This window comes from Cibotium barometz, chromosome 56 (genome assembly GCF_041138505.1).
Source record: "Cibotium barometz isolate CiBa-2024 chromosome 56, ASM4113850v1, whole genome shotgun sequence".
Lineage (NCBI taxonomy): Eukaryota > Viridiplantae > Streptophyta > Polypodiopsida > Cyatheales > Cibotiaceae > Cibotium > Cibotium barometz.
In genome coordinates, this window is record NC_141101.1 from 39,852,822 (window position 1) to 39,997,000 (window position 144,179).

A 144,179-nucleotide genomic window follows, 5' to 3' on the forward strand; every position below is an offset into this window, starting at 1 on the left:
CTCCACTTGAGTGACACAAGTGGTGGTGGAGTGAGCCCCTAGTAGCTTCACATCAAGAAGTTAAACCTCATAGGGTTGGCTATGTGCATGCCCGCAAAGATCAATGGTTACATATTCACTTCTTCTCCCCTTATGCATGTCTTCAACTGTTAGTGTTGGCTGTTCTGGGGGTAGCAATGCTGCCAGTTGCATGTGCTCCGTTGGTTCGGGCTCTGGGGGGAGAGGCCTTTTTGCCACGTGATTAAGAACTTGGGTGAGTAGGTACGGGTTGCAAATCTTGTATTGGTGGGTCTTCAAGTAGTTCTCCATCTCTCTATGGACATAGTAGGCCCAGTCCTCTTTCTCCTCATGTACCTTAGCAATTCTATTCAAAGGCACCTTGTTATATCTATCCACAGGCTTGACCTGCATCATTAATGACATGGCCCTACATTTTTTGTAGCCTCACCACAGATGTTCTCATACTCGGCCCCATTGGAGTTGTAAGAACTTTTCTTGAGCATTGTGTCAAGAGGCATTTTGTCAAATGCATGGGCGTGGATCTTGAATGCTGTTCGCGAGAGATGTAGAGCATCCCGTATGATGGGCAAAACCATTGATGTAGAAAGGTCTTCATATTCTCCTATCATAATAGATTATGATCAAAGTGATTAGAATCACAATAATTCTGTCATGCCATTCTAGCACTCTTGTAATCCTTTCCTTATTGAGACACTAAAAGCAAACTCTAGAAGAAGCAATAATGAAATGGATCTAGACCAAAGGTCAAGAAATCAACACATAAAGTCCAAATCTAGCATCCATTTGATGGGCATCAAAACACATATGAGAAATATTTGAGATTATGATGAAAATAGAAGAAATCGCACATGTAGCAAAGAAGGTATGTGTATAAGGCCTAAGTGATTTAACCTCTCACCATAAGGATGGCTATCAAGCTTGCCCCATGAGCCCTAGACCATGAAAGGCCATCTCCAAGAAAGGAGCCGAGAGAACATGTAGATGTCCAAGATATGAATGACTAAAAGATCCTTACAAATGAACCCAAGGCCCTATTTATAGTAGCCTTGCCCATGGTCTATTATTTACATGTTTTGGACCTTAGCTTTTGCTTCATTACAAACCATCCCTTCCCAAAGATTTTGTCCTCAAAATCATATGAGATATCTACAATTCAACATAGCCTAAAATGAAATCAATGGGAAGTGGTGAAGGCCCCAAATATACTCTCCAAATGTAAGGAAGTCTATGAGTCTTCATCTCCAACCAATGCATATGTGTGGGACTGTTATGTGGCAGCCCTTGCTGTAGATGAAATTCTTTGATAGATTCTTCATGAAAACTCCATGAAATAGGCTGCAAATGATGCATACACTTAGCCAATCATGTCTTGCATCATATTTTTCCATTGTGTGATAACCAATAAAGCTTGTTGGAGTAGAGCATCGACCCCAACAATGGACCTCACCAAAACTATCCAAAAATTACAGCATGAATATAATCCTAAGTACTGTCGATTTTCTCCATAAAAATCATGCAGAAACACCTTCCTCAAGTAAGCCATGTCATTGCATATACCCCGAAGATTGCTAAGTAGCCTCATCCATGGGAAATTGCTTCCACTTAACAAGGAATTCTTCAATGTTCCTATTCCTCAACTCCCTTGTCCTCTTGTGCTCTTGTCCATAATCCTTTCTGGCTCATATATGATCTCCCCTTCTTCATCCATGGGTGGTATCTCTTCAATATCTTGTGGAAGAGTGCCTAAAAACCTCTTAAGGTTGGACACATGAAACACATCATGAATTCTTGTAGAAGAAGGCAAATCAAGCTTGTAAGCCAAGTCACCCACCTTCTTGACTACCTGGTATGGACAGACCATAGTATCTATGAGCTAATTTTGGATTGGAAGACCCTTTGGGTATGTTGTGAAAGCTCTTAGGAAGCTTTAGTAGTGTAGCACATATTCACCTTCTTCAAACTCCATCTTACGCCTATGCTTATCCGCATTTGCCTTCATGATCTCTTGATCCTTTTTCATGTTGTCCTTGTGCAAAGTTTAAGAAGCTGTCTCATCCTTTCCAACTAGAGTCCTTGGCCAACGGATTAGCCATTTTGTCCTCATAAAAGGAAATAGATTGCACATGCACTTGATACCCATGAGATCCTCGAAAGGTGACATGCCAATACTCAAATGCTTGCTTGAATTGTGGCAAAATTCAGCAAAATAGAGACACTCATCCCAAGATGTTTGCATATCATAACAATAATGTCTCAAGTACACTTCAAGACATTTGTTTGTGCACTCCATTTTTCCATCCGTTTGATGGTAATAGGATGTAGATGGTGGAGTGATTTGGGTTCCCATGTTCTCATATAATGTCCTCCAAAAAGTACCCATGAACTTGGTGTCCCTATCACGAACTATGTTAAGTGGAAAACCATGTATCTTGAATACATGTTCCATGAATTACATGGCAATGTGAGGGGCCCCATAAGTGATCTTTGAAGCAGTGAAATGGTCTAATTTGTTGAGTCTTGAATACATGTTCCATGAATTGCTTGGCAATGTGAGAGGCCCCATAAGTGATCTTTGAAGCAATGAAATGGGCTAATTTGGTGAGTTTATTCACCACCACAAATATTTGATCCCATCCATGCTTTGTCCTTGGTAGACCCATAATGAAGTCCATAGAAATGTGAGCCCATTTCCCATCCGAAATAGGCAAAGGATGGCACAATCCACTTGGAAGTTGATGACTATCAGCTCCCTAGCTCTGCCGGTTCTTCCACCCTTGCTCTCCCAGTCACCCTTTCGTCCAGTCTTTCAAATCTTTCCATAAACCTAAGTTGCCTTGAAGTAAGGTACCAATAGGAATTTGGATTTGTGAAGAAATGAAGGAGGAAAGGCCTACGAGATATCTCTTGGGATGCGATGCTAGTTCCTAAGTTGGATCCTCCCTATTCGTAATTAGGCTTTTTTGGGTATGAGCTTCCGTGTTTGTTCTTTTTGGGTGATCGTTCCTCACGTTTTTGAGATACTCTACAACAGGATCTACTTGGTGCGGTGCTGGTTCCTAAGTTGGATCCTCCCTATTCGTAATTAGGCTTTTTTGGGTATGAGCTTCCGTGTTTGTTCTTTTTGGGTGATCATTCCTCAGGTTTTTGAGATACTCTACAACAGGATCATTGTAATCAATGGCATCCAATGCACACTCGTTGAAGGATACAATATATCTTGCAATATTTCATTTTGTAAACCTCCTATAAGAAGAGTGAGATCAATCGTGTCTAGCTAGGTTTCTCTTTAGGTTCACACCTGTTAATGATACTTACCTCTGTTGATATATTCTTGAATCGTCTCTTCTTGTTTTTGTTTAAGAGTATTAAGCTGGTTCACTGAGCTCCACTTGTTGGCACCAGTCTTGGTATAAGCAATCAAAAAGAATTTCTTGAAATCTTCATAAGTTGCTTTTCCCTCTGGTTCTAAAGCTCTGAACCATTTTGGTAACCTCATGCTCTAGGGTGAATCTAAATGCTTCGATCCTTGTGGGATTGTCATTAACATTCAAGGGGGAACTTGGTTGTCGGGGCCTCTGTCAAGCTTTTGAGTTTCCTTTTTTGATAGAAAGTTCAGCGTAGGGGGACCTGTAGCCATGTGTACCACTCAAGGTTCCTTCTCCAATTGAGCTTGACATTCCTTAACCAACTCTTAAGCAGCCTTAAGCATTTCTTTCTCTTTGATGGGGTTTGGGTATTCAGCTAACTTTTGGGGCAACCAATTGGGGTCAATTTTCTCTTTCGCTTGAGGGATTGGGGGTAGCATCTTCTCCTCATCAGTAGAGGATGACACATTATTGGTGGTTTTCCCCTTGCTGGACCCATTCTTTACCATATGGCTATCCCCTTTGTTGATCTTTATGACCTTTCTCTTCTTAGATGCCTAGTTGCGGGCACTTGTTCATGGACTTAGTTAAGGGATAAGATCCTTTCATGTCCCAGGTTTCCCTGATTTTGTGAGGTAGATGCTTCCAGCCGCATGAGCGGCGGCTCTTCTTCTACTTTGCATTTTGCTGACCACATTTAGAGTACCTTCATACCTCAATTCCCTAAGACTAGAAGAATCCTCCCCATGTATTACTGTATCAAAAGTACATTTCTCTATCCCAACTCCCTATGGAGATCTAAACTGGTCTTCTCTCTTGTTTAGGATTTCTAAGTTGGGCTTGTAATTGTCTCATTCTTTCCTCAATCTCTAGTTCTGTTTGGAAGTGGGGGAAGTATACTACCGTGTTCTTTGGGAGCTTATAGAATCCCTTCGTATATTCTTGAAGTATGATGTGTACCATGGGTTGAGGATTTCTCATCCCTAGTGATGGTTCCTCCCTTAGTTGTTGTGTTATACTTCCAGGTCTTTCAGTGCTCACTTCTTGGTCTGAGCTTGCAATGATTGTCCCTTGGTAGCATGTAGATCTTTCCTTTCAAGATCATGTCAATATCCTAGGATTCCTTGGGCTAAGCCCATGAACTCTCTAGATAATGTTGGAGAAGAAGTGCTCTTCTCGCCGCAGTGCCACTTCCTCATTAAAACAGGATTCTCCATGGATTCCTCACTACTTGATGATTCAAAATAATTTAGCTTGTGCAAATTAAACACACTCCTTTGTGTGTTGAGACCATGTGAGTTGACCCTAAGCTTCTCTAGTAGGAGGATCCTAGTTGGTTAGATACACTATTGTGGGACAATGTCGTCACCAAACAAGATTTCTCGACACCTTAAGTGTACGAAATGGTTTTAACTAGCAAAATTTTTTGCTTTACACACACTTGAAATTATCATATCTAAAAATAATAGGTTTTGGTAGAATCACGAGTGTGATCATGCTGTGAGGGAAATCCTGAACCCCTCCTAAAGACAATGTATAGATCTATGAAGCGTAGATATGAAGAAATGAAGTGAGTCCTAGATGGAAAAATGGCACGTGGAAGCCAAGGATATTTACACAGGTGCGCAAAACAAAGATATAAAGTGCAAAAAAAAGATATAAAGTGTATGGGTGATCATAAGAATTGGGCTATGCAGGGTTTTGGAAGGAAGCAAAGGCGCATCGATGCGGGTTCAAGTATGAAGATTTTTTTGAAAAGGGACTCTCCAAGTAGAGGTGGTTCGTGTTACCACAAGAAAGAGAGGAGAGTGCAGACTGTAATAGAGTGGTCTCTTGCAAGTCTATTGATAGTTGTAGGCAAGAGTACCTACATATTTTTCCAGTTGTTGGTAGATGAGAAAATAATGCAGTGTAGAAGGATTTGGGTGGATCAAAGAAAAAGGTGTTGAAGAACAAATAATTGGCCTAGAGGTGTGACGTCAGGCTCTCTGAGTAGCCCTTCTATTACAGACTTTGGTCAGCTAAGCCATCTCAACTGTTTTGCTGCTAAAGTGGAAGCTTGGAAGTGTTGTCACTCATAAGGATTTATCTGAGGGGAATCCTTGAGTCTACTGTGATTTCTTCTTTTCTTAGGTTGTAGGGCTATTGGGACACTATTGTGTTTTATCTATTTGAGGTAGACAATGAGTTTGGGTTGTGCCTATTAAGATTTGATGCTAAATCTATTGATTTGTTGTTTGTTGTGATAAGTATGTTGTTTTCCTTTAGTTCATGAATGTTGAACTTCTGCGTGAGAGCCAGTGTGATGACTAGGGAATTAATTCTGAGTCAGGATCAATTGAGTAGGTATAGAGTTGGTTCTGAGTCATCTGGGCTTTAGTGTAGTTAGCTCATGTTATAGAGGGCTTGCCTTAAGCTAACAGTTAGAGTAGCCATCTAATTGTAATCAGATGAGATAGTGGGTTAATTGTTAATCTAGAGTTAGTTGAGTGTAGCTGGTGTCATAGAGTGTCCCTTGTGATGGGTCATTGCCTGGTTTGAATGTTTTGTGGGTCTAGAAGTGTCAACTGATAGAAGAGAGGAAACTAGAGTTAGTTGAGTTAGATTAGTGAGTTTTACGAGGACACATCCATTTCGGAGGCAGCTCTGTGAGTCTCAACTGCAGTCAGTGGTGGGCAGCCTAAAACTTGATATCTTAATCCATTTGGTGCATCATCCTGAGGGTCTAAAGTTTTCAGCTGATGCAATAGAGAGGAATTTTGACACACAGGTCTGTTTACTCTATTTTAGAAAACCGGGTCTGTCTGAGATAGAGCACGTAGAAGGGAGTCATAGGAGTGTCAGTAGAGGGGTGTTGACAAGTGCAGAGAGGTTTTGGAGTAAGTTTTGGAGGTGAGGTGATAGTAGAGGACATTCAGGGAGCCTAGAGGATAGATTTCTGTTTGGGGACAAGTGAAGCCATTCGAAGGCAGAAACAAGCAGTTCTGAGTTAGCTGGGTGATGTTCTGGTTAGCTGGAGGTTAGTTGAGGTCACGAGAGGCTTTTAGGAGAATAATTAGAGCTTTGGGTTGTGTGGGATTACCTGAGAGGACAACTAGAGGAGCCAGCTAGGCTAGAAAGGGAGGTTGGGAGGGTGTTGAAGTCTCCTAATTAGTCAGTTGTTGGGAGGGCTGGGGACAGGAGCTAGGTTGGTTGGTGCCTTTGGAGCTGGGATTATGGTGTCCCCTAGTTTTGATCCCACTGTTTCTTCTTCTTGTGTGCCTACTAGTGGTGTAGTAGAGGCCATCCCCCAGCCACCATACATCATTTGGTGTCACCACTGAGGATCAAAAGGATTTTTGTAAGGGATTTGGTCAGTGGGCTAATAAACTCAGAGCCAATGGTTTATCTTAGATATGATGTGTTCAGAGGTGAGAGGGGTGATGATGTCACCCAGTTTCTAAGGAGTGTTGAATTTGTAGCCTTGAAACAGAGATGAGGATTCCTACAAGTTTAAGATGGTAAGTTTGTTACTTGAGGATGTAGCCATGGAGATGTAGCCATGGAGTGGTTTGAGTATGAAGCCACATATGCTGAGAGAGGAAGCTCGGATGGTTTAAGAGAAGCCTTGATGAGAAGGTATGGGAAGGTGGATACCCTTGAGGACTTGTGGAGAAAGCTGACTAGGTTGAGTGAAGGAGAGGATGAGGTAGTGTCAGACTTTGTAGACAAGTTTGAAGTTGCACATGGAGGAGGATGCTCAAGAGCTTAGGAGGGAAATAGGTTCCTCCAGACTTTCTTAAGAAAGATAGGTTTGCTGAAGGGCTACATGGGAAGATCAGAGAAAAAGTGGAGTTGAAGGACCCCTTGACATTTGTTGAGGCAGTGAAGATTACTGGGTACTAGGAAAGAAAGATGAAGCGAAAGGCTCGCTTATGTATGCCACCCACTAGACCGGGTAAGGTTGCTATGTTGGATTTGTTTGATGTTTGTCTTGCTATAAGCAGTGTTGTGCGTGTTGTGAATCATTGTGTGAGAGATGTTTTAATGGGATGCAAAGGCTTTGGATCGATATAGTTGTGAAGCTACAGAGAGCACAGGCTGTGTGGCTGTGTGCTCAAAGTTGGAGGTAGAGGATGTTGGCAATAAGGGAATGCATAGTGATTGGTGAGTCTGTTATGAAGGGACAGGAAACCCTTGGAATCTTGGAAGAACCACAAAAGTGCATGAATTATAGGAAGAATTGTCAAAAGACATTGGTATATGGAGTGCAAATTGGTTTGGTAAAGTGGTAGAATGTGAGGATGAGATTTTGTTAGAATTGCCTTGGTATAATGATACAAAAATGATGGTGCTGACATGGTGCAGTGAGCATGTATGCTTAAATATATATGGATGGTGGCATGGATAAGGATGAGGATGTGTTGTTGTATGATGCCTTGGAGGGCGTCTTTGTTTTGTTTGAAGAGTTTGTGGATCTGAGTGGTGTTGAGCTGGTTGATGCCCAGGTGAGTGCTAAAGTGTGTGCTGGGGATGATGAGGTTTTGGTAGCTGGGAGCAGGTTGTTGTGTGGATGTCATCCCAGAGAGTGTTGTAGGTTGTAGACTTGGGTTTTTTGGAGGATAATATTGAAGATGATCTAGTTGGGGAGGTTTTTTATGATAATGAGGATGTATTGGGAAGAAATGTGTGTGAAGGTTTGGTGGAAATACTGAGTGTGGTGGAAAATTTTCTACGTTATGTGAAGAGCTCATGGTTGAAAGGGATGGAGAAGACTGAAGGATGGCTAACAGGACGTATGCATGCATGATGCAGCTATTTGATAGGGGAAAAACCAAGGGGATGTTGGTAAAGTATGTGTAGTTTTTTAATCCTAGTAGGTAGATCAATGCAACTGGATCACTGTGGAGGAAGGTTTTGTACCCCTTTGACCCAGGGGGTAATGCAATGCTGGATCATGATGTTATTGCTATATATAAGGTTGTATAGAGTAATGTGAGGAAGAGGGAAATCTAGAGCAAAGAAGAGAATGAAAACATGAATGTTTTCATCCAGGGGGTTTGTCTATATGTGAGGGAAATCCCAAACCCCTCCTAAAGATAATGTATAAATGTATGAAGCGTACATATGAAGGTTTAAAGTGAGTCCTAGATGGCAAAATAATGCGTGGACGAGCAGCTAAGGATATTTGCATAGGTGCACGAAACGAAGATAGAAAGTGTATGGGTGATCATAAGAATTGGGCTACGCAGGGTTCTAGAAGGAAAAGCAAAGGTGGTGATGCGGATTCAAGTATGGAAATTTTGTTTTTTTTAAGGGACTCTCCAAGAAGAGGTGGTTCTTGATACCTCAAGAAAGAGAGGAGAGCACAGACTACAATAGAGTGGTCTTTTGCAAGTCTATTGATAGTTGCAAGCAAGAGCACCTACATATTTTTCCAGTTGGCAGAGGAGAAAACAATGCAATGCATAAGGATTTGGTTGGATCAGAGCAGAAGGTGTGCTGAAGAACAAAGAATTGGCCTAGATGTGTGACTTTAGGTTCTCTAAGTAGCCCTTTTGTTAGAGACTTGGTTCAATCAAGCCATCTTCAAAAGGAAAAAGAGTTGGTGGACTTAGAAAGGATGCAACATTGGTAGAATATCTAAAGTGGTTCAAGAAACCACAATTCCTAATATTTCACAAAAAATTCTCCAATGATCAAGCTATGGTGCCATTGTTTGTCATTAAAACACTCTCTAGATATCTAGGTGGATATCCAATACACTGGAATGCTAACAAAATAATGATGCCATTGTTTGTCATTAAAACACTCTAGATATCTAGATATCCAATACACTGGAATGCTAACAAAATAATGATGCCATTGTTTGTCATTAAAACACTCTCTAGATATCTAGGTGGATATCCAATACACTGGAATGCTAACAAAATAATGATTTTGGAAAAGCAATTAGCTTTGCACATATTTGGACAAGGGCTAAGAGTTTATGCATTAAAAAATACACATTATTTGACATACTTATCATATGCGCTAGCATGTGGAATAGAGGAACCAAGTCAACTTGCATACTATGGAAAACATAAGGTTATTCGTGTACAATAAGAAAATGTTTCCTCGATAAGAGATTTAAGATCCAGCAAAGGTTCTGACCCCAAAAAAGAGAAGATCATGCAAAGCCAAAGATTTCTATCGAGTGAAGAGATCTCCTAGGCTTGAGGAATGATGTTTCCATTTTCTGATTCTGTAATAAGGCTACCGCATTTTAAAGTAGTGATGTTTCCATTTTTTGATTCTGTAATAAGGCTTGAGGAGTGATGTTTCCATTTTTTGATTCTGTAATAAGGCTACGGCATTTTAAAGTAGTGACCTATCTTTTTTTGTATCTTTGTATTAATTCCCTCCCCTTAAGACATTTTAATGCTCTATTTGATCTATGCCAAGCTTGTTGTCTTCTTTGTTTTTGAGTAGGTTGTATTGCATTTTTCTCTATTGCCAAAAGATTTTTTTCAAGAGCTTGAATCCTTTATGTATCATCTTTCATTTTTTAAAGACTTTGTTCTAATTTTTGTTTCATGAAATCAATCCGACAAGGAAGAAGATGACTTTCTAGTTCAAGAATATCAATGATACTACCTGACATATTTCTTGTATAATCATAAAAACAATTATGTCCATCACCAACAAATTTCATAAATGAAATTACATTCCAAAATGGTGGGGGCACCTACTAGTAAAGGGATCTTAAGGGTACAAATCACCTTCCATCTACAGATCAATGTTTTTCTTACCTTGAATGCAAAGATTTTTTACTTCTAGACATGTTAGTGTGTTAGCTTTATTATTTTTCCTCATTGGTTCATAGTACCTATCATAAATTAGAACTTTCGTACAAGGATGATATAGTTAATCATAAGTAAAATAGTTCCTAGTAGCATATATGTCAAAGAAGAAATAAGACAACAACGATGAAAGGTGAAGATATCTTTGTTGATGATAGCATTTGTATCTAAGCAAGCACAAGCACAAGGGCTAATTAACTCGAAGCTACAACATGAAGCAACAAACATTGGTCCTTCTTTTATTCCAAAAGATAGAAGTATAGAAAACATGATGGATGCGCCTGCCTACTACCACACTGCTGAAGTAACAAGTGCAACAAAAGAGCCAAAGGATGTAGGCCATGAGATGAGAATGATAAAAGAACCAACTAGTGAAACAAAAGATCCAGAGGATGAAACTATCGAGGTGAGAGTGACAACACAACCAACTGAGGATGAACCAAATGCCACCATGCCAACATGAGAAAACTCTCCCTCTCCACCTGCTTGAACATGGATGTAAAAAGAAGTTTAGCCTATCACATAATTATGTATACAATGTGCACTACATTCTTATCCACTCTCTCCCAAGAGAATTTAGTTTTTCCTTACATGTCTAGCTTCCTTTTTGTGCTCAAAAGTGTGCAGTTGGAATAATGTGTACAATAGCATTGTTGATGTCGACATTTAGAGCGTCCTCTTATCTTTTAGGTACCTATTATTGAAAAAGTCATAAAAGTGAGTCAAATGGATATAAAATCTTGTTATTTTTATGTGATGTATTGTAATGTGTTGAGTCAAATTATACCTTTCTATTATTTACTTAAAATAAGAAGTTGTGGGGAAGTTCTACATCTTCTTTATTTTGCAAGTCAATTCTAAGTTGTGCTTAAGAACATTTTTGTCTAATGGATATTACATTAATATTGTAACTTTTCATTAATAAAAATGTCAATATCCATGAATGTATTATCACATAAGACATTCAAGTTATAATCCAAAGGAACAGGTCATCCAGCCCACAATGTGCCAATGACTACAGTATAAAGATAGCAAATTTTTTTGACTCCCTATCATGTATGTATTAACATGAAAATAAATCTGATAGGACTTGACATTCCACACCATTTTCTATTCTCTTATTCCATCCTTGATCTAAGAATTATAAATCTAGAGACTTGCATATAAACATTGTCTTTGTAATTTGAATATCTAAATTCGAGAATAAGTTGACAAAGACATTCACACGAATGGTTATCTGTATTTTTTTTTGCCTGATAGCTATATGTGGTTTCATTGACTTTTGTAATTCTTGGAAAATCTTGCATCTAAAGCTCTCACTAGTGTAAGGTCTTGGAAGTAACCACTCCTCACCTTTAAAGTCAGGCTTTAAAGTGACCTAAATCGATCATTACTATGTGGTACATTATAAAAAGAGTTATAGAAGAATATACCACTTTGTAGTACGAGTGATCTTGGACTTCTTCCTCTGTATTGTTTCTCTCTAATAAATGCATGAATAACATCAAAGATTCCTATAATAAACTTTACTGGTTCTTCCCAATCCATAAGAGTTTAAGGATACACATCTATAAAAATAATAAAAAGCTTCATGTAGTGTTAAAAGATATACCTATGCACAATATGTTAAAAAATAAAGAAATATTCTTACAATTTGATCGATGGAGAGGAAGTTCTCTGTATCTTTTTAGCGAGCGTTCTTTGTGCATGTACACATATGCTGTACAAGAACCTCTTTGATAGACTTTTTATTTTGTCCAAGTCTAAAATCTTTTATCCTTTCCTTCCATGATGAGATAAACTCATTCGAACTTGATCTTTAAGACTTACATTTTTGTAAAAGAACCCAACTTTCTTTTCTAATCGTTGTGGGTATCCAGTTGTTATCTTCACCTAGTGTATTTGATATAGAAATATGAGTAATTGATGAAGAAGGGTGACAAGAACATAACATTGTTTGTAATAATGTATTTGAAAATGACATACATATAGATAAATGATACACATCTAGTAGAAGATAAGAAAAATATATAATAGAAGACAAAGAAGAAGATGGTACTGAATGTACTTGTTTTTAATGAATAGTATATCTTTTACGAGATGATATATGTATTAAATGAGTTTTCAGTAAAGACTTTATATAAATATTTTAAGTACAATCAGTGTCATATTTGAAGTACTACTGACATATTTTAGGATATTTATATACTAAGAAATAATAAGTGATAAATAAGAAACTTTCGTTATGGATGCCTTTCTCTTAATGGTCTAGGACCCTTCTCTCTCTAGAATGAAACGGCCCAAAAATGACCTCCCAAATTCCCTAATTATCCATGTTCTCTTTTTCATATTCAACTCATCCTCAATAAAAACCACTTCAAACTTTTATGATCAGTTATTGAAGTAAAATATGTTGATATATTGAGCTCAACCAGTGCTACGATGGACATTGATGACCTGCCTGGGTGATAGCTTTTGCACTTATGTCACTGACATGGTTGGTGAGATTACGGTTGATATGCTGCAACAACAAGTGTGGATGATAGGCTCTATGACAACCACTTTGGAGTACTAGAGTTATGGCATAGTTTTAGCGCCAGCTCATATAGTCAGGTTCACACTATGGATATGTTATTATAGGAGAGTAATTTCTCTTTATGTATGTACTCTTATCATTTAGCTATATGGTTGTAGAGAAGAGAATAAGATAGAAGAAAATTCAGCCATCCATCTCTCTCTTATGTCCTACGCTCTCTTGTGTGTGTGTGTGTGTTTGCTTACAAGGAACTCAAGCTCTCCCTCTTCCCCTACATTCCCTTTATGGTATCAGAGATTTGATTTGTGTGAGAGCTACGGGAGGTAAGAAAGAGGCAAGAACAAGCAAGGAAGGAAGTGTAACATGTGGGTAAGAACATCGTCATCTCTTTCCCTTCTTGTTTAGGTACAACACCCCCTCTGTAGTTCTAGGAGCTACACATCTCTTCCCCTTCTTCTCTTTAGGTACAACACCCCCTCTGTAGCTCAAGGAGCTACACATCTTTGATTGTGAGGAGTTGTCTTTGTAGGCTTGGAGGTGCCTATGTGGTACATGGAAGTTTGGCAACGACGACGACCAGATTCACTTCTAGGAAATGCAATGTTGTACCACTCTTAGAGGCCTTAGTGCAAGCTTTAATCCAAGTTGGGGCCTCAAAGCTAATAGATAATGATGAACAATATGAGGAGGTGTCAGAAGAACATTAGGCACTCCTCAAAGAATAGTAGAGAAGCTTCTTTGAGGAAGCAAAAAAAACCTGGCCACCTGGCCACCCACAAGGATGAAGGGACCCACCTGGCCACAAGGATGAAGATAATTATTTGTGTTAGGTTAAAGCCTTCAGAGCTACAGAGGATTTTTGTTCCAACTAGAAGGATCTAATAAATAAACCAAGTTATAAAGATTTGAAAGAGACCTGACTTCATCGTCACATGGTAAGGAAAGGCTCTCAGCATGTTCTAGAGCAGACAATATGTCAAGGATTCCTAATGGTGAGCCATTTGTGGGAGTAGAAGATGATTTACCAGACGTCATCCTATTTCAACTATGCTTGATTCTTGAATGGGGTGAGGAGGTAGCACACTTTTTAGCCAACAGCTTACCAGTGGATCCCCTCCTCAAAAACAAAGACCATGCCCATCGCCTAATTAAATTGGAAACCCTTTACCAACTCATTGTAGGACAACTCTATAGGCAGGGGAAAGATAAAATTCTACGACATTGTGTTTGAGAAGACGAGCATGTCTTCCTACTAGAACAGGCTCACTCTACCAGTGCTAGGGGGGGCACTTTGCAGCAAATATCACTACGCGCAAGGTCTTCACAACAGGCAGGGTTATGGTGTGTAAGATTCCTCCCTCTAGCTTTTGAGATGTAAAGGTGTAAGAACCTCCCCTTCTATCTCTTGTAATCATCCCCCCCTCATAAATGTAAAAAGATCTTGTTTTACCCTGTTTTGGCTTAGAGAGAGAAAATATCTAGAGAGAGATAATTCAAAATTGAGATATCTTTGGACACAAAAATTCTCCTAATGTCTAAAATGGATGGGCCCCTGAAATAGAAGTTCAAAATGAATTTTGCAATGTGCATTAGGAATTAATTGAAAATGTGTATAAGGGACCTTAGCCTAAGGGTCTACATTTTCAGAAATTTTTGGATTATGGTCCAATTAAGGTTCCAATGGGCCAATAGGATTAATCCAAGTGTTGGGATGAGATAAATGCAAAGAAGAAAAGAAAATATCCAAAAATGAGCAAATGCTCACATAAGATAAAGAGTTGACTGAGTATAAGATTTATTAGTTAAAAACTAAGGTATATTAGTAAAAAATGAGATATTTAGGTGAAATGATGCATTTGTGACACCTCAGTAAGGTGGAAATCACACTTGAGCTAGGCACCTTCTTCATCATCATTGCTTGGGTTTTTTAATTCAAAAAAATGTGATATTTTTATCTCTCCTCTCTCCTGGAGAGCAAATTGGATCAAAAAGGGAGCCAAACTGATCCAAATCTTGTCCAAATTGGATCAAACTGAAGCTGGAAGGCTCTAGAACTTAGTTGGACTTGGTTAGTGGCCTCCCTCACCTATAAATAAACCCTCGTTCCTTTGTATTTTCATCTTTGAGCTATACAATGCTAGTATTATCTTAAAATAAGCATATTTCTATTATCCCCCATTAATTGACCTCTTCTCTTGGGGAGCTTGGAGCCTCTCTCTCTCTCTCTCTCTCTCTCTCTCTCTCTCTCTCTCTCCAACAACTCTTGAAGTTTGCTCTTCTCCTCTTGGTGGCCAATTGATTAGTTGGGGGCTTCACTGCTAATTAAAGAATCAAGCAAACTTAGAGGTAAGACTAATTTTTATGGTTTTTTCAATTATCTCAGTGACTTTCTTCTTGTCAACCCCTCTCAAGCTTGAGAAGCTTTCAAAATGATGGTTTTTATTCAAATCAAGCTTTCCTTCAGATTCTTGATGTCTAATTAGAATTAAGTTAATCTTTATGCTTAATTGTAATGCTTTCCTTAAGTAAATCTCTCTCTTAAAAAGAGTAGTCATCTTAATGGCTAAATCTTTAGTAGCAAAAGAATGTTCCTGAATGATAATCTCTTATTTCAAAACTAATCTTTAGGCTTGATGAGCTAGGGATTAAGAATTGATATTTTCATGATTTTGTGTTAGTAAAAATAAGGGTTATTTTTTTAACATTATTATGAGTAGATAAAAATAACTTTAACTCATTCTTAATGAGAAAAGGATTATCTTAATAAATTGGAAAAAGAGGAATGCTTAATTTAGCTTAATTAAGAAAAATCATAATTATGCTTATAATTATGGTTAAAATTATGATCTGTATACATAGTTTAATTTTAAGCTTAAAAGAAGAACTTCTATCATATTTTAATTTCAAGTTTTTATTCAAGTAAAAAAAAATTGAGAATTATCAGTAATAGCAGCGAAGCTATGGTAAATTTTTCAGAAAAAAATACATATCTTATTTTTATGCATAATACTAAAAGAGAAATTCCTACCATATTCTAGGTTTAGATATTTTATGCAAATGGATGGATGTGAATAGATGTGATGTGATGAGATGGGGATGGATGTGATGTGGATGGACGTGAATGGATGTGATGTGATGAGATGGAGATGGATGTGAATGATGAGATATGGATGGACGTGATGTGATGTGGATGGATGTGATGTGATGTGAATGGATGTGATGTGATGTGGATGGATGTGAATGGATGTGATGTGATGTGAATGGATGTGATGTGATGTGATGTGAATGGATGTGATGAGATGTGGATGGATGTGAATGGATGTGATAAGATGTGGATGGATGTGATGTGTTGTGTTGTGAATGGATGTCGTGATGTGGATGGATGATAATGGATGTAGGATGGTGGGAATGGATATGAATGGATGTGGAATATGCATTGTGAATTAATATAGAAGAGTGAAATAATGAGAAATGGCCTAGAACGATGTGGAAAGATGGGAGTTGTTGGAAACTGTAATTTTATATGAAACCTGTTTTTAAAAGACTGTTTTATGTCAAGAATGCTGGGAAGCACTTGGACTATCTAGAGGAATCGCTTATGCCTTCTGGGCGAGGGAAGTTTTTCTGGGTTCGGTTTTGGAAGAACCGAAAGATTAGTCTCTCTTCTGGCAAGGTCCCAAGTGGGAGACTCTGTCCTGTGCAAGAAGTGCTACTTCCGCTGCTTTACTAGCAATATATACGAGTAAATCTAAGACCTTGAAGTTATAAGCAAAAATGCTATTCAGATAATGAATTCGAATGCTGGTTGATATGATTTTAGAATTCTGGTTGAGAATTGATGAATTGATTTGGATTTTTCTAAATTCTGGTTGGAAGAAGATAAGTTGAATAAAGCCACAATGAGGATGAATGGAGTGAATCCTAGTGATGATGTTAGTAACTGGAAGACGATTAAGACTTTCAGATCACTATGAGATTAGTGGATTGTGCTGACAGATTGTTGCTGTTTGACTTTTGACCCAGTGGATCGAATTAAGGAATGTCAAATTGAGAACTTGCATAACTGAAATTCCTGTGGGGAATGTTCAGATGGAATTTTCGGTCTAATGGTGGACCATTATTGTGTTAAAAACATGAATGAATTATTCTTTGATAATGAGTTCTGTATGTTCTTCTTGTAGAAGCGATTTTTATCTCGGGATTTTGCAGGGCTGACCAAACTTAAGGAATCCTAGAATCAACTGGATCTAAAGTCGGATTTGAATTTTAAATAAAGTAGTCTTTTCACCTGAGTGTCTTGGTTAATTTGGAAAAAGGGACTTAACAAAAATTTTCGTATTGATAGGATCATGGATCGAGGTCGTCCTGGTAGGAATGTTAATCCCTAACTTGAAAGAGAAAGAGCTCGACCCAAATGTTCGTAAAGCTCTTCATAGAGCTCAGCCTGGACCTTTTAAGGGTCAAGGGAAAAACTTGGGTGAGGCTGTGGAGAAGTGGATCGAAGCAATTGAAGAATACTTCGATGTCACCGGGTATAACGAGAAGAGTAAATGGCTCTTGCAAAGGCTGAAGATAGTAGAAACAGCCAGAGTGGCATGGAGAAACCACTGTGAGAGGAGACAAACCATCTCGATCGGAACACCCAGACATGGAATGATCTCAAGATTTACCTAAGGAAGAGATTCTGTCCTCCCGATTTTTTGGAAACCAAGATGAATGAATTCTTAGAGTTAACCCAGGGGAACATAACTATTGAAGTGTATCATCAGGCATTTGCCCTCCTCCTCAAGTACTCGCCACTGTTGGATGAAGAACATCTGATGGCTAGGTTCATTCAGGGAATGAACGAACCCTTGAAAACCCTGGTGAAGAATGCCAAGCCGATTTCTATGGATGGCGAAGGATTTCGCCAAGGCCTTTGTTGTCAAGGTCCCATCGGAGCCAGAATCATCATCTTTCAAAAGATTTCTAGCTCTGGAAGGTGATTCCAACTTTCCACAGCCTAAAGTAATAGAAGAAGAAAATGATAAAAGAGATTATTCTCTAGTTGTTGCGAGAGAGATGAGGACATCTCGCATTTTTTAAGTGGGGTAGGATAAAAGATTCTTCCCTCCAGCGTTTGAGATGTAAAGATATAAGAACCTCCCCTTCTGTCTCTTGTAATCATCCCCCTCTCATAAATGGAAAAAGATATTGTTTTACCTTGTTTTGGCTTAGAGAGAGAAAATGTCTAAAGAGAGATAATTCAAAATTGAGATATCTTTAGATACAAAAATTATCCTAATGTCTAAAATGGATTCCCCTGAAACAGAAGTTCAAAATGAACTTTTCAATGTGCATTAGGAATTAATTAAAAATGTTTATAAGAGACCTTAGTCTAAGGGTCTATATTTTCAGAAATTTTTAGATTATGGTCCAATTAAGGTTCCAATGGACCAATAAGATTAATCCAAGTGTTGGGATGAGATAAATGGAAAGAAGAAAAGAAAATACTTAAAAATAAGTAAATGCTCACATAAGATGAAGAGTTGACTGAGTACAAAGTTTATTAGTTAAAAACTAAGGTATATTAGTAAAAAATGAGATATTTAAGTGAAATGATGCATTTTTGACACCTCAATAAGGTGGAAATTCCACTTGAGCTAGGCAACTTCTTCATCATCATTTCTTGGATTTTTTAATTCAAAAAAATGTGATATTTTTATCTCTCCTCTCTCATGGAGAAAACTGCATAAAAAGGAGCCAAATTGATCCTAATCTTGTCCAAACTGGGTCAAACTGAAGCTGGAAGGCTCTAGAACCTAGTTGGACTTGGTTAGTGGCCTTCCTCACCTATAAATAAACCCTCGTTCCTTTGTATTTTCATCTTTGAGCTATACAATGCTAGTATTATCTTAAAATAAGCATATTTCTATTATCCATTAATTTTCCTCCTCTTGGGGAGCTTGGAGCTTCTCTCTCTCTCTCTCTCTCTCTCTCTCTCTCTCTCTCTCTCTCTCCAACAACTCTTGAAGTTTGCTCTTCTCCTCTTGGTGGCTAATTGATTGGTTGGAGGCTTCACTGCTAATTAAAGAATTAAGCCAAACTTAGAGGTAAGACTAAATTTTATGGTTTTTTCAATTATCTTAATGACTTTCTTCTTGTCAACCCCTCTCAAGCTTGAGAAGCTTTCAAAATTATGGTTTTTATTCAAATCAAGCTTTTCTTAAGATTCTTAATGTCTAATTAGAATTAAGTTAATCTTTATACTTAATTGTAATGCTTTCCTTAAGTAAACCTCTCTTAAAAAGAGTAGTCATCTTTATGGCTAACTCTTTAGTAGTAAAAGAATGTTTCTCAATGATAATCTCTTATTTCAAAACTAAACTTTAGGCTTGATGAGCTAGAGATTAAGAATTAGAAAAAGTTATCTTTAACTAAGCCAAGCAATTGGTAGAAACTTAAAAAAGTTCTATCAGTATATCGAAAGTAGAGTAACCATACTAAATGGATGTGATGTGATGTGGATTTGAATAGATGTAAATGGATGTGATGTGATGTGGATCTGAATAGATGTAAATGGATGTGATGTGATGTGAATGTGGATAGATGTAAATGGATGTGATGAGATATGGATGGATGTGATGTGATGTGAATGGACGTTATGTAATGTGGATGGATGTGAATGGATGTGATGTGATGTGGATGGATGTGATGTGATGTGAATGGATGTGATGAAATGGGGATGGATGTGAATGATGAGATGTGGATGGATGTGAATGGACGTGATGTGATGTGGATGGATATGATGTGATGTGATGTGGATGGATGGATGTGAATGGATGTGATGTGAGGTGGATGGATGTGAATGGATGTGATGTGAGGTGGATGGATGTGAATGGATGTGATGTGATGTGGATGGATGTGAATGGACGTGATCTGATGTAGATGGATGTGATGTGATGTGGATGGATGTGATGTGATGTGGATGGATGTGATAAGATGTGGATAGATGTGAATAGATGTGGATAAGATGTGGATAGATGTGAATGGATGTGATGTGACGTGAATGGATGTGATGTAATGTGAATGGATGTGGTGTGATGATGTGAATGGATGTGGATGTGATGTGAATGGATGTGATGTAATGTGGATGGATGATAATGGATGGACGATGGGAATGGATATGAATGGATGTGGAATGTGCAATGTGAATTAATATAGAAGAATGTGGAATAATGAGAAATGACCTAGAACGATGTGGAAAGATGGGAGTTGTTGGAAACTGTAATTTTATATGAAACCTGTTTTTAAAAGACTGTTTTATGTTAAGAATGATGGGAAGCATTTTGACTATCTTGTCGATTAGGATCGTGGAGGACCTAAGTGAAAAGGCTGCAACAGCTGACGGAGAGTCAATGAAGGATGTCTCGCATGGCAAGGTCGGTCGAGGTCTTGACCATGGTGAGCTTCCGGTATGGTGGATGAGGGACCAAGGAAGCGGCCTATGAGTGAAGCACTAGGTGATCTATGTAGGAGCTTAGAGGGTGCTGACCATACGATGCTTGGGCTCTTGGGTCGCTGAAGATACCCACGCGTGCGTCGGGAACAAAAATGAGTTGGAGTTGTTTTTTTACCACCACGGGCATGGATCTGGTTGATTGGCGTTGTTGGTCATGGATCTTTTATATGGATCTTGTTGGTTGATCTTGCTAATCTTCAACAGAGAGTCCATTTGGATTTTCTTATGTGATTATATTCTTGGGTACTATGATCTAGGAACTATTGAAAAGGCCCTTGAGGAGTGAGTAGGTGGTGAGCGTTTTGGTTGCCAATGATGCCATAGGAACATCGATGAAGGAATGATTGGAAATGGGATTTCAAGCTAGATATTTTGAAGGATTATGATTAGTGATACTATGGTTTCATTAAAAGATTATTTTTTTAAAAAGCAGTTGAATCTGTGAAAAATGCAATTTCATATTGGGTGTGTAAGTGGTGTGACTATCTTTTGAATTTTTCTTGATGCGCCGGCTAGGGGGCCTGGGAACTCTTTTCCTTGGTACCCAGGGTAAAACATAACCAGATTTCTAAATGGATCCTATCAATACAGTGGTTGGGTAGTTGGCTAACCCATGGGATTGGATGGGGTTAGAGGCTGGACTGACGTATCTCTAAAATAAGACTAAATTTTGTTAAGTTTGGGGAATGATTGGAGGAGGAGCAGGGCCCGGTGGATAATAAACCATTGGGGTTCTGTATGGGTCTTTGGGCCCTGAATGAATCAACCTCTCCTGAGACAAGCATGGCTCTCTAGACTAGTTATTGGGTCTTGGTCTGTTGATGGCTTTCACTCTACCCTATTTCCACTCTAGGATCTAGAGACGGCATGGGCTCACTTTCTTGCAGATGTTCCATACCTCCCACCCTGGGTTGCAACTCTTTCGATTGTGTGTTACCCAGGATAAAGTTGTGGAGCCTCGAGAAGCAAGGCTTCTCTGCTGTGAATGTGTGGGAGAGGCACGTTCTTGCTCCTGGATAGGTGTTCTATCCATACAATGAGCTTCTGGCTCACTTGTTTCGATATCAAGAGTATCTCATCCCATACTGGGATGGTCTTCGCTCTCATTGGTGCTATCAAAGACAAGCACTGTTTGGCTCCACGTGGTATTGACTGATGGGTCTGACCTTATGAGCAAGGGAGCCTTGGGAGAGTTCACGTCGTCAAAAAGAGGGTTGTTTCACACCAATTTACCTGAACGTAGGTGCATGAAAGTGTGGAACAATTGTGCAAAACCCCCCTATGAACACTCAGTTTTTTTTTGGGAATGGTACAACCATATGCTTATGATGGTATGGGTGTACAATTCAGAAGGGAACGGGTGTATACTTCTCAGTGAGGAAATGGAATGATCGTACGTTTCCTAAAGGACACAAGCATGGCTTCAAGAAGGAACGGGCATGCAATTCGGGATGGAGAAGGTACGGGCATGGCAGAGTTGCCATAGGTGTACGCTTCAAAAAAGTGAACTGGTATGGGCATTCACTCTAGATGGGACAACTGGTATGGACATGGCACAAATGAAAGAGCTGTACGCTTTCTAGAGCAAGAGCAAAAGAGAGGGACGATACGGGCGTAGTAGATCAGACACGAACATAGCAAATGAGATGAACTTGTTGAAATGGGCATACCTTTGGGAAGGAACGGTCGTGGCACTCTCAAATCTAGATATTTTTAAGATTTTTTAGAAAATTTCATGGAATTTAAGGTGGCAGGTCTGACTACCACCCACTATATTCCCTAACAATTTAGCTATACCTACTTGGTCAAATGCAATCGAATGCACTTTATGCCCACTTAATGCAACTATTCTATTTTTAATACCAACTGCCACATTCAAGGTTGAAGATCTTCCATAATTTGGCTAGAGAGAATTGAACGGGTGTGGCACAAGTGCCATGGACGTGGCCTGTGGAAGAAACGGCCGTTCGCTTCTCAAAAATGCCTCTGCAGAATGTGATTTTTGCCTTGTTTCTCTCATATTATTGCAATTTCACTTTTTGATTTAATAGAGATCTAGAGCTAGTCTCAAGCTATTTCCATAGCTCCCTCCTTCTTGCTCTCTACCTAGCCATTGAATCTCTACTTGGGTGACACAAGTAGAGGTGGAGTGAGTCCCTAGCGACTTCACATCGAGGAGTTAACCCTCATTAGGGTTGGCTAAGTGCAACTCTCTGGACTCGACCCTTGCATGTTGTCTCTATTCTCTTCTCTTTCGCTCTTGTGTGCAAGGTAGTACGTTAGGATTAACACCGCTGCTGGGGATGCACTTAGCTTAGGGTCAGCCACTTTGTTCTTTGTTGCAAGAGTCCTCTTTTGGCCCGGTTGGAGTGTAAATCCACCGATAGTTTTCTTGTGTTTAAGGAGGTTGTTTCTGTTTGTTGATGGTGATTCCATGGAGCAATGGAGGTCGATTGGAGCATTGAGGTCTTCACTGAGTGCAGGAGAAGCAAGTGAGAATTCTAACTTTGCTATTGACATTTATGCAAATCTCTGATTTTTTGTTCTTCTTTCATCTAGTTTGCACCATAGCTCTTAATTAGTTAGGTTTCCTTAAGCATTGTAGGCATCAATAGCTCAACCTTCACCTCATCCCACATGCATGCAAGAGGGACTTGGTAGAGAGCAAAGAGAAGGGAGAGAAGCTAAAGCATCACCATCCCTACAAGCACACACTAACAATCAAGCATGAAAGCACAACAAGAAAGCATACAACCACAAGCTCATGAGAGTGAGTGAGAGAGAGAGAGAGGCAAGACTCAAATGAGACTAATAGGATTGTCCCTTTTCATATTTCATAAAATGACTTATATACAAGAGCTCATAGTTTACAATGGCCAACTGCCCATTTACAATTGGGGGCCCAAAACTAGTTTTCCTAGTCTTTCTAGATCTATGTACAATTCTTTTCCATGACCGGCATTACACAAGCCATAAGCTTAGTCATCCCATGTATCTTTTACATTAAGCACTTTACGCGGTTACAAAAGATGAATTACAATCAGTGTAGCCACACTAAAAGTAATGTTAACCAAAGTGGTTAACATACCCCCTCCCTAATTCAGGTCCGTCCTCAGAGCTGGCCGGATCTATCTGTAGTAGATCAAATATGTTCACATGAAGTCTTGGCGCAAGGTTGGAGTAGGGGGGGGATTGATGGAAGACTCTGTAGCTAGTCCAAAATGTTGTCTCCATCATATCTTCAAATGTTTGCAGGCGCGAGGCGCGCATCCACATTATCCGTTCATAATATCCCCAACAATCTGCTTGAGTATTGGCCCTTTGTTGATGTCCAAGTCCAAGCCCTACGCGCTTTCAACGGTAATGATCCCAATCTAGAAAGGACTCTAACAACATGATGATCAAGTTGAAAAATCTGATCGTCGCTATCACGGCTGGGTTTGGGACTTGATCATAGCAGTAGATGAAATCATTGAAGTGCTTGATCATGGTGTCTTCAGTGCATGGTTGCTACGCCGTTGTGAAGGAGTGAACCAAGGGAAGTTATATTGTAGATTTTGGTTCTTCTTCTTCTCCTCGTGGAATAAGTTCCACGTCCACTATCTTCGTATTGGGAGGTAGTTATTAGGGATAATTTGGAGCTGTCAGGGCGCTTTGCAGTAGGTTTCCCAGATGAAGGATTTGAGCAAGAAAGGATGCCTCTAGATGAGCGCTCTCCCATGAGTTCGAACGTGAGGGGGGGAGCAGCGGGGTAGGAAAATGAATAGGTGAAGAGGATTGGGGAAGGAAGAGGGGTAATGTAGATGAACTAGATGGGGGTGGGGGTGGCTGCGACGGTTGGGTTCTGGTGCTTGGGTGAGATGGTCTAGGTGGTGAAGGTTGATGTGGTGGAGAGGAAGGTGGTGGTGGTGGAGGTGGCTGGACCCCTTGGTCGTTGCTTCCGCCATCATGACCATCGTCATTGCCACCTTGATCATCGTCTTCAGAATCCTATGGGCCATGGCATGGAAAAAAGCCTTTACCTTCGCAGCTTCCTCTGGTGTGAATTCCATTGGAAAGGCTACATGCGTGTCATCAAATTACATATTCCTGTAGCCGCCATGACTTTCATGTGGCAATTTTACCTTAAAAGAAGAGATCAAATTTAAGAGCTTAATTAATCTTCATTTATACATTAATTTATATATTAGTTGATGCACATAGCTTAGAAATTCTTTGCTTTATCTAATGATATGCTTAATTTTACAAATTAATTAACGATTAGAGATTAATTAAAGACCTTGATTAGTATAAAAGAGAAAAAGATTAATTTTTTATTATTTATTAATCACTTTTTTACATAACTCATTAAGACTAATGAGCATTGAATGAGTAGATGCTCATGAGTTGTCAAATTGTCCATTTTGGGGATCATTTATGAGAGGTGTAAGGGAGTGTCATAAAAAGATTTGACTTTTTAATTCCCACTTACCTTTTTGAAAAAATGCCCATATCTCCTTAATTTTAAATTCAAAAAATAACTCCTCCAAATAAGGAAATTCGTATTTTCCACGTAAGCCATTTTCTACACTCACGTCTTAAGGTCTCACGGTCTAAAGGTTCACGCTTTAAAAAAATAAATTTGAAAAAAAAAAGATTCATGTGTGAACCATTTTCTTCACTTCCATGTCTTAAGTTTTTCACGGCCTAAAGGTTCACGCCCAAATTTTTTTTTTTGGAAAAAATGGTTCACACGACGTGAACATTTTCTACACTTTCATGCCTTAAGGTTTCACGTCCTAAAGATTCATGCCAAATAAATAAATAAATTCCGTGAAACGGATCAAATTCATGGCATGAAACCCTAAGCATTTCACGGCGTCAAGCATAGGCATCTCACATCGTAAAATAGTTTTAAAAAAATTAATTTTTTCGTGAAGCGGATCCGATTCACGGCGTGAAACACAGTGTCTCAAGGCATGAAACACTAAATATCTCACGACGCGAAACAGTAAAAAAAAAATTTCAAAATTGATAAAATTCGTGAAGTCCGCTTCATGCCATGAACTGTACCTTGCTAGTTTACGACGTGAAAGGGGGTTCGTCGGCCAAAAAAAAAAAGACTTTGAAAAACACCCCTATTTGGAGGCTCGTATTTCATGAACCGTGAATTTGATGAAGGCACTCTAGGGCTTATCTGAAAGTGGACAATAAGCTCTTCAAATTTGGTCTTGGCCGTCCGAAATCAAAATCGATTTTTTCTCTCTCTAAATAGCAGTCTCAAAAGTCAACCCGAAAATTGAGGCAAAAAAGAACTCGAAAAGTACTAAAAATCGTAAAAAGAAAAAACAGCGCGAAAATAACTTCAAACCATATTAGGGCTACTTTTTGAGGGTCTAAACGACAAAATCACGAATGACTCAGAGAGACAAAGTTGTAGAACTCTAAAAATACTACAACTCTCTCATACAGAGTTTCTCCAAATTTCTTTTCAAACACTCTCAAAAACGTGCTGTGAAATAAGGAAAAAATTCCAAGAAAACAATTCCAAGAAAAAAATTACATCTTAAGACAATGATGGAAAATAGGTTTTAGGACCTCATCTTCCATCTGGGAAGTTACTGGCATGCGTTTTTTTCAGAAAAATATCCCTAAGGTCGTTCACGTACGTATAGCGTCTAAGCTAATCAGGACAAACGGACACTCATTTGACCCAATGAAGAGTATGCCAAGTCTCCTGAGGCTGTAATGGACTGTGAAAATATAAAAAGCAAAAAAAAACATGTGTGCTTGCTCATTAAGAAGCAATTAGGTAATTAAACATAGTAACGATAGAGGGACTACGTGGACCAACACTCACTGAACACAATGGCTGACATCTTTGAGCCATTGAGATCTATGTCCCAAATGCACCTCCCAATACCATTGGCCATGCCTACAATAAGCATGTCATCGGGTTCTACACCCCTTGTCACTTCAATCCCACCGGGCTTTGATCCTTTACCCAACATTCCCGCCAATCTTATAGGTACCAACCCTTTTCAACCCCTGGATACCATCACCTTAGATATACTGACTAGTCTAGGAAGGGGGTTTGCCCAAGGACTCAGTGAGTCCCTACCCACAAGAGCACTCACATATGGCCTCAGTGACTCATACAGAAATACGTCTGTACAGATTTCCACATTTATGAAAAAATATGACGGAACAACTAATCTTGTTCAATTCAATCAAATGTTTGAATAGAGACGTGAAGCCTTTGGAAAATTAAACTGCTTCACCAAGGTACGTACGTTGAACTTATGCTTAGAAAGAAAAGCTAGTCAATGGTTCATCACATTGATGCTAACGATCAAGACCAACTTTTCAGAACCTTGAAAACAACCTTTATCCACGATTTTTCAAGACAAGATGATTGGTGGAGTGCAGTAAAAGAACTCTAATGAAACCATTAGAGACTTTATCCTACGGATAAAAGTGTTAGACTCACGATGTGAGCCATGATTCTCAATTGAAAAGATGTTTCATAATGGGCTTAAAGAATAACAACTTACACAACTTGATCATTGTATCCAATCCGAAAACATTTGATCAATGTTGTAAAGAAGCTATATGTTTAGATGACAACATGATGGAAGATGATCATGCTATGAGATGTTCCTCATCTAAACCAAGTGCAGCAATGACAAAAGAAAATTTGATCTCGAAATTGTCATTTCTCGAATTCTATGCACCTTGCTTAAAAGCTTTCAATCGATATCTCTAAGAGAGGATGAGCTCCTTCAAAACCAACCATCCTTAATGCCTCTACAAGCGAGGAGCGAAATGCCTTGTGTTGAGTGCAATCATTATAACCATCCCAATCCCCATTGTGCATACAAGACATCTGTTTTTCTGTACTACATATATTGTAAATCCTTCGATCATGATACAACAAAATGTCCCAATTCATCTTCAACAATTGGCTCAAAACCCCCCTCTCCCGTGCACCAAACAGAAACAGTCCAAAAGGTAGAAACCGTTTAAGAAGCAGTTAATCGAGCACTTCAGTGTTTCTATTGTCGTGGACCTCACAAAGTGGCAAATTACACAGTTTGGAATACTTTCATACCCATAGTCATTGACACTTTGCACCCCATGTATGAACGATGTGGCATTGATCATATATTCCAAGATTGCCCAAGATGAGTTGCATTTGACTTGTCTCACACAATACAACTCTAAACATCTTAAGTATACAAAACGGGCAATTGTCCACGATACCCTTGAATGTGCTTACATGCTCACAAGCCAAGGTATGAGAAACAGTAAAAAAAGAATGCGAAAGATAACACTTCGAAATAGGTAAAAGAATATGCCTTAAAGCAAGAACCAAAAGAGAAAACAAAACCTTCTAAATCCAAGAAAAACAAGGGACAACAAACTATCGAAACCAAGGCACATAAATGGACAAACCAAGTTTTTTGTGGTTGAGTGTGTTGGAGATAGATTTGATCTTTGGACATAAATGGACTATTGTTGCCCAAGTACCACTATGCTTTGCTAGCGATAGGGTCATCATGATGGTCAACGACACAAAGTTGACAAAACCATACTGCAACTCTACACAATGACCTACCATCGACGTCAACGACCGACTCCGATAAATCATCTACTCCTCCAACCCCATCCTCACCAACGAAGTTCGAGGCCAAAGCCTCGTAATCAACAGCTATTCTTGAAGAAGTTTCCCCCGTGCAACCATCTATCTCTAACAAGGAACTCAAAGGAAAAGCCTCGGAGAATATGCCTCTTCATCGACAAACCTCATCAAAGGAGACAATGGCATGCTCGAAAGCCTCATCATCGACAGCCACTCCACGAGACTGTATCCTCATCATCGTAAAAAATAGCCATGAGTCTCAAACTTGCAACCTCAACGCCAACCAATGTCAAGGAGAGTCCCAAACCTTACGCATCAACCAATAAGAAAACTCCATGAAGACAACCAAAATCAAGGTATCTTAATGGTATCAAGATGTAGGTGGAGAAGCAGCTACTTGTAGCATAAGGCTACTACGAAGGTGCCAATCAAATTTGGGTGCCACGACAGTCAAAGCCTCTTCCTCAACACAATACTCCACAAAACCGTCCACAAGAGCCTATGCGAGTTCCCCAGTAGTGAACTCTCAGCAAGTGTGGGTACCCAAAAGATTACTGCAAGCACAAGGGTACTACCAAGGAAATACCAACGCTTGGATTCCCAAGTGCATCAAAAAGTCCCCTAAGCCTGCACAAAAAAAGAAACCTCAGTACCAAAGGCATAAGCCACCAGTTTATAATGTACATCAAAGATGGGTGCCTGTGCACGTGCTTCAACAAGGATCCTATGATGGTAATCCCACCATATGGTTGCCAAAATCAAACAATGTGAAGAAAGCCTCACCACCGACTACTTGAACTCCAATAGCTTCACCTATAGTTCGACAAGAATGAAAACCCAAGAAACACCAAGCAAGTCACTCTCGTGCATTCAGCACCTTTACGAGCTTGTGTGTTCAAGCAACCCCAATGGTAACCAACCATCAATCTTACCTACTACCTCGACAACATTTGAGCCAAAAATTCAAGAATCAATTTCCACGTCTGCAACAGAGAATTATGAGTGCATCAAAGACAAACTCAATGCTCTTTTCACCCCTCTGGATGTGAAGCGCAAGTGCAAAAGCTTTGTGCCAGACATAATAACCTATTCTCTTAGCCACAAGAACCTGTTGCTCGCAAGGTGGTAGTTAAAAAAAAACACAAAAACAAGGGAGAGAGTAACATATGGCAAGTCCCTCAATAGTCATTATATCTTGTTAAGCTTACTATTCTTTTTGGCTATGTTAATGTAGCAACTTCTCCATGAGTACATATCCATACTCATGCACATGAGGACATTTGCACCAAAGCCTCACCATTGACAACTTCCAGGTATATCTCTGGATGGAGAGGGACATGGTAGGTGAATGCCTGGTCAATGGTAGAACCCATCGCCTCCTGGAAGTTTCCTTCAAATTATAAACCTCTCCAAACGACACTACCATCTTCACAAATCCATGATCTTTCAATCCTTAGTGAATATATCTATATTAGCCTTGCAAGTTGACATAATTTTTTCAATCCTCGCCAATAAGTGGCTACTTCAATAAAAAGCAAAAGATTAAAAAGAGTCTATTTGACTCAAATCTTGTACTTAATGTATATCTGCTTCATAAGAGCACTTAAATATACATAAAAAACACATGGAAAGAAGTATGCAAGATCAAGTCCTACTCTACAACATTTGACAAGAATCGTGCCACACAAAGGGACATCATTGACGGCTAATTTCTTCAAATGATGTATGTCACTTCAATGAATCAAATGAAGAACTGAGAATCACTATCTCATTCTGATGATAATGTCTACGTTCCTCCGGATCCTTCCCTCTTCTCCTCTATTATTAACATCTCTTAGTGTCCCCACTCTAACATAAATTACATGTAACCTTACTTATGATTGCAAAAAAAAAAGCACATAAAAATATACAAATAAAAATACTCGAAAAAAACCCCACTTCCACCCCGTTGAGAATTCCCAATAAACCACTAACCTTTTCATTCACTAACTAACCTTTCTCAATCCTTCTAGAAAGATAGACCATTGAATGTGACTCAACATCAAAGGTCTTCAACGCAATCACGAGGACGTGATCGCTATCAGGAAGGGAAGGATGTTAACGAATTCCTAGGGTTAACAAGAGCTACCTCCATTGCCTTGCCTTACATCAAGGAGTCAAGGTAAATACACCAAAGGGTCAATACATTCAAGATATAAAGCAATGGTGTCCAAAGCTACAATTTGGACGAGTGCCCGTAATGGTATGACGGAGTATTTATGGCAAGTAGGATGAAGTCCCAAGTGATGTACTCCATTCCATGGATATATTATGAGAGTAGTCATTGTAATAGCATTAGGCCTCTTATGAGCCTAAAGTGTCCAATCGACCACAATTTAAGTGAGTGTGAACACTTATGGTCATATATATAAGTGAATTTCTCGCATAATACAACATACTCTCCCATTGTGCAATTGATTCTTACTCTTACTAATCCTCTTGCAAATCTCTCTCTCTACGGCATGCTAGTGAGTGTCTCTGAGTGAAGTGAGGTGAGAGGAGGGACGAGTACCCGTAGTACAACGCGACAATGTGACAACGCTCGTGGAATATGCGGCGGAATTGCTTCTCAAGGAGTTATAGAGCTTGGAGACTTAAAGAGTTACAAGCTTGGCTATTGGAAAGATCCTTACGACAGTTGTGGTTCACCGGGTAATCTCTTGTTGGATGTGTTTCAAGGAGAGTTTGGGTGAGCCATAACAATGATCAATGCTTTGCTTTTTTTGTACAGTTGACTAGCATGACTCGGAAAGACTGGCTTCGGATAGAATCCGTTTCCTTTGATCGCAAGAAAGGCTATCCTCCATGAGACCAATGACGATAAACACCAACATTTCATCATACCATGTATGGGGAATTGGGATGGTTGCTTCAGTTGTGAACGACTTTGCATCAGGTAGGTCATCTGCTACACCGATCGGGGCTTCATCAGATTCCAGTCAGGACAGGCACTTGCTTGGGGAGAGAGAGAGAGAGATTGTGTTAGCCGGCGAGAGAAAGGCATGGGGGACCGCAAAGAGAGGAGGAGCCATTGACACAAACACGGAGAGCTGAGCAGGAGGCGTCGCCACTATGTGAGCGCCAAAAAGAGGCACCCTCACGGCTGGACCTTATTTTCTACACAAATACAAGTCCTTGGATATATTCGGCACCCAAGGCATGGAAAAATCACATTACACAGCCAAAGGAGTGTACTTCAAGAATACTCGATATGGTGGTGGAAAGACACGTAGCAATTGTCTTGTGGAGATGTTTAATTGGTTCTATCGCAACAATCTTGAAAGAAATGCTACTAGGGAAAAAGGATCGAATGCTACCAATTGCTAAAGATGCACGACTCAAAAGGAAGGAGGCAAACATAGAGAAGTGGAATGGAAGTTCAAGAGCAGGCCATGTCGCATGGCATGCCACAATGGCAAGACATGGTAGACGTTGGGTTAAAGGTGTCTAATTTGGTGGTTTAGTAATTTTTGGCCGGTTTCAGACTATCTGAACACATTATAAATGACTTTATATATAGGTGTAATAGTCTCATTCATTCTTATTTCTATATTTTGACTTCACTTTTTGCCATGGCTCACACGAAAAACACTGCACGTAAGCATCCCCCATTGCCACCTCCACCTCCTCCTCCCCCTCATCCGAACACCACCGACCCGACCACCCCCACTGACCCTAATCGAGAGACAAGGAGTGATGTTGACCTTGATGGAGTGCAATGGGCTGATATTCCTATCCCCCCAATACGTTCTACAACTAGGGGGAAGAACTTGCATCGAGACATGGATCCGTTGCCAACACGAGAAGAGGTGGCGGGGCAGCAGCAAAAGAAGTAGCAGCAGCAGAGCTGAGGGATCTCCATCATCCTCTCGGCATAAACGTGCATGAGATTGGAGTGCACATGCATGTCCTCCTCGACCACTTGCAAGAAGAAACCCTCCTCATCCTGGAAAGGGATTACTGTGTAGGTGAACACCATGCCTGGCCAAGCCTGACTCGACATGATATTCACGCTTGGTTGAGGAGCTGCCACATGGGGACACCTGAGGAGCTGGCACGTGGCAGCTCCACAGCAAAGGAGAACATAATGAGAATATAGACAGAGATTTTGTTATTACTAACTCCCCTCTCCCAAAAATAAATAAGACTAGTAATCTTTTAACTAAAGACTGTAAAATTACTACTCTCCCTTGAGATCAGGTGTAGCATCCATCAGAGTTTGATAAGGTTACATAAACTATGACCACCCAATACAATTAAGGATATGCTTGAGAGAGAGAGAGAGAGAGAGAGAGAGAGAGAGAGAGATTTATAAACATCTTCAAAAGACAAAGTAGAGCCTATGAAACCAAGTCCTCTGTGTATATAATATGTAATGAAACAAACACAACGATTTAATGTCTTGTAACCAGGCTCATGCTAGAGAAACTGTAAAGTACTGGGGAGATGCTCCACGGCTATGACTGCAAGCTAGGTTCTGTTGCTGTTGGAGGGTAGGGGGTTACAACAAACAGTAGGGTGGGTAGGCTCTATCTTCCCACCCCCACTACTCCAATTTAGGAAGTAGGGCTATCATAATAGATAACTAGCATAAATCGAAGCCAAGTTTAGCAGCCCATGCCTTTGCGTGACACACCAATGACCCACTCCACTGATTCTTTTAGGTCTCAACAAGGACATCCAAAATTTACACATCCCATGGTATTCCCAAAGGATTCTTGGGATGATTTACTGACTCAATCTTTTAGGTGTCATTTAACGAATATAGCTCACTTTGGTTTACTTTTACCCCTGCAAAAGAAGATCACCACACCATAAATAAATTGCAATTATGTATACCCAAGACTGGTTTAAGCGCTACCGGCCAACATGTATGGAAATAAGGTGTACCTTAGCTTCATATGGTGCATGGATGTATGCTGCTATTGAACCTTGACTTTTGAAGGTTCACTGACACCATTAGAAAGCATCACAAGAAATGCTGGGTGCTAACAACTTCGGGAATTTCTTCTTGGGCCTCTGCTTTCTGCTGCCTGAACTTTTGTAGTCTTTTTGTACGCAAAGTATCCATCATCTTCCAAGTCTCTTCATTAATAATCCTTGTCTGCATAATGATTCATCACAAATCAAAGTTTGAAATAGAAGTAAACCCTTGCCTCACATGAAGGACAGACACGGGCATCTGTTTTTTATTTCTATCGGAAAAGTGTCCTGTGTGGGACCAACTAAAACTCTTACATGCATAGGCCTTGGAGCCCCATATGTGGCAAAACCATTACTCCCTGGCTTGAAAGTAACTCTGCCCGGCAGTGAAACACCGTAAATGCCCCAGCGTCCAACATAAACAAGTGCAGCATATTCGTCTACTGGAACTGGTTCAGGCTGACAAAATAAGAAAAAGCTTGTTAATATAATGAACGTAGTAATGTGGTAGACAATGCAAATCAAAAGAAAATGAAACCTAAGAATTACTAGAGATCTCTACCTGTGATGATCGGGTGATTCTTCCAAAACGGAAGCTGATAGTTCCAAAAGTCGTGTCCTTGGTGACATCGGACGTGTTTTAACTTTAACATGGGCCTCATAAGGTGCCTTCCCTGTCAAGTGGCTTTCGTCAAGATTCTGTAAACTCTGCCTAGGAGGGTGATGGAAAACCACAGGGGAATCTCCTGGCAATCACCTCCCTCCTTGGCAATCAAGTGGATGAGATCCTCGGAGAGGGGCTTCAGTAAGGAGCAAGGTACCTGAAGGATGAATTTACAAGAGATCCTAGTAGATATCAAAGAAGGAACCCCATAGCCAATCCTCACTAGGGTAGCTCCCACCCCACAAGAGCTCAAAGAGACTGGGAAACCACCTCTTGGGTGTGCTACCAAACCAGCACCAGCCATGTCCCGCCAGGCTGCAGTTTTTTTTTTCTGGGCGCGGGAAGAGGCGGCCCCCGGGTTGTAGTTTTTCATTTTACTCCAGATTTATCAGGTCCTTTGAAACGGCAGATGCTATAAAGCCGGTGCTCAGGCCCCAAGAACGTGAAGAAATTCCTGGTGATTATGAAGAGGACCCTCTCCATTTGAGACCTTGAGATTACTCCATGCTTACATCCAATGGGTGCGTACCAGTGTTATGGGACACCAGGGACTTTGCACGTGGAGCTATGTCTCTCATGCTACTATCCCCCTGTACTCGAGGGTGAGCCTGAACGGATAATGGTTGGGCGGTGAGCTAGATGCCTGAGTCTTTGTGTGTGTTCCTTTTTTGTTTATACTTAATTGCAAGGTCTGTTAGCCTAGGGGCTTTACATTGGTATCAGAGCCAGACCTGCTGGAATTAAGTGGGGGAAAACACTTCGGAAGGAGAGAAGAAAGTCCATCACGCGAGTCTAATCTGTGGGCCCCTTTTTGTCTGGTGGGGGGAAACACTCCGGAGCCAGACCTGCTGGAATTAAGTGGGGGGAAACACTCCAGAAGGAGAGAAGAAAGTCCATAGGGATCTAATCTGTGGGCTGCTTTTTGTCTGCCAAGGCCTGGTGGTATGGGACACTTAGGGCAGAGGACAGAGCAAAGTCAGAGGTGAACGGGGATGACACCATGGTTACATGTGCATAGACAATTCATGGAATCCTTGCATATCTATGGAAAAAGCAGGTGCTTTTATCGTGTTTGTCTATGTGCCGCTTGTTCTCTGACAATCACCATGTTAACATGCTTATGGGTGAAACCCTCGATGTTAATCATTTTGGTGCTCAAGGGATTCTATGGCTGCTGGCTGCATGAAACAGAGAGCTGGTCGAGTTCTGCAGAAGGCTAAAACCTGAGCGCTTTTGGTTGTGCGCAAGGGTTTGTGCTTTTTGAGACTCTTTTGCATGATTTCACTCTGTACAGATGCAAACAGCACTACCTTATGGGCTGCCGACTGAGAAAGGAGGGAAGAGTACCCTAATATGCGACTGATTTACAGAAGATACAGGGACGCCTGAGAACTGTCGCATGCCAAAAACTGCCGTACAGCCCTGACTGCTGAGATACATGGTACAGGGCTAACTGTGGCACGTGTACACAGACTAGGCCCACATGTGTCAGTTTACAGGGTGGACAGCAGGACTGGTATGGGCTGCAGGCATGGGTGCACTACAGGGGTGACTCGCCATCTGAAAAAAGCATGTGTATGGAGTTTTTTGGGCAAGGGTTTTTTTGGGCGACTTTGACCATAAGTAGCCTTTCTGCAAAAAAAGGGGAGAAGTTGAACAAAGCTGAAAAGTTGTTGCCCAGTTATTTTGGGGCTATGGGGGTACAAGCTCATATAAACCTGCATGCTTGAAGCGTGGGCTGTAAGCCGACCTCTATGAGTTGTATCTAACCTAAAAGCTGAAGCTACCCATTCAAGGCGGTTCTATGCTCTGCACCGTTGCCAAGATTTCTTCATCTTCTACTCCATGGCGGAACAACAAGCAACTTCAGGGGTACATGTGGATGTTTTTGGGGGCCGGCCCACGACATTGTCATCTGTTTATGATCTCATGAGCGATACTACCATGCATTCATGCCCAGCATATAAGTCAGATTCAAATTATGCTACAACATAAAGCATTTGCCTAGTGGAAGGACCTCCATGAGAAGCCAACAACATGGGCTGATTTCCAGCATGTGATTTAAGACAGTTTTTCTCTATTAATAAGATAGACAACTTCCAACAATTGTTTAAACTGGAGATGGGAAAGAAGAGCCTGGACAACTATTCCCAAGAGTTTAAAGATCCCCTTGAGAAGCCACATGTGTTGGTTTAAACACATGCTATACTTGTTCGGCCTTCCATCTGACTATCAGACTGTGGTTCTCCAGAACCATATTTACTATCTGGACAACATCTACCGTTATGCCAAAAATTTTGATGATACCCTTGCTGTCAAAAGGGGTGGTGAGCTTGCAAGTGATACCTCACACAATAGCCAAAAATCCTCTGAAGGCAGAAAGCAAGGACATGTTGCAACATCCGAGGAGGGTCAGTTCATCAAAGGGCAATCCCAAGAAGCACTCTAGAGGCAAGAGAAGGTCTGCACCACTTAGCAAGGAACAAGTGGCCAAGGCACGCAAGGATAACCTATGCTTCGAATGCAAGGAGCCCAGCCATCACTACAAGGATTGTGCGAAAAAAAAAAGTCTTCATAAGACCTTGGTACACATTATGGAACTCGGAGGTAACTCTTTGATCTCTTCTATTGAAATTCATCATCTGGATAGTAGTAGTTGCCAAGGATATCAGATTAGTGAGTCTGCCTTTAGTCTGCATGATCTACTCCAAGCCGAGGGATATATAGGTGGCCATCGGGTGCGGATTGCATTTAACGGCTCTACTAACAACTTTATTTCTTCACGTTTGGTGCAGACACTCCGGCTACCAACGGTGGCAAGTGATCACCGTTATGTGGTCAATCTTGCCATGGGTACAAACGTGGCGATGTGGCATTGAACGGTGCCTAGGCTAGAAGTCCAGATTCAGGACTACCGGGAGGCTTTGGACTTCCACATCATGACCCTTGACAAGGTGGACATGATCTTAGAAATGCCTTGGTTTTTTTATAAGAGCGAGACAATGATTGTAGATTATCCGTCTCATAGGCTCTCATTTGTTCATGAGATGGTAAACTATACATGATCCGGGGTGATGGCCCCCAATGGATTTTGTGATGTAAACTCAACTCAGGCTTTGGCTAAGGATATACATGAAACTCTTCTTGATCCAAATTCTTAGTCAGATTGTTGTTTTATGATCTTTTCAATTCTGAAATTTGGTTAAGATCATCTACTTGTGAATGTAATTCTATCTCAAGCAATAAGGTTTCAAAAGAACAACAAATTTTGGCTGATATTTTAAAACCAACCCACGACTTCATCCAAAATCATCATCCTAGTGGGACCATATTAGACTACAACAAAATCTAGGGGGGTCTTTGTGTAGCTCCCATGGTCATCTGAGACCGTTTGGATTCTCAAATGGGCCCTGCAATCCAAGAACAGTGTACCCTCCCCCTCTCTCTATCTCTTCCTCTTACTAATTATCATAGTAAACAGAAAACTCTCCTTAGAGTTTTTCTTTCATGAAGAGGATATTAGTAATCATTGAGAGAGAGAACAAGAGAGGCCAACACAATTTAGTGTTAATTGCATGTTCTACAATTCAATATCAAGCATTGAACCCCAAAAGAATATGGTACAAACAAAATAGGCATCCTTATCGGTTTAGCCAAAAGGAGGAGTACAAGATTATCTTAAGAAAGATTTTCAATCAAGTGAGTCTTTGTTGACCATCTGGTCCTCTGGGAAGTTCTAGTGTGAACTGACCTACTCACGGGGGTTTTCCCTATGACTAGACATAGGTTTTTTCCCCGAGTGAACACACTTATGATGTGTGTTTGGGCACTTAGCCCTAGGTTATATTGTACTTGTACTTGCACATCTTATTATCATCAAGTACACTTTCCAACACCTCACTCTCTCTCTCACTCTCTCTCTCTCTCTCTCTCTCTCTCTAATGTTTTCTATCTCGGTGTGTGTGCATTAGGGTTGTGCTCCACGTATCCTCCCAGACCCAACATTGGTATCAGAGCAATGTCTCACCCCCTCCATTGGGACCTGCATCTTTGCAATTAGAGTTCTCAACTTTGTGTTCACCTCACTCTGCCATATCTGTCCGAACAGCTATCAGTTGATTTCACATGTCCGTACAACAGCTCGTACCGCCGCCCGTCGTACAATTGTCCACCTGCTGTACCGGCTGTACCCAAGCGCCCACCTACTTCACCATACCTCTTCACTCTGAGCACATTTTCCCCTTCTTAGAAATTGGGCATTTTTACAAATTTCCCTCTTCTCGAAATCTCAGATCTACCCCGATTCACCTGTAAAATTTGGGGCTTTAAACATTTTGTGACATCGCGAACCATTTGCAAGCATTAGATCGACATTGACAAGGATTTCATTGGAGATTGTCCAAAAATTTGAGAATTTTCCCTGATTTAAGGCTTTTCGAAAAATCGATCTCCTGCAGCACCAAATCGAACAATTAATTTGGGGCTTTTCGCATTGGAGGCCTGTTATTCGACATTGGGCTTGAAATTGGGTCATTGGTGGCTTCTACCCTCCGGATTTGACATTTGGGGGTTTTTCTACATCAGATTCGACAGTAAACTCACCTGTAAATCATCTATCGCTACATTTGTCATTTTTATACATTTGCAAGTCATACAAATCAATGAGCTATTTGTGCCTATTGGGTACAATCAATAGCAGGACATTTGCACTGTAGTGGATATTTGCATTTGGTGTGGGACACAGTATCTTTTGCAGGTTGAAATGGCAGGCAATGATGTATTTGGCATGCTTACAACTGAGGATAAGTTAGATGGCACCAACTATCCTATGTGGGCATATATAATGAAACATGTATTGGTTGCCAAGAATTTAAGAATTTGTGTGTGTATGTATCTGGAACTGGAATGCTAGTCAATACACTTAAATACACCAAGATTTAATGGACAACATGCTCAATACAAGAAGTAATTTGCTGAATTGACAAAAGACGAACAATAAGCCAGAATGGCCAGTCCCTCCCTCTAAAAAAAGAATATTGATCTTGGGGAATCAAGTACATAGTGTCATGGGCATTTCTGACCAGAATTCCATACCAATGCATATGAATACAGTATTGCAAACAAAGTGGTTGTCGATGTAGACCTACAACTCACACTACCCTCTCAAGTGCGCATGTTCCCTACCACCTGGTCTCTATTGTTCTACCAACACATGGTAGCAACAATCTGCAAGAGAGCACGTAGGACAAGAGAACACTACACAGGGTATGTGATCTTGTAATCCGGTTCCTCCCTCCTGCTACTTGCTTCCATATTTAAGCATAAAAGCTTACCAATTGCAAGTAGAGTCGATGACAGCGGAAGTCTTCGCGATGGAAGTCCTTGAGTGTTGAAATCTTCGATTGGTCACAATTCTTCGCGACAAAAGTCTTCAAGAGGATGAAGGGAATCCTCGGAAAACTTCTCCTATGGTTCAACTTGAGAAAGGAAGGCTGAAATTAAGGTTTTCAGCAAAAAGACCAGAAATTACAGCAAGAAAGAGACCTGTTTTGTTGAATTTCAGTCATTGGGGGTGTGTAGGAGAGTGAATCGCATCCGAAAACACTCTTGGAAGCTTAAGAAACACCCTAACAAGCTTGGATATGGAGTTGAGAAGGAGAAAGTGCAGAAAATACAGCCCAAAAGCCCTCATGAAGGAGGTGCCTTCTTTTAGAGAGAGGGAAAAGTGAGGTGGTGAGTTGTCCACTCTAGGTAGCAAGTGCTGTTGAGGATTAGGGTTTCAGAGAAACAAAGACACACACACACAAAGATGGTACACAGCAGCAAGCTCTCAAGAGAGAGAGATGGAGATTGCTACTCAAAGTAGATAGATACAAGATGTGTGGAGCAAGGGAGTTGACTCCACAATATCATAATACAATCAAATAAGTGTGGTGTCCTTTCACACCTAATATCCAAGGGGAAAAACCCAAAGAGAGAAAAGTGCCCTTGGTTAGCCCATGTTCACATATAGCACTACTCATAGCATATATGCCAATAAACCCCCCTTAGTGGCAATGTGAACCTGTACAAGGTCGATAGCAGATCACTCTCTATAAGAGAGTAAGCCTAAAGCTTTGCGGACTTCTCTCGAGGCAACGCCTTCGTGAACAAATCTGCAACATTGTCCTATGTAGAGTAATAAGATAATGTGATCTCCACGCATGAATCCTCTCTCTGACATAGTGATAATGAATCTCTATGTGCTTAGTGCGTGCATGAAACACTGGGTTTTGTGCCACGGCGATTGCACTCTGACTGTCAGTGAGCATGGTGGTGGGTGTTTGCTGACACTCACGAAGATCAATCATCAATCTCCTCAGCCATACACAATCTATTGTGGCTATAAAGACTGTCCTGTACTCAACCTCACATGTAGATGTGGCAATAGTGGGTTGCTTTTTCCTAGCCATGGTATGCATGAATGCCCCAAAAAGAAACAATCCCACTGGTGGACAGCCATGTATCATAGTCACTAGCCCAGTCTGAATCACTATAAACATGTAACTCCAAGCTGCCTCCCCAAGGATATACCGACGCAAGATCTAGGGAGCCCTGAAGACAGCGGAAGATCCACTTCACTGCTTGCCAATGCTTTATACCTGGGCTGTGCATAAATTTGCTACACTGGGAAACCCCAAACTGAATATATGGACATGTGTTGCATAAATATACGAGACAACCCACTGCTTGGCTGTAAACACTCATATCAAAAGGCTCTCCAACATCATACATGCTCAATTTCAGCCCTAGCTCCATTGGAGTAGAGATGGACTTACAACCTTGAAACCCGAATTTGTGCAACAACTTTTGAATGTACTTTGATTAGTGTATATAAACCCCAACATCTGTCTCCACAAATTGTATGCCCAAATAATAATGCAACAATCCCAAATTTGTCATCTCAAATGACAATTGCAATTCAACTTTGAATGCTGAAATTTTATCCATATCATTTCCACTTAGCAACATGTCATCCACATAAAGAATGAGCATAATAAAAGTACCATGATCCTCTTTCACAAAGAGGGTGCTCTCCGTTGGACTATTGCAAAATCCCTGTGTGGCCAAATAAGTATGTATCTTCTCATACCAAGCTCGAGGAGCTTGTTTGAGACCATAAAGTGCTTCTCGAAGCTTGCGTACTTTGTTTTCCTGACCATGCAACGCAAAATCAATGGACTGATTTACATACACTTCTTCCTGCAAATCCCCGTTGAGAAAAGCTGATTTTATGTCCAATTGATGCACTTTCCATCCATGATGGGCAGCCAATGCAACAACACATCTAACTGTGGCCATACGAGAAATGGGTGCGAAAGTCTCATCATAGTCAATGCCTTTTTGCTGGGCATATCCTTTGGCTACTAGCCTAGCCTTGTACCTGTTAATGGTACCATCAGACTTTCTTTTTAACTTGTAAACTCACTTTGTGCCAATGGGCTTCTTACAAGCAGGCAAGTCTACCAAATCCCAAGTGCTGTTTTTATGGACGGTCCTCCAGTGTGAACAGACCTACTCACGAGCATTTTTTTCCTATGACTGGACAGGTTTTTCCCGTGTGAACACACTAATGTGTGTTGGGCACTTAGTCCTAGGTTATATTGTACTTGTACTTGAAACATCTTATTATTATCAAGTACACACTTTCTAGCAACTCACACACACTCTCTCTCTCTCCTATGTTTCTATCTCGGTGGTGTGTATTAGGATTGTGCCGCAGGTATCCTCCCAGACCCAACAGTCTCCATGGGACGCTCTCGTTCTTCTGTCACAAAAGCAAGGTGGTGGCATGCACTTCTATCTAGATTACAAAGCCTTGAATAAACTCACTATCAAGAACAGGCATCCTTTGCCAAGGATGAATGACCTGGTAGATCATCTTCAGGGTGCTAAGTATTTCACCAAGATTGATCTATGATCAAGATATCATCAAATAAAGATTAGACCTGAGAATGCGCCTAAGACTACGTTTCAAACGCGCTATGGCTACTATGAGTTTTGGGTCCTACCTTTTGGGTTGACCAATGCTCGTACTATTTTTCAACAGATGATGAACGATTTTTTTTTTTCCGTGAAAAGATCCTTTCATTAGTTATATAAAAATGCCCGTAGGGCTACAAAAGAACCTCTCCTGCTCATAAGAAAACAGAGCAGAGAACAAAACAAGGCAGCCAGGGAGAGTCTCCCTAGGCGCTCAAAAGTAAGAGTATCAGTACAAAGAATTGAGGGGCTACATCATACAATAGGAGGGGGGAAAAGCCAAACAGGTGGCCTGTAGTGCCAACGGGGGGACCCCGCGTGTAGTGTATAGAAGGGGCCGCTGCGCCAAGTGGTGTGAAAAGCCTGGCGCCGCAAGATCGCCTCATCCGAGTCACCCCGGATGCGGTCATTATGTCCTCGCAAGGTGTGGATCAACTCCTGCCAAATCCCCCCAACAGTCTCTGCTGGTGGCTCCAATCTCTCCTCAAAGGCCCTGAAACACCGAGCCCTCCAGGTGAACCAGATGGTGAGGCTGCTGAGGAGCTCCCATCGTAGATCCCTCTCCTGTGTCCAATTGGCGGACGAGAAATCCGGTGAAGGAACAAGGCAAGGCTGGCCCCTAATGAATCTGATGGCCTGGCTGTCCTGCTCCGTCTCATAGCCCATAGCAGGCCCTGACGAAGTCAACCAAGCAGCGGCTCCCCACGTATACATACCCTCTGGAGAGAGGGGGGCCAGAATGCGCAGCATCTGCAGCCAAATCTGTTGCGCCTGAGGGCAGTCCCATAGGCAATGTCTCTGTGTCTCCAGAGGGTGGCCGCATCGGACGCAGGCCGCCGGAAGACCGCTGTAGACAAGCCAGGTGCCAACGGCTGCCCCCCTGTGGGCGACCAACCACTGGAAAGTCGAGATCCTGCGTGCCTGTCGACTAGCCCAGAGCCGGGTCCAAAAATCCTCTAGGAACTCCTATGAGAGTCCCTGTAGCCGCCAGTGCCCCGATGCAACTAGAGAGACCATCCTCCTCACCGTCAAAATATGTCGCCCCAACCGAACAGTATACTGGAAAAAGGTGATCTCTGTGGCCTCAAGGGATGCATAAGGATCATGCCACTCGCACTCACCAGGGTCCCACTGGAGCCAGGCCAAGGGACGCACTGCATATGCCCATATGCGCCAATCAGGGAGCACATCTGCAGGGTCTGGGTCAATATGCCACTTCTGAGAAGCGGCGGCCACTACCCGTATCCTCTGAAAGATGCACTCTGCAACCAAAGGCGACTCCACCTCCACTCTCTGAAGTCTGCCCTCATCTTGGATCTCATAGTAGAGGCATCTGCCATCCTCAGTGCAAGCTCTGACAGCAATCAGGATCTCCAACTGTGTAAAGGCTCCCATCCACCGTGGGGCCACTAGCTCGAGAGGCGTGAACCACTCCTCTGTGAGTGCCTCCTGAATGTCATCCCTCATAATCAACCCCCCTCTGAAGTGACTCAGCCTCTCCACCTGAATCTCCTCTGGGAGGCTGCAGAAGGCCTGCCAATCTCCAAAACTACGTGCTGGGCCTGCCGCCAATGGTCCCCAGGCTAGACGAGGCCGAGAACCCAACATATGACCCTGCTCTGTGCGAACCGCTGGGCTCCAGATGAGCGGCTGTCTGGCCTGCTCCTCAACACAAGAAGGAGGTCTCTGAGAGAGCCCCGGTCTCAGCAACTCCCAAGCTCTCAGGATGCTCAAGGCAAATCTGTCCTCCCATCCTCTACTGAGGCTTGTCCTCCTCATCTCTATGAAGATCCATCGTATCTCTGGTGCCCAAGTGCCCCCTGCTGGGGGAGCCCGAGCCTGCAACCGCTGCAAAAGAAGCTCTTTCCAAGGCTCAGCGCTTGGAAGCAGCCCCCGAGCAATAAGCTTCCACAATAAGGCTCTACTCTGATCAACTAGATCTATAATGCCCAAGCCTCCCTGGGCCAACGGAAGTGTAATAACTGCCCAAGCAACCTTGGCCCGGGCTGGCTGACCATCCCGCCCAGACCAAAGAAAGTTCCTGATCAGCCTCTGTACCTGGCTGATGCAAGAGCTCGAGAAGATCCAGCAGGACGTAATGTACCACACGGTCGCTAAAAGCACCTGATTTGCCACCACCACCCTGCCAGCCAAGGATAGCCGAGCTGTACTCCAATACAAAAGCTTCTTCCAAATGCTCAGAAGAAGCGGGGCAATCTGCTGCTCAGGTGACAAATCTAGTCCAATCTGGCATCCCAAATATCGCACTGCTGTGCCAGGAGGAGTCCATCTAAAACCCAGGTCTAAGCTCCATGCTGGAGTGGGAGCGCTACTGATCCAAAAGGCCACTGTCTTGCGCCAATTGATCAATGCTCCCGAGGCTGCACTAAAAACCTGGAGCGACTGCTCTGCCCGATGAAGATTGGCCTCCTGGCCATGCAAAAATAAGCCCGTGTCATCAGCAAACTCAGCATCGAGCAGGTCCTCCCCCTGGACTGGGAGTTGGAGTCCTCTCAAACCAACCTCCTCTGCCGTCAGATACGTGCTCATAGCCTCAGCAAAGAAGAGAAAGAAACGGGGCGAGAGGACACCCCTGACGGACTGATCTGGTCAGCTCAAAACTCGGCCCCCGTCCTCCTGCAATCAGCACCTGGCTACGAGCTGTGGAATTTAGAGCCGCCACCCCTCGAATCCAACCTGGCTCAGAGCCCAGGCGAAGCATAGTGCCCTCTAAGAAACCCCAATCGACTCTATCGTATGCCTTCTCAAAATCGAGAAGCATCACGACCAAGTCCTCACCAAGAAATCTAGCTCGGGCCGTCGCCTCCCAGAAGGTGAAAATGTTGTCAAGGATACTACGCTCCTTGACGAATCCTGTCTGGGTAGCATGAATCAACTCCCCCAGGAAGGGCTGGATCCTCAAACTCAAGGCCTTTGCTAAGATCTTGTAGACAGTATTGAGGATCGTAATAGATCTCCAATGCCGAATATCATCTGATACTCCCTCCCTCTTGGGGATAAGAAAGATCAAGCCCTCTGTGCTATAAGCTACAAATTCCAACAATGTATGAGAAAATATGAAATGTATGAACAAAGATTATCTATCCCACTCTCACATCTGCAAGCAGGCGGGCCTGGAGAAGATCCCGGATCTCCCCTCTGCTGGGGCGAGTGCCGACTATACGACAGATGGTGGAATGTGCCTGGAGGCGTTCCACCTCTGCGGCGAGGCTCGCTTCCTCTTCTGGCGAAAGAGAAAGCCTGATGGGGGTATCCTCAGGGGCGGGTGAGGGGGCTGCGGAAGAGTCCCTCTGAGGTGGGGCGGGAGGAGCCTCCATCAGAGTCTGAAGCTATGGCGAAAGTGGAGCGAATGCGAAGAGACCTGCAAGAACCAAGCTGCACACGAAGGGCGGAGGGGGAAGGCGGAAGGTAAAAAAAAGGAAAAAACCCCAGGGGGCGGAAAAAAACCAGAAAGACGGGAGGGAGGGGTAAGGCGGCAAAGAAAAAACCCCTTGGGGGGGGGGGGGGGGGGGGGCGGAAGCAGCGCGAAAGGAGGGGCGGGGGGAATGAGGGGGCTGGCAAAGGGGGGAACGGGGCGCTGAAGAGGGGAGGGGGGGCGCGAAGGCGAGGAGGTGGGGGCGAGCGCTTCAGCGCAAGAGGGCCAGGCGGAGGGGGGGGCGCATAAGCGAGGGCAGGCGGGAGGGAGAGGGCGCGTGGGTGGGAAGGGAGGAGGGGCGTGCAGGCAGCGCGAGCAAGGGGGGGGGCGGGAGCTTCAGCGAGCCAACTCCAGATGATGAACGAGTTATTTTGTCCATATCTAGGAAAGTGGATTGTTGCCTTCTTGGATGACATATTGATTTATAGTAGGTCATTGGAAGAGCACATTCAGCATCTCAAAGTCGTCTTGGAGATACTCACACGAGAGAAGTTGTATGCGAAGGAGTCAAAATGTGATTTCTTCAAGAGAACTTGTGTATCTAAGTCACATCATCTTTGTTGATGGTGTGAGGATTGATCCAAATAAGGTTCGAAAGATCCTAGAACGGCTAGTTCCACAGACGATTAGGCAAGTGAAACATTCACTGGCTTTTTCGAGAAGTTCATTGAGGCTTATGCCAAGATTGCTACCCCCTTTTAATTAGCTTTTAGAGGGGGTGAGAAGAAATAAGGACAAGTTAAGTCCTCTCATGGTTTCGAGCGACAAGTTGAATCGGTGTTTTAGAGCATTGACAGAGCTAGTCACCTCAGCACCCGTGTTGCAGCTTGTGGATCCTAGTAAACCTTTTGTGGTTGAAACTAATGCGAGTGATTATGCAATATGTGCTGCCTTGTTCTACGATGGGAGACCTATAGCCTTCCAGAGCAAGATGCTTTCATATGCACAGATGAAGTATCATACCTAGAAAAAAGAGCTTCTAGCTGTTATACATGCAATGAAAATCTAGAGACAATACTTGTATGGGTCTAGATTAGTTGTCTGGACAGACCACCACTCGTTTAAGTATGTTTATGATATCCCAACTCATAGTCACCAGAAACGTTTCGGGGTTTTTGACGTTTCGGAGCAAAACGTTTCGTCTTTCGGCTAAGAAACGCGGAGGTTTCGTAGTTTTTTCTATATAAATACAATGAAATGATTTAGAACTTGTAGTTTGTAGAATTATTTGTAGAACTACCTAGCTTGTCCAATCCCCATAGGATCACCTTGTAGAACGATCCTGGTACAAGACTCGAAACCTGCAAACAAACCAAACAAACGTGAAGGGGGTGCACGCCTGACTCACCTCCCAACATTGATAGCGATGGGCAAGCCCACAAATCTTGGCTATTCCCACCGAGCCACGAGCCGAGCTAACTAGATGGACGCACCGACCAATCTCTACCTCGTGATGTCCCATACCACCACGAAGCTACCCTCGCACGCCTCGAGACTGCTGCCGACCTCGGCTACATAAAGCAGGTGCACGTCCGCACTAGATCCAGGCTCCTGACCATAGAGCTCTCACAAAGACACGCGAGACTCTATGAACTAATGACTAACCTTGGCCAACCTTTTATAGGCTCTTGGCCGGTCATTGGGCGTCCACACCTAGGCGCCTGCTTGTCCATACTTGGGTCTCCGCCCGTTAGTCTATCCCTAACGCAGCTCGCCAATCAACCTGCCTAGCTCCAAGCTTCCCCAAACCTCGAAGCTAGTCTTGTGTCCGTGTAGCACACGGTAGATACACACTATGCACATGACATACTCCCCTTCCTCTAAGAGCTCACTCCTGAGCTCACTAGCAAGCCAGGGTAATCCCTCTGAAGGGTAGTCAATGTCTCCCATGTAGCATCCTCCTCAACACGATCCTTCCACTTGATCTTGTATTCCGTGATAAGTGTATTACGCAATCGTCTTTCACGAAATCCAAGAATCTTTTCAGGTTCGTGTCGAACAAATGTCATGTCCTTGACATTTATGATTTCTTGAGGAGTGACTAACTGGTATGTTCCACCCAGTACTTCCTTAAGTCTACTGAGATGAAATATAGGATAAACTTTCACATGAGAAGACAAATCCAATTCATATGCGTCTGAACCAATCCGTCGTGTAATACGAAATGATCCACAGTATCTAGGGGATAATTTCGGAGATCGACCTATCCGTAAAGTCTCGGAATCTTTCGAAACTCGCAAATACACGATCGTTCTTACAGAGAACTCTCTAGGTGAACGATGTCTGTTAGAATAAAATATGTCTCTGTCTTGAGCACTTCTAATAGATTCTTTCGCAACTTGTAACATTTCTTGCATATCTTGCAAAAAATTACCTGCTACATCATGCTGAAGTCTTGAAAATCCCACTGTAACAGGTGATCTAGGTTGAAAACCATACATAAGCATGAAAGAACTAAAACATGTACTCGTAAGCTTAGTACTGTTATATGCAAATTCTAACATAGGAAGATAATCCTCCCATGAACTCTGTCTTTTGGAGACATATGCTCGAAGCATATCCTCCAAAATCTGATTAACACTTTGAGTCTGGCCATCAGATTGAGGATGATCTGAGAAACTCGAATTCAAAGTTGTTTCCAACTTCTCAAAAACAAGTCTCCAAAAGTCACTTGTAAACTTAGAGTCCCTATCATTGACTATGTCCTGCAATTGCTCGATAAACTGTCGTGCTAATTGCGTAGCTGTAATAGTTTTCTGTGTCGGTAAAAATCTAGCCATTTAAGCGATCCACCACAACCCAAATAGAATCGTGACCTTGACGTGTTCTTGGCAATCCAATAATCAAATCCATGGAAATACTTTCCCATTTATTACCTAGGATTTGCAAAGGATGCAACGGCCCAGCCTGTCTAAAGCGTTCTGCTTTATTTGCTTGACAAACTTGGCAATTGAGGACATAATCTTCTACATACCCTTTCATCTTTGGCCAATAAAAAGCGTGTTTCACTAACGATAATGTCTTGTGTACCCCAAGGTGTCCACCAAAAGGGGCGTCGTGACACTCCTTAAGAATCTTGGACCTAATGTCCAGGATCTGTGGTAAACAAATTTTGTCATTACGGAATAGTAAACCATTCTGAATTATCCACTGGCCTCCTACAGCCTGAATAGTAGGCTGCTCAGTCATTGAGTCTTGGTCAATCAATGAGCTCCCGCCCTGAATCTTCTGCCAAAATGGACCAAAATAACTATCAGTCCTGCAAAGCCCTCTCAATGACTAAAATAAGTTAGTAGAAATCTCGGTGAACGACAAAGTATTCACCTCTCTGATCCGACTAAGCACATCTGCGATACTATTCCTGGACTCCTTTTCGATAATGAATCTCAAAATCAAAATCTTGCATTAATTCAACCCATCGAGTTTCCCTTCCTCTCAAATCATCTGCATCACACACATACTTGATTGACTGACGATCAATCAATACCACAAACTTGGAGCCATATAAATAATGTCTCCAAACCTTGAGAGCGTGAATGACAACATAAAGCTCCTTCTCAAGGGTTCGCCAACGAAATTGAGTGCCGTCCAGCTTTTTACTCTCGAAAGCAACAGGTCTACCATCTTGAAATAGAGCAACCCCGATTGCATAGTCACTGGCATCAGTTTCAAGAACTTAAGGCCGACTAGGATCAAATAATGCTAAGATAGGTTCTTCCTTGACTTTATCTTTCAAAAGTCTAAAGGCCATATCCATATCGTTATTCCAAGTGATAGGCTGATTCAACTTACGTCCACGACCTTTCAACAAGTCGGTCATCGGTAGTGTGAGCTGAGAGTACTCCCGCGCAGATTTCCGAAGAAAAACAACAAAACCGAGAAAAGAACGAAGTTGTTTCACTGTCTGCGGTATAGGCCAGGCTAGAACCTTCTGAACTCGGTCATAGTCAATGCTCAATACATCTCTAGTGATCTTGTGTCCCAAGTAAATAATGTCTGTCATGAAAAACTCACATTTACTCAATTTAGCATATAGTCGATTCTGTCTTGAAATAGTTAAGACAATTGTGAGGTGTCCAAATAACGTGATCCTCAAGAGTACGACTATATATTAAAATATCATCCAAGAACACAACCACAAATTTTTCCAAATGTTTACGAAAAAGATCATTCATCATTTACTGAAAAGTGGCTAGAGCACTGGTTAACCCAAAAGGTAATACGAGAAACTCGTAATGGCCATACCTAGTCCGAAAGGCGGTTCTTTCGACATGCCTTTCATGAATACGTATCTGGTGATAATCAATACGTAAATCTATCTTCGTGAAATATTTCGCTAATCTATCTTCGTGAAATATTTCGCTCCGGCTAACCGGTCAATCAGGTCATCTGATCTAGGGAGAGGATAACGGTTCTTAATTGTCAGCTTGTTCAATCTCTTGTAATCTATATACATTCTCCAAGTGTTGTCCTTCTTTCTCCTCAGTAACACAGGTGCACCCCAAGGTGATTTACTTGGACGGATATGGCCCATCCTCAAATAATCTGCAAGTTGTTTGGCCAACTCATCTTTCTCAGCTTGGCTCATCCTGTAAGGTGGAATACTAACAGGGTGAGCACCAGGGACCAGGTCAATACGATGATCTACTGCCCTTTCAGGTGGTAAGTCTAATGGTCGTTCCTTAAGAAACTCATCTTGAAACAAACCAAGTATCTTCTTTAATTTATTGCTTTCAAACACACTTAATTCATTAACATCGATAGTAGGTATGAGAAATGAAGAAAGTAGAATCAAGACACAATGGAAAGCAGTATACAAAGAAGAATCCATTATATTACCAAAATCAACTGTATGTACAAGAGGTTCCTGAGAGAGATGTACACAATCACCTAAGATACTATAATGGGTGTTCCTATGTTCAAAAGAAAAAGTATGACTAGACCAATCTATCTGGACTTGCAGAGTCTTAAACCACTCAATCCCTAATAACAAGTCTACATGCTCTAGATGCATAATATAGCATTCCAGAGTATCTTCGTAGTCTTGAATCCGGATCGGTAGCTTCTCCACCTTTCGATCCCATACTTTAGGCGTACCTCATAGGTATGATCGCTAGGTGTTGTATCAAGACCCAATTTCTGCACAAGTTTATAATTAACAAAGTTGTGTGAGCTGCCAAGGTCTAGAAGAACGTGGATTCTATGGCCATTCACTTCTCCATAGACTCGGAAAAGATCATGCACGCCAAAAACTTTAGAGTTGAATAGACAATCAGCACATGAACTAGGACGAGAAAGTACAGTTACTGACGTACCTGTCAAATCCCCATAGGATCACCTCGTAGAACGCTCCTGGTATAAGACTCGAAACCTGCAAACAAACCAAACAAACGTGAAGGGGATGCAAGCTTGACTCACCTCCCAACCTTGGTAGCCGTGGACAAGCCCACAAGTCTTGGCTGTACCCACTGAGCCACGAGTTGAGCTAACTAGTTGGACGTACCGACCAATCTCTACCTCGTGATGTCCCATACCGCCACAAAGCTACCCTCGTCGCGGGTCTCGTGATTGTTGCCGGCCTCTACTGTATAAAGCAGGTGCACGTCAGCACTAGATCCAAGCTCCTGACCATAGAGCTCTCACAAAGACACACGAGACTCTATGAACTAATGACTAACCTTGGCCACCCTTTTATAGGCTCTTGGCCGGTCATCGGACGTCCACACCTGGACGCCCGTCCCGTTTTTTCTTTGATGGGGTCGAAGTAGAATTCTTTGAAGGTTGGTCCGAAGAGTTTCCTTCTGTCGTGTGCTAGCCATCGGTGCGGAGAACTTCCTTTTGTGCTTGTTCTCCTGCTCGGTCACGGGTTTAGACTTGGAAGAGACCATTGTATCGTCATAAATACGAGCGGAATGAATGGCGTTGTCCAAAGTTTTGCATTTGTTGTTTTTAACCTGTACGAGTCGAGTAAACCGGCTACCAAGAAACCCAAAAAACCCCAAAAAACCCAAAAGAGTGGTGGAATCCATCTTAGTAGCTTTCATCTGCAAGTTCCTAAATTTATGGAGGTAGACCTCATAAGTGAGGTTCTGCGAGATCATGGTCAAAGTAGCAAACCGGGCAACAATATCATAGTCATCCACTTTCTTGAGGAATTCTTTCTTGAAGACTTCTTCGAACTCTGCCCAAGTTGTTGGTTTAGGATTGAGTTCTTTCCACCAAAGTAAAGTTTTGCCTGAGAGGAAACCTGCTGCTAACTGGATCTTTTTGCATCGTCATATGGATCAAACTGAAAATGGACTTGCCACTTATGTAGCCGAGTGTCCACTATCTCTTTGGTACGCTGCTTTTGCTCGCCCTCAAACTGTTCTGGAGTAATATTGGGGCCTAAAGTAGATGCCAAGGTATCCATACCCGAAAGAGTAGACAGGGTAGTGGTCAACAAAGAGATGGAGTTTTGTAAAGTCTGCATCTACGCGGCGACTTGTGCTTGACGTTCCGAGGAAGAAGCTTCGAGAGCAACTTTAAACTCTTGGAAATCTGATTTCGAAACAAAATCGTCGAAAAGATCACCATCGGTGGCTTCCGTAGCCCGCAGGTCTTCACATTCGGGAATGGGCTCCAGCTCGGATTCTTGGGTCGACATCTTGAAGAGGGCAAGATGAGAGAAAAGTTTAATCTTGCACAAAGAAGAGTGCTATAGAGCTTAAGAGATGTGTGGCAAGAAGCCTCCTTGAGGGCAATTTATAGGCTTTCCAAAAGCTTACTTAGCTTTGCTTTTGTGTTTTTCTTATATATATATATATATATATATATATATATATATATATATTCTTTTAAAAAAACATAGAAAACAAAGCATGGGTTTTGAACCCCTTTGCTAAGGTTCAAGAAAAAACGAAAGTAAGACAAACGTGGTGTGGGTTTTTTGTTTTAAAAAAACGAAAGCTAAAAAAAAAACTCCACGCTGCGTTTGCTTTTCGCTAATTCCATTGCCACCTTCATGCCACCCGTCGGCCTGCGTGAACCCGCCTGCCTACGCTGCCACCTGCGCCTGCCTCCGCATACAACCCGACTGCGAGGCTTGCCTACGTCTGCTTGTCCACGCGCCTGCGTGCGTGTACAGTTGGCCGCCTGCCTACGTGTACCATCTTGCCTGCGTGCACCGCCTGATGTGCCACCTGCGTACACATGCAGTGACAAGCAGCTGGCGTCTTCACTCAAGTGGGCTACGCAGTCTCTCAGGCACCAACCAGTGAACAGCCGGCTCTCTCTCTCTCTCTCTCTCTCTCTCTCTCTCTCTCTCTCTCTCTAAAAAACAGCCAACTGGCTTCTACCACTTCTCTCTCTCCTCAAACTGTTTACACAGTTGAAAACACCTACAGTCCTTCTTGAAAAGCAAACAACCCATACAAGACCAAAACCTTCATCACGGAATCCTACGATGCAAAAGCAACATGCTGAATTTGAAAAAACAGCAGCATGAACAGAAAAACAGCAATCTTCTCGAACTCGTACCTTTTCTTTGACCTCTTTCTCTACCTACCGACTTGCTTTGATACCACTGTCAAATCCCCATAGGATCACCTCGTAGAACGCTCCTGGTACAAGACTCGAAACCTGCAAACAAACCAAACAAACGTGAAGGGGGTGCAGGCCTAACTCACCTCCCAACCATGACAGCCATGGGCAAGCCCACAAGTCTTGGTTGTCCCCACCGAGCCACGAGCTGAGCTAACTAGTTGGACGTACCGACCAATCTCTACCTCGTGATGTCCCATACCGCCACGAAGCTACCCTCGCGAGCCTCGAGACTACTGCCAGCCTCGGCTGCATAAAGCAGGAGCACATCTGCACTCGATCCAGGCTCCTCACCATAGAGCTCTCACAAAGACAAGCGAGACTCTATGAACTAATGACTAACCTTGGCCACCCTTTTATAGGCTCTTGGCCGGTCATCGGGCGTCCACACCTGGGCACCCGCCCGTCCATACTTGGGTGCCCGCCCGTTAGTCTATCCCTAACTCAGCTCGCCAATCAGCCTGCCTAGCTCCAAGCTTCCCCAAACCTCGGACCTAGTCTTGTGTGCGTGTAGCACACGGTAGATACACACTGTGCACATGACATAGCTAGGCACTTAAAATATGGTAAAAGCTTAGTCAATTGTGGTCACAATTGGGCAATTGGGGAGTTGTGGAATTGTGACTCTTGAGAAATTGGGCAATTGTGACAAATTGGAGATTTATGAGAAATTGGACAGTTGAGAATTTAGGGAATTGGGAATACTGGGAAATTTGTGAGAAATTGAGGGAGAGAGGAGGAGGAAGAGGAGGAGGAGGAGAAGGAGGAGGAGAAGAGGTGACTCCAGATCGCGTGCAAGAGAGAGAGAGAAATGAAATGAAATGATATATTAACGTCCTCAAAAGGCCAAAAGGATCTATGAGACCAAAAAGGTTACAACAATTAGTGGATCTCATACAATGTCTGTGTAAGAAAAGCTAAAACAACTAAACAACTAACTGAAACTGAAACAACAACTATGAGGAAAAGTAAGGTACTAGGAGCTCCTAATGGATAGCATCTGGGAAGGAAAACTCAAGCAACAAAGGTAAGCATCATATACATCACTATCCAAAGATGTCTCTCATCGGTCGATGGCGGATATCCTCGATGTCCTCCGGTGAATACTCTGACTGGACGTCTCCCATGCCATGCTGGTATGGTCCTGATCCTCTGTTGTAGTCTCTGCCGGTGTCGAGATGGGCCTCTCATCTTGGGGCGCCTACTCTGGGGCTAGCTGCAATGCCTGCTGGCCTGACTGCTCGATCTCTGGTAGAAAGAAGTCTGTAATCTGCCTCTGTAGGTGTCTCTCCCTCTCTGATCCCCTCCCTCTCAAGAGACCCTCTCTATGTCTACGTAGCTCCAGCAAGTATCATCCGAGGCATCTCTGATCCTGGTATCTCATGACTCTGGAAAGTGGTCCGAAACCCTCTCTGAACAGGTAGTGAAAATGGCCTCTTGTCTCATAATATACTGGACAGTGACATATGTAATGTAACTCTGTCTCTCGCTCCATCTGACACAACTGACAAATCCTGGCCTCAGCTAGTACTCCTCTGAATCTGCCAGTCTCAATCTCTAGCTAGTGTGAGGATGTGGGCATCTAACCAATAGCACACCGTACCCCATAAGAAAGATGAGTATCCATGTAGCTGGGTCTAATCACAAACCCATCCTCCGTGAGCTGGAGAAGATGATCTCTATAGAAAGCCATCTTCGTACCAAGCTCGTGTGTCGGCTGTATCCATGTCCTCCTAGTGTCCAGCTGAGTCAAGTCCTGCCTAATAAGTTTGGTAATCTCTGCCCGTGTGAGAGAGAGGGAGGGTGCATCCAGGGAGTACTGAAATGGAGCTAGCCTGTCCATACTAAAGCCATGCAGTTGGAACCAAGCTGTCATCTGTGCATACCAACATGATCCGTCTCCCTGTGATGCCAACTGTCGTGAAGACTCCAAGGCTAAGCAAGCATATCTGTCTCTAGGGAGAGCCCAAGTGCTATGTATAAAGGAGACTGATCGAGTGAGTGCCTCTACTATCAATAGGGGAGCAGCCATCTCTGCACAGATAATATCATGTGGTACGGAGGCCTTGGCCCTAATCATCCAAGAAATCATAGAAACCAAGGGCCTCTCCATCCATCAGTGCTACCAGCTCGGCTGTGGTGATCCACTGAGGGTCCCCATATCTCCACTCCATACAGCATGGCTGAAGTGACCAAAGTGTCATAGAGCCAGAGCTTTGTTCGAGGTTCCTAAAACTGAACCTGCAAACACATCCTCTCTAGTCTCCCCAATGCTGCATAAGCTCTGGTCAATCTGGTCTCCGCTGCTCTCCTCAAGGAAAATAGTGGGCCACTAAAAACCACACCAAGGTAAGTATATGCATCTGTATACTCCACTGTCTCCTAACCATATGTAAAGGTGGGTGCTTACCTCCTAACCCACTGTGCTGTGGTGTTAAACACCATCACCTTGGTTTTACCAAGGTTAACAGACAATCCACTATCCTGTGCAAACATGTGCAATGCATACAAATGACGTTGCATCCCCTCCGGAGAATCTGAGATCAACACGAGAGAGAGAGAGAGAGAGAGAGAGAGAGAGAGAGACCAACATTTAAAAAAAACAATTAGACTAAAACTTTAAAAAAGAATTTATTTTTTTTAGAAACGAAAAAAAATCCCTGTTTCTGAAACGCGTTTCTAGCATTTCGGCCGTTTCGGGATTTCACAGTTTCTCAGCCCAGAAACGTGTTTCCATGTCCAACTTTAAGGGTCGAAAGGCGAGATGGGTTAACCTCATACAAGAGTTTGACTTTGAGATCCACGTAAGGGAGCAACAACTTGGGTTGTAGATGTCCTTAGTATTTTGATCGACTCTCACAATTGGTTCATGTCAATTGAAGCCCACAAGGTCCAAGTGTTTCGGACACTAGGTGGATTACTGTTCAAGAAAGGCAAGGCTTGTGTGCCCAGTGACTTGGACATCCAAGCATTGATATAACATGAGTGCCATGAAGTATCTAGTGTGGGACGTCCTGGCATACTTTAAACCTTAGCCTTGCTTGGCTGGCATTTCTATTGGCCACTGTTGAAATATGCAAGTGAATGAGTGTGCGGGAACAAGCCCTTAGCTAGAGACTGTAAAAGGGAATCTGTAATTGAGTGGGTAGCAATGAGAAGGTGAGAAGAATCTACTGAATGAAAGAATCAAGGGTAGCATCAGTGAATATAGGGGTGTGGAAAGATTCTAGGAAAAGGTACCCCTAGCTGTAGGAGAGGTGACACAAATCAAGGAGAAATCAATGGGACTAGGTGCTTGGCACCTTGTGGATGTAAAAGCTATAAATTGAGACATTGGCCTAATGAGAATTTGCTGGTTTTTGAGTATCCATGCCTACATTATACTGTTAGATTAATTGTGCACTAATCTTGCCTTAATCACTTTCTAATTACTTGCTAATCATGTTGATTCTTGCATTTGATCCACCATAGCTCATCACATTGCTGCAAATTCAAGCAAAGCTTAGGATTCAGCTAATTTTTAAGCCTAATCACTTTGCTAATCATAGATTAACAGTTAATCCTTATTTTAGTCCTTTTTCAACTAATCCTCTGCACCCCCAGCTGGTGGAGAGGCGTGTTATTTCTCCAGCCATTAAATGAGCTTAAAATCTCTTAGCCACATCTAGGTACAACCCCCACGCATCAACCTGCTACATCAACCTTCAAATCGCCGTCGGATGCTGCCAGAAATTGCGAATTCGTTGGCGCCTCTTTTTCTGAGAAAAACTGCAAATCCTTCGTCATGCCTTAGAATTGGAAGCATTGGAGCTAGCGTGAGAGGTTTTTGGGTGTTCTGAATACGCTGGTGGCCTCAGAATCTTGAAATTCGTCAAGGAGAAGTGGCATCAAGCTCTGGATCAAATCTCCAAATGACTTTGGTAAAACAAAGATTAAGCATTCAATAGTTGGTTAAATATATGTCTTTGGACTTGATCTCCTACTAGACTAATTGCTATTGATGTCCTTGAAAGGACTTGAGCTCATTTGAACTCTAAGACACCAGATATGGCCTCCCCGTACACTCTATTTTTTGCACACAAAACATGAGATTAATCTCACTAATTAGTGATTAATTAGCACTAATCACTATTTTTTGATGCAATTGATGGTTCAAACTTACCATTGGGTATCTGATATAGATCTTTATCACTTTAGATTGCAATTTGAAGTTGGTTTGATATCCCAACCATCCAGTATAAACCAATTATCCTTGGCTTTATGCAATTTTTGGTGTATTCATGCTTGTAAACTTGATGTAATCATCATTTAACACCAAATTGGAGTTGTAAAAGGGTAGACACTGTCCTTGAATCTTAAATTGGATGAAGAGGTAAGACCCCCTTCACATCATCATGAGCATTGCACAAGAAGTAGCTAAGTTCAACAGGGAGCAATTCCATACATGGCAAACAAAACCATGTATTTGCTCATGAGGAAAAATCTATGGGGACTAGTTGAGGGAAGAGATGAATGTCCAGTGGAGAATGGGAAGAATGAGTGGAAGAGCAAAAATGAGAAAGCATCAGGACTCATTGCACTTAGCTTAAATGATGAAATCATTCACCACATTGCAGGGATACAACAAGCTAAAGATGCATGGGATGAACTTAACAAATTATTTGGCACTCAAGCAAAGAATTCAAAGATAAATCTGCTGATGCAATTCTACAAACTTAACATGAAGGAAAGTGAACGTCTAACCACACACTTGAACAAATACAAAAGCATCAAACGACAACTTCCAGCCATTGGGAAGAAAGTAGAAGATGACGAGGCAATAGCAGTGCTTCTAAAGAGTGTGGACAAGGGAGAGTATGAGAACATTGTGGCAACCTTAAAGAATGTACCAGATTTGAAGTTGCATGAGATAGAAGGAGCTCTACTAGAGCAAGAGAACAAGGTCAAAGAGAAGAAAGGATTGGACCCAACAACTGGAGAGGAGAAAGCACTCTACACCAGAGGAGGCCTCGCACGAGGACGAGGACGAGGAAGAGGCAAGGAAGAGGTAAGAATCTTCACTTGCCACAACTGTGGGAAGCCAGGACACATGGCTAGAGATTGCTACAGCAAACCAAGTGAAGAAGGATCGGCATCGACAAACTTCATGGACGAGCTTCTCTGAGAGAGGAAGAGAGAAACCCCACAACCCAATGTAGTCTGCCGCAATAGAGTAAAACCACCTTTGAGCCACCGATGATGTAGGCCATGTGGTAGATGTATGTGTAAGCACTTTAGTCAAAGTTACAGGCACTTGTAGTAGCCTTGGACACAAGGAGAGAGAGTGTCAAGGACTATGGGTTAGGGACTTGAGGCACTGGTCGCGGGCTACCAAGTAAGAGGGAAACTCGGTATAAGATCCAGCTGTGCTAGAATTATTCACTTGAGGGAAGGTGTTGAAATATGCAAGTGAATGGGTGTGCAAAAACAAGCCCTTAGCTAGAGACTGTAAAAGGGAGTCTATAATTGAGTAGGTAGCGGTAAAAGGTGAGAAGAATCTACTGAATGAGAGAATCAAGGGTAGCATGAGTGAATATAGGGGTGTGGAAAGATTCTAGGAAAAGGTGCCCCCAGATGTAGGGAAGGTGGCACAAATCAAGGAGAAATCAGTGGGATTAGGTGCTTGGCACCTTGTGGACGTAAAAGCTATAATTTGAGGCATTGACCTAATGAGAATTTGCTGGGTTTTGAGTATCCATGCCTACATTATACTATTAGATTAATTGTGCACTAATCTTGCCTTAATCACTTTCTAATTACTTGCTAATCATGTTGATTCTTGCATTTGATCCACCATATCTCATCACATTGCTGAAAATTCAACAGCCACGCATGAAATCCTTTGTTGAGGATTATGTACAAAAGTGTTTCCAATGCCAGTTTAATAAGCTAAAAGGCTTAGAGATAGACCGTTATTGCATCCTTTGCAAATTCCTAAGAACAAGTGAGAAAGTGTCTCGATGGATTTCGTAGTTGGATTACCTCCGACTAGTGGGGCCAGATTCAATCTAGGTCATTTTTGACTGAGTGATTAGTCACGAGTTGGCTCAGCCTTTGGTGGAGAAATTGTATACGCTCTATGGATTGCCCAAGGAGATTGTCATTGATCGGGATCCCAAAATTCACTACACAATTCTGGCAATTAGTGTTTTTCAAAATTAAAACATGCTTAAGCATGTTATCTTCAAATCATTTCAAGTCGGATGGTCGGACGGAGAGCACGAACCAAACTATGGAGGATATGCTGAGGGTGTATGTCTCCAAGAGACAATTTGAGTGGAAAAGATATCTTCCTTAGATTGAGTTTGCTTATAACAGTAGTAAGCATGCGGCTACTGGTTTTAGCCCATTTATGCTTTTGCAGAGTTATCACCCAAAGTCACCCATTGTCGTAGGACTACGGGGAGTCAAGTTGCAATCAACACTGGATTTCTTGCAAGATATGTTGAAAGTTGCAAGGGAAGGCATAAAGAGTGCTCGGGATCATACTCAGTATTACGCTCACCAGCAATGAACCCCAATAGTTTTACATGAGGGGATGTGGGTGTATATTAAAGTCCCAAAGGAATCTAAGACAATGAGGATTGGCAAGCATTACAAGTTATCTTCACAATGTTGTAGTCGTTATCAGATCACAAAGAAGATCAGTGATGTGGCTTACCTGTTAGCACTACCTCTTGGAACCAAGATTCACCCTGTGTTTCACATCAATCCGTTTGGGTGAAGATAATGAGATTATGCCATTAGAGGAGATCCCTTATCTCAAGGACATGACTAGGTATATTCCTATAGAACCCAAGTTAGTTCTGGATCAACGTACTAGACGGTCTCGACATACCATCTATTCAAAGTACTTGATCAAATGGAAAGGACGATCTAAGGTCGAGGCTACATTGGAGTCGGTGCATAGTCTGAAAAGTCACTTCTACGGATTCATTGATGAGGACATCAGTTATTCTTAAGGGGAAAAGTATGTTACGTCCCAAGGCTAACCAAGGTGAAGACCTTCAAGTTATGTTAACCATAGCCTAGGGAGTAAGTAGGTTAACCATAGCCTAGGGAAAAACATCTAAAGTGAAAGTAGCTTTTATGAGAGAGGTGCTATATTTGGCTCCTAATTTTTAGGAGCCCTATATAAGTGACTTTATGAGTCAGTTTCAAAGAGAGCTCCTCAAACCTCTGCTATATTTGGCTCCTAGTTTATAGGAGGCCTATATAAACAATCAACAATGGATTTCTTGCAAGATATGCACGATATGTTGAAAGTTACAAGGGAAGGCATGAAGAGTACTTAGGATCGCCCTCAGTATTACACTAACAAGAGTTTTACACGGGGACATTTGAGTGTATCTTAAACGTCCCAAAGGAATCTAAGACGATGAGGACTGGCAAGCATTACAAGTTATCTTCTGGATGTTGTGGTCGTTACCAAATCACAAAGAAGATTAGTGATGAGGCTTACCGGTTTAACACTACCTCTTGGAATCAAGATTCACCCATGTTTCACATTGGTCATTTGAAAGAACGTCTTGGTGAAGGTGATGAGATTGAGCCATTTGAGGAGATCCCTTATCTCAAGGACATGACTAGGTATATTCCTATGGAACCCGAATTGGTTTTGGATCAATGTACTAGATGGTCTTAACATACCATCTATTCAGAGTACTTCATCAAATGGAAAGGACAGTCTAAGGTCGAGGCTTCATGGAAGTCAGTGCGTAGTCTGAAGAGTCACTTCCCTAAATTCATTGCTCAAGGCATCAATGATTGTTAAGGGAGAAAGTATGTTACTTCCCAAGGCTAAGACCTTCAGGTTAGCTTAACCATAGCTCTAGGAGTAAGGCATCTTAAGTGGGGGTAAGTAGCTTTTATGAGACATGTGCTATATTTGGCTCCTAGTTTATAGGAGGCCTATATAAGTGACTTTATGAGTCAGTTTGAGAGAGAGCTCCTTAGACTTGGACTTGAGGACTTAAGATTGCTTCGTGCCAAAATCCGATGGGTGTGTACTTGTAGTATGGGACACCATGGACTTTGCACGTGGAGAGATGTCTCTCATGCTACAATTCCCCTGTGATCGGGGGTGAGCTTGAATGGCTCTATGGTTAGGCGGTGAGCTAGATGCTGGAGACTGTGTGTGTTTTCCTTTTTTGTTTATACTTAATCGCAGGCATAGTTGTCACGGTACAACAATACAATACCGTACGGAAATTTTTGGTACGATATGAAATTTTGAAATACCGTATGATAAAATACTTTTTTTTTAACACTTACAAACTATGGAGCTTCAAGCTTGAATGTGAGGAAAGGTCGGGAGGGGAGGAGTCTACAATGCTTGAGGAACCAGAACATGGAGATGTGTCCCATTTGGATCTCCCAATTGTCTCCAAAAAAGAGCCTGCATAGGTAATGCGATACCAAAAGGTCTCCCAGTGTAGCATTTATGACTAAGGGACCGTCCTTGCACAAACACGGGCAGTGCATCTAGGGTGATAGATTTAGGGACTCCTCTGTAGATCAAAATGGCCTTGTCCAAATCTTCTCCCTCGTACACAACTTGAGAATCTAACTGTCTAGCCTACCTATACCAAGGATCTCCAAGTGACGTAGCAAGATTCTCTCATCCTACCAATCAAGTATACACTACCAGTCTACCTTGCCAAATTTTTTAGGTCTCTCAGCAACCTCATATGGAATATTGAGTGGACACGAAAGTTGCTAGTATTGCGGGCAATTGGGATCTTTGTTGAGCACGATTTATATTTTTTTTTGAGCATTTGGAATTTTTTTCCCAAGGTTGGGAGAAAATAATAAATAAATAAATAAAATCGTACCGTACGATATCGTACGGTACTGTATCGTACGATACCGTACAATACGAATAGGTTCGTACCGATACGAGAAACAACCCTAATCACAAGGTCTGTTAGCCTAGGGTCTTTACATTGCCTGCAATGAGATGATGCACATATAGCACAAGGATGTCAATCTTTGTTAGAATTTCATAGGGGTTCAAACCCTCATGGTTAAATGATGGGCAGCAGACGACAAGGATAAACTCAACACACAAGTGCTAATTATATTGCAAATCTTCTCATACACATCAGCTCCAATCACACCATAATATAGCTTAGTTGCGTTTACAAGCACCACATAATCATGCCACCTCATATGCCACATAAGTGGCCCAAATTGTGTCCACATCATGACAAACTTACCCACATCCTTGATTGCAATAAATGCAACCTTTATCCATCCAACTCATCAACTCTTCTTCTATCCCTTTTTTCCTTTTACAATCACCCAATTGCAAACAACTTTTGCAGATATGAACAAAACAATAATCAAAGATGTACACTTACGCTCAAAGACACAACATCCATCATTGTAACTTCCAACACTCCTTTGTGATACATACTTGTGTGTATTCACCCCTGTACTCCATACTCATTAGCTCCAGCAATCTAGGTGAGTTAACTCCATTTTCGGCCCTTCCTCCAAACGTTGGCCACCAACACGACAGTGGAAAAATCTCACTTCAAGTGAGAAACACAACGAAACACAAACAAAGGTAAGAGCCATGCCCTTACAACTCAATCACTAAAAGCGATTCAAAGAGCTCAAACTCTCCACATATCACCCAAACAATGGTTCACACGAGGCTCAGTGGGGCAATTCACACCAAGCGTTACAATATTGTAAACAAAGGAAAAATATAATAAGGAAGAATGTGCCAAGGATACACATCTCGATAAAGAAACCATCGCAAAAGCTGTTCAAGCACAAATTTGTACGACTCCCTACAAACAACAGTGTAAAGTAGACCTTGCCACACTCAATACCCTCTCCACAACAGTGAACATGTCTATAAATGTGGTCACTGCTTGCTAGGTACATGCTCAAGACTTTCGGCCTTAGTGACAAAATTCGCCATCTTAGGAAGCTCTTCTTCAAGCATCTTGCTCATAGACACACAATTGGAACCATTGTCTGTAGTAACTAGTACAATGTTCTTAGAAACAACATCAAGTACAACTTGACCTATACGCCTCATAATATGCTCTTTTGTCCCTATACACTACATGGCGAAGGTGCATCAACAACAAAACAAACATGGTGACTTCCTAGGAGGATACAAGAATGTTATATACGTTTCTCTTCCTTATATCTATCCAGCTATCACAAAGCTAAGTCCATCCATACTTGGTCCATGTAGCCTTAAGAGACTCCATCACAGTCTCCACAACAGCATTCTCCTTCCTCCCAAGCTCTATAGTGTGAAAGGCCTCATAAGAGGAACCTTCTCAATCACAAACTGTGCGCAAGACTGCTCTCATTGCCTTCTTCAACAAGGAGTCCACACTGGAAATTCCATCTCTCTTATGGTCATCTTCACATTCTTCATGATTCCCTCTGGGATCACAGTCCTATTATCAGCCATCCTAATGTTGAAGGATATGGGTTCCATCCAGCCGCCCACAGACGCGCCGTCCCGACCACCCGCCCTTGCCGTTCCAAAACAGGCGACGTCCTTCGCGCCGTCGCGGTTCCATTCCGGCCACCTGCCCTCGCCGTTCCGTTTTGGGCAACGTCCTTCGCGCCGTCCGCTGCTCCGACCTCCGCATGCAGCGCGGTCCTGCTCCATTCCGGCCGGCGCGTCCGGCTCCGACCTCCACTCCCGACCAGCCCGTTCCAGGCCCCCCTGCGCCCTCCGTGCTGCTCCAAGGCCGCCGACGGGTCCTGCCCGACTCCAGCGCCGCCTCCGTCTGCCGACAGCTCCGACTCCAGCACCGCCTCCGGCACCTGCCGACAGCTCCGACCTGAGCGCCCGACACCTGCCTACACTCCCCAGCGCTGTGCATGACTCCAGGCCGACGGGTCCTGCTGCAGCTACTAGCGCTTGCTCTCCGCCTCAGGCAACTCGTCGGCGCACCTCAGCCTGCCCACCTCGACACCTGCAGCTCCTCGACACTCTGCACGCCTCCATTTGGCTGCCAGTACTGCCCACACGTGCAGGTACCTTTGTTTCAGCAAACAGATAAATTAAACAAAGTAAACAAAATAAGCTTTGCAGGCACTCCGCTTCACATTCGACAAATTTTGGGGGTTTGCCAGGAAAATTTGAAAGCTTGCAGGTGGTACAGGATTCGTGCAATTTGGGGGATTTCTCAATTTCAGGACAAATTGAAAAAATTGGGCATGTTGCTTTGCCTGCAATTTGGGGGTTTTCAAAATTGAGGTCAAAATCGGCAAATTGAACCTCTTTCATTTGCAGAAATTTGGGGCTTTTGCGAAAATTGGCCAATTAGATGCACATTGAAGCGATTGGAGTGCATAAAAATTGGGGATTTTCAGATTGGAGCATGTAATTGGGCATTACAGCTACGATTTGTCGCGTATGTATACACATTGTGTGTAATTGGACAATTTGGTGCAGGTTTACACTTGCTTTGATTTGGAGGCATACATTTGCACAGGACATTTGGTTGCCTGGCAGTGCACATTGGTGCTTGGTTTGCTTGCAGGTATATTTTGTTGACATGGCACAGAATGCTACAGATGTATTTGGTGTGCTCACCCAGGAGGACAAGCTGGATGGATCTAACTACTCCCTCTGGAGTTTCATGATCCGTAATTTGCTGGTAGCCAAAGGGCTTTGGGGCATCGTGTGTGGTGATGACACACGCCCACTTATCATTCAGCCAGCCACGCCTCAAAGGGGAGGTGCTCAAAGAGCTCCTAATGTAGAACCTGCTCCCACACAAGAGCAGAAGAGATGGGACTCGAGAGATGCACAGGCCATGTCATTGATAGCCCTTTCAGTGAAAAGGACTATTATTCCGCACATTCGTTCATGCAAGACATCGAAGCTTGCATGGGACACATTGGAAGCAATGTATCAGGTACGCAACGAGGCAAGAGTTGTCTACTTGAAGAGGCAATTGGATCTTCTTTCTATGGATGAGGGTGACTCCATGGCAGATCATCTCACCAAAGTGAAAGATTTGCAGAAACAATTGCTCAACATTGATGAGGTTATCCCAGACAGACAGATGGTCACCAACACTCTTCATTCTTTACCGCCTTCCTACTTGGGCTTTCACACCTCTCTCAACCTCTCAATGAGAGGAGATGCTGATCCCGTCACTTTTGAAGAGCTCGTGGGTTTACTCTTGCAGGAAGAGCAAACAAGAGTAAACTTATCGAGCAACCGTGGTGGAGACAAAGCATTTACAGCCAAGGATAAGGGTAAAGCAAAGAGCTTTAGGCATGGGGGACGACAGACTAGCAAGGCTGGTCATGGACAACCCTCAAAAGTCTGACAAAGGGGATGCAAACAAGCCCAAAAAGAAGGGCAAATGTCACTACTGCCATAAGCCTCGACACTACATCAGTGAATGTAGGAAGCGGATTGCAAAAGAGAAAAGGAAAGAAGCAGGCAATGCAGTAGGAGACTCTTCTGATGACAAAGCACAGCAATCAGCTAATGTAATCCAAGAAGAGTACACTTTTTTGGTCACATGCACTAGTGACACACCAAGTGCTTCAGACACTGATATGTCTTGCATTGCATCTGACAGACAGAATGCATCATGGTATTTTGATAGTGGTGCTTCGAGCCACACAGGATAATGTTGCAAATCTATTCACAAAGGCTTTACCTCGAGAAAAGTTTGAAGCTTTCCGCAAAGCTTTGGGCTTACTCTCATACAGAGAGTGATCTGCTACCTTGTACAGGTTCACACTTCCACTACAAGGGAGATTTGTAGGCATATGCTCACTTATGGTAGTGCTATGTGTGAACAGGGCTTAACCAAGGGCACTTTTTCCCATGTGGTTTTTCCCCTTGGACATCAAGTGTGAAAGGACACTCTAACATATAATATTTTGTACTTCTATATTATATGGATGTGGCACACATGCAAGGGTTGACTTGCATTTTGTGGATACCACACTTTTGGCTCTGTCTCTCTCTCTCTCTCATTTCTGTGTGTGAGCTATTCTACCCTGCACCTAACCCTAATGTGCAGGTTTGTGTGTGTCAGTGTGTGAGTCCAACACCCAACAACGAATGGCTGCAAGCTACTAAGAGCAGTGAAGACAAAAATAAATTGGGTAGAAAAGTTTACGAGTCACAACATATGATACATGTAATCATAGATTAACAGGGAGATGCACAAGATCCTGCATTTAGAAAACGCTTCTTATAAAACCCAACTGGCAACTACATGACTACAGTACCTGAGAAATCCGTGGTGCATTATTGAAGATATTCCATATGTCAGCCCCCTCAATGTCCAGTTTCTCCAATAAAAACTCTGCAAGGTGATGGTATGCAGTATCAGAGCTTTGTTGTGTAGCTTGCTTTATTATTAGCGAGATGGAAAGCAAGACGCAATAAGCAATCCGTTGAACCTGCAATAGTTTCCACGGCTGAGCGATATTCTTTTAGTACCGCAGCACATTTCTCCAACGCATATCGCATGTATTCATCTCTCAATGCTTGAACCTTCTGCCCAAGCTGAGTTCCAAAAAACCCAAGTTTATTAAGTCCAAATGCTTCACAACAAAATATGTTATACGAAGGTTGCTATTATGGGCATTCTTTGACGCTCACATGTGTCACAACGTCCTGCTCTGTCTCATAATGAAGCTTCCCTAGAGCAGTCATGCCCGTTTGAAGAATCAGGTAATCAGCTATTGCTCCTGCTTCTTCGAGTGAGGTACCTGATATCCATGATACATTTTCTTTGCCAAAAATTTGCTCCTCAACAACCCTAGCTGGTTCACAACAACAAAAGAACATAAATCTGGTTCACAACAACAAAAATTTGCTCCTCGACAACCCTAGCTGCTTCACAACAACAAAAAGAATATAAATCTGGTTCCCAACAACAAAAATTTGTTCCTCGACAACCCTATCTGGTCCACAACAACAAAAAGAATATAAATCTGAAATCAAAGTTTCCATCCATATTTCATGTATTATGGTTTGTTTAGGTTCTAGGCGATGCCCTGTGGATCTCCCACCACAGCACCCACACGTAGTACCACCATTGGTCTCATGGGCTGTTTTTGCTCCCACTCATTGTACTTATTGCACACCCAGATTCAGCTTTTTAGTTCAATACTTTTTCATTTTGTTGGGATGACAGAGGCATGGTTAGTTAGTACGAAAGGTACGATATGGTACGGTACCATAAAATGCGGTACTAATTGGTACTTAAAATTTTTTGAGGTACAGTACGATATTAGTACGTTTTTTAAAAAAAATACTTCCTAAACTTAAAAATTGTAGACAAGAAGTTACAAAATAGTAGAACCATGAACATAATGTCATCATGCCATTAGAGTACAAAATTGCTACAAAAGGATAGGCCAAAAACTCATGGCATGGGCGACCGCCAACATACATACATACATGATACTACATACTACAATACATCATCGATGGGCTAGAAGGAGATAGATGCCCAATGCCTAGAGAGCTATAACATATCAAAAGTCTACATCATCACCAACATCTGCATGATCATCAACATGATCACTACTAGAGTGTCCATCAAGAGAGTTCTCTAAAGAGGACTCTTCGAAGGTGGACGAGACACTCTGGGGATCATTCTCGCTAAGTAGGTTGCCATCATCATCAAACAAGGGCTCTCTAGGCAGTCGGGTATCATCATGAGGGGGCAATGGAATATCATCATGAAGGCGGGGATTGGAGCTCGAGGATCCCCGCCTCACATATGTGAGGAGGCCATCCTTTGCCGATGTCGAAGGCGGAGGCCTATGAACTCCAATTGCTCGGCCCCGTCCATGCTGACTCCTCGTGCTGCGAGTATCTGCTGCCACAAGCTCACTATAGAGCTCCATGAAGATTGCCTCCTCCTCCTCATCAGGTTGTTGATTGACACTTGCAAAGTTTTCACTCGTCAACGTGAAAGTGTCAACATTGACCTACACATTAAGGCACAAAAGTTAGAGTCTGTACAGTGTACACAAAACTTAAAAGTTATGAGTCATGACAAGTTAGAGTCTAGACTTGTCACTTACTTGCTTGGGACTACCCATACTAAGAATGCCCTGCATCATGCGCAAGTTAGTGCGGCAGTAGACCAACCGCTCCAACTGTCGTGTGCTCAGTCGATTGCGTATCCTCGTGTGTATGAGAGAATAGGAACTCCAGTTCCTCTCACATGCACCCGTAGAACAATCCTGGGCTAGGACCCTTAAGGCTATGGGTTGGAGATGCTCTAGTCCATACCCAAAATTGTCCCACCAAAAAAGGGGCTTCACAAGTGACTCCCTCCTCCAGCAAGTGGGAGACGAAAAGGAGGTTTGACCTCTCTGATCAACATAGCAACCCAACTCCTCTAGAAAGGCATTGTGCTCATCAACTGGCACAGCTCGAAGCATTTATGCATCCCGATCTTGTCGAAGCTCCCTATTGGTGCAAACTACTAGAGACTTGTAGGCTGGATGTACCAATGCTGCAAACCCGTGGATTGGTTTGTGCATCCACCTCCATCTCTTCTGTGCAATCTCCATGATTTGTGCTCGCTCCTCAGATGTAATGTCTGTGCAAGCCTCCAACTCCACAAGGGCAGCTCTAAAGAAGTGGACAAGAAGGCCCATGGTGGACCCCTCGCAATCTGTCATCCGCAAGAGCCTATAGAATGGAGTCATAGCAATGACAATTGCTCGGACTCTAGTCCAAAATCTCTCCTCTAGGCAAAAGCGTTGCATGGCTTTGGCCTCTTCAGTGACGTGCTCATCCCAATCGTTCCACATGGTGGAAACAACTGTCTGGCGAAGGGCGGGCCTCACATCGTATAGACGCTCCAAAACCAGCCACATGTAGGCAAAGCGGGTGGCCGATGGCTTCTTCAAGTCAAGCCTGCTATGCTCACGAAACATAGCAAGCACCTTCACCTTTAGCATGAAGAAGTTGACAATAGATGTAGCTTGTTGCACAATCCTCTTCACCCAACCGAGCTTCGCCACATCCTCCATGAGTAAGTCAATGCAATGACTCGCACATGGAGTCCACACAATGGTCGGGAATTCCTCCTCAAGGAAGCGGCCCATGCGTCAACAATTTGATGCATTGTCGGTGATGACTTGCACCACGTTTTGAGCCCCAACCTACATGGTAGATAAATCATATGAGTTGAGGGCTTTGCACAAATGACAAAATCAGCCACACTTAAGTAAAATAATGCTTACCTCTATGATCGCTTGCCTAATATGGCGGTAGATGAAACTCCCGGTAGTCTTTCTCCCCCTTCTCCCGGTGTCAACCGCAAGCAAGAAGTATGTGCCAAGCGGGCAAGACACAAGGATGTTGATAATGCCACGCTTCCTTTGATCACTCCATCCATCTATGAGAATAGAACATCCATACTTCGTCCATGCGGGTCAAGGGCTCGATCAATTCTCTCCTTCTCTTCATCAATCTTCCTCGTGCGCATAGCCATGTAAGAGACCCCCGTCCACCCCTCACATGGGCCCACATTTGCAATCGCCGTCACCATCTTCTTCCATTGCTCCTTTTGGAGTACATTGAAGGCAAGATTGCATTCAATAATGGTGCGAGCAATCTCTATCTCCGCAAGGCGTTGCCGCTCCTTAAGGAATGCAACCGAATCTCTCACACTACCCGTGACTTGGTGGAGAGAGGGTTGCACCCCTTCACGCTCCACCACCCTTTGCCTTTTGCCCGGTGCGGAGGCGGAACGTGCATCCGTGGAAGTGGCAGTGGAGGATACACCAATGAAAGAGCCGGTGGCCGCTTCATCATGTGCCGATGGTGGTGCTGGTGGTGGTGCCGGTGCGCATGTTGATGATGCTCCTCTACTTGAATTTGAGCCGCCGCTCATCTTCCACGAAATGTCATCGGCAATGCTTTGTGGAATCTCCTTGCATGGGGCAACTTGTCCCCCAATCTTTGAAAGGTGCTGGAGAAGCCTTGTTGTTCCACTGGTGTATGACTTGCCGCAATATCGGCATGTCCAATGATGGGAGTTGGACTTCTTGGTGTCCTTCTCCACATTGAGGCAATGCAAATCAAAAGCCTCATGCTTCTCTCGAGGCATGATGGATAAGAGGAGGGCTAAAGCGTGGAGTAGAGGAGAGAGCGTAGAGAAGATGAAGTATGGGAAGAGCTTGGAGGAAGAGAACTTGGAGTAGAGGCTCAAGTGGGATGGAAGGAGCTTGGAGGAGGGTGGAGGAGAGGCTTGGAGTAGAGGCTTGGTCCTTGAGGCTTGGAGTAGATGGAGGGTGGTGGAGGAGAGGCTTGGAGTAGATGGAGGAGAGGCTTGGTCCTTGAGGCTTTTATAGAAGGACTCAAGAGAGATGAAAGGAAAACAACCAAAAAAATGGGCAGAAAACGGCTACTTCCAACGGGCAGAAATGACTACTTCCAACGGGCAGAAACAGGCGAAATTCGTACCTGATCATACGGATCCGTACGGTACCGTACCGTACGATTCGTGTGTACGGACAGATCCGTACGACGTACGGAACTAAGCCTGGGCAGAGGATACCCCACACAGGTACACTGATTTGTCTCATAAGCCGAGTTCGGTCTTTTGGAAGACGTTAATAAAATCTCTCTCTCTCTCTCTCTCTCTCTCTCTCTCAGACGACATAGGAACCGAGCATTGAGAGGACATGCTGAGAGACAAGGCCAGCCTTCACAAAACGTTGCCCGGACACCCTTCACTGACTTCTTCACCGGCGGCACAAGCATCCACATCAGCCACCCACACCATTCACATCACAAAGAAGCCTTGAGTGAGCAGGCCTACTCCATCTTATGTTCCAGGCGCCCGTGACCCAAAGCACCGAGGATCACCACACACAAGCATATCCATGAGATTCTCCAACGACATGACATGCCCTCACAATAGCCACATTTGCCACCAAGAGGCTTATGAAATCATGTTTCAGTTTTCATTTTTCATGTTCTATTTTCTTTTTTCCATGGCACTATATACCGCGTACTATTCATGGTCTCAGGCCCTTCGAACCTTTTGTAGGAGTTAATATTTCTTCCTTTCTTTGCAGAGGGGTTACATGGACTGTGCTGATTTCTGATTCTGCAAAGGGGTTACAAAGACATCTAGCTGCATTACATAGATTTTGTGAGAAGAGAGACCTCAACCTTGGCAAAACCAAGGTCATGGTCTTTCCTACCAAGTGTGGGCTGGACAGTCCTCTCCCTATAAAGGATCCCACGTGGAGATCCTCTCATCTTGTGTCGGAGTGGTCTTCATAGGCCCGTCCTTCACTGTAACCAATCCGGGGGGTTCATACATGACTATCAATGCGATTAAACACATAAATTGAAGGCACAAAGTTTATCCACTTAACGCTACACGCACATATAAGAATTTCACGGTTCACCACATAAGAATTTCAAAAGACATACCTTTATTCCATCCCAAATGCACTATGGCCAACTGTTCCAAATTGACAAGATTATCTAACATAGTCCAAAAATCCTATTGCTTGACCACAAGATCCGAGAATCATACCATTTGACCCCTAAGGATCACCACTTGATCCTTGGGATCCTGAATCACACCACTTTATTGAAGGAAAACTCATAGTGGTAATGCTAGGTGTGAACGTGAGCTTATAAGGGGCACTTTTTACCTTCTATATTTAAGGGTTTTTGATGATACATATCCTTTGGACTTCCAACACTTTGTTTATGAGTAGAGAGTGGCTGACCTGAATTTTCAGCAAAGATACCATCTCCATTTGTGAGTAGCAAGGTCATATAACCTATATCCCTTACTCTCACTATGACAGCGCAAAAAACTTCATGTAACATGCAACGGAATTATGTGTAATGAAGGATCCTGTCACACAAAGTCTCACACCGCCTTCTTTATCCTGAGTTTTGCGAGTTTGAGAGAGAGAGAGAGAGAGAGATAGATAGATCTGTACACCTTATTGGGTCCCAAATTACCAACTAAAGGGTCCCCTCCTATTGCTACGAGTATTTGCTTTATTATCTTTGAAGAGAATGAACGAGGATTGAATTTGGACTGTAGATAAGCCAAACGCAAGACCTTTGAAAGACCAAGAGTCGGGCTGAGCTGTACATGGCTGTAGAAGCACCAATGATGACTGATCTCAAGCCTATGCACTCTTCCAATGGAATATAGATTCAGGAGTTCTACCGTGACGGCTGAGTTTCCAGCTTATTGAAATCAAAGCTCTCTTATAATCAATTAAAGAAGTACCGCAAAAGGGGCGCCACTGCGTTTTGGGGCCAATCGGTGTCCGTGTACTGTTTGCAAGAGCACTCTAGCTCCCCCTGTTTATTTTCCTTTTCTTGTTCCTCAAAGGTGTTAAAGTATTTTGTGTGCAAATTTGTTTTTGCACCGCCCTTTGGTTTTGTCTAAAGACCGAGGCCGGTTTACAGCATCTGCAACTGGTTATGCTTACTAGGGAAGTACTCGATCATGCCTCCAAATCGTTGGAGCGTCTGACTCCATCTGGCTTGCCAATCAGTCCACTGGGCACTTGGCATGGTTTGAAGCCACTTAACTGCTTGGTGGTCTGTTTTGACTTTGAAAACTTGACCATAAAGTAAAGGCTTCCAATGTTTAAGCGTTGTGATCACACCCAAAAGCTCTTTGTCATAAACCGATGTTCTTTTTGGCGATATCCAACTTTCTACTGTAGTAGGCCACAGGTCTATTGTCCCGTTGAAGAATTGCACCGATGGCTACATTGCTGCCGTCCGTAATGACCTCAAAAGGTTCATCCCAAGATGCTAACTTCAGAACAGGCGCTTCTGAGGTTTCTTTCTGGAGTGCACGGAATGCATCAAGCGCCTTGTTGGATATGATAATTCAACTATGAAAATTGATAAAAACATGGATCAAAGCTTGTACAAAACATCATGAATAAGAGGGACAAAAGCTGGTATATGCAGAAAATTACTTTGAGATTAACACAAGATGACACTAATTATGATTAGGCATGAACCAAACTTACGTAATCACTTGATCACGACTTGTATCTTATTTAGAGACTCCTCTACCTTATTTTTAGTTGCATGAGTTACATGAACCATATGCACCAACCATTTGTAGACTTTACACCAACCACTGACCACTAGCCTAACAACCACACATTAAATTGGACTAAGGAGTTGGGATTACATTTATCCAACAATCCCCCCTTAAGACCAACTTCTTACAAGACCATGACCAAGTCTAACATACCTCTTTGACACAATGAGTAAGAGTCCCCCCTTAACAACAACATAGGGTGGTGTACTCTCCTCTACAACTCGTCAAGTCGGAACAACATAAGTCTTGACTCAACCACATACATGACATAATTTAAAAAGCATAATCATCATCTACATCTTTTATACTAAGACTAGAACAAAGATTTGTTTCTTCTTGTTGGTTGACTTCTTCAACCACATGTGCCTTTGCTAGCTTTTGATCTTTTTGGTAGCACTTTGAGGATGGATGATTTGTCTTTCCACAATACTTACAAGGATGTTTGGAGAAACAATCCTTAGTAAGATGATTTGTACGACCACAAATAGTACACTTCTTCTTTGCCGATGTCGAAGTAATAGCATATGCATAAGGATCTATCACATCCTTTGTAATCTTCTTGTCTTCTTTCTGCAAAGAATTTATGATACTTTCCAAGGAAGGGACTGGCTCCTTCTCTTTAAGTACTGTCACAATTTGCCTAAAGCTTGAAGGTAAGCTTTTAAGCAAAATAGCAATAGCATTCTCTTCAGGAACAGGAGACTTAACATAAACCAATTGTGTCATTAAGCTCTTCAACCATTTAATCACAGCTGTTAAATTTTCATTATTCTCCATGGTTAGATCAAAGAGTTGCATCTTCAAACTGATCTTGGAATGCTTTGCCTTTGCACCAAAAGTACGTTCTAGTAATTCCCAAGCTTCCATAGCTGACTCAACATTATCAATATAATGAATAAAATCATCTTCTAAAGCAATAATGATAATACCAAGTGCTTGCTCATCTTTTGCTTGAAGTGCAGCCGTTGTAGCTCTTGTAACTGCAGCAAAAATACCTGCTTCATCTTCAGTAAGTGGCTTGACCGTACTCCACAGATTTTTCTTCATGAAGTAGCCCTTCACCTTGATTTGCCAGGTATGAAACCCAGTTCCGTTGAATTTGTCGAGAAATTTGGAGCTCATGATGATGCAATATGATGCTTGATGTTGATAACTTGCTCATATAGATGATTTAAGCCCAAATAATAATAATATCATCAATATAGATCAAAATAATAATCACCATGTTGTTGGAGCAAGAGAAGCAGAAAACAGGCGACTGGAAAACAGCTCCGTGCAGCAGCTCCTGTGGACCAATTGCTTCAAGATTTGGTATGTTGAATCCTCACATGATAGCCTTGAAGCACCTAAGAGGAATTAGGCTAATTCGTAGAGACGGCGCTGAATGAACCGGATTAGCAGAAAACGGCCTGTTTGGATGGCGATGACGAATTCGCGAAGATGCGATCAAATTGGTCTACGATCTCCGTTTTAGGGCAAGCGTGGGAGCAAAGCAAGAGGCCTATATCAAAATATTGGGATACAATCACCTCAGATGCAAGCATGGAAGCAATCTACAGCATGCTGTCCAAAACAAGCTATGGTGATTAAGAGAAAGATTAGGATTTTGCTAATAAACTAAACCTAATTGGATCATGCTCTGATACCAAATGTTGGATATGATAATTCAACTATGAAGATTGATCAAAACATACTCAAGGTGGATCAAAACTTGTACAAAACATCATGAATATGAGAGACAAATACTGGTATATGTAAAAAATTGCTTTGAGGTTTTAATAATTTGCCGCTTTTTGGTAATTTGCCGCACGTAATGCATTACACAGATCCTCCAGCTTTTGTTCCTTGTAAATTCGACTCAAGCTATCAAGGGATGAAATTCCTATAAAAGCATGTGCAATGCCAGCCCTTCTATCTTTGGCGGCTATCATGAATTCTTCTAGACGCTATACCCTAGCTTTTTAGGTCTTGCAATTTAGGCCAGTAGTGTACAGCATTGTCAGAGGGCACAATGGAAATTGACATTTGACTGGAATAAAGAAATACTATAAAATAATATGCAGGTCGTGCCTTTTTCGTCCTTTCTACCAGATACACAAAATCAGAACAAGGGTCAGCTTACACTCTTTAGATTGTTCGGAATAATCTATGTAAAGAGAGATGCATCACAAAGCATGACGGTGCACTCAACGCTCGCTGAAGCTCCCGCCCCCCTCCCTGCTCGCGCTACCTGCACACCTGCGCCCCCCGCCTACCAGCCTGTTCTTTCCTCGCGCCCCCCCTCATTCCTCGCGCCTCCCCTTGTCCCCCCCGCCTGCCTTCGCTACTGCGCCTCCTTTTGCCCCCCCCCCCCCCCCCCCCCCCGCCTGCCTTCGCTGCTGCGCCCCCCTCCTCGCCTTCGCGCCCCCCCCCCTTCTTTCGCGCCCACCTTCACTCTGCAGCGCCCCGTCCCCCCCCCCCTCCGCCAGCTCTTTCTCCACTCCTCCCCTCTTGCGCGCAGCTCCCGCCACCCCCCCCCCCCCCCCGCGCCCCCCTCAAGGGTTTTTCCTTAACCGCTTCACCCCCCCCCCCTCCTTTTTCTTGCTGACTTCCGCCCCCAGGGGGGTTTTTTCCTTTTTCTCCGGCCTTCGTCTTCCGCCTTTCTATGTGCAGCTCGGTTCTTGCAGGATCTCCGCTTTCACCTCGCCTTCGCCATAGCTTCAGACTCTGATGGAGGCTCCTCCAGCCCCGCCTCAGAGGGACTCATCCGCAGCCCCCTCGCCCGCCCCTGAGGACACCCCCATCAGGCTTTCTCTTTCGCCGGAAGAGGAAGCGAGCCTCACCGCAGAGGTGGAACGCCTCCATGCTCATTCCACCATCTGCCGTATAGTCGGCACTCGCCCCAGCAGAGGGGAGATCCAGGATCTTCTCCAGGCCCGCCTTCTTGCAGATGTGGGCAAGATCCTGGACGTACAGCTACTGGGCCGTGGACATTACCAGATCGAGTTCGAGACCGCCCAGAGCGTGGCCAAGGTCCTTGCCATGAGTCCCCTTGACATCAGGGGTGCTCGGGCTTTCTTCAGACCTTGGCAGCATGGCTTTGACCCAGCAGCGACTGAGCAGGGAGAGCACCTTTTTCATGTTACAGTTTGCTTCCCTGGACTCCGCCGGGAGTATCTTCCGCTCCTCTCTAGGCTAGGAGCATTGGTGGGCTCGGTACTAGAGACTGGCCCCACAGCAGCTTCAGTGGTGGCCAGAGCAGCTGGGCTACCTTCGGTCAGAGTTTTGGTGTCTGACATCTCCTCCCTTCCTAAGGTCATTCAGCCACCTAGGATAGGGGGGGATGGATTGATCAGAGAGTGGAGTTCTCGGGGCTCCCGAACCAGTGCTTCATTTGCAGGCAGGTCGGTCATCTGGCCAAGGCCTGCCCTCGCAGGAGACCCCGACCCTCACCACAGCAGCAGGCCCCAGATGGCCCGCCTACAGATGCGGCTCGACAGGCTGCCTCCGGGACACCTGCTCAGGCCACAGAGACCTCGGAGTGGCAGAGACCGCTGCAGCAGCAGCCACAGTCTCAACCTCACTGGGTTCCTGTGAGGAACAGCTTTGCTCCTCTCCAGGAGGAGACCCCTGCGGCGACGATTGAGGACCAAGAGATGCCAGCACCCCCTCCTTCGCCCCCCCCACCCCCGTCCCCTCCCACCGCCTCGCTTCCACCTTCGCCTCCTCCCGTCCCCGCTCCGGTTTCGGCAGCGGCTCCCTCTCCACCCCCCTCTGCCCCCCCCCCCCCCGCCTCACCTTCCCGGGAGGCCCTGGCAGTCCCCTGGCGTTCACCTGCAGTCCGGAGGGCGCTGAGCACCGACCTCGCTCGAGCACCACAGAGGAGACCCACCATGCCGATTCGGGCTTCACGGATATCATCTATCCGCAGTCGGCTGAGTCGCCTCGGCATTAGACAGCGCTCGGAGGCTTTTGATTACGCCTTCAAAGTTCACACGGCTTTTTGGAGCAGAGGGCCCCCATGAGCCAGCACCCATCCGAGTTCACGTAGTGATACCTCCGGCCCGCGGGGAGGAGGCACTTGATTCAGCGGTGGTCTTCTCGTTCCCTCTGTGTGGCCCTTGCGACCGGGAGTGGACTCTAGAGCTCGCTCTTAGCACTTTGAAGACTCAGGCAGTTGAGTTTTCTCATCATGTGAGCGATTTGGAGGTGACAGATGTGATAGGCCGACTATGGGAGTTGGCTCATTTTTTCTTGGATCCCGGGAGTGTGGATGCCTCAGGGATTCGTCATTTAGTCGTTCGCATAGTGGCAGACTTAGCACGCGACCCTGGATATGTATGTATACACGAGGTTGCTTTGTCTGAGCGGGAGGCAGTCGCCATGGGCCACAGCCACTGGCGCCTGATCCGTGATTCTTGCAGTACACCGGGTGGGCAGATTCACAGCCGCTCGGATGGGGACTACTCTCCATCCAAGCCGCTTGCGAAGGCCCGCCGTACGGCTGAGATAGCATCCACCTCAGCAGGTCATCCATGAGGATCATCTCATGGAATGTACAGGGCCTCGGCGGAGCACATTTTATACGCTATCGTGGTTGCTTGAGACAGAAGCTTCAGAGATGCCTGGTTGGTGGTAGCATTGATATTTTGATGATGCAAGAGCACCACTTGGGTGAGAGCAGGATCCACAGATATGGTTCGGTGATGCCTGGTAGATGGGACACCTTTTGGTCTGCAAGGTTTGGTCCTTTGGGTGGACAGGGAGGAGTATGCATGGTCATTGCAGATGTATGGCGGCAGGCCATTGTGGATCGAGGGATCATTGTGCCTGGGAGAGCACAGTATGTCATTCTGAGGATGCATGATGAGCTATTGGGCGTGCTCAACGTCTATGCGCCCAATCATGCTAGTGCCAGAGCAGAGTTCTGGACCCAGGTTACGGATCCATTGCCAGAGGCCGCACATTGGTGTGTCGGGGGAGACTTCAACATGCTTGAGGACCCGGCCGATAGGGTGGGAGGCAGTCATGTTACAGTGCACGGCACGGAGCTTGCAGCTTGGGACTGGTTTTGCATGTCACTGAGGATCACTGATGCATGGCAGCATGGGGCCTTCTCCCGCTCTCAGGACAGTCTTAGTTTCTCTCGGTCGGATCGCCGGCAGGGAGGGACTAATCTATCACGGATTGATCGCTTTTATGTGGGCGACTGGTTAGGGAAGCGGGGGGGCTCCGTCGGCATTCTCGCTGGCACTTCATTTTCAGATCATTCGCCAGTTATCTTGACATTGGAGGAGAAAACACGGGAGCCCAGCTTGCAGTTGAGGATCCCAGAGAGGGTACTTACAGATCCCAGTCTCGCGGAGGACATTGAGAGGATCTGGCATGATAGTCAGTGCTCTGACCAGGATGCAGCAGGCCAGTGTGCCCAGGGACTCATCGAGCTTAGCTCTTTTTGCACCCTACAGCTTTGACACGGCTGGGAGAGATTCGCGAGCGAGAGCATCGGCTGAGACACAGCCTTGCTTCGCTACAGCACCTTCAGGAGCAGCAGCCTGCATGCAAGTGGGTGGCGTCACAGCTGAGCCAGGCACGCCAGGAGGTTAGAGAGGCAGAGGAGCAAAGACATGAGTTTTACTATCGTCGTCAGGCCTCTCAGTGGACGCAGCTTGGGGATAGAGTGACTAGGGAGTTTTTTGAGATCACTGGACCCCGCCATGCTCGAGCAAGAGTCCGTCAGCTTGGTAGACCGGATGGATCGGTAGCTACTGAGCCCGGGGAGATCAGAGCCATTGCCACTGCATTCTATAGAGACTTGCTTTCAGCGGAGCCAGCCACTGAAGATCAAGATGCTTGCAGACAGACTGTGTGGGCCCATGTGCAGAGGAGGGTCACAGATCGTATGCGTACAGTTCTTGGTGCGCCTCTTTCAGAGATTGAGCTTGCCGAGGCCTTGAGGGTCCTGCCACGACATAGTTGCCCAGGGGAGGACGCCTTTTTATGCACTATTGGGACCTTTTGGGGCCAGGCCTTTGCAGGGGCTTTCAGTATGTTTTGGACACTGGGGTGATGCCACAGAGCTTTTCAGAGGGCTTGATCCCCAAGGGGGAGGGAGTATCAGATGATATTCGGCATTGGAGGCCTATTACGATCCTCAATACTGTCTACAAGGTCTTAGCAAAGGCCTTGAGTTTGAGGATCCAGCCCTTCCTGGGGGAGTTGATTCATGCTACCCAGACAGGATTCGTCAAGGAGCGTAGTATCCTTGACAACATCTTTACTTTCTGGGAGGCGACGGCCCGAGCTAGATTTCTTGGCGAGGACTTGGTCGTGATGCTTCTCGATTTTGAGAAGGCATACGATAGAGTTGATTGGGGTTTCTTAGAGGGCACTATGCTTCGACTGGGCTTTGAGCCAGGATGGATCAGAGGGGTGGCGACTCTGTATTCCACAGCTCGTAGCCAGGTGTTGATTGTAGGAGGACGGGGGCCGAGTTTTGAGCTGACTAGATCAGTCCGTCAAGGGTGTCCCCTCGCCCCTTTTCTTTTTCTCTTCTTTGCGGAGGCTATGAGCATGTATTTGATGGCAGAGGAGGTTGGTTTGAGAGGACTCCAGCTCCCAGTCAAGGGGGAGGACCTGCTCGATGCTGAGTTTGCAGACGACACGGGCTTATTTTTGCATGGCCAAGAGGCCAATCTTCTTCGAGCAGAGCAGTCGCTCCAGGTTTTTAGTGCAGCTTCGGGAGCATTGATCAATTGGCGCAAGACAGTGGCCTTTTGGATCAGTAGTGCTCCCACTCCGGCATGGAGCCCGGACCCCGGTTTTAGATGGATTCCTCCTGGCACAGCAATGCGGTATTTGGGATGCCAGATTGGACTAGATTTGTCACCTGAGCAGCAGATTGCCCCGCTTCTTCTGAGCATTCGTAAGAAGCTTTTGTATTGGAGTACAGCTCGACTATCCTTGGCTGGGAGGGTGGTGGTGGTGGCAAATCAGGTGCTGTTAGCGACCATGTGGTACATTACGTCTTGCTGGATCTTCTCGAGCTCTTGCATCAGCCAGGTACAGAGGCTGATCAGGAACTTTCTTTGGTCTGGGCGGGACAGTCAGCCAGCCCGGGCAAAGGTTGCATGGGCAGTTATTACACTTCCGCTGGCTCAGGGAGGCTTGGGCATTATAGATCCAGTTGATCAGAGTAGAGCCTTATTGGGGAAGCTTATTGTTCGGGGGCTGCTTCCAGGCGCTGAGCCTTGGAAAGAGCTTCTCTTGCAGCGGCTACAGGCTCGGGCTCCCCCAGCAGGGGGCACTTGGGCACCAGAGATTCGCTGGATCTTCATAGAGATGAGGAGGACAGGCCTCAGTAGAGGATGGGCGGACAGATTTGCTTTGAGCATCCTGAGAGCTTGGGAGCTGATGAGACCGGGGCTCTCTCAGCGACCTCCTCCTTGTGTTGAAGAGCGGGCCAGACAGCCGCTCATCTGGAGCCCAGCAGTTCGCACAGAGCAGGGTCATATGCTGGGTTCTCGGCCTCGTCTAGCATGGGGACCTTTAGCGGCAAGCCCAGCACGTAGTTTTGGAGACTGGCAGGCCTTCTGCAGTCTCCCAGAGGAGATCCAGGTGGAGAGGCTGAGTCACTTCAGAGGGGGGTTGATTATGAGGGATGATATTCAGGAGGCACTCACACAGAGGAGTGGTTCACGCCTTTCGAGCTAGTGGCCCCACGGTGGATGGGAGCCTTTACCCAGTTGGAGATCTTGATTGCTGTCAGAGCTTGCACTGAGGATGGCAGATGACTCTACTATGAGATTCAGGATGAGGGCAGACTTCAGAGAGTGGAGGTGGAGTCGCCTTTGGTTGCAGAGTGCACCTTCCAGAGGATACGGGTAGTGGCCGCCGCTTCTCGAAAGTGGCATATTGACCCCGACCCTGCAGATGTGCCCCTGGATTGGCGTATATGGGCATATGTTGCGCGCCCCTTGGCCCGGCTACAGTGGGACCCTGGGGAGTACGAGTGGCATGATCCTTATGCATCCCTTGAGGCCACAGAGATCACCTTTTTCCAGTATACAGTTTGGCTGGGACGGCATATTTTGACAGCGAGGAGGATGGTCTCTCTAGCTGCAGCGGGGCATTGGCGGCTACAAGGACTTTCACAGGAGTTCCTAGAGGATTTTTGGGCTCCGCTCTGGGCTAGTCGACAGGCCCGCAGGATCTCGACTTTCCAGTGGCTGGTCGCCCACAGTGGCTCAGCAGTTGGCACCTGGCTTGTTTACAGCGGTGTTCCGGCGGCCTGCGTCCGATGCGGCCACCCTATGGAGACACAGAGACATTGCCTTTGGGATTGCCCTCAGGCGCAGCAGATTTGGCTGCAGATGCTGCGTATTCTGGCCCCCATCTCTCCAGAGGGTATGTATACGTGGGGTGCCGCTACTTGGTCGACTTCGTCAGGGCCTGCTATGGGCTATGAGATGGAGCAGGATAGTCAGGCCATCAGATTCATTAGGGGCCAGCCTCACCTGGTTCCGACACCGGATTTCTCGTCCGCCAGCTGGACACAGGAGAGGGATTTACGATGGGAGCTCCTCAGCAGCCTCACCATCTGGTTCACCTGGAGGGCCTGGTGTTTCACGGCCTTTGAGGGGAGACTGGAGCCCCCAGCAGAGACTGTACGGGGGATTTGGCAGAAGTTGATCCATACCCTGCGAGGACAGTATGACCGCATCCGGGGCGACTCGGATGAGGCGATCTTGCGGCGACAGGCCTTTCACACCACCTGGCGCAGCGGCCCCTTCTATACCTTACACACGGGATCCCCCCGTTGGCATTACAAGCCACCTGTTTGGCTTCCCCCCCCCCCCCCTATTGTATGATCTAGCCCCTCAGTCCTTTGTACTGATGCTTGTATTTTGCAGCACCTAGGGAAAGTCTCCCGAGCTGCCTTGCCGTATTCACTGCTCTGCCTCTCTTATGAGCAGGAGAGATCTTTTGTAGCCCTACGGGCGTTTTTATATAACTAATGAAAGGATCTTTTCTCGGAAAAAAAAAAAGAGAGAGAGATGCATCACATAGCTTAATCCAACAGGATTTTGAGTGTCAAGAGTCTGATCAAATTTCTATGTATTCAAGTTAGTCGATTTGCAAAGCTACAAAAAAACATGGAGTGAACAAAAAGATTAAATGCACTCACAAGCGCAAGCTCGAACTATTGAGCTAAGAATATCCGACTTCTTGGTATATACTGAACCCCGTGGCTGTGCATAAGTCATATTGGGAGTGGTGTCAAGGTAGCGAATTGTTGTCTACAAATTCCCACAGAAAAAAGTCAACCATGTATACAGCCGTAAACCTTGAAATACATATATCAATACCACATATGACCACCTAAATGTACATAATCTTAGGATGTCAAAAAGCCATATATCAATCCCGCATTATACATATGACTGTCACCTAAACAGACATAATCTGAGGATATTAAAATGCTTGAATCCGGTATTAGATCACCTTCAAGAAAGGCTTATGTCTATTGGGAAAGTAGCATTCCAACACCGCGATTGCAGCCTCCCGATATGCCACCCTAATTCTGGCCTCAGCTGAAACATCGAGTTCATCTTCATACCCAGTTTTGAATTGACCTTCTTGCTGGAGTTGAAGGAAAAACCAAACAATGGAACTCATTATTATAGGGTTGAAATTTGAGAAAATTAATCTTTCGCTTTTTACATATATAGTGTATTATGTACTATACTTTTTATGATACATGATAATTACAAGAAATCAAGAAATCAAAAATCAGGCTATTAATACTTATTGATGATAAATGTTATGAATTGAAATTCGTTGTTCACTAAAATTTTTTGTAATGCATGTTCTGAAAAGGTAATATAATGATCAAAATTAAACTACGTAATAATGTAAAACGATGATATTATTTATATATTATGTATGTGATAGTATTATATATTGTATATTTACATACACACATGCATGCATGTATATTAATGATCAATTTAAACTTTTTAAACCCAGAAGAAAAGAGAAACAAAAGAGGAAATGAGTATTTGAATTTTTTCTTGATCGTTGCTAAGCAAATAAGACATACCACTTCGACTTGTGTTTTGCGAACAGAAAACCCAAAAAAAGGAGAGAAAAGTAATATACTCTTTTTAGGGCCTCTGTAAGTTCCTCCATTTCGATATATAACTTCTCTCTCCTGATTGCCAGTATGGAAGCCTCGTTCCTGTGTGCATTTTCCAACTTGATGAATACAAACAATAATCAAAAACCCACTCAGTGTTAAGGCCTTTGCACATGCTGCATAACAAAATAGCAGTCCTCCCTTTATTAAAATTAGATGGTAAATCCTCTCAAAAACATGGTAGATCCTAACTTCAACTGTCATAAAACATACTAATCACATAATTTTTTGAGCAAAGGTGCAGTGTTGTGCTGGACAAATTTCTGAAACTACAGTTACATACTTACAGAACATTCTGTAGCTCTGCACCACTAAGCTCCGGTGTTAAACTGGCAACCTCCTTCAGAAGGCTCTCTTTTTCAAGCTCGGATTTCCAACCTTTGTTTTTAGCATGGACCTGCAACATAGTGTACAAAAGAATTTAGATTCAAGATAATTTCCAAATGATTTTTTCATACCTTCAAAAGACAACAAAAAGAGGAACACGCTACTACTAATATTGTCTAGCCATGCTAGGACAAAAAGAATCCCATGAATACAAACATAATATCTAATGAAAACCACCGACACTGTAACGGGATGCGTGAACTCAGAACACTTGAATTTAACACAGCACGGTAACCTCACAATTGAAATCACAAAACATCTAAACAATCACACCACACTAGGGACCAAAGATAGCCCCCCCCCGCCCCCCCCCCGGGGGCGGCAGCCCTCACTTTAAGGTGTCTATATTACCAAAAGGAGTAAATGTCCTCGTCCAAGATGGAATGCCCAAAGAGAACCTCATCTGGTGAACACCACATTTTCCAAATACATCGAAAGTATGAAAACAACAAAACAAAAGGTCCCTGTGACCACAAGTTACAGGACCAAGTAGTACTTGTAAGAGAAGACAATGTGCAGTGTATACAAGGGAACACTCACAAGAAGTAAGATTTTTTACAACACAAAACTTTAAAACTTAAATTGCAAAATAACAGAGATGGAGAAGAATATTGTCCTAAAGTCATAGCCCCACACCCGTGTGCTTTCGTGAAGGGAGCTTCTATCACCATTTGGCGACCCAAATGGTTCTCTCCAGTTTCTTGTGCCCGTGTGGCCAGTTTGTGGATCCGAGTGTTCGGGCTCCCAGTTTCTCGCACTTGTTCATGGCCAGTGTGTGGATCCAAGTGCCCAGGATCCCAATTCCCTGCTTTCCGATGTGCCAGGTTTGTGCTCGAAAATGCTAGTGTTGTACTAGTTCCATATCCAGGAGATTTGCTCATAACAAAGTGCACATGCACACATGTTTGCATACTTGAAATTGTTTTCGCGTGAACAGTTTCATGTGCTTGCTTGCTATGAATGTTCAATTCACGGGCTTGGGATACTTAACTGTGAACCGTGTGATTGCATTGTATTTTGACGTATTTTGTGGCCAACGAATCACTGGTAAGTGCACTCAAAAACTCTTGTATTAGTTTATTAAAATACTTTGTAATGTTTACAACCTTTGCACGTCACATTCATTTAAAAATGGGTGGACAGTTTTATAAAGTGCTTGGGGTCCAACTTAGTGGGCACCCAATTTGGCAACCCTAGAGGCCAATATTTTTGGAGTCGGCACCCATAAGTGAGGGGCACTCACTAAAGAATTGGTATTCAACACGTACACGGGTGTAATTACAAGTACTCAAATAGGTACACGGGTGTCGATGCAAGTACTCAAACAAGTGCACGAGAGTTATAGCACGTACTCAAGTAAAGGAGTAAGTGTACTAGGACATATGAGCATAGTCACAGGGGATGGAGGGGACGGAGGCTTGGAATGCCGGAACGGCGAATCGGGACGGCGCAGGGACGGGGACGGACAGGGACGGACGTACGTCCCCCACGAAACGTTTCTCACAGGGGACGACGACGGGGACGGCGCAGGGACGGGGGCGGCGGTCGGGGACGGCGTTGTGCGGGGACGGCAGAGAGTCGTTGCGCCTGCCGTTTTTTGCCGTTGTGCCTGCCCGTTTCTAGCCGTTTATGCCTGTTGGCTCTTTGAGGCTTGGTCCTCTCTCTCTCTCTTGCCCTTGAGGCTTTCCTCTCTCTCTCTTGCCTATCTATATAAGAACAAGCCTCTACAAGGCTACAAGCACACACAAGTTCACTGTTCACAACTCTCAAGGCTCAAGCTTTCAAGGCTCAAGCTTCTTCTCTCTTCCAACTTCCAAGTTCCAAGCTCTAGGGCCTAGGCTCTCACCTCTCCCTCAAGCCTCTTGAGTCTTGAACTTCCAAGCCTCTAGGCTCTCTCTCTCTCTCTCTCTCTCTCTCTCTCTCTCTCTCTATTCAGAGGAGTACCAGCTGAGGCCAAGATTTGTCAGCTGTGCCAGATGGAGCCAGAGACAGAGTTACATTACATATGTCACTGTCCAGTATATTATGAGATATGAGGCCGTTTTCACTGCCTGTTTAGAGAGGGTTTCGGACCACTTTCTAGAGTCATGAGATACCAGGATCAGAGATGCCTCAGATTATACTTGCTGGAGCTTCGTAGACATAGAGAGGGTCTCTTGAGAGGGAGGGGATCAGAGAGGGAGAGACACCTACACAGGCAGATTACAGACTTCTTTCGACCAGAGATTGAGCAGTCAGGCCAGCAGGCATTGCAGCTAGCCCCAGAGTATAGCCGCACTAGAGGTACACTGATTGATCGGCTATAGAGCTGGGGCGGTCCAGGCGCCCCAAGATGAGAGGCCCATCTCCACACCGGCGGAGACTACAACAAAGGATCAAGACCATACTAGCACGGCATGGGAGACGTCCAGTCAGAGTACTCACCATGGAGGACATTGAGGATATCCGCCATCGACCGATGAGAGACTTCTTTGGATAGTGATGTGTATGATGCTTACCTTTGTTGCTGGAGTTTTCCTCCCAGATGTTATCCATTAGGAGCTCCTAGTACTGTACTTTTCCTCATAGTTATTTCAGTTTCAGTTAGTTGTTTTTAGCTTTTCTTACACAGACATTGTATCAGATCCACCAATTGTTGTAACCTTTTTGGTCTCATAGGTCATTTTGGCCTTCTGAAGACGTTAATATATCATTTCATTTCTCTCTCTCATTCCTCAAGGCTCTCTCTCTCTCTCTCTCTCTCTCTCTCTCTCTCTCTCTCATTCCTCAAGGCTCAAGAGTCAAGCCATCTTCAACCATGGCATCCTCCTCACGTGCCGGAGCTTCTCGTAGAAGGACAACGGGATGGACATGGTGGGAGGAGGTTAACTACACCACATCCGTTCATGGAGGCGGTTCTCGGCCATGGGTATGCAAGCTTTGCCCGTACCAGCGAACGGGTGGCGCCGACAAAGTGCGAGCCCACCTCTTGCATGAGAGTGGGCATGAGGTGAGGTTTTGCACGAATGTCACACCCGAGAAGAGAAGGGAACTTCTTGACAAGCTTAGCGTCTACGAAGCGGTCGAAGCGACAAGAAGGACACCACAAGTGGCCGTTGCCACCTGTCGTCCGTTGCTGCCTCTGTTACACCAATTGCCGCCTGTTGCCTACCCCCTTTGTTCGCCTATCCAACCTCTCGTTGTTCAAGCGCCTTCTGTCGACCCTCCTGTGGTGTGTCCTTTCTTCCGGGTGCAACTCTGTGTGTGTGTGTGTGTGTGTGTGTGTGTGTGTTTCACGAGTTTAGCAATCCACTTTATGACTTCAAACTTTAAGAGATTTGAGAGAGAGAGAGAGAGAGAGAGAGAGAGAGAGAAATTGTGGCTGATTGGGCATGTTCTAGGCTTTGTATGAATGCTGAAAATGAGTATGCATGCTGAGTTTTACCTTCACCAAATGGCTGTAGCGAAATGATGCAAACAAGGATGCTGAAAACGCAAGAGGATCTGTAGGCTGAATGATGTAGATGCTACGTTTTACTGAATGAAGGCTGAATTGCTCAAGCGTTGATGCTCCTATATGCTGATGGATGAAACACTGATGGATGATGTGCTGAATTCTCCAATCGCTTATGCTCCTTGTGCTGAAGGCTCCACGCGTTGAGGTCTTCAAGGCTGAATGAGATATGAATGAATGAATGAATGATATGCTCAGCTATTTACATGGACAATTGATGCTGGTCGGGTGGCTACAGAGCTGGCCGACTGCATCTTGTCCTAGATAAATGGATAAATGATGTAAAAATGCCCAATAAATGCTATAAATTATGGGAATAATACTGCATAAATTCTAATGAATGCTAGATGTTATCTGAAGGCTTTTGGACTGGTCTAAATGCAGGGGATGAATGCTATGCATCATGCAGAGTGCTTTCTAATGCAAACCCTAAGGCTTCTAGTGACTCTACATGCATGAATGCTTCTCTTCAAGTGGGTTAAGGGACTTGGACTAACTGATTGACTGTCTAAGGCTGAGAATGACCTACGCAGCTCGTGCCTGACTTATCCTGGACTGAGGATTACAATGGGGTCACGGTGTACGACAAATATCATCCTAAAAGGTACTAATAATGTACAATGTTGCACTGATGATGATGAGCCATCTTGTCACCATGCACTATAGTCCAGAGTGCATGTGACAGCAAAGAAGTATTTAAAGAAGGGATTAAGTTGCAGGTGCAGCCTAGCAATGAAGCTGAGTATGCTACTTTGGAGTATGGGCTTCAGCAGTGCATTAAGAAGGGGATCAAAAGGCTTATCATCAAAGGGGACAGTTTGTTGGTCATTAGACAACTTCAAGCTATTTGAAAGCCAAAAACCCTAAATCGAAGGAATGGAATTTTCAGATAAAGAGGATGCTGCACAAATTCCAGGAAGTGCAAATACAGCATGTGAAGAGAGAGTTGAATCAGGCTGCAGATGCATTGGCAAAAGGGGAGTTGGGCAAGGATCTGGATGTGAATGCCATTGTTGTAGCCCATCCCAACGATGTTGGAAGAGAGAACTCGCAGGAGATTGAAGACTTTTTACACACAGGTCATGCACCTTCAGATATATCCAAGAGGCAAAAATATGGATTCATAAGGAAAGCTTTGCAGTACTGATCAGCTGTACATGAAGGGAAAGGACCTGATTCTGAGGAGAGTTCCTAGAAGGGAGGAGATATTTGCCATTTTGGCCTCCTGCCATGAAGGAGTATGTGGAGGACATTTTGCCCTAAAGCTAACACTTAGGAAAATTTTGACAGCGGGGTATGTTTGGCCTAGCTTGAGAAACAATGTATATCATTGGTGCAGGAGCTGTGAGCCCTGTCAGAAACAAGGCAGAAGGGTTTTGCCATATGAGCTGAGGAAGAGTATTGTATCTTATGAAGCCTTTGAAAAGTGGGGATTGGATGCCATTGGTCCTCTACCCACTACTGATAGGGGTAAGACCTACATTCTGACTGGAGTAGACTATCTGACAAGATGGACTGAAGCAGTTGTGTGAAGAATATAGCTGCTAAAGAGGTTGCCAAGTTTGTATTCGAAGACATATGTGCCAGATTTGGCATGCCTTTGGAGCTACTGACTGATTAGGGACCTGGATTCCGAGGAGAGGTTGTACAAGAGCTGATGCAAAAATTACATATTACACATAGGTACTCCACTCCATATTATCCTCAGTGCAATGGGCTAGTAGAGAGGTTCAATGGAGAATTGTGCACTATGTTGACCAAGTGTTTGGAGGAGCATCCCAAGCAGTTGGATCTGCATGTTTCTTCAGCATTGTGGGCTTACAAGGCAGCTATCAGATCAGCTACTGAATTTTCACCTTACCATCTTGTATTTGGAAAAGAAGCCATGATGCCTATTGAGGTGGAGATTCCTAGTTCGCAGTTTGTTCTGAAACATCAAGAAAGTGGCTTAGATGAGTATGAAGAGAGGCTCTTGGATCTTCAAGAACTGCAGTTGGCTAGAGAGGAAGCTTTGGACCATTATATTCAGCTTTCAATCAGACTGTCAAGGACAAAGGTATCAAAGAGGGAGATTTGGTTCTCAGATACAATAACAGACTGGATAATACCTTCCAGACCAAGTTTCAAATCAAATGGGAGGGTCCCTTCAAGGTCGTGCATGCATATGAGAATGGTACCTATCAGCTAGCTGACTTGGATGATCAGTTGCATTCCAAAAGAGTCAATGGTTACAGGCTCAAGGCATATTGGTGCAGAATCATGACTGTTCAGAAGGATTCAGAAGGGATGGATACCAGTCTGCCTGCTGATGCAAAAGTTCCAATGAAGAAAAAGGCTTGTAGAACTTGCTGGAATGATCTCGTGGAGGAACCCTCTTGTTCTTGATGATCTTTCTTTTCTGTTTAATCCCCAGGTCTCAGGGTTGTTGAGACAGACCAATTATCATCTATATGCAGAAAGTTTATGGTTTTGATTTATGAGTTGTTTATACTCTAGTATAAGTTGTTTGGTTTGAGATTGCCAAGGGAAAACATGTGTGAGTGCGGATCTAAGGTTTACTGAATCGGCTCTGTGTCAAAAATCCTAAATTGTGAGTCAGCAGTATATGGCTGAGTCAACTAGAGTCAGCTAAGTATGATGCTGTGAAAGAGTAGATTGTGTCTGGTTTGAAACTTGTGAAGTCTGGGGTGACCATCAGAGAGTAGTCAAAAGTCAATTGGATAGGTTGTGGACTGGATGGTGATCTAGGCCAGCTGAGGGCTGATTCAGGTCAAAAGGGTGTCAGATAGGGTTAGCTGGGTATCAGTAGGAATCAGTTAGGGGTGTACAAGGGTAGATCTGGTCTTTTTGGGTTGAGAGAAAGTGATTTAGGGTTTGGTCTGACTGTCAGAGGTCAGTCAACAGCAGTCAGAGTTGCAAAATTAAAGGAAAAAGTGTTCCAGAGTCAGCAGACAGTCAACTGCTGTCAGCCTTAAGTTTGTGGACTTGAGTCCTGGTGGGATTTGAGGTTTTTAAGGGATTGGAGGTGTCAGCAGACACAAGGGTGGTGAGATCTGACTTAGGGTTGAGTCAGCTGACGTAGCTAAGTCAGATCTCAGTCAGCAGGAAGTCAGCAGAGGGGAGCTAATAGGATTAGTGAAGTTCTGAAGCAAGGAATTTGAAGTTTGTTGAGGTTGGCGGAACTTTGAGGAGGCTTGGCAGACATATTTCTAATTGGGGTCAGCAGTAGCTATCCAATTCAGTCTTCAGTCTCAGCATTTGATCAATTGAGTGTCAGCAGAGAGCCTCTTTGGTCCGTTGGGTGTCAGAAGAGTTCAGCTGAAGGTTTGAGAGAGAAGATCAGGGCTATGGAAGGTAAGGTCTCACCTGGGAGGACACCTAGTAGAGTCAGCTAGATCAGTTTGAGGGGTTTCGAGAGTATTCAAGTGTCCGACTATGTCAGCTGGAGGACAGAGGACATCAATTGAGTGGATTGGTACCTTGATTTGGTGTTTGTGCTGGTGTTGTGGTGTTGGGTGTTAGTATCCTCCTTGTTGAAAGATGTGATCTACATTAGTTGTAGGCACACTACCTTAGGTGGGTGGTTTTAATACTTAGTAAGCCATTGGACTATGATGTGATTAATCATAGTGGTCCAAGGTGACCTTAGGTATCTTAGGCACTTTTTGGATATGTGGTGGAGGATGATCTTGTGGAGGTAATTGGCATGCCCACTTGATCTAAACTCCCCCCCCCCCCTCCTTTTTTTGGCAAGATGTATAAATACCCCCACACCCTATGTGGGTAGACACTTCTTCGTTGTAGCCTCTGAGGTGTATTCCTTTGGAGAGCATAGAGAAGTGAGCCTTTGTGGCAACAATACTCTAGTCATTGTCACTTGCTTATGCAAGCTATTCATTGTGATTAATACCTCTTAGTGGTAATACCTCTTAGTGGTAATAGCTGATGATTGAATAATCTAGCTTTTACTTAACACTACAGCTTCAAAATAAATAGCATGTACATAAATCAATACCAATAAATAGCATGATTGAATAATATAGCTTTTACTTAACACTAACACCTTCAAAATAAATAGCATGATTGAATACTCTAGCTTTTACTTAACACTAACACCTTCAAAATAAATAGCATGATTGAATACTCTAGCTTTTACTTAACATTAACACCTTCAAAATAAATAGCATGTACATAAAGCAACACTAATAATGGCCCGTGATTGAATAATCTAACTTTTACTTAACACTAATGCTTTCTTTGTGAATAGTCATCTATTCAAGAGGCAAGCCATCTATGCTTACTCTCTTGTGAATAGATTGAGAATGCTCCTTGTTAATGTTTGTGTTGTCTCTTGTAATCAAGTAGACTAATATTTGTGATTAGCTTATCTTACGATGTTTGCTAACCACTCTTTTAACATGGTATCAGAGCGACTTTCCTAGGCCTTCATTTCATGTGTGGGAATCATGGGTGAAGTAGTGGGATGTGTTGTTAATCTTCTTTGTGAAGTTTTTGTTATTTGTAACTCACCCTTTGTGAGTTGAGCTTCATTGTTTGTGGGAAGATTTGGTAAGTCAATTTGTTGTGAGAATAGCCCTTATTTCTCTAACTAATCTCCATTTGAGTGGCGCATGTTGGGATTAGGGAAATCATGTGGAAGTAATACTAATTCTCACCTTCATAGAACTAACCTCTTAATCATTGATTAGTGGCAAGATTGAGAGAGAGAGTTTGTTTGGGTAACACCATAATGTAGAATGTGTTTCCCTCTCACACACTAGAGTGCATCTCTCTTTCAAATGAATGAAATACTCTCACTCTCACTCTCCGGATTATCACTAGTATTAGAAGGAAATGAGGATTAACAACACCTTCATTAGCTCACCAATGTGAAAGAAAACAACACCCACAAGCTAAAATAAGCATGAGAGAAAGTGTGTGTATTTGAGTGACTTCCTGTAAGGCATTCACTTGTGAGAGAGAGAGAGAGAGAGAGAGGTCTCTCAAAATCTATGTGATCATTGTGATCTCCATATGAGGAAGAGCTTTCTACAAATCTGAGAGAGAGGAAGCATTTCTGTGTAAGAGTAAGAGTAAGAGTAAGAGGAAAAGAGAGATTTGTGTGTGTAAATCTTCTCTTTGTCGAGAACCTGTCTGAACTGGGAGTGAGTGATTATCATGGCTGACTGTATGCACTTGGCTGTAGCAACACTCGGTCAGTACCTTTTGTGTTGACCAACCAAACAGCACAGGCATACCTTGGTTGGAAGAGGCGGCCAATCATCTTCTCCATAGCAGACACTGCAAGCAAACCTGCAGCTGGTGGAGGCGGCCACATCTGAGCATGCAAGCAAATCTGTATCAGGTGTAAGGCGGCCACGACTCACGGCGGCTACATCTGTTGTACGGCAGCCAGCGGAAGGTGGTGAAGAATTCTTGATGGCCAGCTTCTGCACCAATCAGCACTCGACGACCAAGCTTCTGTGCAGCATTATCCCTTGATGGGCAGCTTCAACAAGGCAACTCTATGGCAGTGAGCTGTGCTGCTGGCTGCATTAAAGAAGTAGCAGTGGGCTACTTGTTTTCTTTGGGCATCTCATCAAGGCATCTTGGGAATGATGTAAATCACCCCCTCCCCTTCTTTATCCCCCCCGCACATGCACACGCACACGCACGCACATGCACACGCACACGCTCGCACACACACACGTGTATATATGTACTAAACCACACCCACATAGACACATATACATGGGCAAAACACCAACCATGCACACATAAACACATACACACACAGAAAACACTAACCATGCATGCACACATACACATACACCTCAGGCACTACTAAGAAACCCTATGTATCACGTGCATTCAAACATATTAAAAAAACCCCTTACCTGTGAATTTTTCATGAATAAAATGGACTCACGGGTTTTTTAAATAAAAAATCGGATTTGTATGGAGGGAGACTTCTTTGTGAAGCAAGAAGAGTAGTAGTTCTCTTATCTTTTTTGTTGTACAAATCCTCATCTATAAAGGGTAGTTCTCTCATTTTATAACAATGGGGAGCAATGGAAATGGGTATTTCAAAAGGGGAGATAGGTATGATGAATCTAAGTATCACACTTGGGCCATCAAGATACAAATGGCTTGTGTGAAAATATACCCAAAACAGGTATTTAACCCAGCCCAAAAAGGGCCGACTCCTATGCTGGCCGACCAATACCTCATATAACTTCATCAGGTTCATCTACAGCGTTTACTGCTGCTGGACTGGCTGCCTACATCAAGCTCACATCAGCATTTACATCGCCTACATCAGGCCTGACTTCATCGTCCACACCAGGGCTGACTTCATCGTTTACTTCAGGCTGTCTTCAGCGTTTGCCTCAGGCTGACATCAGCGTTTTTCAGCAGCCTTACTTCAGGCTCACATCAGCCTTACATCAGGCTTATATCGGCGCTTTCATCAGGGTCACTTCAGCTCTGTTATCTGCATTTTATGGGACGACTGCTCGCTCTGCTTATTCGGAGTCTCACATAGAGCTCCTGTACTGGACTTCATCTTTTATATACACATCACCATTGCATGCTGTGTGTTCTTACTCTGATCTTTCATATATTTGGTCCTTTGGTCTCTTTTGCCCTCACATGGTATCAGAGCTATCGTGAGCAAAGGGATTGAAGACCTTGAAAGTACACACCATGGATCATCTACCCTCGATTCCGGAGGATCAGCTTTTCATACCAGATACTGACTCCCCTTATTCTGATATAGATCACACGGAGGATGGAACTCCTCATTCACTGGAGAGCCCTATTCGAGGTCTTTCATTGGGAGACAACCAGCCTACTTTTACCCACTCACCCTCTACACCCTTGGCATATGGTTTTTCTTCTCCGAGCTTATCAGCCGTTACTTCAAGAGGAAGATACATGCCCACAGCCAGTGTGCCAGTATTGGACCCAGGTATTCAGCCTCAACTAGAGAGCTCTGCTTCTCATTCTAGCCGACAAACTCGACTTCGGTATGGGACTTTTCCTCAGGAAGGACACGTACCTCCTCGATCATTCGGAGATCCATCATCATCCCTGTCGATGACCGCTCAGGTTCATATGTGCCTAATAGTACGTATGTTCCTAACTCTACATGGGTATCTTCTTCTATGACACAAGTTCAACAAATGGTACCATCAACTACCCTCGATCCCTGGCATTTTGTGAACCCAAATAGAGGAGGGTCTAGGAGTATAATTCACTCTCCGACTTCTGGTGTTCAAGGAGGTAACATTGTTTTCTCCTCTGGTTCACTTTCTATTCCTACTCCTAATGTGTTATGGAATACTGCCCAAATTCAAACACAAAACCCTCCCTCCCAACCCATACCTCTTCCTACTAGTGTTGGCATGCAGTCATCATTGCTTGCACCTCTTTTGGGTCATGCGTATGGTTTCTACCCAACCCAGTTATCTTTTAACATGACGCCCTCTGGCACTGCGGTCCCACCCAGCATTCCAAGGTATCAAGTGGTTTACCAACCCATCTCTGGCACTGGTGTTTTTCCCAATTATGTGCCCTCTCCAGGTTTCGTACCTCAACCTGGTATTCCACCTATGCTGAGTACCCGAAACTTGATTCCATCTTATGGAGCACCCTTGACAGATCCTTCATCCATGCCTGGTCTTGGTGGACTGTCAGGTTTCTCTCCTCAACACTCTACACTCTGGATATGGAAACCCGCCTTCCTGGACTTCCCCACCATCTTCCTTTCATGTTTCTAAGTCCAAAAATACTTTCACAGAAAAGACTCGTTTTAACGGGTCTAATTATACAACCTGGGCTAATCTTATGGAACAAGTTTTCACTTCCCAAGGTTCCTAGAACCTAGTAAAGGGCCTTGAACCAAAACCCCACCCTTCTCTAGTACCTCCTAAAGTCATCCGCATTTGGGAAGCTAGAAATGCCATTGCTATAGTGGTGCTCATGCAAGGCCTCTTGCCCGAGTTTCATTCACAACTCCAGCAGTTCCCCTATGTCTCTGACAGATGGGCACACCTCGCAGAGAGAAATGCCGCACATGATCGTACGCGTCGCATTGATCTTGAGCATCAAATTTAACTTTTCTCTACCAAAGAAGGGGATGACCTGACCGTCAAAGTTATTGAATATCGGCGCCTTAGCGCCGAGTTTGCCACCACTGGCTCTGCCAAGTCCCAGGAAGATCAGGTTATCACTCTATACTAAACAAGTTGCCACATAGCTTCTTTACTTTGGTCACACAAACCACTAGTTTAGAGCCTACGCCTAACCTATATGAGTGTGAATGCCAACTCTTGCGTTTCGCTCAGTTGCATGACCAATTTCATCCCAAGAAGTCATCCTCTCCCTCCACTCAAGAGGAGGCCCTTGTGTCCAATACAACCTCTACTCAAAAAGGACAGCAAGGAAAAGGGAACAACAACTTAGGAAATCAAGGCAAATCTCTCGACAACAACACTGATTCCAAAAATCCTGCCTCCACACCCATTCCCTACTGGCAAAATATTCCCAAAAAGAAAAGATTTTGCACTTCTTGCCAAATACCTGGACATGTTGATGATGAGTGTTTTTTTAAAACCAAGGAAAATAGAGGCAACAACTCCAACCCCACTACCTCCACCCGCCAAAACAACCAAGGTGGTCGCAATGCCCCAAATTGGCGCTCCACAGGGGGTAGCAATCCAGCACCTACTCTACCAAGCTCCCCTCCAAGGACCCAACAACAAGGAAATGGTTCTACTTGGCCGCGTTCCTCCCAGTGGCGAGCCCGTGTTCCTCCCAGTGGTGAGCTAATAGTCAAGTTGCTCAAGCCCCACCTTCCCAGTCAGTTTCTTTCACCACTCCTGAAGAGATGTCTGACTGGTCTTCCCTTACAGCTCATCCCGGTCCCTCGGCCAATATTACTCCGGTCACACTTAAGATTGATTCTAGCCACCACTCCACAAAAAAGAAGAAACGAAGGCCTAAACAAGGTCATCCACAAGGAAAGGCCTCTGCCCTCATTCAGATTTGTCAGTTACCTGATAATCCCTCTGTGCCCATTATTGAGGCCCATCCAACTCTTCCCTGTGGTCATCCTGTCACTTGGGTAGTTGACAGTGGCGCTACTCACCATATGGCACGTAATGCTGACATTTTCATTTCTCAACGTCCCGTTAAGGGAGAAGTTCGATGTGGCAACAACACAATGATGCCCATCAAATCCATTGGCACAGTCTTATTTGACACCAACACTGGCCCCAACCAGGCTACCTTGGACAATGTCTATCTTGTCCCTAATTTAGGTCTCAACCTTCCACTTTTGTAACTGAGCCATCTTCTGTTGGCTCATAGTTTCATCGGCTTCAGGCCTATGTGACCCAAGCTCCCTCGGACATTGAACGACTATGGCACTTTCACTATGGTTATCTACCCTATTCCACTCTCTATGAACTATCTCGAGACAAGTTAGTTGAAGGTATACCCAGCCTCAAACTAACAAAGGATGTCTGTCAGCCCTGTCAACTGGGTAAACAACATCACTCCAAATTCCCACAACACGCTACTCATCGAGCTTCGAGAATTCTCAGGTTGATTCATTTCGACTTGAGTGGCCAATCCCCATCCCCTTCCTTGAATGGATCTCTATACTACATGTTGATTGTTGATGATTATTCAAGATACACGTGGGTGTATTTCCTAAAGCATAAATCTAACACTTTCCAATACTTTTCCACATGGGCTTGGTTAGTCACCAATCAAATGGGCGTCTCAATTGGGATTGCTCGTAGTGACAATGGTGGTGAATTTATCTCCCATCAATTTTCTCAGTTCTTGCAAGATCGTGGCATTCAACGCCAACTCACCTCCACCAACTCTCCCTCACAGAATGGAGTGGTCGAGCGCAAGAACCAAACAGTCATGGATATGGCACGCTCCATGCTTTTTGCAGCTGAGCTGCCTGAACGCCTCTGGTCAGAGTCGGTCAACACTACAGTGTATCTTCTGAACCGTTGCCCCACGGTTGCTGTTCACCCATGATTTGGAGCTCTTAGCAGTTGTTCATTGCCTCAAATTATAGAGACATTATCTCTTAGGGGGCAAATTCCAGCTTGTAACTGACCACAAAATTTTGAAATGGACCTTCACCCCAGCCTAACCTCAACATGCGGTAAAGGAGATGGATTGAAATTCTACAAGAATATGACTTTGACATCGAATTTCGCCCTGGGAAAGATAGTGTGGTAGCAGATGCACTTAGCCGCAAATCTTTCTTAAGTGCAATTTCAATGCCAAATAATCCCATACTGGTCATAATAATCCCATACTGGTCAAGGTGGAAGAAGTCCACAGGACCCCATTTGAGGCATTTTTTGGCGAAAAGCCAACCGTTTCCCATTTCCATGTCTTTGGATGTCGAGCATATACTCACACTCTGAATGATACAAGGGGCAAGCTTGAGCCAAGGAGTGAGTTGCTCATTTTTGTGGGTTACTCTTCTGAATCAAAGGCTTACAAAGTTTTTGATCCACGATCAAATAAAGTTTTCGTTCGTCGAGACATTGTCTTTGATGAGCGAGACTTACCTCGCCTTCCGTTGCCCATACCAACTGAACAAGTATCTCAGACTGTGCCAAATGAACTCCATCAATTACCTATAACTTCACCTCTTGAGGAGGCTCCTTCCTCTCGACAACCACCCAGGGACCCTTTACCTCGCTGGTATCAACAAACCATGCGTGATTCTGGTATACTTCCCTTTGATATCCCTTTGGATGGTCCTTGTCAATCCACCAAACTCGCTCCTCGTGCCTCATTTGCCTCTGTTTTTTCCGCAGACTATGTGGCACATGATGTACGTAGATCAAGAGATGGTGTTGAAAGATGTGATCTACATTAGTTGTAGGCACACTACCTTAAGTGGGTGGTTTTAATACTTTGTAAGCCATTGGACTATGATGTGATTAATCATAGTGGTCCAAGGTGACCTTAGGTATCTTAGGCACTTTTTGGATATGTGGTGGAGGATGACCTTGTGGAGGCAAGTAGCATGCCCACTTGATCTAGGCGGCCCCCCTTGGCAAGATGTATAAATACCCCCAACACCCTATGTGGGTAGACACTTCTTTGTTGTAGACTTTCTGGTGTATTCCTTTGGAGAGCAATAGAGACGTGAGCCTTTGTGGCAACAATACTCTAGTCATTGTCTCTTGCTTATGCAAGCTTCATTTCTTTGTGAGTAGTCATCTATTCAAGAGGCAAGCCATCTATGGTTGCTCTCTTGTGAATAGATTGGGAACGCTCCTTGTTATTCTTTGTGTTGTCTCTTGTAATCAAGTAGACTAATATTTGTGATTAGCTTATCTTACAATGTTTGCTAACCACTCTTTTAACACTCCTCACGGTGGTGTGTTGGGACAAGCTATAGAGCTGTCATGTGCACAGAGTGTATCTATCGTGTACAACACGCACACAAGACTAGCTTCGAGGCTTGGGGTAGCTTGGAGCTCTGCATGCAAATTGGCAAGCTGGGCTAGGGATGGATTCACGGACATGCGCACATGTGTGGACGCCCGGTGATCGGCCAAGAGTCTATAAAAGGGTGGCCCTGGTCAGTCAGTTCGCCAGAGTCTTGCAAGGCTATGCGAGAGTTCTACAGTCAGGAGCCTGGATCTAGTGCAGACATCCACCTGCTTCATGTAGCTGAGACTGACAGCAGTCTAGAGGCCTGCGAGGGTAGCTCCATTGGCGGTATGGGACGTCATGGAGTAGAGATTGGTCGGTACGTCTAGCTAGTTAGCTCAGCTCGTGGCTCGGTGGGGATAGCCAGGTCTTGTGGGCTTTGCCCACGGCTATCATGGTTGGGTGGTGAGTCAGGCGTGCACCCCCTTCACGGTTTATGGCTTTGTTTTGCAAGTTTCGGGTCTTATTTATGGATTGCTCTACCAGGTGACCCTTGGGGTATTGACAGTGGTATCAAAACATGCCTCGAAGAGTGAGCAAGTTGGTAGGTAGGAAAAGAAAGAGGTCAAGAAGAGGTATGATTTCATGTCATACCCCGTTTTTTTTCTGATATTTAGACTTGTTGCTTTCTTTGCATCATTGGATTCCGTGTAGAAGTGTGGTGGTCAAGAAGTGGGTCGTGAAGGATGGCTAGTGAAACCGGCCTCTGGTAGAAACCAAAGTGCGGTAGACTAGCAGTCACCCAATCCAATTGTAGTCCAGACAATTAATCAAATAAACAGGAGCTAGAGTGCTCCAAAACAAGAAGGAGAACGACACCTGTTGGTCCCAAAGCTTGGCGCCCCTTTCGGTATTTCTTTATTCAAATTCAATGGAAAAGCTTAACTGAGTACAACAAAGCCAGTCAAGGAAAAGAAACCTGCATGTCCAATCTGGCAACCCTTAAGACCTCTTAGCAAAGAGGATACACACACAGATCTGTGTCCCACAAAAGCCACACACTGTTGTCTCCTCTAATCAACCAAGACAATGCAACAAGGCCCGGGTGCACCGTTTTTTTTAGCTCTGTCAATTTTCTAAGAACTCCACTTTTTTTTTTAGCGCTAACTGGATTCTCACACGTTTTTTGATGGCAGCCCCTTTTTTTTGTTTTTTTTTTTCGCATGTGACATGGCTTAAACAAAAACATGTATCCAGCGTGGCCTTTCACAAAAAGGTTGTTATGGGTTTTCTTTTCAAAACCAACGTGGCAGTTTTTCTTAAAAAAAACTCGCGCGCACTTAAAAAACTCAGCATGGAAGTTTTTTTTAAAAAAAACTAACGTGGGTTCAAAAAACCAGCATGGGTTTCCAGACTTTAGCACGGGACTTCTCGTGAAGGCTTCTTGCACCATCTCGGGTTGGCAATGCCTCCTTGTTTTCTCTCTTCCTTTGGTAGCCAGCTCTTCTTAGCGCTCCCCGAACCCTTTGTGCGTGGGTTCTCTTAGCTTTCGGGAGCTTTTGCTTTCTCTTTGCCTCTCCTCCTCTGGGATGTCGACCCAAGAATCAAATATGAGCCCGCTCCCGAGCACGAAGACTTGCCAACTCCTAAGGCTACCAATGGTGATCTTTTCGAAGATTTCGTGACTAAATCTGATTTTCAAGAGTTTAAAGTTACTTTCGAGGCTTATTTCCAAGAGCATCAGCACAGGTCGCCGTGCAGATGCATACTTTGGAGAATTCTCTCTCTTTATTAACCACTACTTTGTCTACTCTTTCGGGCATGGATACCTTGGCATCTACTTTAGGCCCCAACATCACTCCGAAGCAATTCGGGGGCGAGCAAAAGCAACGTACCAAGGAGATTGTGGACATGTGGCTACATAAGTGGCAGGTCCACTTCCAGTTTCATCCATATGGCGATAACAAAAAGATTCAATTAGCAGCAGGTTTCCTCTCAGGCAAAGCTTTGCTCCGGTGGAAAGAACTCAAACCTAAACCTACAACTTGGGCGGAGTTTGAAGAAGTCTTTAAGAAAGAGTTCCTCAAGAAGGAGGATGACTACAACATAGTTGCTCACTTTGCCAGTTTGACCATGACCTCACAGAACCTCACTTATGAGGTCCACCTCCAAAAATTTAGAGACTTGCAAATGAAAGCTACGAAGATGGATTCTACTACTCTACTGGGTATATTCGTAGCAGGATTACCCGACTCGTACTATTTACAAGTAAAGAATAACAAGTGCAAAACTTTGGATGAGGCCATTCACTCTGCTCATATTTATGATAATACGATGGTCTCTTCCAAAACCAAGACCATAACCAAGTAGGGGAACAAGCACAAAAGGAAGTTCCCTGTGCCAATGACTAGCACGACAAAAGAAAAGTCTTCGGACCAACCTTTGAAGAATTCTAACTCGACTCCAGCGAAGAAAAACCGTCCCCCTCAAGGCTTTGAAGCTCAAGGAGGAGAGACGTTGCTTCATCTGCGAAGAAAAAGGACACATGCGTAACGAGTGCCCAAAGAAGAAGGGTGCTAAGACAAACGCAGGACCCAAGACGAACGCAGCCAACTAGTTGTCTTTGACAGGTACTTCAGTCAATGTACTTTCTCGCCCTAGTTCATGTTCCGATTGTCTGTTCAACTCTAAGGTTTTTGACTTGCATGATCTTCTCCGAGTTTATGGAGAAGTAAACGGCCATAGGATACACATTCTTATGGACCCCGGAAGCTCACACAACTTCGTCAATTACAAACTTGTGTAGAAATTGGGTCTAGACACGACGCCTGGCGATTGTCCCTACGAGGTACGCCTACCTGCGGGGCGGCAAGTGGGATCGAAAGGTGAAGAAGCTACCAATCCGGATTCAGGACTACAGAGGTATTCTAGAGTGCTATGTTATGCACCTAGAGCATGTAGACTTGCTATTAGCGATTGAGTGGTTTTAAGACCCTTAAGGTCCAGATAGATTGATTTAGTCATTCTTTTTCTTTTGAATATATGAACACCTAATTTTACATTCAGGGTGATTGTATACATTCCTCTCAAGGACCTCTTGTAAATACATTTGATTTTGGAAATATAATGGATTCTTCTTTGATACTGCTTTCCACTGTGTCTTGATTCCACTTTCTTCATTTCTCGTACCTACTATGGATGTTAATGAATTAAGTGTGTTTGAAAGCAAAGAATTAAAGAAGTTAGTTCACTCACTTCAAGATGTATTTCCTAAGAAGCTACCATCGGGTTCACCACCCGAAAGAGCAGTGGATCATCGTATTGATCTAGTCCCTGGTGCTCAACCTATTAGCATTCCGCCTTGCATGATGAGCCATGCTGAGGAAGATGAGTTGGCCAAACAACTTGCAAATTATTTGAGGATAGGCCAAATCCATCCAAGTAAATCACCTTGGGGTGTGCCTGTGCTACTTAGGAGAAAGAAGGATAACACCTGGCGAATGTGTGTAGATTACAAGAGACCGAGCAAAGTGACAATCAAGAACTGTTATCCTCTTCCTAAATCAAATGACCTGATTGACCGTTTAGTAGGGGCAAAGTATTTCACTAAGATAGATTTACGTATTGGCTGCCACCTGATACGTATTCATGAAAGGCACATCAAAAGAACCGCCTTTCGGACTAGGTATAGCCTTTACGAGTTTCTCGTATTACCTTTTGGGTTGACCAATGCTCCAGCCACTTTCCAACAAATTATGAACAATCTTTTTCGTGAACATTTAGGGAAGTTTGTGGTGGTGTTCCTTAACGATATTTTGGTTTAGTCATACTCTTGACGATCATGTTAGACACCTCACGATTGTCTTGATTATATTAAGACAAAATCGACCGTATGCTAAATTTAGTAAATGCAAGTTTTTTATGATAGAAATCATTTACTTGGGACACAAAATCACATGAAATGGATTGAGCATTGACTATGACCGAGTGTAGAAGGTTTTGGTTTGGCCAATACCACATACGGTGAGACAACTTCGTTCTTTTCTCGGTTTTGTTGTTTTTCTTCGGAAATCTGTGCGAGAGTACTCTCAGCTCACACTACCGATGACCGGCTTGTTGAAAGGTCGTGGACTCAAGTCGAATCAGCCTATCCCTTGGAATAACGATTTAGATACGGCCTTCAGACTTTTGAAAGATAAAGTCAAGGAAGCACCTACCTTAGCACTAGTCGGCCCTATGTTCTTGAGACCGACGCGAGTGACTATGCGATCGGGACTACTCTATTCCAAAGGGTAGACCTGTTGCTTTCGAAAGCCGGACAACAATCAATCTCATTGGTCAACCCTTCAGAAGAAGCTTTAGGCTGCCATTTACGCTCTCAAGGTTTGGAGGCATTATTTATATGGATCCAAGTTTGTGGTATTGACTGATCATCAATCAATCAAGTATGTGTGTGCACGGTGCCTCATCGTGTATGCCCACAATGGATAATTAGTCCCATCCAATTTGTCCTCAGCTATAAGCATGCGGAATAGATCATTGCCAATCATAAAAACCTGCACAAAATATCAGACCCAAACACTACAAGTGTCCAAACACACTATAAATGCAATGTCCACTAAATGCAACCTGTATGGCTGCAGAGTGGCCCACTGTTCGCTGTAAACATGAAATGTCTTGAAATTTCAAGTGTAGGGATAGAAATTACTAATCAAATGTTGATTTCAGAGCCGTTGGGAGTCGATTTTGCGAAAAGCCCCAAAAAATTGGAACCAATGGTGATCCAATTTGTCGATTTTGGACAAAAAAATCCCAAAATTGCAGCAAGCGCTTCAGGAGGTCCAATTTTGATGCAGGATGTCGATTTTTGCAAAAGCCCCAAAACTTCCCTCCATAAAAAATGTTCCAACTCGAGCACACCTGGCAGGTGTATAGCCGCTGATGTGGACCAGTACGGCTGCTGGCGTGTACACTACCCATGACATAGATGTCTACAAAAGTGTTGTAAAACTTTTGGTAAGCAATGGTAACTTTCTTGCCAGGCATAATCAGCTAAGGCCTCGAGAAGGCACCATGGATCTTGAAGCGGATTATGGCCAGCATTTGCCTTGTTTTGAGAAGGCTATGATGATATTGTGCCCAAAAGGTGTCCCATCTATGGGTGCCTTACCCAGGCACCTATTGGGCGCTCCCAAATCAGCCCCAAATTTGAGTGTCCAAACTTGACCAAAAATACCACAAACCTCGTCGTCTAGTGTGCGTTGTCAAAAGTCATTTTCCTAGATTCACTGTTGAGGACACCAGGTGGAAAGTATGTTACATCCCAAGCTCTCGAGGGGTCGGCAGGTCTAACCCATGAGCAGAGATGAGGCATCTTTTAGGAAAGCTCTAGTTGTTTTTAGAGGCTTTGGCTAGTTTAGGCACTAAATTAATGGTCATCTACATAAGTAAGTTAATGGCTCAATTCAGGGAAGAGCTTCTCTTGTCCTAGAATCGTAGCCTAGCAAGGAATACTCCGTACAACACCTCAAGGTGTGTTGGTGGTATAAGACGCTAGGGCTTACTTTTCATGGAGCCATGTCAGCATATCGGCCATCCAACTTCTATGAGAAACTACCATAGCCATAATCCATAATCTTCATGGATTAATATCCAGCCAGTGATAATTTACCCTACTGTTCATTTGTGATCTCCTCCCAATGGTAAATACCTACCTTGAGACTGAAAAAAAAAATTCCTTATGAGCAAAGAAAAATAAACTATGCTTTGCTGCACTTGCTCTGACACCAATGTCAAGTAGCTGCAGCAAAAGCATGACTGACTGGATCCAGCAAAGTTGGTGCATCTATAAACCACGATGTGTAGAGTTGGCAAGGTACACATCACAGCCATCCTGGGTCCCAATGGCCCCCCCCTTCCCCCCCTTTTCTTTCTTTTGTGTAGAATTTCCTTTACAATGAATAGTACACAGAGATCAAGGCCAATGTACAACTGGACGCAGACAAAACTTCATGTGATTGTAATCTGTTTGCCATGTTGTTTGCCGTGTTGCATGCACATGTGCACCAAGAGAAACCTTTTACTTAGATAAAATAAAGATAAGTGGCCACAAGAAAGATGACAATAACAGACCCGTAAAATTGAAAGCCTCCCTTCTTCAGTTGGAAGACCAACACTAATAACTTTATCAAAGCGTCCTTTGCGCAAAAGAGCTGGATCCAGCATGTCAAGTCTATTTGTTGCTCCCACAACCAAGACCTGGAGAAACATTTGCTTGTATTAAAAACCTCAGCATTTGGATTCAATTCAACATTCTTTGAAATCACACAGCCAAAGGTTCTCACCTGCGCATTTGATGTTTGGAAACCATCCAGCTCAGTCAAGATTTGAATTAACCCTTGCTCTCTTTCCACTCCTCCCTATGCGTAAAACCATTGAAGAAAGTGTCACTATTATTTCAGACCATGAGCAATGAAATGCAAATGTTATAAGCAAAAATTTACTCCAACAAGCATACCCCGCCCACATCCGGTCCCCCACGTTTGGCACCGATGGCATCTATCTCATCAATAAATATTATTGATGGTGCAAATTGACGAGCACGTGTAAAAAGGTCCCTCACGCGTGCTGCTGCTACACCTACAAACATCTAGAAGAAAAGTTTGCATAAATTCCTTGCAAACATAACCCCCAAATTGAAACAAATTACTTCCAATATTGATCATGTTGGAGGCATAGAAAGAGGACCCCAATACGCCTGAAAGAATATTTAGACTAAATCCAATAAGATTTCAAGTCAAGTACTCCGAGACAAAGAAACAATACATATGACCTCTTGAGACTAACCTATACAAACTCAAGAATATTTAGACTAAATCCAATAAGATTTCAAGTCAAGTACTCTGAGACAAAGAAGCAATACATATGACCCCTTGAGACTAACCTCTACAAACTCTGAACCACTGGCAGAGAAGAAAGGAACGCCTGCTTCACCAGCTATAGCTTTTGCCAGCAATGTCTTTCCAGTTCCTGGTGGACCATAAAGAAGAACTCCTTTCGGGCAATAAACACCAAGCCCAGCAAATTCTGTGGCTCCTTTTAGTATGCTCACAACTTCCTGAAGCTCACGCTTCACGTAATCCTGGCCCGCAAAATCATCAAAAGTCACACCTGTTCTTTCCTCAGCTGAAATAAATCTTGCCCTGCAAGGATACCCACAAACCATGTGATGCTAAAAGCCTTCGTTACAAAAAGCTTTCTAGAATAGCACGTACAAGAAAGAAGCATTGAACTGAAAGGACAAAGTGCACTTACCGACTCTGACCAAGGGAACCAAGGTACTCATCATCCAAGCCACCAAGCTTAAGCCGCTTTATCTTTGGTCTTTCATTTGGATCTCTAAGCTTGTACAAGGGATAGAGCTTGTCGTTGAGCCATTTGTAGATGACATACGCAATAAGTACCCGCATTGACCACACAACAAGTATGATTAAGGTCGGCTGAATTTCTGCTAGGATCGTTTTTGTGTTGATAAAATCTACATGGACCAATTGCTGGTGTAGTTGGCCCCAAATGTCATTCCAACTATCTGCTGGCATCTGCTCAATTTTATGTCGCTTAAAAATTAATTTTTCACTAGCTTGGTCACTCTTTTCTACGGTAGAAGTTGACTGGCCATCTTGGATGATATGCGGGAGTATAACTGTAAGGATGTCAAAGAAAATGCTTCAGTTTTACACAGAATGGTGTGAAGGTACATGAGCTTTTCAACTTGTGTTGGATTTGAACAACAGAAAAAAAAGCCTACAAGAGGCTTGCCTTTGTGAGCAAGAGAAAGAAAGAAAGAAAATTAATTAAACATCTACAAAAGATTCAAAGGGTCTATTGAGACCAAAATGGGTTACAATAGTTCCATGAGGTAACTAGATCATGAAAAAACGAAATGAAAACAACTGACTACATATACAGTGAAGAGCAGAGAGAGAGCGAGAGAGAGAGGGGCAAGCTGAAAGAAGGTGATACTCAATTTGATTGCGAGCTGCAAAAAAAAGAACGTGTACCACCTGCTACATCCTCGCCTGCATTGGCATACTCCATGACCTGAACTTGTTTGTCTTCCAAGAGTCTCACAAAGTCACTAAACAAGATGTCAGGTGCTGGTTCAGGATCCCAATACGTGCCCTTTGCCTTCCCTTGCAGCTTGGACAAGAACTTTGCCCACTCTCTGGCTTGCACGACCTCTAGTTCATACTGCCGCTCCCCCTTTTCTTTCATCTCTCTCAAGTGTATCATACGCTGTCTTTCCTTGTGCCGGATTGCCTGCAAGGATTGGTTGAAATAATCCTTAGAAAAAGGAGTAGAAACATAGCCCTAGTCTAGATGTTGCCAATAGAATGTTTTGTTATCCATACAACCAAGATTTAAGGGCAAGAGAGGAACCTCGGGTTTTCAAAAACAGAAATAATGGGTCTATCCAGCTCCTGGACAAGGAGTGCACTCTCATTACTGGGCTGCCAGGCTAATAATGAGTTTTTGCCAGCAGTCAGCCAATGGCATTTTCACATTCAGTAAGACCAGCTAAAATGCTTGGGCAATTTTTCCTGGGCTTGTACATGTGAAAAGACAATGTTTTGCAGTCAAACTGTGGTGCTGCAGATGGTCGGACTTGGGCGCCCCCTGCTGGACACTTTACTGGCTCAAGATGGTTAGAAACATTCGGTACTGTCAAACTGTACCGTATGGAACAAGAACAGAAAGTACTGATTGGAGTAAGGTACGTTAGGTACATTGCTCTATTTTTAAACTGGCAGATACCTGCATAGTCATACGTATTATGGTGTGCATAAACAACATAAGTGTAATCAATCTACTGTCAAAAGATCCGTGTATTGAGCAAGAAGAACACATGACGTGTCAATGGGCGTGTAGCATAGCAGTGTGGGCTAGTGACTTGGGGAGGGGAGGTCCTGAGTACAAATCGTAGGCCCCCATTGGTATTGTGGCAGCTTTGCGGCCACAAGTTGTAAAGCCTTTGGGCGGGACGACCTGCTTCCAGACTCAGTTGCTTTGCATTATCCCTTCTTCTTTCTTTGAGTAAATCTTTCTGTAGTCACAATTTGGTACCAAAAGAAGAAGAAGAAAAAGAAAACTTGACATGATATATGAGGACTGAACGTTCCATACTATACGGGATGTTCTGTCCATTACAGGCTTTATTTTCCCTCAATAAGACATTATACAGGCGTGCACGCGCACACAGATAAAATAGCATAATTTTGTAAGGGCTGAAACTTCACATCACATAGAGAGGATAGTTCTGTAAGGACTGAAACACCATCTTCACAGATCCTGCTATCGTGGTTTGAGTATTAAGGAAAAGTACCTCGAAAAATTTGCGAGTTTCCTCCGCGTGTTTGCTCTCCTTGCCGAGGCAAGCGCGGGCTGCTGCAGAGCGGCCATGGCGGAGCAGCAGCTTGGAGGGGGTGAAGGAGCTGGCGGGGCATCTTCCGCAGAATCCAGCAAGCCCCGAGCGCGGGAGAGAGAGATGTTCGCTGTGGCCAAAACCCCGCGGCGTGCTGCTGGACTGCATCTCTTCCGTTCCACCTGTCTGTTGATGGCTTTCAACTCTTCATCCTTGCAATCAGATAAACCCTCTTCGCTGCACATTCTTTCAGCATGGTGCCAACTAAAATGGTTAGTAGTTAAAAAAGGGTTTTCCCACGCATAAGTGAATTTGGGGCAATGTTCCCAATCAACAAATCACCAAAACTTGGGCTTTAACCTTTTAAAGATTTAGTTTGAGAATTTTTGAAGATGTTTGAGCTTCAATATAACTAAAACACCTTAAATTTAGTGGATTTTTTGAAATTGAGAGAATAAAATTTATAGGTAAAATAAAAAATGTTAGTCCATTTTCCAGGTTTTCTGTGAACCCTGATTGGGCATGAGTATATTAAATGCATTTCCCCTTTTGTAGAGGAAACTTGGCCAAAATGGGCCTAGTTAGAAACCCATCATCCAAGTTTAACCTACTTAGGTAGTCACTTTCTCCCCACCTCCTTGTCATCTTCATTGTCTCTCCCCTACTTCCTATTCTATATTCCTTAATGTCTAGCATATTTTTTTCCAACGACCCTTCTTGCATTAGATTTCAATCGAACCTACAGACGGCAACCTTGTCAAAGCACCCCTTCTTCCATCGTTTAGAGAGCTTAGGGCTTGCAAATTGCTATCGGTTGCTATAACTCATTATAACGGTACTCTCCTCATAGTTGTGTGTGTGTGTGTGTGTTTTAACCAAAAAAAAAAGTATGTGTCTGTGTGTCTTTATGTATGTATTTTGTTTATATGTATTGGTGTATGTACACACATCAATACATACACATGTGTGTGTATGTGTGTGTGTGTGTATGTACACACATCAATACATACACGTGTGTGTGTGTGTGTGTGTGTGTGTGTGTGTGTGTGTGTGTGTGTGTGTGAGAGAGAGAGAGAGAGTATATTTCAACAATAAAAATAGAAGGCCAATCTTATCAAGGAGAAGGTGGGTATGAAGCCCTAAATGTAGTAGCTCCAATGTCGCAAGAAGGAAGTAGGGCACCAATTGTTCAGGTCTAGGAAGTAAGGATGATTGAATTGATAATTAAGCTAGTGCAATGAGTAAAAGTTCGCTATTAGAGTTGTAGAGGTAATGAATTGCAATGTTTGAAATGCTATAATGTGAAAAGCTAAGGGAGAATCTCTTAATCCTAAGACTAAAGGACTTACATCGAATAGGAAAGTGCAACCATCTATATTTTAAAAAATCATGGCGAAAATTCCTATGGACGATAATTTGTTAGAGAGAGATTGCTGTCTACACGATGCCCTTGTCTTTTACAAGCAACAAGAAGGAGTTGTCAAAAAGTGGAGAGAGTTTTCAATATATGAACTCAAAAAAAACATACATTTAATGACGGCCATTTGAATCGAGTGTCGACGATCGAGAGAGAGAACGCTGAGAAAGCTTTCCAAATGAACCCACCCTCTCTCAATGTGAACTTTGAGTAGTTACATGTCTATGTGGCTGTAGATTCAATATAGAAATATGACGTTTCATTTTTCCCTTAAGTTTTAGAATGAAGCGCTACAAACAAGCACTTGTTAATTTTAAAGGTTAAATAACCTTTAACAAGCTTACCACATGAAGGTTATCTATATCGAAAGTTATCTATAATTAATGATTTTCTTCTTTTCACAAACGTGGGGGTCCTATTGCAATAATCTATGCTAAGTTGTTTCGTTTGACATGATCACCATGCTTATAGAGCATGTTAAGACTGCTCCTAAATTTCTACAGTTTAAGTGCATGTAAACGACACCATAACTCAACTCTTTGATAAATTAAGAAGATCCCAACAATGACAATCTTCTCCATAAGTTTCTCCACAACTATAACTCAGCTCTTTGATGAATCAAGAGGATCCCAACAATGACAAGCTTCTCCATAAGTTTATCCACAAACGTCTAGAAGACATCATTTGCATCCAATGGCTCAATCCTAGGAAATCTATACCTAAGAGGTGAAGATTATCATGCCTAGAAAGCTAAAAATTAGTCCTGCAAGAGAGAAATGTAAATATCTTGTAGGACTAATGTAAATATCTTGTAAGACTAATGTAAATATCTTGTAGGACTAATGTAAATTAGTCTTGCAAGATAGAAATGTAAATATCTTGCATTTTAGACTCGATCTTGAAAATTGGGGCAGAACACATTATAATTTACATCTCATCTTATTTTGGATTTTATACATGATCTTGAAAATCCTAGCAGTAAAAGAGTACAATACATTGTAATCTACATTTCATCTTTTTATCTCGTCTTTATCCAATGGTTCATTTTTTATTGAATTGTTGCGCAATGAACTTATGCTAAGAATATGGTTGCAATAGTAAATAGTAGTAAAAACTAATCAACATGGTTACGATAGTAATAGTATTGAAAACCAATGAATATGGGTGCAGTAGTAAATAGTTCATAATAATATAAAAACTAATGATTATTTTTGTTAAATCTAGTATAACCATTCAGTTGGACATGTAATATGATAAATATGAACTTGACATACAACCCAACATCAAGATCATGCATCATCAACCTTTTTTAAGGATGCTATGTGATGGAGTTGACACTTGCATCCCTCCTCAAGCTCAAAACAATCTGAAGATAATCCCAATTACATGATGCTACAAAGTGAGAGAAGATGTTGCACATATTGTGCTGATTCATCCCCCCTCAAAGGCAACATTCTTCCTTAAGTAGATGCCTTGTGTTTTGCAAACAAACATGATCCCAAAGATACATGTTAAGTTATCTTGTGTTTTGCAAACAAACGTGATATGATCCCAAAGTTATCTTCTAAGTGATTCGTTGTACCCACATTTGTATCCATGAGATGTAAAATTATGTCTTCCTAGTGCTCTTTCTTGTATAAATTGCTCCTTTGTCAATGTTTTTGGTTGTTGCACAATGAAGTCATTTCTTTGCTAATGCCTATGTAGACATATTGTTACAAAAGAGAGGTGTGAGCTGAGCAATATAAAAAAAACCAAGAGTAAAAAGTAGCCTTTAAGCTAAATAGCTTGGCATGCATGAAAAATCAATTTTCATGAGTACTCCTCCTATCATTGGGATCACCTATGTAATCAAAATCTGAAAATCCATCTAAGTTCATCAAATTCTCATAATATATGAGATTAAAGCCCCTTGTTCCATTGAGGTGTCTTTGCATTCCTTTGTATTAGACATAAACTAAGCCAACACTCCCACACTATCTAGCATAGGAATAGTAGTAAGGTAGATAAAAGAACCAACCAAACCTCTATATTGTGTTGCATTCATGATTGGCTCCTCCTCATCTCGAGAATCTTAGTGGCATTCATTGGAATCTTAAGTGGCTTACAATCGGCCATGTTGAACTTCTACACAATGCTATGGAAATACTTCTCTTGGAAAATCAAAGTAGTGTCCTAAGACTTGTAAACTTCAATTCCCAAACGATAGTGAACTATGCTAAGATGTGCCATATCAAACTTAACATTTCAGCTTTACAATAAAAGCATCATTACAGGAAACAATAGATTATAACATTAGCAAGAGAATGATAATAACATTCTAAATCATATTTGTGAAACAAAGAATGATTGCCGTCTAATCTCATAAAATGAAAATGTGAGAAGCACCTTGCATACCAACTTCTAGGTGTGTTGAGTACTTAGAGATGCTTCTTGAGCTTGGATACCAAATGCTCTTTTCCTTGCATGACATGACCTTGTGGCTTCTCCATGTAGATATTCTCGTCAAGATCACCATTACGAATAGCATTTCTAACATCCATGCACATTCCATTTGTGTATCTAAACCCAAGAAAGGGAACAACATTCCAATGATATCCATCTACTATAGGAGCAAATGTCTCCTCAGTCAATTCCAAACTATTCCAAATTGTTAGCTAAAGCCACAGGGCTAATCTAGCCTTAAACTTATCAATTTGACTTTGTAAAGCCACTTGGCTTAGCTTACAGGTTTCAAGACCTGTTAATTCAATCATCAACATTGTATTTGAATTTGTAAAGCCACTGCTTTACAAGTTTCTTGCCAATTGGCAAGGGTGTCAAATCACATGTTCCATTCATTTGTAAAGATATTATCTCATAATCCTCCTACCATTAAGGATTATCGCATACCTCCTTGCAACTTCTGGGTTTCTTGCCAATTGGCAAGAAAGTCAAACCCCATGTTCCATTGCTTTTTTGTAAGGATTCCATCTAATCCATAGATGCTTTCCATTGAGGATTATCACACGCATCCTCATCGAAAAGTGGCTCATATACTTGTAGCATACTAGTCACATCAATGGATAGTTAGCTTCTTCTTCAACTTCTTATTGATGCATACCAACTCTCTAATATGTCAAGCTAGTTGGCGGGTGGGCTAATCTTTTTTATCTTCTAGAATAAAATGTTTATTGATTTTGATTAACAAAAAGCTATTTTGGATCAAGAGTAGTGGGCTGATTTGAACTTGAAGAGGTTGGGACAAGAGTAGTGGGCTGATTTGAACTTGAAGAGGTTGGGACTAAAGATTCCCAAGCACATTCTTTATCAAACACTACATCTGTACTAAACATGAAATGCTTATGGCCTTAATATGCTCCAAGTATCCCACCATTTGAACCTTCCTTGACTTTACTTCAAGCTTTCTCCTATCATCATCATATGGTATATGTGTGCATAAGCTAGGCAGCATCCAAATAAGAGGCTTTCTTTGGGACTAAAGATTCCCAAGCACATTCTTTATCAAACACTACATCTGTACTAAACATGAAATGCTTATGGCCTTAATATGCTCCAAGTATCCCACCATTTGAACCTTCCTTGACTTTACTTCAAGCTTTCTCCTATCATCATCATATGGTATATGTGTGCATAAGCTAGGCAGCATCCAAATAAGAGGCTTTCTTCTATGCAAAGCTTCATAAGATGTCTTACCACCATTAATAGCTTGTGTTTGTATCTTGTTCATGAGATAACAAGAAGTATTAGCTGCTCTTCTTCTTCCCACCAATATGGACAAAGTAGATTCTTCTCATTTAGCAAACATCTTGCATTTTCTACGAATGTCATGTTTCTCTTTTCTACTTCTCCGCTTGATAAGGTGTATGTGGGCATGTCACTTTGCCTATGAATACCATGCCCTCTACAAAAATCATAAAAAATGCATTTGAGATACATGTACTCACCTCATTGATTAGTGCTCAACACCTTTATGTAACTCCCAATTTGCTTCTCAATCATGATTTTTAACTATTCACTTTATAAGGTGTATATGGACAATTGCCTGTAAAACTCATAAAATTCATGTGAGATACATGTACTCACCTTATTGATCGGTCCTCAGCACCTTGTAACTCCCAATTTTCTTCTCAATCATGATTTAAACTATTCAAATACATGAAAACATATGACTTTTCATAAAGGAAGTAAATCCAAATATATGTGTTGAAATCTTTCAAAAAGGTGATAAATTAAATGTAGCCACATATGGATGGGGCTTGGGATGGCCCCAAAATATATTAATAAATGAGGTATACCTCTTGAGCTAGATTCACTATGATTGAATCTAGCTATTTGCATGTTTACCCATGATGCAACACACTTCACATACTTTACCTAAATATTTAACCAAAGGTATTCACCATATTTTGTTATTTTAGTTAAACCAAAGCTTTGAAATTCAAATATCCATACCTTTTGTGCCATAATTCTAGAGTAGACAGAGGTATGACATTCTCTTGGAATGCTAGCTTGAAAATCTTGCCTTGCTTCACACCTAATTATGCATGGCTTTATCTTATATTAAACATTCATTTCCATCAAGAACAATTCAAGTCATAGCTCCAACATAGATTAGATTCTTTTCTAAGTTTGTTGAAATATACAAAACATCATTGACAAAGCCTTTCTTACCTATAGTCTCGGCTTTATCTTATATTAAACATTCATTTCCATCAAAGAACAATTCAAGACATGGCTACAACATAGATTAGATTCTTTTGTAAGTTTGTTAGAAATATACAAAACATCATTTGCAAAGCCTTTCTTGCTTGTATTCTTGGCTTTATCTTATAGTAAACATTAATTTCCATCAAAGAATAGTTTAAGTCATGGTTACAACATAGATTAGATTCTTTTGTAAGTTTATTATAAATATACAAAACATAATTGGCAAAGCCTTTATCTTATATTAAACATTAAGTTCCATCAAAGAATAATTTAAGTCATGGTTACAACATAGATTAGATTCTTTTGTAAGTTTATTATAAATATACAACATCATTGGCAAAGCCTTTCTTACCTATATTATTGGCTTTACCTTCTATTAAACATTCATTTCCATCAAATAACAATTCAAGTCATGGGTCCAACATAGATTAGATCAGCCAACATAGATTAGATCCATGCAACATAGATTGGATCATGCATTATAGATTAGATCATGCAGCATAGATTAGATTCTTTTGTAATATTGTTATAAATATTCATTTCCTTCAAGAATAATTTAAGTCATGGCTCCAACATAGATTAAATTCTTTTCTAAGTTTGTTACAAATATATAAAATATCATTGATAAAGCCTTTCTCGCTTGTATGCATTTGCATTAAAATTTGACTCTCTCACTTGTATGCATTTGCATTAAAATTTGCCTTTCTCGCTTGTATGCATTTGCATTAAAATTTGACTTTCTCGCTTGTATGCATTTGCATTAAAATTTGACTTTTACCTTGGATTAGATTTGGTGTGGCATATGTAGCATAGATGAGAGCACTTGGATCTAAAATTAGACATAAATATAAAAATCGTTCTTTCCTACCTACATGTCTTAATTGTTCTTTACTACCTACATATCTTATGAGAAGAGTCTCCTCTATCTATCCACCAAGGATCCATATTGTAATCACTTGGAGGATTTTTAAAGCATGCATTTAGTTAAGCTTATTTTCCTACATCAAAAGTTGAACTTGAGGTAATGCTCACCAAAACATTACTTTGGTCTTCATTCTTAGGTTGAGAATCATTTGTGTTCTTGCATATTACGAGTTTCTTCCCTCTTTGTTCTCATCGTGATGTAAGTGATTCTCTTCTTAAGGCTTAAACTCTCCTGCTATCACTTAAAATATGCATAATGGGAGGGGTTTCTCTCCCAATGGGTCTCACATAGGTTCTCTCAACTCCCATCTCCCTTACAGTGCTTGCTCAAGGTTCTATGCATAAGGGTCTAAGCATAGAGTCTATGCACAAGACTAATTATGCATGGTCTTATGCATAATTAGTGCAAAGACTTATGTTCTCTTATGCACAATATTAACTACACACTCTATGTATAGAGTCCATGTATAAGACTACACACAGAGTCGAAAACCAATAGTGCATAAAATAAATGCTCTCATAGCAGCCATGGGTACGTTATAAGAAAATATGGTGTGTTTAAGGCTTACTCGTGTGGAGAGCTTACTTTCTTGTGGAGAGCTTATTTCTTCTAAGCTTCAACAAAGACAACTTAGAAACAAAGAACCAAAATAAATAAGAAAACATTGGTTATACATGTTGGAACCAAAGAATGTAGTTATGAGAGCATGTATAGCATGCATGCTCCCAATCGTAAAATAACATACTCCCAAGTACCTAGGGTACACAAAAATCAGAACCATGATTAGAAAAGATGATGCAAAAGGTCTCTTACCTATGGATAAATTGGTTGCTTAAATTCCTATAGTGTGGTGCTAAACCTATGAGAAAAAAACTACAAAACAGGGAAAAAACCCAAAACTCTACCAGAGAAAAAACCCCTACAAAACTTTTAAAAACCCTAACCCTAACCCTAACATATAGGAAAACCTTACCTACTTAAAAGGGAGAGGATAAGGGAAAAGGAGAGAAGATTTTCAAGGTTTAGGGTTGAGAGGTATTGTGTGAGAGGAGGGAGAATATAAGCTTTTCAAAAACAAAATATTGAAAAGAGAAAAAAGAGAATAACTATTCTCGGAAGTTTCTCTGCAGTTGGTATAAGCGTTGGACACCCTAATTCTTATACCAACCTCGATGCTTATATGATATATTTTATCTAAAGTTGGTGTATGTGTCAATAAAAGCGTCAAACCATAATGTACATACCAATGCTTTTATCGATGCCCCAACTTTTCTTTGGATACTTCACATTGAAAATTAATTGTTGGTATTGAGCGACTAACAAAATATAGCAATATATATATCATGCATCCTATTTTTCCATCAATCTACCTTGGTTCTCTCTCTCTCTTTCTCTCTCTCTCTCTCTCTCTCTCTCTCTCTCTCTCTCACACACACACACACACACACACACACACACACATTTTTTCCAATGGATTGTGTAGATAATTCTTCATCTTCAAAGGCTGAGTGGTTGGCTAAGAGGGTACATTGCCCTTGCACACATTACTAGTACTCAAATAGAAGTGAACGTCAAATCACCGACCAACATGTCAAACAATATGGATCCATAATGCAAACACGCAGGAAACTCTAATTTGGTAAGTTAATGGCTCTCTCTCTCTCTCTCTCTCTCTCTCTCTCACACACACACACACACACACACACACACGCACGCACGCACGCACGCATGCATGCATTTTTTCTCAATCTTGCTCACTCTTTTCTACTTAGGATGTGGACGATTATGACTACATGTGAGTAAAACCCAATCTGGCAATATAATCAAGGCATTGGAGGCAAGGCATAACGAGGGACGCATTTCAATCAACACCCATAGAAGGACCAAGAGAAGAGTACCCTGATTAAGACACACGTACATATACAAGGGAGGATGTGGAGCCATATATACAAGAAGAAGGGATAGAAAACATGATTGATGCATTCTTTAGAGATGAAGAACTTCATGATGGACAAGACACATTGTTACAAGAAGCTGGAGTACGAAATTTGACATTAACTCCTCTGAACAAAGCATCAATTATTATAAGAATGTGTTTTAAGCTCTCCTAGAAATATTATTCTATCCTCTTAGATAATTCGGGGTGCTCGGATTATCTTTATGTCATGTTAAATTATGTTAATATCATGGGCGATGCCATTGTAAATATTAATATGTTTCATGTACATTGACATATGTTTGGGGCCTCCAATGTTTGTTACAGTTGGTATGTATGGCAAGGTGATTCCTGGGTTACTTACGCTTGGTAAATATGTGTGTGGTGATGGTTTGTATGCCTATGGAATATTTGTTTACCAATTTGTTATTGGATATTTTATAGACGAAGACAATTCTGAATATTGAGGAGGATGCGCGCATTATTATTTGATGGCACACATTTTTGGAAACAAGCTTTGTATATATTTGTACTAGATTATGCACATTTTGATTTAACTTAGAAGCTTAGATTTATCAAGCATAGAGTTGAATATTCAAACTTTATTATTTTTGTAAAGTGTTATATGCTTTAACCGTAGCCTCAAATTATGGGCACTCAATTTTGAGCATAAGAGAGTGTTGTGGATAGTTTTCATATTTTTGGAGGCTATGACCTATTATTGAAATGAAATTATGTAAATACTCATGTGTGGAGAGAGGCCACACACATGAGGGGGAAAGATTGCACCCATTACTGTGTCATTTTCATGAGCTAAGTATTTTTGCATGTTATTTTATTTAATTCTTGAATATGTTGAACTTGTGGTTTTTGATACGTTATTTTGGTTAAATAACATAGTGCTTGCAAGTCTCTATTTACTCTATTTTCCCAATAGTGGATTTGTGTCAGTGGTATTAGAGCCATGGGTCTAGGGAAATGGAGGCAAGATTAAAGCTTGAAGGATTTGTTGTAAGGTCGAAGAGTTGCAAGCTATTGTCCCAAGGGAAAAGACCTTAAGGCAAAGGAAAGGTGGAAAACCACTTTGCATAAGCCAAAAACCACCCCTCTTATTTAAGAGTGGTTTTAATATTTTGTTAAGCTCTCGTTGATCCAACCGCATGGATGAAATCTGTAAGAGAAGGAGGCTTGGATCCAAGTTTCATATTGCAAAACCAGCGGTAGTGTTAGAATTGTATAATGGATGGCCATGGTGGGCTCTCTTGTTGATACAACTACACGGATGAGATCAGTAAGAAAAGGAGGCTCGGGTCCAAATTCATATTGTTAAACTAGTGGCCTTGTTAGAATTTTATAATGGATGGCTATGGTAGACTCTCTTGTTGATTCAACCACATGGATGAAATCAGTAAGAGAAGAAGGCTTGGGTCCAAGTTTCATATTGCTAAACCAGTGGCGGTATCAGAATTATATAATGGATGGCTATGGTGGGCTCTCAAGTCAATTTGAAGGAAAAAAAAAGAGAACATTTTTCACATGCTTGATCTCTTTAATTAAGGCTTACTTGAGCTTAAATCTCAAGCATCAAAGCAAGAGAGATGGCAATTTGAAAAATTTCCCCTCCTTCCAAAAATCGACACGAATTTGTTTGTATTAGGCATATGCAAAATTCTCTCTCTCTCTCTCTCTCTCTCTCTCTCTCTCTCTCTCTCTCTCTCTCTCTCTCTCTCTCTCTCTCTCTCTCTCTCTCTCTCTCTCTCTCTCTTGCTGCTCCATCAGCGCGGCGGGCTGTTTACAACCGTGGAGAAGAAGAAGAAGAAAAGTTAAAAACTTTAAGCTTAAAATCATAAAGATTAAAATTTAAGGTTTAAAGCTTATAACCTTATAAGCTTTATAGAAACCTTATAATTTACATAAGCTAAAAACCTATTATGCCAAATTCCAACGAGCCAAAGGAGGATAATGAATTTTTTTGAAAGTGTTCTTTGCAACTTCTTCATCAAATTTAAGCTTTCGACAAGATTCTTCAACGCTCTACAAATGTGAAGTGGCTTAAAATCTTGATGAAGTGAACCGAGCAAATTGCCGCACTCCAAGAGAAAATAGCAAATGAACGGATTATAGGCATGAGTTAGAGCACCATATTAAGCATTCTAAGTTTAAACGTGATTTTTTCGATTCTAATGAAGAGGAAAGTGATCATGTTAGATGCACTGTTAAGGCTACATTGCATGCCCAGAGTTCTTAGAAAGACTCACGGGGATTAGCTGAAAGGCATTCACTTTCCAGAACTATAATGGAAAGAAAGATGCTCGAGAGTCATCTGTGTGTGAAGATGTGAAGTTTTCTATGCTAGATATGGATTGATAGTTTACAGAGTCAGCTGCTATCAATTTTGAATCTATTGTGTTCAATATTTATGGGATTTGAGGGTGTGAAAAGGTTAGAGGACATTGGAGTGGAGAGATCTAATTCAACTGAGTCAGCTAGATAAGTTAGGTCAGATTTGAGTGAGCAAGGGAGTGCTGACAGGTTCAGTGAGGTTCTGAGGCAAAGCATTTGAAGGTTTTGCTGACGCTGGAGGACATTTTGGGAACCTAGAGAACAGATGTTTGACTGGGGTCTGCAACATGTATCTGATTTAGGGTACAATTAACAAAATTGAAAAGATGAGTGTCAGAGCTGAGAGCTTTTTTGGTTAGTTTTTTATCCGAGGAGGTCAGCCGAAGAGTTAGGAGTGAAGATCAAAGCTGTGGGAGGTTAGGTCTAACCTAAGAGGACAATTGAAAGAGTCAGATGTGTCAGCTAGAGAGTGTTCAGGTGTTAGTTTGAGTTAGCAAGACTATAGAGGATATCAATAAAGGTGTTAGTTTGAGTCAGCAAGACTATAGAGGATATCAATAAAGATGTAAAGTGTCTTAGAGTTGTGATTTTGGTGTTCCCCACATCTAATTCCATTATATATTCTTCTTGTGTGGCCACTGGTGGTGATATAGAGGCCATCACCCAGGACCATCACGTGTATGTGCAGTTTGGATTTAGACAGTGTGTCTATGATATGTGTTTTGCTAATGTTGTGATGCTAGCATATAGTGTCATCCCTACATTGGTGTGTTGGGACGAGCTATAGAGGTAGACTTCCCTGATGCATCATTGTTTTGGTGCCTCCACGGAGGAGGGCTTTGAAAGCACCCTTCAGATTATTTGTAGGCTTGGAAAAATTCTCAGCTATGATGACCTATTTTGTGTTTCATGGCCATGCTGGTGAAGTAAAAGATGCATGGAGAGCCCAACCAACCTAGGGGCAGACATATGAGGATGTTAAGGTGGCTTTAGTGTAGCACTACAAGCAGAGTGAATCCCCTTATGCCTTATGGTAGAAGATTCAAAACTTATAGCATAATTTATCTGATGTTTTTGACAGGTTTGTAGATCACTTTGAAGACTTGTGGGGAAGGAGGGACAACTCCCTGGGAGGAGCAAAGCACCCACCTGTTCTTCTAAAGAAGGACATGTTTATCCAGACTCACCATACAGACTTGAGGGAGAAGGTGGAACTAAAGAGGCCATGGAATTTTGTAGAAGGATGGCTTAGAAGCAAAGGGAGGTCCAAGCTGAAGGAAGACCAATCATGCCCGGGGAGAGAAGAGAAAAAGAAGGGAGAGTTGCTCCAGTGGTTCCAGTACTCATAGATCAGCTCATGTAGGGAATCACCCATCTGACTCGGTAGATGGAGAACCTGAATTTGAATCTTATGCAAGGGGACATGAATGCTCTTAGGATAGGAGATAAGGATGGTCTAAGAGGCAGGGGAAGAGGAGGACCCAATATGAATGTACAGTGCTTCAATTTCATGGATAGAGACCATATTTCTTCTCACTACCCTTACCCCAGGAGGATGGTAGGTGACATCTACCCTTTTCCACCTGGGAGAGAAGACAAATAGGATGTTAGGAGGGAGGAGGAGATGCCAAACCAACAAGTACCACAGGCTCAACAACAGCCAGGTGATGGTCCTAGACAAGGAGAGGTGAACCTGATTGGGGTGGATGTCTTAGCTAATAAGAGGACTAGAGGGACAGAGGTTGAGGATGAACCAGGACCTTCCAGAAGGAAGAAGGGGAAGCAGGTGGAAGATCATCCCAAGGAGGGTAAGAAAAACACCAGATCTCCAAGAGATGTATTGGCATGCAGGATTCCCCCTTAGGTGCTCATGAGGAGGTTTATGATTTGATGAGAGATCTTCAGTAGAAAGGACCTAATTTGACCTGGCCCCAGCTCTCACAGTTATGCCCTAGACTTAGGAGAATTTGGAGTAAATTGGTTAGTACCAGAAGCTCTAGGAAAGAGAAGAAGGAAGGAAGCCAAATTAATGTGGTGAAAGTGAAAGGGGATAAAGAATATTTGCCAATCACACAGAGTCTCAAAAGTGTATATAGATGGTGGTGCACAGGTATGTGTGATGACACACTAGACAATGGAAGTCTTAAGACGGTCGAAGATCGGTGCACCCTCTGAATTCAGAGTCAGAATGGCTAATAGTGCAAGGGTCAGATGCCTAGGGATTGTGAAGAAGCTACAAATGAATATATTGGGGCAAGAGGCTGAATTGGATGTATATGTAATGCCAGTCAAGTCAAAAGTTTAGCCACTTATCCTTGGTAGGCATTGCTATGAGGGTAGGACAAGACTAGTGGAGAGGGCATTTGATTTTGTGGGTGCAGTGTTGTTGCACAATAGGGGAAAGTGCATTCATACATGAGGCCTGTGTACTTTGCCAGGAGGACTAAAATACAAGGGGAGAGGATATATTCATAGGCAGAGCAGGTCATGGTGGCTATTATTTTTACTCATAGAAGATTTAGGCCCTATCTGCTCCCTAAGCCATTCACCATCCTGACCCATTATTCTCTTCTCCCTCATCTTATCCAATCTAATATCCTTTCCAGGAGGTTATCCAAGTGGGTATTAGAATTGCAGGAGTTTTAGTTACCTGTATAGTGGAGGAAAACACCAGCTACATTGGCTGACATCTTGACATATAGGTAGAACCCTATGGTATTGAAGGAGGAAATAATAGCAGAGAAGAAAGTGACCAGATTGAAGGACCCAAAAATAATAGCAGAGAAGAAAGTGACCAGATTGAAGGACCCATAAATAATAGCAGAGAAGAAAGTGACCAGACTGAAGGACCCAGAAAGTGACCAGACTGAAGGATCCAGAAAGTGACCAGATTGAAGGACCCAGAAATAGGGCTACCAAATGCTTATACTTTGTTCTTTGATGGGGCTTTCAAGAGGATCTTAGGAATGACAAGTGGAGGCATTGTTCTATTGGATCCAGGGGGAAAAGAGGTGTTTAAAGAGGGGATTAAGCTACAGGTACAGACCAACAATGAAGCTGAGTATGCAACCTTGTTAGAGTATGGACTTCAAGAGTGCATAAAGAAAGGGATCAGTAAGCTACAGGTATAGACCAACAATGAAGCTGAGTATGCAACCTTGTTAGAATATGGACTTCAAGAGTGCATAAAGAAAGGGATCAGTATGCTCATCATCAAAAGGGAGAGCCTGTTGATTATTAGGCAGCTTCAAGCTGTTTGGAAGGCCAAAAACCCCAAACTAAAGGAGTTCTCCACTTTTCGCCGCGCGACTGGTTATACGGAAATCCTGACTTTCTTCTTTCCTTGGATAGTTATCCTATCCGCATCCCATTCTTGCTTGATCCTTGCCCACGGCTTGCCTAGTAGCATCGGGTAGGCACCTTTGATGTCCTCCATTCATAGCAACACTACTGCGATCTGGAAACTGAATCCAATGACTTTAGTGTGATCTTCCATTTTTTACGGCGAACGGAGCGGGTTCCCATCCGCTCAAACTAAGCATTTTGCATGTTGTATATCCAACACTCCTGATCCACCATCCAGTAAAACTTTTGCTATGACCACTCCGGCCAACTTAACCAAGATCATTAGGACGGCTTCATCATAAATTGGGGCTTCCCTCGGCGGGGTTTTTGTCTTCTCTATGTGCATGGCTTCGAATGCAAGGGTGCCATCTTCTCTTCTTGAGGCATCAACAGCACAACAGCTACTCCCTGAAGTTTGGTACCAGCATGAGGACGTGACATGGCTGATGATTCAGCCACCTCTGTGAGATTGGCCTGGCTACTTCTCACTCATCTAGAGCTTGGATTTCTATGGCATTCACTACCGGTGGTCCAGATGATGCTGAAGCCTGGGCTCCTTCCACTTTGTCTCTATGCTTCCTCTAAATGTCACATTCAGACTTGCAACAATGGCCTAGGGAATGGCAATTAAAACATGTGAAAACAGACCGTTGTGCACTAGGCACATCTTGAGGAGGAAAATTCCCACATGGACAGAATTGTGGCCTATGGTACAGATCGAGCAGAGCCATCTGCAGGGCGGGTTAAGCGACTGCCACCATCACGGGGACTTGGATCATAGGTTACAGAGGTTCTCTCCTCCCATTGTATCTGTATGCTTCTGTGGTGTGTGTGGCGGTTCTGCAGATGGCACACCAAAGCTCATTCAAGCTGCACTCTTCGGCTCCGTGTCCATGATGATTGTGACACCTCGCACACCAAGTGCCTAACCGGACATTGGGAGGGGACTTTGCGCCTTCACTGGTCAATTGAGCCATGGTTGTAGCCAGTTCCTTGGCTGTCTTTCTTGCCTTCTTGCCTTCTTGCACTTGGACCGTGCCTTGCAATCTTCCTCCTCCTCCTCCGTGATTCCTCACTTGCCATTGAGTCATCAGAATCGTCGTCCTCTTCTAAAGATTCGAAAGTGGACCTTTTGGACTTCGTCTTGTTCTTGGTTTTGCCCTTACTCTCGATGGATCCTACCAAGCCCTCAGAGCTAGTTCAACTAGCTGCTCCAAAGTCATGGTGGCAAGATCAACACCGGCTCTACTACCCTTTTGAGCTATTTGTTGAGGCCCTTCATGAAATAAGAACTAAGGATCTCCTCCGTGGGCCGAGCTTCTGAATTTAACCGCATAGTCTTCCACCATCAGGTTTTTTTAATTCATCCGGCACAACTTGTCAAGCACATGCATGAAGATCTTGTCTTCCTTGAATCTTTGAAGGAATGCATCTTTAATTGTAGCTTAGCTGAATGTAATGATCCAGGGCTTCCTCTTTGGCCAACTGCAATTCTTGGAGATCCAACAGCCTCTCTACATACTCATCCTGGCCACTTCGTTGATGCTTCAAAAGGAACTACAAACTAGGTATCTCTACGTCAATAGGCATCATGGCTTCTTTCCCAAGTACAAGATGATAAGGTGAGATATTAGTGGTTTATCTAATTGTTGTCCTATAAGCCCACAAAGCTAAATATACATACAGATCCCACTGCTTGAGATGCTCCTCCAAACATTTGGTTAACATAGTTCATAGTTCTCCATTAAACCTCTCTACTAGCCCATTGCACTGAGGGTAATATGAAGTGGAATACCTGTGTGTAATATGCAATCTTTGTATCAGTTTCTTGTACTATCTCTCCTCTGAAACTTGGCGCTTGATCAATCAGCAGCTCCAAAGGCATGCCAAACCTAGCACATATGTCCTCAAAAACAAACTTGGCTACCTCTTTAGCAGCTATGTTTCTCACAAACCTACTAGCTTCAGCCTATCTTGTGAGATAATCCACTCCAGTCAGTATGTAAGTCTTACCCCTAGGAATAGTGGTCAAAGGACCAATGGCATCTAGTCCCCACTTTTCAAAAGCTCCATAGGACACAATGCTCTTCCTCAGCTTATATTGAAAAACTCTTTTGCCTTGCTTCTAACAGGGCTCACAACTCCTGCACCAAATGGTATACATCCCTCCTTAAGCTAGGCCAAATATATCCAGCTATCAAGATTTTCCTTAGTGTTAGCTGACGTAGGGAAACTCCCACGGTCATCTAAGATTGTCTAGACTCTCAAGAAAAGCCCACAAGCCAGGAATAGTGTATCCTAGATCTATTGTCCATATCACTCATCACTAATGTGGTCACATAGCCTACACAAGAATGCATCCTAATTGTACTTGATAGAATTCTAAGTAGGATTCATAAGCCATCTCCTAACCATTTGGCCAAACTTTGCATCCAGTAGTAGTGAACTAACCTAAAAAATTGTAGGGTGGTTGGGTTCTCACCACAATGGCTACTCTTTATAAAGGGGACCTTATAAAATAGAAATTGTAAATCCATCAAGGGACGAATGAAGCATTCAACTTGGCACTAACTCTGACCATCTTCGGGTCGACCTCTGTTCCCAGATTCATCTCCACAGTTTGTCTTCCTTCACCCTTTTGGATTGCTTGAGGTCCCTCTCAAAGGCTTTCTACACTCCAATGATCTACTTACAGACTCCGAGTATTGTCGTTAATCGGCTAAAGCTTCAAAAAAATCATCAACCTCATTAGGAAATTACCCTTCGCTCAGCGGGGATCAGGCTGATCCCTGGCGACTTCACTTTTGTGCTGACAATCCGGTCTGTATCTGTCCATTATCTAGGTGTTGGTGCGACCAAACAACCCGTTTGATCGCCACCTAGGTCACCGCCCAGATTGTCTCGTTTCTGTAACAAACTATCATGGGTTAAGCTTTCTTGCTTTCGTGTAACAACTTCGTAATGGTTTCTTTCTAATGGCGGGTAGCACTTGGATGGATGTAAGTAGGAAAGAGGATTATTCTCATATGTGTGGATAAGAGGATAGGGAGCTGAGTAGATAATTGAGATGAAGAGTTCATGAGCTGATCATTGCCAGTATATTGTACTATTGAGAGTTCAAGCTAATACTGAATAATGTCTCATGGGTTGGTCTCTATCTATCACGGTGGATGTTGCACCAGTAGTGAAGCCCATAGTTATTGTTGCTCTAAATATTTTCAAAATTTTATAGAAGCTGGAGTTCTCCTAGGATTTCCTTGATATGGGTGAGATGGACCCTGATTTGACTGATAGGAAGGGGCTGGTCTCTGCACTCTCGGTCCTTGACTTCCCTGTCCCCTTGACATGGCAGGAGTTGGGCAGTCTTTCAGCTGGTGACAAAACCCTAACATCCAAAACACCGGTTCTCACTTGTGAGCTCATCCCTCTGATTCCTTGAAAGAGGTGGGGCTCCTGAGAAAGTGTTCTGTGGTCTTCCTTCACTTCTGAATCTCCTAGTATCCTGATTCTGATTTGGGCCTTATTGTCTCTTTGGGGGAGGAAAGTTTGAAGTACTTCCCAGGGTTTGGAATCTTTTAAAGTTAGAGGGTGCAGGCTTCGACGGGACCTTAACTACAAAGGCTTTGGCAAAGTCCTTTGCCATTCTTACAGCTTTGGGCAGCATTGAGACAGGTTTGGCATTCTTCACTAAGGTGTCTAATGGCTCTTTCATTCCTCGAATGAATCTGGCCATCAGCTGCTCTTCATCCAATTGCCGGGAATATTTGAGGAGAAGGGCAAAAGCTTGATGGTACTCTTCAATTGTTTGGCTATCCTGCTTTAGTTCCAAGAACTCATTCATTTTAGTTTCAAGGAAGCCTGGAGGACAAAACCTCTTTCTAAGGTAAGCTTTAAGATCGGTCCAGGTCTGGGTATTTCGGTCGAGAGACGTTTAGTCTCGCAGTGATTCCTCCAAGCGACCCTGGCCGTTTCCACAATCTTTAACCTGGCGAGAGCCATCTTGCTTCTCTCATTGTAGCCAGTTACATCAAAGTATTCCTCCATTGTCTCAATCCACTTTTCCACTACTTCACCTAACTGCTCCCCTTCACCAAGGGACCAGGACCAGGTTGGAATCTGTGTAGGGCTTTTTGAACATCCGGATCTAACTCTTCGTCATTGGTTAGGTTGCCTTGCACGGGCCGTGCGCCTTATGACTCTGACAAAATGAGATTTTCGTCAACTTAACTTTGACAACAGATTTTTGATTATTTAATTTTTGTGATTTATTCTTTAAACAAATAATTATTCTTTAAGCAGATAATTATTTCATCATACATCATGAAACAAGATTTACTCTGATAATTTTATTAACCATATTCACAATCATGAAAATAATTTAGAATTTTTTTACAAAACATCGTTTATTATCAAAATTTTTCGATATATACATAGAGCATCACGGCTCCCAAAATCACTACCTCAATCGCATACACATAAAGAAGCGAAACTGCGAAGGAGACATGGCATGGTACACATGATTCATTACAGAAAGAGGTGCTGTAATTCTACTTCTAGGGATAAAGCGGCTAAGAAGCCTAAAAACTCGGCATGAAATTCTGAAGTTCCTGGGTGAATGATCAGAGAGTTGTACATGCTGAACAAGCCCTAGCCTTATCAGAATCATGGCTAAGGAAATATTTTGCCTGAGCCTCTGATGCTGACTGGTACTGACATTAATACATCGTCCTCCACAGAACCACATATACCGACGTCTTTCAAGAGGATCAGGAAAGTAAAGACTCTCAAAATGACGTGCGAGTCTCACTCTACTTACTTGGGTCGTAGCAGAGTTGATGAGGTGCTCGAATGCAAAGGCTATCATATCTTGACTCTGGGAGAGTTCAGGAATGCTAGATTGATTCGGGGTATCCATCTATAAATTTCCAATTCAATTTATGAGTTTTAAATTTTTGAAGTTCATTCAACATAAATTTAACAAGCGAAAACATTATTTCCCAGATTTACTTTAAAATTTTAAGCAATTTCTGATGCTGTTACGTAAATTTACAACAACGCTCTGATACCAACTGTGAGATCCCACTACCCCCTCTGCGCACCGGATTCCCGATTGTTGCTGGCAGGCAGAAGCAGCTCCCTCTTGCGCTCCCTCTTGCGTGGGGCAGGGTTTCCCACTCGGGGCCTCGCCCTCGAATGTCCGGGCACGAGACTAAGCTGGTGGTCATTCCGAAAACCGAAACCAAGAAAATTTCCCATGCCCGAAAAACGAGGACGATTCCACCATTTTGAATTTCTTAACGAATTTTTCTAACGAGGTCAAGATACTGAACTAACCTTCATCTGAATAAACCAAATAGAAAGGAAACTATTACATACTTAACTTGAAGGAATCAACGCTTTTTTCCTAATTGAATTAGGCACAGCCGTTGATCTATTCATTTGAGAATTCTTCAAGTTATTATTTAACTATTCGAGTTTTAAGCGTATTCCTATTGATCAATTTTATTATTAAAACTCTACTGATTCCAGCCTAACCCCATCCGGCCCATGGGTTAGCCACCGCCCAACCACTGGAATTGGTAGAACCAGACAAGTACTCACCCACCCATAATTGAATGCCTTTCTTAACTTTTGCTTTAGAATACAGATATGCACACACTCCTCTTTAAACTTTAATTTATAAAACAATCCATTGACAAACAATTATTGGTTACAGATGTTATAACTCAAAATTTCCATTCAGTCCTTGTTTCTCACAAAACAGTATCACTCATGACTCTCCGTTGAGACTATTAGGTCAGCAAACGAGATCCAGTAAACAGATTACAATAATTTTCTCGCCATCATACATATATTTATCTTCCACGACATACGCATGGGTGTCCTAAGCACTGCGAGCCCGTGTATCGCCTGGTCAGAACCCTCCAGGATCCTCCTTAGATGTCCTAGCACTTCACTCAGGGACCGCTTCGTCGACCCTCGCCCATCGTACCAGAAGCACACCATTTTACACCATACCCAGGCTAGTCAAGACCTGGGCAGGTTTTTGTCGCGTGAGCCGTCCTTTGAACACTCCCCGCCAGCTGTTGCAACCGAACTTCCCTTAGAAAAACACATATACCAAATGCTCCCTCCTGGCGTAAGATAGTCCTTTAAGAAAATAGGGTTTCTATGTAAGTTTTCAGATTTGATTTTCTTTTGAATACAATGAGTATATCTTAATTCCGTATCCCAAGACTTCTAGATCACAGGTCTGGATTCCCAAGCAGAATTCCTCGAATTCTGAATTCTTGATCCTCAGATCAAAATCAAAGGTCTCAACTTAGTTTCAGATTCGGTGGGTGATTTGAGTGTAGATTACTGAACTGGTCACATCGTTTTTTCTTGAAACTGATGAAGGAGTTACGTCTTGGTCATAGTCTGATTCAGGGTTTGAGTCTGGAAAAGGTTCTCCCTGAACTATCTTTCTCGAAGGGTAATATTTCAATTACTACTTTACTGAATTTCATGAGTATTTTGCTTAACTGAATTCAAAACCAGTATTTTGCTTAACTGAATTCAAAACCAGTCACGAATTCCTATGAGGAATAAATTAATCATTTATCTAAAAGTTTGACTTCGATAGTTTTTCTAAATTTTCTCATTACCATCCTAGAGAATATGAAACGGTATAATTTTCCTTCACTGAGTATTTACTTATTCATTTTCCAATATTCATGGGATATAAACAATGATTAAAGAGAACTCTCATTTTGATATATATATAAATTTGTATGCATCTATTTATGCATAAAATCAATATTGATGAAAGTAACACTTTTATAATTAAAAAAATCTTTTATGCATCTATTTATGCATAAAAATCAATATTGATGAAAGTAACACTTTTATAATTAAAAAAATCTTTTATGCGTCTATTTATGCATAAAAATCAATATTGATGAAAGTAACACTTTTATAATTAAAAAAATCTTTTATGCGTCTATTTATGCATAAAAATCAATATTGATGAAAGTAACACTTTTATAATAATAAAAATTATCCAATATACATCTTTCTATGTATAGAATTTAAATCTAATGAAAATCACTCTTTTATAATAAAAAAATAATCAATATGTATCTTTCTATGCATAGAATTTAAATCTAATGAAAATCACTATTTTATAATAAAAATAATAATCAATATGCATCTTTCTATGCATAGAATTTAAATCTAATGAAAATCACTCTTTTATAATAAAAAAATAATCAATATGCATCTCTCTATGCATAGAATTTAAATCTAATGAAAATCACTCTTTTATAATAATAAAAAATAATCAATATGCATCTTTCTATGCATAGAATTTAAATCTAATGAAAATCACTCTTTTATAATAAAAAATAATCAATATGCGTCTTTCTATGCATAGAATTTAAATCTAATGAAATTCACTCTTTTATAACAAAAAAATAATCAATATGCATCTTTCTATGCATAGAATTTAAATCTAATGAAAATCACTCTTTTATATAACAAAAAAATAATCAATATGCATCTTTCTATGCATAGAATTTTAATCTAATGAAAATCACTCTTTTATAATAATAAAAAAATAATCAATATGCATCCTTCTATGCCTAGAATGAAAATAACACTTTTAGAATACACAAATGATGGGGATTACTCTTTTGGAATAATAAAAGATAAAACTTATTTCACAAAATTTAAGAAAATTTTACCATAACCTCCTTTGTATGGCTGACCATTTTTCAAATTTTCCTAACCTTAAATTACTTAAAAATTATCCCCAAATGGTTTAAAGCATTCTAAACAAATCAAATTCCACTTTTAAAAGAGAAACAATATGAAAAGTTTAATTCCAACAATTAGATTACTTATCTAGGATAAAGAAAGGCTGATTTTAAGAAAGAGAGAGGGGGAAAGCCTTTCCAACAAGGCATAGCATCAATTTATCATTTTAAAGATAACAAAAATTAGAAAACCATTAAAAGAATAAAGAAAAAGTAGGATTTCTAACTTACATGAATTTTTGGGAGCTTTCCTTTGGCTTGATGGTTTGAGGGAACTACTGTTTGCAACAAGAGTGGCCACCAATTCTTTAGAAGAGGGAATGGTCAAAAACTAATGAATTATTAAGAAATTCAAGTTTTTGGCTCTGGGGAGGAGTAGAGTAATAGTGCATAAAACACTATTAAGCTTCAACAAAGGGGGAGGCTTCTATTTATAGGAAAAAGTGAGCTTCTAACCAAGCAAACTGATTCTAGAATTTTCTAGATCAGTTTGGTCATTTTTTGATCATTTTTGGGTCAGTTTAGCTTATTTTTTGGAAATAGACTTGAATTAGGAGAGAGGAGAGATGAAATATCTCAATATTTGAAAATTTAAAACTCCACCACACATGTGAAATAGGCGCCTCCTTCATGAGGGGGAATCCCCACTCTAAGGTGTCAAAATTTTATTTTTTTAGTATTTCCTTTGGTCCTTAGTCCACTCTTCATCTTATGTGAGTATTTACTCATTTTTGGGGAGATTTTCCTTATTTCTTCTAGTTATCTCCTCCACACATTTGGATGAATCTGATTGGCCCCTCAAAACCTTAATTTAAAATTTTCAAAAAATTTGGACCCCTAAGATAAGGCCTTATGAACAGATTATAACTGATTTCTAATGCACCTTCTGAAAATCTTTTTGAGCTTCTGTTTTGGGGGAATTTATTTTAATAAGAAGAGATATTTTTCCATACAAAAATATCTAAAATTTGAATAACCTCTCTCTAGAATATTTTCTCTCTCTAAGCCAAAATAGGTAGAAACAAGATCTTTTATATATCTGAAGAGGGATTTGATTATAGGGGAAGATATTGGACATCTTGAGAGGCTGGGGAGGAATCTTACATTACGAGTGTGGAATCCTGTCTCAACTTACACAAAAATATAAAAAAGGAGGGAGAAAATGTAGGCTTTTCAAATTCTACATTTACAGAAGGGATATAATTACAAAAAATGCAGGCTTTTCAAATTCTACATTTACAGAAGGGATATAATGAATTACCCAAAAAAATTCACAATAGGGGTATATAAAATAGGAAAAAAGGGGTTACATACGAGTTTTTTTAATACCCTTTGAACGCACGTTATACACATGGCTTACACAAGGTGCACCCCCCAAGGCATCAACTTTAAGAAGTTTTGTTTTGTATCAACTTTAAGAAGATGCATAATATCAAGGTGGCTTAGCAAAGTTGATACAATGTATCAACATTAAGAAGATGCACAACATTAAGAAGATGCACAACATTAAGGTGACCATGCAAAGTTGATGTAATGCATCAACTTTAAGAAGTTTTGTTTTTGTATGCAAAGTTAATGCTCTTTATTAAGAAAAGAATGTATGCAAATTTGATGCATTGTATCAATTTTTCCATGCAAACTGGATGTTTTGTATTGAGTTTATGCATAACATCAAGTTTATATAGCGAAGTTAATGCAATGTATCAACTTTAAGAAAATTTATTTGTGTATACAAAGATGATGCATTTCATCAACTTTGCCACACAAACTTGATATTGTGCATCAACGTGATGCACAACATCTAGTTTGTGTGGCAAAGTTGATGCAATACATCAATTTTACATACACAAACAATTTTTTAAAAGTGGATGCATTGCATCAACTTTGCCACATAGGCTTGATACTATACAGCAAGTTGATACACAACATCAAGTTGGTGTGGCAAATTTGATGAAATGCATCCACTTTTAAAAACTTTGTTTTGAGTATGAAAAGTTGATGCATTGTATCAACTTTTTTCACACAAACTTGATGTTGTGCATCAAGTTGATGTACAACATCAAAAGTCGATACAATGCATTAACTTTAAAAAACATTATGCAAAGTTTCATCAACTTTTGCACACAAACTTGATGTTATGCATCGAGTTGATGCATAACATCAAGTTTGTGTGGCAAAGTTATAGTAAAATCTCACTCGTTTTTTTCCACCTATTGGACATTGTAATTGGTAGTAATGTAGTGTCCGTAAGCCCAAAAACGCATGCATGGTGGCTGTGTGAGGCAACTACTATTTTAGGCCTAAAAAAGCATAGCTTTTTACATAAAGTTAATGCATTGCATTAACTTCTCAATGGAAACTCTATGTTATGCATTGAGTTTACCACAAACTCGATGCACGACATTGAGTTTGTATGGAGAAGTTGATGCGGTGCATCAACTTTGCTCACATAAGCATGCCCGAAATAGTGATCACGATGCAATAATTAAAAAGCAAAATTTTTTATTAGTAAAATAGCCTTAAAAGCACTTCAGTCCAAAAAATGATCGCTTTATCCTTGGGCACTTTATCGCTTGCATATCTTTTTACTATCCCTTTTTTCACACGACTTGCAATATCTTTGCTTGATTTCATGTTACATGACTTCTATACCACACTGTGACTATACTGAAATTTGTTGGTGCAAATATGGTAGATAGAAGAGAAGTCGGCCTTCATCGAAGCCAAGATCTTCTTCTCCATTTAAACTTTTCACTTTTTTCCTTCTTTGATTCCATTATAATGCATCCAATTTTCTATGAACTCGATGCAGTGCATCAAGTTTGCACGTAAACTGAAAGTTGAGAACAATCTACACTTAGTGTGAGATTCCTGACCCCACCACGCAACGAATTCAAGGTGCTAGCAGCGGAAGTAGCACTTCTTGCGCGTGGGGTAGGGTCCCACACTCGGGGCCTTGCCCACGTATATCTAGACAAGAGACTAATCTATCGGTTCTTCCAAAATAAAACTCTGAAAAACTTCCCTTGCCCGGAAAGCACGAGCGATTCCTCCATGATCAATTTTTCTCTAACGTAGTTGTTGCATGACGAGTGGTGATCAAGGCAAGGATGTAACACAAAGATGGAAGCAGGAAAACAAGAGACTTGACATTCTTATTTAGGACTCTTGTAGAGAGTTCCAAGTTGTAGGTGAGTGTGGGAGTGGGGTTGAGAATAATCCGCATGGGAAGTTTTGGGAGTTTTAGGAGTTTTGGTATAAAAAGTGGCTCATTTGAGAGACACACTTTGGGCTACACTCATGCTTGAGCTCTCTTGAGACTAGCTCTCCCTCTTGTTCATAGAGGTGCAAGCTCTTCTCTCTCCCCATCTACACTATTGTATGAGCAATGCTCTTCTAATTCAATGCAATGAGATGATGTTTTTCTCTCTTCTCATTTCTATTCTCTAGTGTGCATGCTTCTTTGTTGATGCTTGCGGATTCTCTATTAGGCTTTGTGTGGTAGTGGATTCAAGCTTAAGCTTCTCCATAGCTTGTAGCTTATCCATGGGCAAGGCATTGCTTGAGTAGTGAATGAGAATGTATGTTTATTTCAAGTTCCATTAAGCTTCAAGGTTTGTGTGCATGCTAGGGAAGTAAGTGCTTGAGAATGAAGTATGCTTTGAGCTTGTGTATGCATTAGCTTAGCTTTCTTCTTGTATTGGATGCATGAATGAGTGGGATGATGAGTGAATGAGTTATGGCAAGATTGAGCTTGTGTGTGTAAAGTCTATGTCAAGGTAGTGGTGTTCATAGCATTCTCTCCCATTCGAGGATAAGCTTTCGTGCACCGGTACGGGTTGAATCCCTAGCTCCGAAAGGGATGCAAAGCCCATTGGATTGAGCTACACGTGGATCATGCTACTCTTGCTACAAGTGTAGAGAGTCTTCCGTCTCTCCATTGGCGCCGTTGGCCGGGGAGAAGACTCAAAACCGGTTGAGAAGCTTGCATTACTACCACTAATTCTTTTTGTTTTTTGGTTTAGGGTTAGCACGAGTGTGGAATCTCGGAGCTAGTGATTAGAAAAGAAAAAGAAGATTACAAAGAGAGAGGAGGGGCCGGATAAGGCCGCAAGGGGGTTTTTTCTTTTTTTGTTTTGTTTTTTTTAAGAACAATATTTTATTATAAAAGAGTACCTATCGCTTATGATACGAGAACAAAAATGTACTATGAAACTGTTCACCCTGGCCTACTTCTCTTGTACATACTCTTGTACAGATACCCACTCCACACACACTAGTTTAAGCCGCACATGAAGATTATGCTTACAGATGTAGACTTGTTACATTGTGCTAGGACAGCAACAAGCGTTGGCAGAAGGGTGGGCGCTGCAGAGAACGTGAGGCGGCGAAGAAGAAGTGGCAGCTGAGGCGGCTGCAGCTGAGTAGCAGAGAGGCGGAGGTGTGGAAAAGAAGGTGAGCTCACTGAAGGGCCATGAAGCTAGCGGCGCAGGCCCAGGTGCTGCCGACGGCGGGGCCAGAAGGCGAGAAGCACCCGCAGTAGAAGAAGTGGCCGGTGTGGAAGCGAAGGCTGCAGAGGCCGGTGTGTAAGCGAAGGCAAAGTGGACGAAGGTGGCGGCTGCAGCTGAGGAGTGGCCGGTGAAGGTGAGGCAGGTGGCGTCAGCTCACCCGCGGGGAGAGGTGGCCGAAGGCCGACAGCAAGAAGTTGACTAGCTGCAAGGAGGCATAGTGAAGGACCGCAAGGAAGTAAAGGCCGGCGAAGGTTAGGTGGCCGCAAGGAGACGGAGGTGCAGCTGTGAAGGGCGGCGGGCGGCTGGCTATAGTAGCTGAAGAGAGAGCGAGGAGGTGAAGGCGAAGGGGCCGGGGAGGCAGCGGAAGAGGAGCGAGGAGGCGAAGGTAGCCGTGGCAGCAGCTGCGAAGGCTGCAGAGAGAGAAGTTGTGTGGAAGCGAAGGCAGTGGTGTCTGCGGAAGAGAAGAGCCTCACCTGAAGAAGATAAGGCGCTGTAGAGGAGGAGAAAAAGAAGGCGAATGCGAAGGAGCAGAGAAGGCGTCAGCGAAGGTGCGACGGAGGCGATAAGGCTAGATAAGGTTAGTATTTTTTTTATTTTTTATTTTTTATTAATTTTCATGTTCTTTGCATTTTTTAAAAAAAAATAAAAAGAAAAAGAAAAAAACAATAAAAATAATTAATTATTTTTTTGTAAATTATGTGTTTACCTTGGAGTCCACATTTTTTGCATATTCTGTATTATTTTTTTTTTGTAAATTTTTTTTGCATAATTAGTGTAATATGCATAATTAGTATTTTTTAGCATAATTTGTATTTTTGTGTAATTATTTAAAAAAAATAAAAAAAAATATGAAATATGTATTTACTCACATATTCATGTTAGTTGCATTTAGTGGTTAGGTAGGGTTTATATATATATATATATATATATAAAATTAATTTTTTTTAAAAAAATTGGACACTGCAGGCTTAAAATAGCATATGAACCTATGCTCGGGAACAATACTAGGGGGGCGTAACACTAGTGCACCATCGAGTGTAACCACTCAAGGGAGCGGCACTCAAGTTGGCAACTTGGAGAGCATTCTCGAGACATCTTCGGAGTCTCAAACAGAGAGCATCTCAAGAACCGAGAGTGATATTTCAATGGACATAAACGACTCATTTGGCATGAATAGACCATCCACACCCATTGGTATGGCAGATTCTGCTAATCCATTTGAAATCCCAGATGGGGAGTTGATTGACAACATGAGACTCCATTTCTTGTATACAAACGCGCATGGCGGTGAGATCTACAAAGATCCAATGAGCCGGTTTGTTGTTAAAATTGCAGACATTCATTCTGCGTTTGAACCAACACCATGGGTAAACTACCAAGACGATATGTACATGGGTAGAAATGGAGTACGCTGCGAGGTCCCCAAAAATCCTGAATAAGTGGATGCTTTGGGTGTACTTCAACCTAGCGCACAAGCAAAGCAGAAAAAGGAGCTTCCATCGGACCCAAATGTGCCAGGAACATCGCGCAGACCTGGTACGCCCAATTCTTTACTTGAAGAATTGTTTTCTGACTGGAATTGGGAGGATAGAGAAAGAACGGGAAAAGAAAAAGAGACCAAGGAAAACCCATGGGACATAGTAAAAGAAATTCCAGTAGTTAAAATCTATAAGGATGACCCAATTAAAGAGGTGTATAGGGATGTGGTAGAAACCTACTATGCAACCACTAAGCACCCGAGCTTAGAGCTTCCAGTCATGCATACAATAACTGTAGAGCATCTAGAAGGTTTCACTTAGCGTGTTCATGATAGATGGGGGAACGACTTTAGAACCCTTGAATGGCCAGAGGTTAGGGAAATGACATGGAAAGGAAGGCCCCTTTTCACTGAGGTGTCTACCTTAGACACGGCACGTCCAGATGAATCTGCCTTTCGAGGAGAAACACTAGCACCACCATGGTCTAGGACCCCAAGTGTGGCTCGACCAGCACCTTCCATGTGAACAACTGCTAAAGGACCAGTCTTTCCAATGATTGATCCTACGAGGAGACTTGGGGCTATTAGAGAATCTAGGGGAGAAGAAAGACCACGAGCAAGTGGATATGTACCTCCAAGAGAACCCCATAGACCAAGTGAACTGACATTTGAAGAGCCTAGATTTAGAGGCCGAGACTCATATAGGAGACATGACGATGAATATTCTAGAAAAGTGAGGCCATCTGCGCTGCAAAAGCTTGTCAAGAAGTATGACGGATCCGGTGACCCATATGACCATATAGCAGCTTTTAAGCAAGCTATACATGCGGAGCAAGTCACGGCGGATACACATATGCAAATCGAAGGATTTGGCTTAACGCTAGAGAGTAAGTCTTTATCATGGTTTCAGACTTTAGAGCCTGAGGCAAAGCGGTCTTTCGATGGGCTGGAAAAGAGCTTTATAGCTGCGTTTTCAAAAATGGGAATTAAGCACAATGCGGTAGCTCAAATTTACGCTTTTAAGCAAAAAGATCAAGAATCTGTGCAAGATTGTGTAAATAGGCTAAAGCAATACATCAATCGATGCCCTGACGATGAGAAGCCAAGCCAAGGAAGATTGATTTCTATCTTCCTGGAAGGCTTATGAAACAAGACACTTCACGCTCACTTGTACGCAAAGAAGCATGTCATCTTCAATGAGTGTTGCATGGATGCCATGTATTACGATGATAACTTTGACATGACTGGCATGGGAAACCAAGATAGCCATCCGGACGATAAACATAGCTATGGGAAGGGCTCTGACTCTAGTGTGCCATTAGTTAATCCAGATCAGATTGCCGAGATAGTCTTGAAAAAGATGGGGCAATACTACAGACCTTCCTACTGACCCCAACCATCATACATGCATACTGTACCTACAGGCCCTTACGTCTGTGTGGTGGAGGATGTGGAGGTAGCCATAAAACCGAGCAGTGCCCAACCTTTTCACCATTGGTTGGCAATCAACCAACAAAGAAGTGGTGCCAGCTTTGTAAATGGAACTACACACATGTGACTTCGGACTGCAATCACATTGCAAGGATACAAAGGGAACAAGCAGCCAACTCTGCACCTAGACAGCAAGTTGTGAACCATGAGAGAACCTTAGTTTCTCAAGAGCAAGCACGGCCGGTGCTAGGAGCTCAACCTCCTCCACCTGGCACAGCTTCCTTTAGATATGTGGAATATGAGAATCCTGAATTAGGTATGGAGATGGTTAGCTCTCAACCATGCTACATCGAAGTGGAGCATCCTCTTGTCGAACCCTACTTTGAGAACCCAACCGGACCAAGCCTAGCTCATGACTTTAATGGAGACCCAAGCTCTTTGATGCTTATAGGATCTCAGCCAACCAAGACTCAAGGTTATCCAGGACCATATCCTACAAAGAGACTATACCCCACGCAACAAATAGGACCATGCTACGAATGTGGTGGACCACATTGGGCGAGAGAATGTCCAAACAAGAAACGACCCCTCTTAGCTAACATAGGCACAACATCTACGTTTCCACCTATAGAGAGGTTTTGCCAAGGGTGTAGCATTGACCATCTACCAAAGGATTGCTTGTTGAAGCCTATGGATCCGGCAGCATAAAAAGCTAAAGTGCCCCTCAACTATGTTGAAGTGATTCCATCACCCACGACATCTGAGGAGGAGAACAAACTAGTGTCGCTAATAAGAGTAGTGACTAGAGCCCAAGCGCAAAAGAATGTCAAAGAGGTTGTTGAGAAACCCTTTGAGATTAAGGTTCTAACCAAAGATGGAAAAGAGAGAAAGAAATCAACTCAACGTAAACCATGCAGCAAGGGGAGTAAGAAGTCGAAGGAGCAGAAGAGCTCTGATGGAGGAAATTCTATCCCAAAAGAGCTAGAAGGAATGTTGAAAACAAAACAAATCGGAGAGAAAACTCAAAATGAGCAAAAGGGAAAAGCATCCGAGTGTCTGAGGAAAGCTCAGGAGGATCAGTCCTTGTGGACAAGGTGTACGAGCCTTTAGATGCAGCGCTTCAAGCGTATAATAGTAGGATCATAGCTCTGACTAAGCTGCCTAAGAAGCTGCAAGAATATCCCAACCCTCGTGAAGAGACAATCAACTTGGCTATCCATAAGCAGTTGATTAGGGATACTCAGACTCTAATAGACGGCCCACCACCTATGTACACAAGAGGACCTGCTTCTCTGAAGCCTAACTTAGAGATGATACCAGAAGCCATGCCAAGCATGGAAAAGGGAAGTGAAGTTGTATCTCTACATTTCCCAGAAATGCCTGAAGGAGATGATTTACTTCATACCAATGCAGACGAGTCAAAACCATTGACTACCGCGGATTTTGGAGATGAAATTCTTGAAATAGAGGAAGCAGTAGCAAAGGAGATGTGGGAAGCGGTGCAAAAACAAGTTGAGGATCTAGCACCTTCTGACAAGTCACCACCGTTTTCTATAGTAGAATTCTCGAATCAAAGGGTTCAAGAATTTGATGTTTTATCTCTACTTGATGATGCTCATACTGTTGTCTCAGCTCAGAGTAACAAGCTCACTTGCAAGACACTGCCCTCATATTTAGGACTGTACGAAGCACATAGCCAAATCATGCGAGTACCATCAATGACACGACAACCTCATCAGGAACGAGACATAGGGAGATTGCAAGCTTTAATGCGGCACTAGTTACGTGCACCATTCCACTCGCAAAGTTCTTAAAGCTTAGGCCAAGATTGTGGGGAGAAGTGGCTACACAATTAACTGAGCAAGGTTTGTGGAACCAGAACATCCAGGTTAAGGAGTTGTTGAAGGCAAAGGCTTCTGAGCTAATGCTTAAGCAAAAAATTCCGGTTCCTGTGAACAAAGTTGGCAAGCATTGTGAGGACGATGAAGGAAATACTACGCTTCATGTGGAGATCAACAAGATTGAATCTATAGCTATTCTAGATAGCGGAGCAGGGGTGAGTATAGCAACAAAATCTGTATGAAAAATGTGGGGAAAACCTGCAATTAGAAGTACAAGAATGAGTTTGCAATTGGCAGACGGAAATCTAGAGAGTCCCACAAGAACACAAATTACGAAGTGATCCTAGGAAGGCCATTCATGTGCCAATTCAAAATGATTCAAGACTGGGGTTACAATTACATGTACCTCAGACATGAGAATGTAACCACGAGGGTGAATCTGAAAAACCATGCTTATCGAGATGTGACGCACTCTCCTGTGGGGATGAGTTTGATTCCGCTTCTTCAGAAGCATCGGGAGCAACTATGTTTGAAGGAAGAGCTGATCTATGGATCTTTGGAGCATCTTGTCGAGACTTGCAACCTGGAAATGTTACCATAGACAGAAGTGTGACGGATGAGGCGTATATCCCTATACCTTTTCCTGAGAACTTGATAGATCCCTTAGAATGGAACCATGTTTTAGCTACCATAGACACTTGTGCATTGCCAAGGCAAACACAGTTCTGTGATCCAGAAGGGTATGACATTATTCCCATAAGAATGCTAAGACCAATCTATGCAGAGGAACCTCAAGAAGCCCCTAGGTATGAAGCAAACAAATCATTATTGCTAGGAGATATGGTATCTGTAGAGGAAGTATCCCCTCTTGAGTACAGCTCAGCTGAGGAAGGAGATGAGGATAGATGCTTAAAATCCTATGATGGGAAGGATTCTGATGACGATGCCATAGTCCCTGAATTAGAGTTAGAGAAGATAAGATTGTTGTTAAAGGGCAGAGAGGTCTTGCTGAGTATTCCTAGTGACAAACCGAAACGTAAGTTTTGCAAGAGTCACCGGAAGTTTCGCAAATAGGAAGTCAAGGAAAAGAGACAACAACAACAAAAAGAAAGAGAAGATGTGGATAAAGAAGACTCTATTCCACCTCCAACCTTTGTAGGTAAGAACGAGTACTTGTACTACTTGGGAGCTGATGATTCCATCAAAGACGAGATGAAATGGAGATATGGCTTTCAATTAGTGCAAAAGCTAAACGAGAAGGAGAGTGACAACCCAAAGAAGAAGAGGAAACGAAAATCGAAGCTAAAATCTAAGGCTTCAGTGCATTCAGTCAAGACTGAACAAAGCACCATGATGAGAGTGGAGCGTAAAGCTCTTGTGCAAGAACAGAAGAGAATGCTAAAAGCAGCATGGTCTTCCATGAGTGATGACTCAAAGGAAGAAGAGGATACCACAAATATCCCCTCAAACTTCAAGAAATTCACCATACAAGATCGAAAAATAGTCTTGCAACAACCTATTCGACAGAAACCTGAGGAATCAGGAGTTTCCTATATGATGGCCCTGAGGACGCCAAGAAAATAGACTTGGCAGAACCAAGCGAAGAGCCACGTAACGTGTGGACTGCATAGACTTAACCCAAGCGGAGGAAGAATTGCTAATCTCTACTCTGAGAGAGTATCGAGATATATTTGCTTGGAGTTACAAAGACCTTAAGGGGGTAGATCCAAAGATCTGCCAACATACAATTCCCATGCGAGAGGATGCCAAGCCGTCCAAGCAACATCCTTATACTCATAACGATAATTTTGCCAAAAAGATCAAAGAAGAGGTTGACAAGCTGTTAGCGGCTGAATTTATTTATGAGATTGAACATACAGAATGGGTTTCACCGATTGTGGTAGTACCTAAGAAGAATGGAAAACTACGAGTATGTGTCAATCTAAAGAAAGTAAATGCTGCTACTATCCGGGACCACTATCCGCTTCCACTCACTGATCATGTATTGGAGAGGGTAGTTGGTAAGAAGGCATACAGTTTTCTTGATGGATTTTCGAGCTACAACCAGGTATTTATTGATCCTAAGGATCAACAAAAAACCACATTTGCTACTGAATGGGGAGTGTTTGCATATAGAGTCATGCCTTTTGGTTTGACTAACGCTCCAGCCACCTTTCAGAGGTTGATGAGCCATGCGTTCAAAGAATACCTGCGATTATTTCTTGAAATATTCATGGATGACTTGTGTGTGCATTCCATAAATAGAGAAGAACACATAGAGCATCTCAAAAAAATCTTTGAGAAATGCAGAGTGTATCACATATGCCTTAACCCTGATAAATGCAAGTTTATGGTTAGGCAAGGGAAGATTTTAGGCCACATTGTGTCTAGGAATGGTATATCCACGGATGCGGAAAAGATAGCTGTTATTGTTGAGCTACCTAGACCTTACAATGCAAAAGGGGTACAAGTTTTCATGGGACATTGCGGCTACTATCGTAGATTTATCTACATGTACGCTGAAATAGCACGGCCATTGTACGCACTCCTTGTTGTATTTGAATGGACAGAGGATTGTGAAGAAGCCTTTGAAAAGCTGAAGAAGGCATTAGTGAGACGACACCTATTCTCAGGTTGCCAGATTGGGATAATTTATTCCACGTACATATAGATGCTTCGGCTTTTGCAATTGGCTATATTTTAGCTCAACCAGGCGAGAACAAAATGGACTTTCCAGTCTCATATGCTAGCCCGCCAGTTGAATAGTGCTGAAAAGAATTACACCACCACGGAAAGAGAAGGCTTAGCTATGATCTATGCTGTGAAGAAGTTTCGGCATTACCTTTTGGCCAACAAATTTACATTCTTTGTAGATCATCAAGCTTTGCTTTACCTTGTGAACAAGCCATGGGCAACCGGAAGGATTGTACGCTGGTTTGTTATTCTACTTGAATTTGAATTTGAAGTAGCGGTAAAGAAGGGAAAAATGCATTAGCGGGCTGATCATCTTTCCAGGATAACTTCGGGAGAAGCACCCATTGGTATAGATGATGATATTCCTGATGCTACTCTATTCTTGGTTGAGACAGCACCAAGATGGGCAGAACCTATCATTCAACTTTTAATGACAGGATTTGTTAACTCCATTAGTCCCACCAATGAAAAGATAATGACCATAGAGCATTGTGCTCCTTATAAGCTTCTTTCTGGACGATTGTATAAATTGGAAAAAGATGGAATACTCCGTCTATGCCCTGACCCTGATCAATATGATGACATTATCTCATATGTCCACGTGAGCTTAGGAGGCAGACATGTCTCTGGAAAGGATACGGTTAAAAGAGTTTTGTGGGAAGGATATTGGTGGCCAACACTTCATGCTGACACAGAAGAGTACGTACGGAATTGTAAAATTTGTCAACAAAGGAAACCCATTCCTCATGTGACTCTATTTTATATTTCAACAACACCCAATTGGAGTTCGTACATTGTGAAGTATTTGACACAGGGTCATACAGACGACAAGATGCCTAGGCATAGAAAGAGAGCCATAGAGGTAGAAGCAGCGAGTTTTCAGATTATTGAAGGCCAGCTGTACAAAAGGGGCAAAGATGGAAACCTACGGACTTGTGTTTGTGAGAGTGACTACCTTAGCGTATTGACTCATGCACATTCAGGAGTTGGGGGTGGACATTTCTGTGGAGAAGCAACTGCCAAACTTATACTATGGTTAGGACTATGGTGGCCTACGCTTTTTCATGATGCAACAGAGTATGTCAAACGATGTGATCAATGTCAAAGAGCCAAACCTCCTACCAAGTATGAGGACATGCCATTGAGACCAATTATGGGGGTTAGAGCTTTTGCCAAATGGGGAATTGATTTTGTGGGATCGATTAAACCACCAGCACGCCATACACATGCTGAGTATATCATTGTAGCCACAGATTATCTTACGAAGTGGGTAGAAGCAAAAGCCACAGTAAAAAACGATGCTAGGACCACTGCAAAGTTTTTATACAAACATGTGTTTACACGCTACGGTTTACCTATTGAGATTGTGAGTGACCAAGGTGTGCATTTTATCAATGAAGTCATTACCTTTCTTTTGGAAGACTTTATGGTCATCCATAAGAGGTCAGCACCTTATCACCCGCAAGCAAATGGTCAAGCTGAGAGCACAAACAAGACTCTTTGCACTGCGCTTACAAAGATTGTTGAGGGACATAGAACAGATTGGGAACAAAAACTTCACTCAGTTCTATGGGCTTACCGAATTGCTTACAAAACGTCCATAGGCACGACACCTTTCAATCTAGTTTTTGGATTGGACGCTATCCTTCCGATAGAATTTATTGTACCTACACTTCGAGTTGCAAAACAACTTGAGTGGACAGATCATGAATTCTCTACACGGATCGATGAATTGGAGAGGCTAGATGAAGACAGGCTATTGGCAGTCATTGGCATGTATGCTGAAAAACGACGCCAAAAGCGTTGGCATGATATGCATGTAAAGAAAGGCCGCTTCAGGAGAGGTGATCTAGTGTTGCTTTACACATTGAAGAAACAAAAACGCAAGCTGAAAATGCGAGGACTTAGTCCATTTGTGATCAACGAGCTTAGTGTGCGAGTGGTGCAGTAAGGTTGGAAACCTTAGACGGAGAGCCAATGACTAACTTCATCAATGGTGGTAGCCACTTGAAGCACTATGAAGAACCTCTAACAGATGATATGCTGATACGCATACATGCTAGTCAGACATGTAAAAAAGCTCAAGCTTTGTTACAAAGTCAAGCAAAAGAAGAAGCTAAGGCTAGAGTAGCACTAGCACGAGAGCGTCGCAAGGCAGCTATCATGGCCATCCACTTGAATGATGATGAAGA

The 144,179-nt window shown here is 42.6% G+C and overlaps 1 protein-coding gene across 1 annotated transcript; it reads right to left on the reverse strand.

Moving 5' to 3' along the window:
* Nucleotides 1-32,247: 32,247 nt before the first annotated feature.
* EMB3144 (AAA-type ATPase family protein) lies at nucleotides 32,248-107,865 on the reverse strand. Its single transcript, XM_086791385.1, has 17 exons — nucleotides 107,523-107,865; nucleotides 106,204-106,459; nucleotides 105,455-105,842; nucleotides 105,084-105,342; nucleotides 104,658-104,789; nucleotides 104,485-104,559; nucleotides 104,273-104,398; nucleotides 83,127-83,236; nucleotides 82,803-82,881; nucleotides 82,146-82,283; nucleotides 81,829-81,940; nucleotides 66,188-66,351; nucleotides 65,986-66,091; nucleotides 65,812-65,888; nucleotides 33,143-33,286; nucleotides 32,795-33,008; nucleotides 32,248-32,695 (listed from the first exon to the last, which is right to left on the reverse strand). Exons 1-16 carry the CDS (start codon nucleotides 107,727-107,729, stop codon nucleotides 32,874-32,876), a joined length of 2,508 nt encoding a protein of 835 aa, XP_086647511.1. The 5' UTR covers nucleotides 107,730-107,865; the 3' UTR covers nucleotides 32,248-32,695; nucleotides 32,795-32,873.
* Between the last annotated feature and the right edge of the window lie 36,314 nt (nucleotides 107,866-144,179).

Bases quoted from the DNA above. Each gene is read 5' to 3' on its own strand.
- EMB3144 (XM_086791385.1), bottom strand. From the start codon at position 107,729: ATGCAGTCCAGCAGCACGCCGCGGGGTTTTGGCCACAGCGAACATCTC. The intron at 105,343-105,454 runs GTAAGTGCACTT...GTATCCTTGCAG, and splicing joins GGTTCCCTTGGTCAGAGTCG to GGCAAGATTTATTTCAGCTG. The intron at 81,941-82,145 runs GTGATCTAATAC...GGGAATTTGTAG, and splicing joins GACATAAGCCTTTCTTGAAG to ACAACAATTCGCTACCTTGA.